This window comes from Chelmon rostratus, chromosome 18, assembly GCF_017976325.1.
Source record: "Chelmon rostratus isolate fCheRos1 chromosome 18, fCheRos1.pri, whole genome shotgun sequence".
Taxonomy (NCBI): domain Eukaryota; kingdom Metazoa; phylum Chordata; class Actinopteri; order Chaetodontiformes; family Chaetodontidae; genus Chelmon; species Chelmon rostratus.
In genome coordinates, this window is record NC_055675.1 from 9,770,153 (window position 1) to 9,881,371 (window position 111,219).

Below are 111,219 nucleotides of genomic sequence, written 5' to 3' on the forward strand. Positions count from 1 at the left end.
ATGACAAAGTTTCCATTCACTCCCAAACCATTGTTGTCAGAAGCAGGGGAATATCATTCTGTAGTAATATGCCATTTCCAAATCTGACTCCTAAAAAACAGCAAAGCGTAGCACATGTATGGTACAGTTTTAAATAACCTGACTGAAAACACATTACTAGACGTGTTTTGACGTGATCTACAACTGTCTGAGATTATTTTGAAAGAAAAAAAAAGGAAGGAAGGAAGGAAATTAAATGGAGCGGTGGTAAAAATAGGTTGTCTATAGTGTCTGCAGTGTGGGGGATGGATGAGTCAGGATTATGTCTGGAGGTGTCTGGTTTGCTGGGTATTTCCCAGAGATGTGCTGTTGGATAATATTACGACAAAATGCTTCAGCTTAATCTAGAGACTTCCATGAGGCTGATCCTTGAAAGAAAATGAGCGAATACGACTGACTTGTTTGCAGCTTGTGAGTATGATGCTGGTGTTTTAGCATCAAATATGAGTAGAAATACACGTGTAAGATAAGACTTTAGTAATCTCACACACTGAAGAAATTTACTAGCATCTGCATCAGTATAGTAAACATCTGTCTTACAAATTAATAAAGGAAGAGGCAGAAAAAAAACATGTTTGGTGGTGCAAAAAGTACTTCTGTTGTTTTTTACCTTCTGACGCCCACACAGCGAGAACTCTGCATGAGTTTGGCGAAGCTGCAAAACCACAAACTGCACTCCCTCTCCATTCATCACTTGGGCAGCTGTTGGAAAGTGCACCCAAGATTATGCTTTAATGCAAAGAGTTCCTGGAAGATTCGAACAGACAAAAATCAAGATCTTGATATGTATGTCGAGATGTGATTCTGACCTTTCAAACACTATCCCATCCTGAATCAGAGCCTGATTGTCTAGAGCAGAAGTGTTTCTAGTCATTTCTGTGTATCCTCTTACGATCACAGCTTCACTTTAAAAGAGGAGCTTTTTGTTAGCTTTTCACTGAACATATTAACATTCTTTGAATACTTACTCTGCATATTCTGGTATATTTTTTCAGAGTGTCATTATCAAGGCTTATTGTTCTTGGCAGGGACAATTCCCTCTTAAAGGCTTAAAGTGCCAAATGGGCCTGCACCATGTGTGTTCGTGCACTGAGTGACATCTCTGGCTGCCTTCCTGCAGGCACAGAGGAATTTAGCTAAAAGTCTATACGTGCCAAGGGGAAACGTCCAAATTGTCTGAACTAAAGATGTCCAGAACCCTCCTGTTTTATGAAATCTTGTCTGCTTGTTGGTTCAGTTCTGCTTTATTAACCCCAAATGCCCCCCTCCTAAAATTTGTCATCAATGTTCAGAGCGACTGTGACGCACAGTCCCCCGCCGACCTCCCCTCAGATGCGAGACATAAATCACAGCAGAACCAAATTAGAATCTAAAAAAAGGAACAGAGTGGGGTATTTTGGTGAGCCTCTAATAACTCAGCTGCTTGTTCTAGGTGGAAGAGTCGAGGTGGCATCGTGTAACACCCAGCTGAGCCTCAGATAATGATGATAATAAGAACCTGAGATGTAATAAAAGGTGCACAGGAGAACAGGCTGTTTTTGATTCAAATGATACCAAAACACACTACTTTATAGCAATTTGAGGATAACTCTATAATAAATAATATTATAATACGGCACAGTTGTGACCTAAAATAATCATTTGTTAAGATTTTGGCATCATTAATTAGGTTATATCAAAACCAAACAATGCATTCTAGTGACGCACAAATTTAAACATTAAATTGAAGAGCGAGAGGAAAACACAATCATTTTTCCAAGGGTTGTTTTAAGGCCTTTCAAACTATAACTACATGTCTCTATAATGTGCTTTAAACAGACACAATGCAGTTCTGTACGAGTGGCCCAGTGGGATGTAGTTACAAGTGTCCACACTAGAGGGAAGCAGCAGGAAGAGGCATTCACACTCTGTTTTTCTGGAACTTTCTGGAACTTCCATCAGAAACACTTAAGACATGACTCTGTGCATGTGTGTTTTAGTTATTACGTCTTATGAATCAAGTCACATCTTTATTAAGGAGAGCTTAAAGCAAATAAAATTGGATTTCGCAGCAGCTAAAGCTACATGTGCGAACACCCTGCAAGATTTACTGCTTTACTCAGGCATCAAACGTCCTCTGCCACCTGAAATAATAAGCTTTTAGCTGCGTGAGTTTGTGAGAGGGAAGCAGCGCTGGGCGTCTCTTTCAGTCTTACGGATGTGTGTGTTACAGCGACACCAGGTATGAATCTGAATGCAGCCTCAAGGGCCAGATGACTTTGGGGTACAGGATGAAAAACATGGGTAAATTAAGGCAATGAAAACTTGTCATGACAAAATAAGGGAATAAGATTTTTCAGCTCTATATTTCCATTTTTGCCTTTGCTAAAATGATCCAAGCAGCAATCTGTACTACCACTCAAAATGTTAATAGCCTGTTAAACAGGAAGTGTTGACGCTTCTTTATTGGAAAATAAGAACATTACATGTGGTCACATAAGCCTTGATACCCTAAATGTTTGATTTGGAACATCTCAGTAGGTGTTAAATTAGTTTATTTCTGTCACTTGTAGGCTGCAAGTTTTATGTCAGTTCTTAAAATAGTCATTTGATGTCAGGAACTGTCGTGGGCTGTTGACAAACTCGATTCCTTGTAAGAGCCTAAATGTCTAATGTTCGGCAGGAGGGGGTTCACAGTCATTTAACATGTTAAACATCTTCTGAAAGTAATCAGGCTCTGAGCCACATCCTTCCCCTTGCTTAAATAATCACAAGCAGTCTATTCTGAGGGATTTAAATGTAATCCAACTCTAATGAAGACAACAAAGACCAGCACGAGCTGCGGGGTAAAGTGTCCCAGTGTGAATCCTCATACCAGAGTTTCCCAACATGGGGGTCGGGACCCCCTGAGAGGTTGTAAGATAAATTTAAAGGGTCAGAAAAAAAAACTATGTTGCACAAACCTATCTGGATTTTTTTCTGCCTTTTCTCTCATTTTGGCTTGCTTCTTGTGAAATGCTGTATACTCTGACCTTTCCGACCTCTAAAAATCACTCTCGGGTCAAACTGCTCACATCTCACATCCACACTAAGGCCTTAACTCGTGAAGAAGGCTCATGGGGAGAGGCTGATTTGTTTAAAGGCTGGGAGCAGTGTCACACTGTAAGTCCTCCGAAGGTATTCAAATTTCTTCCACCTACTGACATTAATGCTTTTATAACTATAGACTTGGCTTTGACCTCTATTGCAATACTGTATTATAGCTTCTAAATAAGCTACCAATTGGATTGATTTATTTTTGCAGTCTATTACTGGCAAGGGCTTAATTCTCTCACCCCCTCCTCTTATCAAATAATAAAACACCTGCAGCTAAGACAGTGTGTGTGTGCGTGCGCGTGTGTGTGTGTGTTTATAGCCGGGACTTTATTTATTGACTCGTTTATGGCTCGGGGCGTGTGTTTTAGCCATGTCTATCTCTCTGTGTGTCCCTCAGCTGAAACTTTCCTCTCCTCCAGCCTGTGTCTGTGTTTTCTGGTTGCTAGGGGTGGAGCAAACAAACCTCCGTGTGTCCGGCCCTCCTCTCGCATTATTTTCATCCACGCTGACGTATGGAGCAGCAGTTCCGCATTCCGGAGCCCTCACGGACCAGATCAGTACTTAAACGGGCTGATGCAACGACTCCTGCTAGTCCTAACACCTACATCCGACTCGTAGCTCCACACCGTCCCCACTCTTACTGCGGATTTTGGACGCACAACAGGTAAGCGTGTGTACGAGCCGTCGAGCTGTGCTGCCATTGTTTTCTCCTCTCTCTGTTTTTGTGCTAGGAGTTAGCTAAATATTAGTACACGCTGGACATGTTTGCGTTTTTTGGACACTTTTCTCACCACGTTGTAGAGACTCAACACTGAATTTTGTGATGGGAGTTGTTGTGCGGGATTTCTTTCCAGTTAACGTCAGCGTACGATGATGTATTTTCACTGCTGTAAAAGTCCGACGTGTTAATCTTTTAAAAGTTTTCCGAGCTCTCGCCGCAGAAGTCAATTTGTTGCTGCCACAACCTTTAGTTAAGTGCGTTGTTGTAACAACTGTTATAGCGACTGTCGCTTCACAGCTACAGACACGTTAGCTAAATTACACACCGGCTCATGTCGGACTGAAGGTACTTTCATCTCGGGAGTCTTAATTTCAGTGTTGCTAAACAGGAGAAGTGTCGGTTAGCCCTGTGAAAACAGTTATGTAACGCCATACACGCCACACGCTGTGGGTTTTCAGAATGACTGCTCGCTAAGCTAGTCTGGTGCACCAAACTGCACGGAGTCTGCAAGGTTTTCTAATTCCACCCCGCTGAAACATGTGAATTAAACTTCAATGCTGCTGTACACTCATGCAATGTGTCCACACTGATGTAACATTAAAATCGGCTATCTCCTCAACTCTTAAACTCTTTTCAAAGCTTCCTCTTGAAAGTCAAACTCTTTGCATGCAACTGCAAGAGAGGTAAGATAAGAATACCAGATTTGTAATATGATTAAGATAACAGTGTTTCTCTGTTAGTAAGGGTGGAGAAATAATATATTAGGGCTGCAGCTTATTTGTATTTTTATTACCAGTTAATGTATCTATCACTTGATTGTGCAGTCTGTAAACTTAAAACTGCCCACCAGTCTTTCAGGGCCCAAGGTGATGTCTTCAAATAGTTTGACAGATCAACCTCAGATATATTCAATTTATAATGACAAACATGAAATATGGAAATCACCACATTTGAGAAACAGGAACCAGATAATGTTCCCTTCAACTCACTTGCACTATTAATCGGTTTTTCAAAATTGTTTTTGGTGAACTTTATGCTGATCAGTTGGTCTACCAATCTTCCAAGCTCTAATAGCAATACCAGTACTTTTACTATGAATAGTGATAAACATCTTATTGCCTTTCTACAGCGTCCAAACACGGTTGCATCATTGACAGAAGAGGACTGTCAAGTTTTCTCTGAGTAAGTATTGTGCATTTAAAAGTAGAGATGCAACAATCAATCAGTTAGTTGTTGGCTAATAAATTAATCGCCAGCTATTTTGATAAATGATTAATCAGTATGAGTAATTTCAAAAAAAGTCTAAATTGTCTGAATCCAGCATCTTAAATGTGAATATTTTCTGGTTTATTTACTGCTCTATGACAGTAAACCGAATATCTTTGGGTTGTGGACAAAACATGACATTTGAAGATGTCATCTTGGGCTTTGGGAAACACAGATTCACCATTTTCTGACGTTTCACAGAGCAAACAACCAATTGATTTATCTAGAAAATAATTGACAGATGAACACAGAGTGACAGTAATTGTTAGTTGCAGCCATATATAAAACTGTTTGAAAATAATCAGGAGATGCTCGAGATTGCTGCAATTTCCCAGCTTGGGATAAATAAAGTATATCTATCTATCTCTCTTGAGTATCAACCTTCTGCTGCACTCAAAAAAAAAAAAAACTTCTTGGCATAGTTGCTTCACCTTGAAATGTAAGTGATGTAAATGAAGTGTGAAGTGTATTTGGCAGCGTGTGAGAACAGCCAGGAATGTGTGCTCAGATTGGCTCATATTTGCAATCTTTGCTTTGGCCCATCGTAGTGCACAGACTCTGTATGTTTAACTGTGTGTGTGTGTGTGTGTGTGTGTGGGCGTAGGCCTCACATGTGAATTGCATACTCCCTGTTAAACACACTTCAGTATTACACTTCCCCTTAATCACCACCACAGCAATTATTTTTTTTTCCCCCTGTGCTGTTGTGATGGGCCAGTAAATATCAACCTCTTGTCCACATCAGGGTCTATGGAAAGATTTACACTTTACTGTGTAACAGTAACTCTATCCAGACCAGAGGTAGCTTTAGTTCTCTGCCCCTGTTGGCCTGAAGGTTAAAGGGCAATGATGGAATGGGCAATATGATGAATAGGTGGATCATGTGCATGTGTGTGTGTGTTATGGCCTGCAGGTTCATAGGTTCAGCGTTTTCCTATACAGTGAGTGTGTGCTCCTCAGCTGGTGCAGTGTTTGCTCCTACAGTACATGCCATGCAGGGGAAACTATCTGTGCGTTCTTTATATATGTGTTTCCTTTGTGTCTTTATCTGTGTTTGCGTGTGTCTAAGTGATAGAGCGTGTGTTGCAGAGGGTTTAAATGCCCCAGTGCCTGCCCGGGCACATCCGTAGGATGGTTTCTGCATAAATGGAACGCTGCAGTGGATTAATGGGGAAGGGCTGGCGAGCCGACAAGCAGCGCAGGGCCGACAGGGCTGAGAGGCTGGACGTGGGCGCACAGGGTTTATTTTAAGTAGAAATGCCTTCCAGTGCGTCTCTGGAGAGCTGGAATTGCCAAGCTGCACCCCAGTACATTGAATAGACAGCAGACGCATTGCAGGCGAGCGAGCCAACTATGCAACAGCCAGGCTCAATGATACTAATGCTAATGCTGGGGGAGCAGCTATTCACTGCCGTACGTATCACATTATCAATATCACATTGTAGTCCACATAAGCCTTCCCACATGGTTTGTAAAAACAGTGTGTCAGGACAGACTAGACGTACTCTGTGGAAGCAAACACCCAAATGTCCAAAGGTGTAACCAAGAGACGAAACATTAAAGCCAGTGCTTTTTTTTTTTTTTTTTTTTCTAGAAAGAGCACAGTAAAAGCTCCTTTTTTAAAAGGCCTTCGCATAGTTATGATTTCCAGATTTCCTGAATTTCTTCTGGACGGGAGGCCAGTTTTCACTGTGTGTGCACTAAAAGCAGCCTTGTCACTAAACGTCTGTCTAACTGTTGACCTTTAGCCCGCAGCCTTCGAGAGCAACAAAAGGATTGAACACATAGTGCAGTGCAGACACTGGGGCTTGTTTAATCAGAGCAAGCGTCTGCTTGACGTAGGGCAGATGAGGAAATATCAGAGGACAAAGTATGAAACGGCATTAAAGTGACAACCACACATTACACAATGGTGGTGATTGCTTCAGCAGGCAGCATTAAATCTGATTTTCTGGACTTGGTTGGCCAATATCTTATTGTCAGGGATTGCACATAACTTGCCTCGGATTTGTCACTGACGTGAACTCCATACATTTGAAATGGATTTTGTGTGCATTTTGTATTTTGATTCATTTAATCCATGTCTGAGCCAAACCAAAACTCAGTGCGATGCGAAGTCTAATCCTGACTTACAATGCAGGGAAAAAAAATAGTAACATTATAATAATTCAACCAGGACCACCCAGCTGCAGAATATAGATGTGCGACTGTTTGAATGGCATGAAGCAGGCCAAGCAGGAATCCAGCCAATGATCACATCGTAATGTTTGAATGAAGGCGGCCACAGTGCTCGTGCCTTGTGCATATCTGCAGGTGCTTTGTGTTTCGATTTGCTTGGAAAATTTTTCATTCTTAGGCTGAATTCTACAATAAAGAGCAACAGTGAAACTTCCTGCTCGCTTGTGTAATTTCACAGTGAACAAAAGATAACCTGTGAATGCACTGTACCAGCTTACTCACTGCTGACACATCAGAACTGTACTTGCGAGGGGAAATTAAGATTGCTCATTACTGCTAAAGCCCAGGGTCTCATCATCATTGACAATGTTGCGAGGTTAAATGTTCATAATTGCGTTGAATCACAATCGTCAAAAGAGGAATTTTAAAAGGTGTCTACTATCTGTGGCAGCTGTTTAGCCCAAACGAAAAATTAAAGCTGAATGAAAAGAGATCTTATTTTCTGTAAAAATGGCTTCCACTCCCACACGCCATCACCCTTGAATTGAATGGCCGGAGGTGACCGCAGCACGATCAGAACAACAGCCATTATCACGGCATCTCTTCCCCCCTCGTGCCTGCGTCTTGTCCCTCCAATGAAAATATAATGAGGGGTTAGAGGAATGTTGATACTGTATATTTGGACTGTCCTGTCCTCGAGGAAAGTCAGTGCCAAATTCCCTGGTTTCCTCAGAGGATTGCGAAAGGCTGTAACTCAACACACAGCCTGACTGAGTGCAGACGGTAATGATGATCGCTGAGACCTTGGCCAGAGAGTGAGAGAGCGTGCCTTGGCCCGAGCCTTTGCGCTCATTGCTCATTTTCAGCGCTCGTGTAGCGAGCACTACAGCGTTAGTGCTGTAGAAGCTGTTTGCAGGAGTTTTGCAAGATGCTGGTGTGTGGGCCTTGCTATGCCTTATTAGTTCAAATTTAGATTGAAATAAAGTAAGCTGACAAAAAGTGGTCAATAGCATTTTGGAGTGTGCATGTCTGTCCTTCAATGCCACGATCCAGTGCTTTTAAAGTTGAGTCGTCTGGCAGCGCAAAAATATAACTGTCTCAGGTGAAGATAAATCAGCAAGTTAATACTTTTGACTCCTGCTTTCAGTAGGCAAAATTATTGCGCTGGTAGAGGTAAGCTGTTAGTGGGCTCCTTTTCAAAAAGTAACAGTGTGTGAAGGTAATGAGTCGCCTTTGAAAAGTCCCTGTAGCCCCCCCTCACCCCTCTCCTTCATCGTCTCTATAGGGGATGAGGATAATAGGGCCTCCAGTCGTGCCGCTGGCGATTGGTAAGGGGCTGAATTCCTCAGCACTGCTAATTGCTCTCAGGAATGACTCAGGAAATGGACACATTGGGTCGAGTTGAAGACAGTATGTGAGCAAAGAAACCAGCGGATTCTAAATATATACAGGGCACGCTGACTGGCTGCACGCTCGTATAGGAACCCTCACTCCGACACAGTCTCCTCACACACACCGCCAGATATCTACGGCTCGCATGCTTTTAGATTAGTTTTGGGCCGAAGCCAAAACCTGCCTTGGGTACGGTCCTATATTTCATAACTAATACATGACATTTCCGCTCCCCGCCCTTGGCTTCAGCTCGTCTCCTCTCAGCGAGCTCAGAGAGGCAGCGGTGCTTGGGCTGTGTAGGTGTCTTTGTTTGAGGCTAGTGTGGGCCTAAAAGCTGTGGCACTGGCTTTTCTGCTCAACTGCAAAAGCACAGCGACAGCGTTGCATCATCAAACACTGACCACTAATCCTCGGCTGCAAGCTGCTGCTGCTGACAGAAAAAAGAGAGAAAAATACCCCCTTTTTTTTGAAAAACATAAAAATCACTTTGACTCATGCTTCTTGGGTGTAATCACGCCCCGTGAGACATGCATCGGCAAACTTTCCCTGTGTTGTACAGATGAGACATCTTCAGGGTTTCATGTCTGGAGGCTTGACGGGCTGGTGAATTTGCAAGGGGGATTTTAACACGCTTGTGTGGCAGGTTGAAAGAGGAGGAACAGATTGAACATAAACTCTCTACTCAACTTAAAAGTCACGTTTGACTCCAAAGCGAGCCACGTCAAGAGTATGCTATGTGTCTGAGTTTACAACAGTACAATAAATTGTCTGGTATGGCGTGTAACTCACTTTTATGACTCATAATTGATAGGCATCTCGCTTCAGACATCAGTTCACCTTTGTTTTGGAGGCCGCTGGCAAAACTACCTCAGTGAGTTTTTGATTTGTGTGCTCTGATGTCATGCAGACAACTGGTGAGGTTTATGTGCATTTATGTACTGAGTGTGTCTTTCTGAGTGTATGTTTGTGTGTGGCGAGGTCTGGCCTCAGCTGCATGCTTCAACAAGCCATAGCAAGGAATGGGGGCTTTCCTCGCAATACGTCTGACTGAGCAGGGTTGTATTACAATGTACCTCATGTGAGCCAGCCTAATAGACATAAAATATGATTATTCCTGAATTGACTTATTTTTTTTAGAGTCAATTTCAGTTGAAAAATCGTGTGTGTCCAGGACGGAGCCTAATCTGAGTCTGTACACCGGTCCTGAGTGTCTGGCCAACTTGGATATCAGACTCCATTTTGGCTCTGAAAGCGATTCGCTCAGTCATTCCTAATGGGCGCTTCAGTTCCTGTGGCTGTTCTCTCAGCCCAGAGGTTAGTTTGGATTGCATCTTTTGAATTCCAGCACAGTTATTGGTCGCCAATGAGCAATGTAAGAAAAAACATGGCATCGTCTTGAGTCACATGTCGGGGGTTTTCTGCTCGTGCTTGTGTGATGCCTGTGTGGATTTAGCAAGAGGTGCAGATGCAGGGAGACATTTCAGATCTGATGTGAAACATGGAGTCTAATAGTCTACACGATTGCATAATCTCAAATGTGCTGTTTGTTTGTAAGCTTGCAGAGGTTACTGCCCTATCAAAGACTTTATAGTAAATGTCGTGGTTCAGTCACTTCAGCCCAACAATTTGTACTGTTGTCTGGCTATTTTTAAAGAGCTCTGCCTCTCATTCACCCCCTGGATTTGCTGCCATATGGTTTGCCTTGTTCTGACACAGCCTGTCTGCAGAAAGAGAAGGCCTTGGCACCTTCCATTCCTCCACCCCTCCAGGGAGTTTGAGAGAGAGGGAATTTTGTCTGAGAGAGATTTTTACCAGGGCTGTCTTGTTCTTTTCCTCTCCAGCAAAAACAACAGGCTGCTGCCAAGTGCAGTGTAAATGGGAGTATACATACAGTGGGGGAGAGGGAGGGAGAAGGGGGAGAAAAGAGGGAGGAAGGGAGGGGGCAGCCGGGATTTAAATAATAAAATGCCTCATTGGACACTGGCTCCACACACTAACTTGTCCTCGGAGCGAATAAATCATGCAGACTGAAGGTGGTGAAGAACAGGTCAGAAGAAGTGTGAAGATTAGCTGACAGTCAACGCACTGTAATTGCTAAAGTTTTAGCTCATTAATACTGGAATTTTACATGCTGCGTAAAGTAATCTCCTATAATGCAGAAGAGACTTAAGTAAAAGTATGTACGTATTATCAGTAAAATGTAAAAGTGTGAAAAGTAAAAGTGCTGTCATTGTTTTACTATTATATCTGATGTTTTTAGATGAATATTACTGCTGCATTCATGTGTTTGTTGCATTTTACTGCTGTAGATGTTAAAGGCTGAGCTCATTTGAATACTTCATGCACTGTTGGGTAGTTTAATCCACAGCAATGCGTCATATTCTATAAGATCCTCATATGTTTTTAGCGTTGCTGTCCAGTGAGAACCACGTAACCCAGAAAAAAAACAAAACAAAACCTGTTCTCAGCTTCATGATGATGAATTTTCCTGCTAATCCTAGAGGGTTTTTCAATGGTTTATTTAACTTAACAAGGAGGAGAATTTTCTTAATCCATAAAGGAACTCTTAATCCTTCAGTTTATCAGACAAATTCAAAATCAACATATTTTTAGATACATGGGTTTTCACTGTACAGGAAAGGTATGAGAAATTGTAATCTGAAAAGTAACTAGTAACTGAAGCTGTCATGCAAATGTAGTGGAGTAAAAAAATACCATAATTCCCCTAGAGATGGAGAGGAGTAGAAGTATATGGTTGCATAAAATGGAAATTCTTAAATAAAGTACAAGTACATCAGATTTGTACTTAAAGGATAACTTTAGTTTTTTACAACCTGGACTTTATTTGTAGCATTAAATACGACCATTTACTCACCCAGACAACTTTGGTGGCATTTGGAGTCGTTTTGAAGAAATTAGCCCCAGAGGAGCGGCGCGTATATCCGTATAATGCGAGTACTCGGGGCATCCATGCGCAGCCCCTATATAACGCATAATCTGCGGCGAAACTTGTTTATATTCCAATATTTTGTTATGATATGCTGGTGCTGTTCCCCTCTGAGCCCGTGGTGGCATGTTATCGACATCCAGCGTCTCTAGGCAACTACCTCTGACGTGGATGATGTCATTACCGAACGCCGGGTGCTGCGAGCAGCCAGCCACAACAGGGCTAACTCTGTGGCAGTCGGCTACGAAGACGCAATAATGAACCATAGCTGTGCCAAACTACAGCTAAACTAGCCGACCGCCGGTTCAGAGGGGAATAGCACCAGCATATCATAACAAAATATTGGAATATGAACGAGTTTTGCCGCAGATTATGCGTTATATAGAGGCCCATGGATGCCCCGAGTACTGCCACCAAAGTTGTCTGGGTGAGTAAATGGTCGTATTTAATGCTACAAATAAGGTCCAGGTTGTAAAAAATGAAAGTTATCCTTTAAGCACAGTACTTGGGTGAATGTAATAGGTTACATTCCACCACTGAGATGAGACGGTATTTGAAGCATTGCGTGACAGATATATCTCAGAGTCTAATTCATTTAACAGAGAAGCAACTCTATTGCACTTCAGAATTGATTTCCTCCTGCTAAAAGTGAGCAGCTTTGGTTTTCCACCACGCTCGACAGTAAACTCCAGTCCAACTGTAAAAACAGTGTGAGACCAGCCCATACGCTGGGTGGAGTACATTAGAATAGAGTTACATAACCGTGTTTTTTTTCATTACCTCCTCTATGGCTTTTGTAATAGAGCGAGTCTTTTAGCCGTGCAAAAAAAAAAAAAAGTAGCAAAGAAAGAAAAACTTGGTTTAACTTACAATACCGTCAGCCTGTCAGCTAGTCACCCACCAGCAAAGTCAGCTGTTTCCGCAGCGCCTCACAATACATGTCTTTGTTGGTTCCACATGAGAGGGGCTTTGTTCGGTTCGTGCCCAACCTGGAGAGGTTCAGCTTCGGCTGGATACTTAGGAGGCAAATGTGAATTAAACTATTAATGTAGAAGTCGCACTGATATCATCAATCTTTTTAAAAGTCTGTGTAGCTTTGGGTTCGGCCGGTAATCCTAGCTGACATTTTGTCAGCATGCCAAAGCTATTGAAGTATCAGTTGTTCAGCTGTATGAGCCATGCAGGGGTTTTTGTCAGAAACTAATCTGATCCGTGCAGTGACTCAGTTTCTATTCAGTGGCAGCTGAATGTTTCCCCTCTATCGCCCATCTTTTACCTACTTAAAGTGCTTCTTTTTCTACATAAATCCTGAACAGTGAGAGGAGGAATATCTTGTCAGACTTTTCTAAAATTCACTGGTCTCACTTTGCCTCTCCTCAGAGGTTGCAGGGATGGGCAGGGTACAGTCGGCTCATGTTACACTGTTCCCATCTGCAACATTTGTTTTTTATTTGGCCATCAGAAGTTTTCCAGCTCTCGGTCTTACAGTAATTAGAGCGACGTCTTAATTCTCCAGCCACTTCCTTTCGGCCTGCACAAGTTCTCCTTTTTCTCCTCTCTGTCCCTCATTCCTCCCTGATTACATTGAAAAGTGCTGTGGTCGACCCCTCTAAACTACCTCAAATTGTTGAAAGAGGGTGGCAGTGGAAGGACCGAGTGTTACCGCTCTGTTTTGACGTCAGTGCTTTTCATATCCTTTTGAATCCTCTTTTCGATAAACCAAATGAACGTTCAAGATGAGAAGCACTTTGTAAATTATGAGAAGCGTAAGTGTAGATGATAGCCCTCAGTCAGTGTGATCAGAGCGAAGGGTTTCATGGCTTCCTTTTGTATGTGAAACTACAGAGATGAGTGTTTAGCTGCTGACAGTGTGAAGTTTGTTTTTTCACCAGCCGCTGACTAAGAAGATAACACAGCTGTCAAAGCTGTCAGCGTTTGAATGCATTCTTGGAAACAGCAACCCGTGTTTAGAGAGATGTTTGATGACAAGCACACACAAGACAGTCAGTTAATCTTATTGTGGAAGAAATGCCAATACTATAAGATCATAATAAAGATAAAACATACTGTCAGATGGCTGCAGTATAATAATGGAAGACGGGTATGAATGTATTGCTCATGTTCCTACCTGAGACTGGAAGAAAGAATAGCAAGTCTATACAAAAATCCCCCCAGAATACAAAAAAAAAAAAAAACAAAGCAAAACAACAAACCTATTTATCAGCACAAAATGAAAATTTATGGTACCAGATTGTTTTGGGCCATAAAATAGTTTTTTTTAAATGTGATTTTGCAGAATAAAGTGACTTAATTTAGGTTGTTATGTAGTAAAAACTACAATTGTGTGTACACTTTGCTTTCCACTGTATGGATAAAAGAGCAGCATTGAGCTTTATTGTCAGGCTCGATTCTCATGTCCTAATCGCTCCCTCTCCTCCTCTTTTCTCTCTCCCTATAGCGGCGGTGGTGGCCGGGTCGGACATGATGCCGGGACAGATACCTGACCCTTCGCTGGCGGCGGGCTCCCTGCCCAGCCTGGGCCCGCTGGCGGGCATCTCGGCCACCACGCTCACTGATCAACTCAAGCTGGCGGACTTCCGTCAGCTGGGCACCATGCTGTCCCCGCTGCATTTCCTGGGGAGGCTGGGGAAGAGGCCGCTGGCCATCAAGACGGAGGTGGGTAGGAAGAAAGAGAAGAGGAAATAGGGGATGAGTAGGGTGTGTGAAAGATATATGTTGAGTCAGAGCGTAGAAAGAAGAAGGAGGCCATGAGATTCAAAGCCCTCTATCAAAGCAGGTTTTATCATTTTCTTAAAAATGACATCAGTCTCCAGCTGATGTTTGTAAGTAAAAAACCAAAAGGTTAATTTTAGTATTACATGCACGCCATTCTGATTTATATTCACAGTTTGAAGTCATGTAAAGAATAAGAGAGAGCCAATCGCTCAGAAATACTGTTTTCACAATGAATTCAATTTAAATGTTCTTACAGTAGGCTTGTTGTACATAAAATATTACTGTATCTCTGTGGATTGACAATTTGTCAAAAAATCTAACTTAAGTCAAACATCCAATCACCACAGGCATGTGATGTACTGTATGCATTTCAAAAAACAAGCAAGCAAACAAAAGACCAAGAAATCATGGTTCCTGCATGCCTCTCTTTCTGTGGTGAAAAACCACAGGCCCAACCAGGTGCATGCTGGTCCCGTACCTGCCTTCCTACCCGCATAACCGCAGGAGCCCGCAGTGTTCACACCAATTCACAAACAAACAAACAAACCAAAATACTAGTAATGCAAAATTAAGTATAAGAAGAATTCAAGAACAATTGTCAAAATGTAATCTAAATAAAGCAAACATGTTGAATAATCATTAAACAATACTAATTATTATTAGTAAAACAACAACTAAATAATAACAAATAAAAAGCTCCTACTCTCTATCAAATATTATTGTCAGTAGTTGCAGATGCATTGGTTTGAGTTGGTTATGAGACCCCGTAAATTTAAATTTTAGGATTTAGTCGATTAAAGTGATTGTGTGTATATGTCCAGAGTATGTAGGCTTGATAGGCTGAGTCAGTTTGAAAGTGGAATTTTTCCCCCTCTAGTGCTTAAAAGAAGAATTACTGTAGAGGTTGCACAACAGTTATTTTCCACCTAGGTGATCACTACTATTGGTTGAAGGTTTATGTAATTTAGAAAGTATTTATCAGATTTTTTCACATAAAATACAGTTATTTAATGCATGTTTCTCACAGTAACAATACATTGTGTTTGCAGATGGACGAAGATGAGGAACGGAGGAAACGGAGACGAGAGAAAAACAAGGTAGCAGCAGCGCGATGCCGAAACAAAAAGAAGGAACGGACTGACTTCCTTCAAAGGGTGAGTTCATGACACAGCACTGCATACTGATGAGCAGAAGCAGAGCAGCTCAGGGTGGTAGCCAAGAATAACCTGACTTCAGTTAACCTGAACAGCTGGTTCACGTTCAAGCCATTCAGGCCAAATCGGAGCTAACGCCATCAGGCTAACACAAGCCTTACTGCAGCTGCACAACTTAAAGTCGTGGGTCTCGCATCATTTTCCAGAAGTCATCAAAACTGACAGGTGGAAGATAAACAACTCTGTAGTGCCCTGAACAATGTATTTGTCCAGTAGCATCTAACAATGCATCATCTCTGTCCAGGAATCGGAGCGTCTGGAGATGGTGAACTCGGAGCTGAAGGCCCAGATCGAGGAGCTCCGCCTGGAGAGGCAGCAGCTAATGGTGATGCTCAATCTCCACCGGCCCACCTGCATCGTGAGGACCGACAGCGTCAAAACACCAGAGAGCGAGGCCAACCCCCTGCTGGAGCAGCTGGCCACTGACGCCAAGTGAAAGCAGGAAAGCAGGGACGCGGGGTCCCTGAAGCCCAGTCTAGCACCACTGTGGCAGCCATTTACATGCAAACGTAACTGGCAAAACATTTTGAAACAAGCACTTGAGCTCCAAGCTGAAGACTTTTGGAGACTCTGCCCAAAGACCTGAGGTTGTACGGCTTCCTTAGTACTGCTACATGAGCTGGCTCTGTCCATTGGAAGACTGGAAATACCCAGTTTCATCTCTGCATTAAGTGTTGTTGTTGACACCCACTGTGCCTAGTTGTTACTTCAACCATCTCTACAGAAAGGGACCAATGGAAACAGTAGAGTACGACTGGAAACGACGCTGAGGAAACACACTAATATCAATATGGTGCTCTGTTACAAAAGCCCTGAGTAGATTGTGTGGCATTGTTTCGATGCAGAGGCCAACGACGGCTTAATGTTCTGCAGTTTTCCTTTGTATTCTAGCCGCAATATACAGGTGTAGAGTTTTTAGTATACAATACTCAAATACAAGTACACCAGACGGAGTAGAGTGGTTTTTTTAATGTTGATTTCTATACCCTGCCTCGACGATGGCAGTTAACCGGTTGATCCGATTTGTGGTGACGCTGGCGTCATGAAAAGCACATATACACAAATGTTTACACCCTTGTTTTTTGGACTTGTTGTCTGTCCATTATTGTACTTGTTTTATACTGCTTTGTATACGTAAACATATATGAAATGCTTGTTAATCACTTGATGTGATTTGTCTATTCAATCTTTCCAGTCTGTGTGTGTCATGTTGCGCTGTCAAACAGCTGTGAAAACAAGCAGAAATCTTTTCAGCTGAGCAGTATTTTAATGTCTGTTCTGGACCTGTATCTGCTATGTATGACTCTGGTACCCTGAATAGATTAAATTTTATTTTCTAACTACAAGAATGAGCACGACTGGTTCTTTTGTCATACTCCATCAGACGTGCAGTATCTCACGTTTTCGTCCTTGTATCTGTTCCTCGCAGTGGAACTGTGAAGTGATGAAAGTTGTGCAATGATGTTTTGGCAACCTGTTTGGCACATGTTCTCACACAAACTCAGAAAAGGTCATTCATGCTTGATTATTGCAGCTCCCTTTGTTCAGGGCTCCCATCTGCTGACAGCATTTTAACAAATTTGACAACATAATGCTTCAGTTCCTGCCGCCCTTCACTATTAATTTATCCTAAGATCTTTTCTTTAAAGAAAGGTCTGTCATATAATAATAGAATTATTATTTGGCTTTCTTTAAACCCCTTGTGTTTCTGAATAGGTACTTTAATGAACACTTTGTAGCATTGTTTTTAGTTCTTGTTTAATAGCAGTTCTTATTGTAATGTAATTACAAAACTAGTCAACTTGTAGCTGGAGGAGGAACAGCAGAACGTCACCTTCACTACACTGATATTTTATTTTGGACAGCAGGTAAAGGTCATTGACACTTGAAGAGGGGAAAAAAGCTGCACTCTTGCCGGATCCCAGTGGCAGTCCTCTAAATAATATGCTCAGTTCATATTGGCATGAACAACACATTGATCTTCAAACGTATGGTTCCTCCTGAAACTTGCTTGCATGAGTTGCTTGCATAAATTAATGAGCCATCACAAGACTTCTGCAATCATGCTCTACGCCTGACAACTACAGAGGGTGGACTAAATAATAACACCTGACGGTATACAGTTGAGCTACAACAACACATAAAAAAAAAAATAAAATGAAAATGCAACATGTCCTGAGTCGATTGTGTTGAACAGTTGGTACAGTGTGCATGCCTACACTCATACTGCGGTCAACAGCTCCATCTAGCGGATCTTTTTGTGAACTGCAGGATTTGCAGTACACCCAATAAATCGATCAACCTAATAAGAATGTGTTGTACCCATGTACTGATCGATGTGTGGTCAAGTACTGTTTAGACAAACAGTAATTAATATTTTTTCCCCCACATATAACGTTTTATTTTCTCTTCTCATCATTATTGCTTTCGGCATCCATCAACCGGAATTTTCTTCCTGCAGTTAAGTTCTTAATACTTTACGTTACACTTCAGAAAGTGGTAAAAGTTGCTCAGGTAGGCCGCTGTTTTCTCTACTCTGAGCAGCAAATGACATTGCAAACTCCACGATAAACAGAAAAAATAGCTTTAAATATTGACCTAAATTTCGGTAGTTTTATTTTGGTCCGGTTTCGGTCTGTTCTAACCGTCGCTTAATGAAAAGAAACAAGCCTATTTGACACTATAATTAGCGTTAAAGCTAGCTAGAAACGGCAGTTGGGTAAGGTTACTAGCTAAAGTACAAACCAAGCATTAACGCTAACGTTTTAATTATCGTTAAATTAAGTAATAAGGTACAAAAGTGTTGGCATCAAATCCTCTTAAAGTACCAAAAGTTAAAGTAAGAATTTAAGAGTCTTGTATATTATATTATTGTAGTATAATTACTGCTGTGTACATCACTGTAATGCTGGTACAGGTTGGGATAATTTTAGCTACTTTATATGCTCCATCTGCTGGGTAGCTTGTGATTTCCTCCAGCGGATCAATACAGTTTTATATTAATATTTATTTACACCACCATATTTGTTGATTGTATTATATTATAGAAGTTATTCATCTTAATCTGCAAGGTACTCAAGGTAATCAAATGATCAAATAAAGGTATTGGATAAAAACACAATATTTGCCTTCAAAATGTAGAGGGGTACAAGTACAAGCACCTCAGAGTTATACTTATACTACAGTACCTGAGTAAATGTACTTAGCTACTTTCCACCACAGGTGTTTCTGTACCATTTCAGCTCATGATTGCTGCTACAGCAGCAAAGCTCACCTGTCTCCTCCTCAAGGGTTTGTGCAGGTGTAGCGCAGGTCCAGGTGCGTTCTCTGGATCGTGTGGTGTGATGGACCAGTGTGAGCAGAACAGGGTCGAGCTCCAGCTCAGCGAGGAACAGCAGCCATCTGATCAGTCCGCCCTGCCCACAGGAAACCCGGATCGGATGACGGGCGAGGAGCAGCCAACTCAAGGCCAAGAGGGTGACGGAGGTGATGATGAGTGGGACACTGATCTGGAAACAGACAGTAGGTTACAGTGACCATAACAGTTCAGAATAAAGAATAAATTCAGTCTTCGCCTCCCTCACCTCTTCCTCCTTTTCTTCTGTCTTGTCCCACTTCATTTCAGATGCCACCAATCAGAGACAGCGTTTGTCCCGTGTGGAGCTGTACCTGCAGGCCTGTCTGCAGACAGGGGCCGTTCCCATTTCCTCCTTCCTCCGCAACTTGAGTGAAGCCAATCTCAACCTGAACCACTGTGGCGTGGGACCACTGGGGGCCAAAGCTCTGGCCATAGCTCTGAAAGTAGGGGTCAGAATTTTTTAGAAATAAAATTCTGGACGGGGTTGAGATCAGGGTCCCTTTTAAGAAAACAATTTCATGATGACATATGAGGTCTTGTTTCTGTGGTGAGTGGGTGATCTAAATGTTCAATGTATGAGAAAAAGATGTAGCGAAACGGGACCTGACATTTAGTTCTCAAATGATCAGGATTTAATGATTCTTTTTTCATTTTTTGGTATTTTAGAATGACAGTGCCGTCACCAACCTCGAGCTGGCGGACAACGCGCTCTGCGCAGTAGGGACACGCTACCTGATGGAGATGATTCAAACAAACAGCAGCATACAGAGTCTGGTACCTATTCTTAAGTGATCCCATTGAATAGATCAGCCCTGAAATATCTGCCAAGTGGTACAGCATGGTCCTCAACTGTTCTTAACTCCAAAAAAACAATGTACAATTTAGAATACACTTTTTAATCTCACAAATGACTGAATGTCTTTACTTCAGAATCTTTCCAACAACCAGCTGAGCCAAGAAGGAGCGAACATCATCTCCAAAATGCTGCAAGACAACTACTGCATCAAATCCATCAACCTCTCAGGTGATCACCGACATCATTCGCTTCTCAAGGTGTTTTTAATGCACCTCTGTGCATCGCTGCAATACACTAAGAGGACAAATGAGGTCTTCTTTGGATGAGTAATTAAATGAATTTCCTGCTCTTCCTGCAGGAAATGATTTTGATGATTCTGCTGCTAAATACATAGCTGATGCTTTAAAGGTGAGTACAAAGTATTTTCATGACCATATCCAAACAAATGAATCAAGACACTGTCACATCTAAATTTGCAACCAAGCGTCAGCTCAACTTGTTCTTTCTTTTCAGAGTGACTATATGCTCAGAGAGCTGGACCTCAGTTCCAACAGGCTGTATGACGCAGGAGGAGAACACCTGGGTCAAATGTTAGGTACAGTAGTTCATTTCTGACTGTATTACCAGGAAATCCTTCGAATGTATAACCAAATAATTTATCTTGTGAATTTAATGCATGAATTTAAAACAAAACTCAAGACGCAATAACCCTACACATTAAATAACAAACAACACGAATACCATCTATGACAGATGACACAGTTTATGTAGAAGTTTGATGTTGTTCAGCATGTTCCAGGCCGAAGAGCCCCTATACAGACCAGCTCTCATCATTTAATTTGATTGAGGACTGGGTACTACCAGCTGACCAGCACTCACTTGTCACGTCCTATATCCATGACGAAAACCGGTGCAGTTTACTGCAGAAGAAGTGACGTGTGTTATTCCCTATGACAGCTCCCATGAATAATTGGTAAATGGACTGTATTTTTTCTAGTTTTGCCAACCACTCACCAGCATTCACCCATTCACACACACATTTATATACTGGTGGCAAGGTGCCACCTGCTCATCACGAGCACTAAACACACACACACACACACACACACACACACACACACACACACACACACACACACACACACACACACACCAGTGGCACAGCATGTGGAGCATGTTGGGGTTCACCATCTTGCTCAAAGATACTTCAAAATGTAGACTGCAAGGGAACCAATTACTCTCTGATAAATGGACGACTGCTCTACCTCCTGAGCCACAGCTGCCCCACTGAATGAATGAATGAATGAATGAATGAATAACAAACGACTTGATTTTAATTTAGCTGCCTGTTAGCCAGGATAGTCTTTCATGCATCTCAAACACGTTAGCATGGAAGAACAGCAGAGAGCTAATCCGGCAGCTCTCTTCCGTACAATTTGAAAATGTATATTTCAGCAGTGTTTGACCAGATGACTGGGCAGTTCTTCAGGTGTGACCTAACAACAACAATCGTAACAGACGATGGAACACACGCAGAACATTTCCTTGAGCTAGCGATCCCCTTTTCCATCTTGCATCTCACCTGGAAAGTGGAAGCTAGCATGCTAGGCTAATTAGATTCCCACTAGATGTTGCTGTTATTTCAACACCTGCTCAGTCTTTGACAGGTGCGGCACACTCAAGGCTGTGTGGGAGCCACATTATACAGAGGGGGTGGGGGTGGGGGTCTAGTGAGCATAAGCTGTCTCCTAGTCATGACGGAGAGGAAGGTACGGATGCAACCCATGCAGTTAACAGTCTAACAGTCAGGTGCAGTTTTATGATGAGTGGGGTTAGCTAGTTGCCCCCAAGCACATTTGATTAGATAAATTTGTATCCACACTAGTTCAAGATGACTGATCAAAATTACTAATTTGTGGGTTAAAGTTTCAAACAAATTGTGACCTTGTAAAGTTTCTCTTTTCTCAAAGCCAGAAATGCAGGCATTGAAGTCCTAAATCTGAGCTGGAATCACCTTTGCAAGCGTAGTGCAGCGGCTTTGAGTGCCGGGCTGGAGGTGACTAACATAACACACTCAAGCACAAGCCTTCAGTGTATATTCAACAGTCTGCTTCCTGCCATAGCTGCCCGTCGCTCACATTTTTCTTCTCCTAAGGTGAACACGACCCTGAGGGAGCTCTGGCTCTCGTGGAACAGTTTTGGCCGCGCTGGGGCAGAGTCGCTGGGTCAAGCGCTGAAACAAAACAGCGTGCTGGAGCTGCTGGACCTCAGCAGTAACCAGTTAGACGACAGGGCCGTGACGCTGCTCTGCCAGGGCCTGGCCACCAACGACACCCTCAGGGTCCTAAAGGTGAGTGGCCAAAAGGGTTAATGTTAGTTATGTTATGCTGTGTTTAAGCCTCGTCATAGCGATTTGACATGTTTCACGCCGTAAGAAACTGAAGATTTCTTATGTCAAATGTAAGATTTGTGTGTGTGTGTATACTTTGTTCAGCTGGGCCAAAACCCCCTGACAAGTATCGGAGCTCTGACGCTGCTCAGAACAGTTAAAAACAACACGAAATCAGCAGTGGAGGAGATCGATATTTCTGTAAGTGCAGCAAAACTATTTTCACCTCAGCGCGTGAGCGTAAGTATGAATGAGAAAGATGTCTTTGTGTGCAAACGTGATGTGCACATCCGCCTGCAGCACCACCTCTATATTACGAACGGGCCTGTGTATGTGCATGTGTGAGCAGACGGTGTTTGTGTGCGAGGCCTTTGTGGAGCTGCTGGAGGAGGCCCGTCAGAGGCGCCCTGCTCTGGATGTTCGCTACAGCGTCATGAGCTGCGTCACCAGGAACGTATCTGCCCTCCAGATCTTTCAGGTACTGGTCGGTCTGCTGAGAGACGCAGCAGGTGTATGACAGGGATAACCAACAAAATATGAAAAGTTACAAAAATTTGAAACGTGATCTGGATTTTGCAACAGAAATTCCTTAAAGAGCGAAACGAGAGCATCATGGGCTTCTTCCAGGCTTTGGATAAAGATGGAACCATGAAGGTCTCCACCTCTGCCTTCAGGAAGGCTGTTAAGGTCGGGCTAACGCTTTCTCACATTGCACTGAAAACGTCGTACATCAATACACGTCACCAACATTGTCCTGCACGCAGGCAGCCAACGTACCTCTGGACCAGCGACAGCTTGAGTGGTTGATCAAGAAGTTTGACACGAACTGCACAGCCACCATAATCTACAGGTTAGCATGTGAGCTGGTCTGTGGAGGATGTACATTCATAAAGTCACACTTTATATTGAAGTACACATGGTCATCATTAACTAGTTGCTTGTTAGCACGGATATTAGTAGCATGCTGGCTCTTTATTAGTCATTAGAAAGCACATATTACAACTACTGCTAATAAGCATGTAAGATGAAGTAATCTTAACTCAAGGTCCACTTACAAGCTGTTTCTAGAGCTTTCAAACACAACCTACAGTGTGCAGATGGTTGTTTCTTCTTCTCTTAAGATGTTGTGAACACACTGGTGCTTTAATCACTTAATTTTAGCCCAAACAGCTGTAAACAGTCTCAGAGAGTTGTGTTCAATGTCAGACCTGAATGTGATATCCAGCTTTCTCTTTGTTGCAGTCAGTTCGCTGAGCTGTCATAGACGGAGATGTGCAGCACGGTGCTACAACCTAACAACAACAGAGGAGACATTTTTAAATAAAAGTTCATCGAGTCTATTTGATTGTTCTTTATATGCTAGCAGTATGCCTTTCACTAGGTCCTCCATTTTTGCCACACAAATCTCACATACACACAATTATGCAAAAAACACTTATAAGGAGGAACTGACATCACAGACCCAGTGGTATTGTGCACCATTATAGCAGACCTCAGTGACCCCCCCCTCCCCCCTCCCCTCTCCTTCCACTGTAGTTCTTCACTCAGCCCAATTCAGTCCAGTGTGAATACTTGAACCTCTGACACCAACCAGCTGCACCCACCTGAGCACTGCCAGCTGTGTCCGCCGCTGGGCCACAGGGTCCTCTGCCTCATTCTCTCCATCCAAAAATAATCTTCTGGTATGACCACAGAACAAGAGGAGGAAGAAAAAGAGAGCTGGCATCCATATCAAAGGACCGAGAGCAGGGAAAGAATAGGGCCAGATGCAAGCTAGTTGTTTCGCCACACTGGTTAGCTTTGAATGAAATGGCCTGTAAAGGAAACAGCACACTCATGAATATGCATGTGCAGTATTACTTATGCAGGCCCTGCAGGGCAGGGTTATTAAGGGTGTGTTGATGTTGTGATATCAAGTTGTGATAACAAACAGTGCAGTCTGTATCTGTCAGGTGGCTCCAGTGGTACCCACTAACATGATGCACCGTCTCACCTGCGCCCCGTCACGTCGTCGAGTCACGTCCTGGGTCAGTGGGAGACGGGACGACCCTTTTAAACCAACCTCCCATTTATCTGTGATCATTTTCACCTCTGCTTCTTTCACCTTCATCATCTCTTCCTGGATCCTCCACACTGACGGTCTTCAACACGGTGGTTGACTTCCACGTCAGCTGCAGCGTCGTCAAAGCCACCGTCAGAGCTGTCGGCATCACTCTGTGAGGAGCTGTAATAGCTGTCACAGTTGCTAATCACGAACTCTTCCATCCCTCCTTCTCTTGATTGTTGCATTCCTCTCTGGACCATCACCAACCAGGCAGCGCGTTGTGGTCAAAGCCATTCCATTTCCTCCTCATCATTAAAATTTGTATTGAAAGGGTGGCAACCGGCTGCCAGAGAAGTCCCAAGATATGTTGCAGCCTGTCTCCTCTTCCTGAAATCTGCAGTGATGAAAAGATGCACCGACTGGTCTCTGTTGCAAAAACTAAATCTGGACTCAAACACTGTATATCATTGATCCCCAACACGTGGGCCATTTGGTACTGGGCCGCACAGAAAAAATAATTTCCATTATTTTGTTTTTTCACATAATTTGAAAAACAGGTGGTGCCTGACAGTGCCAGTCTGCAGCCAGGTCCTCTTGACATGATTAAAAAGTGGATTTACCTTCATAATTATTGTTATTATTATTATCAAAGAGAAAATACCACCGTTTTTAATGCCGATCTTTTCATTTTTTTTTGTTTTTATCTGCTAAACCTTTAGACTGGGCCATGAAAATATTGTCAGACACGAAACTGGGCCATGGTACAGAAAAGGTTGGGGACCACTGCTGTATATGGTCTTTATGTATCAATGTGGACTTCAACAGAACTAGTGAATTTGTTTCAGCTTAAACAATTTGAACATATTAAAAAAGCAAAACAAATGATTTATAATGTAGTTGTTACATTGTGTTATTCCCAGCAGGTTCCCTTTTTGTTTTGAATATGTCTTAACTATCAATAAATTAGACGATAGCAGTGTTTTTTGTCCCTGTCAGTGTTTGTTACCCACATGTCTCTCTGTCACCTGACTCCTGGGCTGGTTCTGAATCAGTTTCTGTCTCTTCCTCCCCCATCCTGAATCATTTGGCATCCTCTTTACTATCTCTGTGTTTGTCTCCATTGTTGCCTCCTCACTCTCCTCTGTCTCCTCATCCCTTCATTCACTGTGAAAATATGAAAAGCCTTCTTTTTTAAAAAGTCTCACAGTGCTTCTCGCAGTACTCAAGCTAAACTGTGTTAATTGCAGTAGTTTTTATCTGTGGATGAACCAGTTCATATGGGAATACAAGTTCAGTTCAGTTCCCCTCATTCTCACTGTAACAAAGTCTATTTACACTACAAATTAAAACACTACACACAGATATTACCTATTTTTTATTCTTATACCTTGTAAATATATTTTAGTTTTCCTTTTGTTCATCCTTTAGTGCTACTTTTATACCATGTGGTCTATTTTACTGCCTATTTTACTGTTTATATTCTTTTCCAATTTAATATTTGACTACATGTTTATACATTATCTGTGTGTGTTCATTTCCTGCCCTGAGTGAGTCACTGCATTGACGGCGTTTCATCGTGCAATCCTAATATATTGGATATAATGCTGTATAATGAGCTGGAGTTGCTGAATTTGAGCTAATTTAGCAGCAACAAAGCTGATCAAATTTAAAACAAGATGAACTTTAGGGCTCATACCCCACTACTTACTTTATGGTCTGTCATTTGACAGGTTATCAACTATGACTGACATCACAAGATACCACATGTAGGTTCACTCAGCTCTGATTCACGCCCTGAAAGGCTAAATTTGATAAGAAAAAGCCAATATCCATTTCAACCATAAGGCTTCAATGGATTTTCACTGGGCCAGTGTTTGTATAACTTCACACAGGTGATAGATCTGACTCTCTGACTCTAATTATTTTACCTTTGAGCCGAATCAGCTCCCTCAGTGAATTGTCAACAGATTTGAACATATAATCACATGTTCCTGAGACGTAAGTCTGATAAATTATTAGAGCATTTGTTCTTTGGCTCTGGGAGAAGTGTGCAAATCATAATGTGATTCAGCTCAGTGTGTCAATACTTAAAGTTATTTTTAGATTACTCAGGAGTTATGTTGTCTCAGTCTATAAACTTTTGCAAGCATTCAGTGAGGTTCAGTCATATTGCATAATTATCATTTACTGGATCCCTCTCATGGTTGAGTAAGCTCTTTACTGGTTGAGCATATTTATGCAGCTGGACTAATGACTAATGAAGCCACTTCATGCTTTTCTGTCAACAAACGATCCAACTGAATCTAGACAGAAATATGACAAAAACCACACCTTACATATGCAGTAAGGCCTTTGAGTCCATTTGTCATTGGAAAGATATCCAGTTTTAGACTTCCTGTCTCCCTGACAGTATTCATGAGGGATGTGCACACATAGAAGAGTACTTTTCATACAGAGGAAACTTTATAGGTTGTTCTACATTAAAAGTGAGGATGAAAATATAAACAGTTTTGGTTGTTAACGTTAGTACCACCTTAAACTCAAACCACACTTTTTCCAAAGTGGATCAGAATTCAGTTCTTTATATCATGACATTGATATCATTAGCTATTTAAAAGACAGAAAAAATAACAGAATAATTTAGGTAAATTATCTCTCTGATGTGGCTTAATGAAAACAAACAGCTAGCTGCCAATTTCTAATGGGCCATCTTTCATCTGAATGAACACAAAGACTTAAAACCCACATCTTATTGAGCAGTCCAATTGGAAATTCACAGATTTGGCCAAATTTTGAAGACGAGACAAAAACCTGCCAACAAACCCTTCAGATATCTATGCACCCCCTGGCACACGCTGCCAATTAGCATGTTCTCGAAAGCGCTAATGGAATCTTGAGCGGTAATAAAAGTAAATAATTAAATTAAAGGAACCCTTGTATCATTGTTTGCTGTATTCAGGCCCATTAGGACCTCCAGTATTCTCATGGTAATCTAATGTTTGGGTTTTTTGTGCTCTCGTAATGAATTCTGTGTTTTTCCTCCAAACAGTGTTGTTCAGACATTTGTGTAGGTGCTGGCAGAGAAACAAAGACGTACATTAGGACCCATTGTCCCCTGTGATTATTAAAGTAAACAGAAATACTGAAGGGGTATCATACACAGCTGCACGCACTCGAGCCTGTGTTTGTGAAGTGGGAGAAAGGGCCGATCAACCCTTAAGACTTTGTCAGAGATGATCCCATTATTTAGAGCTTCTCAAGAGCCGAGCGGTAGGCTGGCTAATGAGGCTTTGAAGATCAGCCTTTGGCACTGAACGCAACTGCAGCGGAGGATTCGCGAGCAAAATAAGATTAAAATAGACAAAATAGATTTGGCACAAGATAAAATGCTGCAGCCAAGGTTGACCGTGAAGACGTTCCCTGCCTCGGCCTCGTGCTTTTATTCTGCCGTCGTCATATTTCTGTTAGAGGATGAAAGTTCAGGTCAGCACTTCCTCTGCTGCAGCATAAACAATAACTGGGCTGAAACTGTTATGCCTGCTCTCAACTAATGTGGAATCTGATGATTGATTGGCATCATCTTCAAATGTCTTGTTTCGTGCGAACAACAATCCACAACCTAAACAGATAAACTTATGATCATACTGTATAAGACCAACTACAGCAGGAAAACTTCACATCTGAGAGGCTGAAAGCGGAAAATTCTTCCACTTTAGCACAGAACGTATTTCAAAAAGACAACTGATTGCCAGGTTTGTTGCAGATTAACGGATTTGTCAATTGACAGAAAATGTATCAAGTAACAGCAACGTCATTGTTGGACCTGTGGTAATGCACCGAGCATGTACTGTTTGTAAAGTAAATGTGCAAGACAAGGTTTAGTACGTAAAACGCTTGAGATGTTTAATGTTTAAAACTGTTTCTTTAAATAGATGCAAGAATTTGATATATAGGATAGTACAAAGACAATCCAACATTGGAGCTCAACTTAAAAACCTGCTGCCAAATTGAGCCTTTTTAACATTACACATCCCAACATACAGCCCACAAAGCAACAACATACTGTTTGTAATATAAGTTTGATCAATGTTTTCTGTGAGAGTGTGATGGTCAAAGAATCTGCAGCACGGCAGGCGTAACACAAAGTCAAAGAAGAAGACAGGAGACGGATGACTGTGCGAAGCAGGAACACAAGCGAACTGAATCACCTCCAAACACGCGCTCGACAGAGAGGTCGCTCTTTCTGTTTTCCAATCTGTTACCAGTAACGACGGCCAGCAGCAAACCGAGGGCTTCTTTCAATCCTGTGTCAACAGTAAAACCATCTTGAACTAATCTGAGCGAGCTACGTTAGGGCCAGCTGTGGAAAAAGTGGCTCAGGAGCACCAACTAATGAGCAGGGGGAGAAAGAAGCCAACTGTAGCCTGGAAAATCCATTTTGCTTCACGATTACACAACTGTGACAAGGACGCTGCGAGCATCTACTGCTTCATACGTCCATCTGAAAGAGCATGGGTAAAAATTACCTTCAGCATTTTAAGCCTGTACAAGCCAGTTTTTAAGAAGAGTAACATAAATGTGACTTTGCTAAAGTCTAATTTTGCAAAATGGTTATTGATAGATGGTGGCAATCTTTTAGCTTTGTTGCTATTTAGCTAAGGCCCATGTTAAGTATACTATAATTGCAGGTACTTAAAGTTACTCTCTACAGGTCACACCACATATTTAAGCTCCATATGGAGTGTTGGAACACAACCTCGATGTCCCACCATAGTCTGACTGAACAGATAAAAAAAAAAAAAAAGACAACAGTGGTTGTGCGGGCGATTTTGTGCGTCTTGTGCGTTTTTGTTTTTGTTTTCTTTTCTTTTTCTGTGACATGGAGTTCATTTTATGCCACTGAGCTTTCTTTAAATTAGAGTAATGTGGTGGTAGAAACGTCACATGTCCAGAAGCAACACTCGCGGATCTTCCACCACCGCTTTGATCTTGCGTAAGAACGTGACAGCTTCTCTGCCGTCGATGAGTCGGTGGTCGTAGGTCAGCGCCACATACATCATGGGCCGGATCTCCACCTGCCAAAGCAGAGAGCAGTTTAATCGTTGGCTCACAATGGAGAGCATCAATGTTGTAAAACAGGTAGATCCTTATTAATGTGTGAGATCACTGTCCGTCCATGTATCTCAGAGGCATGGCTGTGTAATTCTTACACATCTCACGTGGAGTTGAATAATAAGATAATATCACATAACTCTCACCTTGCCATTGATGGCTACAGGTCGGTCAAAGATGCCATGCATGCCCAGGATGGCAGACTGTGGAGGGTTGATGATGGGTGTGCCAAACAAGGAGCCAAAAACTCCACCGTTGCTGATGGTGAAGGTGCCTCCATCCATGTCTTCAACAGCAAGCTCATTTTTACGAGCCTGAGGCGCACAACACAAAGGATTTTCTCTTTTTTGCGATGGAAGTAAACAGATACTGGTTTGATTTAAAATTGCACTGCAGTCTTACATGACGAGGACGGATTGTTTCTCACAAGGAAAGACGCAGAAACAATACAATAATCTTTGGATGTCACAGCTTTTTACCTTTTCTCCCAGTGCATTAATGGCTTTCTCAATGTCAGAGAAGTTCATGGTCTCAACGTTACGGATCACTGGAACAACAAGCCCCTGAACAAATACATGTCAATTAATTTGTTAATTATTATTTAATAAATAATGTTAATTAAAAAAAAATATATATATATATATATATATAGTTTTCTACAGCTAAAAGTCATACCTTTGGAGTTGCCACAGCGACACTGATGTCTACATAATCCCTGTAGACAATCTCTTTGGTTGTATCATCGATAACTGCAGTTAAAACATTTTGGAAATAAAGTTTGTGAAAAAGAAAACACAAGAAGGAGAATATCCAGAGTTCTAACAGTGGAAGTAAGTCTGTGTTACCGTACCGCCATTGACAGCAGGCTGGTCAGTCAGAGCATATGCTGCAGCCTTCACAAACGCAGACATGAAACCCAGTTTGATGTTGTGCTTCTTTAAGAAAGCATCCTTATAGGCTGTCCTCATCTCCTGAATGTTGCTGAAGCAAAGTGACGACACATTAGAGAATCAGTCCCTCGAGTCAACATGAATCACATGATGATCACAGTGTGACATGGGCTTCTCTGGAGCTGCTGGGGCTCACCTCATGTCCACCTCGTTGAAGGTGGTCAACATGGCGCAGGTGTTCTGAGCCTCCTTCAGCCTCTGGGCAATCCTCAACCTCATGCGGTTCATCTTCACCTGCACAGAAGGAGAGCAAACCATCGGTGAACCATGTCCTTTAATATTAATGTAATAAACAAAACACATGAATGAGACGAAACAAGTGTGTCATTAGCACATGTGAGTTACCCTGCTTTCTCCTCTGCCTCCTGCTGTTGGAGGAGCTGGTGCTGGAGCTGCAGCAGTAGGCTTGACAGCAGAAACTTGAGACAGAATGTGACATCAGGAGTCAAAAACAGTGCTGGTGGCCTTTTCAGACACATACTGCTCAATCCCTAATTTCCCAAGCAGGGGATTAATAAAGTTTCATCTTATCTCTCATCTTATCAAATACACACTTCCTTCAGCATGTAGATTTCAATGATTGAGATGGAAACACACCAGGTTTGGCTTGGGCAGCCTGTGTTGGCACTGGGGGGACTGGAGGCATGGCAGTGGGGGCTGAAGCTGGAGGAGGTGGTGGTGGTGGTGGCAGAGGGGCAGCAGCCGTTGCTTCTGCAGCTGGGGAGGGAGCAGCTTTGGCAGCAGCGGCTGAGGGGACAGAAATAAAAAAAAAGGACAAATGTAATTTGGGTCTAATGATATGCAAAATACACATTTTGCCTCAATATGTTTCTGTGGGGTCACAATTCAACACATTTTAAATCTTTTTTTATCCAGTCAGCAGCACAAAACCACAGCAGTCGTTTAAAAATGACAACATCAGACCTTTCCCATTTAAAGCAAATCATTATAAATGTATATTGTGTATTACTGAACTGAAATGCAGGTATCACTGACACCAGCATATAAAAAGAAATTTCTTTATTTGCAGTGATAAAATGACGAGATTTAATTAAGCTCACCTCCTTTCCGGAGTTTGAAGAGGGGCGTCCCTCCTTCTACCTTCCCTCCATCAGGCACCAGCAGTTCCTCAATGACACCAGCTGCTGGGGCAGGGACCTGTACTGAGGTCTGTGCAAAAACAAATAACAAAACACACAAGTTTAGAGTTTCTCCTCGTCTGTTTAAGTAAATCAGACGTTTTAGGTTGATGGTCATTCTTGTTCACACCTTGTCAGTCTCAATTTCACACACCACTTCATCTTCTGTGACTGAGTCGCCCACGGCTGAAAGGTAAACAATGAAAGAACATGCACTTCAACATTGGGAATACAATACAGGACACTACCGCCTTTGAGATTATGGCAATATTTTACTAATGATAGGTTGACGTTTTATACCAACCTTTCTCCCACCTCACATCCCCCTCTGTAACAGATTCTGCGAATGCTGGAGTTTTGACTGTCACTACTTCATCCCCTGCACGAAAACAACACAGCTGCCGTAAGTTGAACACTGAGCAGAGTTGATGTCAGTACATAACGTCGAGAATTGCTGCAATACATACTGTGAGCAGCGGATGTTTTGAAGCATCTGATGTGGAAGACACTCGCTGATGATGGAAATTCACATCTGAATGACAAGAATAAAAAAAAACAAGTGAGACAATGCATGATTGTGCTGAAGAGTTCAGTGGTTACTGAAGTGCCTTCAAAGACATACAAGGAATGGGAGGAAGCACTTACGGCTGGGAATTCCTGTAAGCTAGCCGGCTGCAGACAGAGAGGCCTTAAGATGAAAGGACAGAGGGAAAGAAGAAAATCAACAAAATCTGTAACGACTGCATCTCCAGAGGCTCTGACATGAGACATGAGTGGAGTTGCTGAATGCTGCAGTTAACCACTTGTGGGCTCCTACGGCATCTTAGCAATTTAAAAAAAGCATGACTGATTCTGCTCTGCTCGTTTATCCATGTGCAATAAAATAAAGACTGCAGTCTTACATGTCACATCACTGATGAGGTCCACAAATACAGCAGTAGGGTTGAATCTACTTGGTTTGAAGCACACTTACCTGACACACTTTGTCGGATGAGGACATTATTGACCTGAAAAGATGATTTAAAAAAAAATCAGTTATATCTGGTGTTTGTGAGCGTCCTGTGATCTTGACAGCATCTTATAAAATCACATGAGTGTGATTTTCATTAATTACCTTCAATCAAACCACGGCTTGCTCTTCCTCTAAATCTAACACCGAGGTTAACTGATTTTTAGGTGTATGGGGAGACACCAACACCATGTGCAGGACTGCACAACATAAACAACTCTGAAAAGCTTTACTTTTCAAAAACCCGGATAAACGATTATTTGTTTCTGCTCAATGCAAAATAATATTCGAACAACCCTTCAACTTTCCCTTGGACTACTGGATTTTAAAGAGCCAAAAAACAGGTCGCTGTAAAGCCAACTGTGCTGCATTGCTGTATGTTATGAGTCATTTATGTTGGTATTTTCAGGGCAGGGCCTCTGGTCAAGAAGCCTGTCTAGTTCTGGCTGCTTTTAAACAGATGTTTATCTGGTGGTGTCAGTTATAATCCAAACATAAAACTAATGATGTGGGATACCACTGCAGGGAGGAGTTGCAAGAAATGGACCAAATCATCTGCAGTTGATGAAATCATGTGCACGCATGCAGATACCAAGTCACTTGAGTTTCTTTTTACTCACAATAACAACTATTGTTGATTAAATAACATGAAGGATCGAGCGTACAAAAATAATAATGTTTTACCTTTTTCAGTCTGATCCACATCAAGGATTTCCTTTATCATAACTCTAGATGGATTCTTTGACAAATTTTCAGAAAATCTTTTGTGCCATTACAGATACCCAGTTGGCAGGTTATTAGGTACAGCTAGTGTAAAGTAATGCAGTATAATTTACAACAACACTGCAATAAATCTCACCCATTTTCTCAAGAACTGAATCACTTCATTCAATCAGAAATATTTTTTATATTGGAAATGGAGAACATTCACCAATTCCAGTTTCCAAACCTGAACTAATTGATAATGAAAACATTCATTATTTGCAGCCCAAGTGATACACGCAATTCATTAGGTACACCTTCATGAAGGTCATAATGTCGAGTTTTCAGAGGTATTGATTCACCTGTATGGTCATTTTGGTGGCTGTAGTTTGTAGCTCTGTATGACAGAATTGCGAGAGAATGGAAATACCTGTTGGAATAGCAAAGCTAGGACCGCAACTAACAAATACTTGCATTCTCAATTATTTTCTTCATTAATCGATTAGTTGTTTGGCCGATAAAATGTTAGAAAATTGTGAAAAATATTGATCGGTGTGTCCCCAAAACCCAAGATAACATCCTTACATGACTTGTTTTGTCCACAACCCAAAGCTCTCAACTAATCGTTGCAGCTCAATGCAGTACAATTCAACAGCACCACAAACTGCAGCCACCACAAAGACTGTAGTTGTATCAACATCATTCTAACACTCTTAACAAAAAGTGAACACTGTAACCTTCACTGCAGAGCTGCTATTGCATGACATTTAGCCAAGGGTACCTAATAAACTGGCAACTGAGTATTTGTCGAGACCTTCATACAGGCATAAACACTTTAGCAACACTAGTACCACAGTTTCCATGAAGTTGGGAAGAACAGATCAATGCTGGTAACACCCTCAAGTTATTACCGCCATGTTTCAGCTTAAATACCCGCTCAAAGCACCGACAAGACAGCTGGACCTGTGAGGTCAAAGCCATGTTATCCCTTCAGGACACATGCATGTCGAACATAACTTGGGCTATTTCTGTCAGGTCAGCTTCACACACCTAAGTTACAACCTGTCTTAAAAACCCTCGGCACCATAACACGCCAACATGAGCCTGTAAAGTCAGTTTTGGAGAAACTTTTAGAAAGTAGACACAAATAAAGCTCAAAGAGGACAGAGGTAGTGGTTCCTTAGCTTGTTCGCTAGTCATATTATGAAATGCTAAAGCTAACTTTTAAGTGCGGCGTTTACCTTGAACTAAAACTCCTGTTCAACAGTCAGACAGTAAATGGGATACTGTTATCAGCCTCCTCTCAAACTTGAGCTCACTAACAGTCTCCGAGGCTGTCAGGGTCCGCCTGTCCTTGGTAGGTGAGGCCCTGCGGGACGAGCTAACGTCTGCTGAATGTTAGCTAACAGCTAGCAGGGTCCTGTTTTAATCAGTCCAAACCGTTTCAGAGTTCATACACAGGCTCAATTCACTGATCACCCACCTGGCTCACCGCTGACAGAGAACGGCCAAATGTCCGGTATACACATCTAGAGCGCGATAGCATGGCGCTGGCTTGCGGATATATCGTTTGACAGCAGGCGGAGGAGCGGTGCGGAAGCTCGCTGCTCCTTGGCGCCGGGGCGGTCCGATGGAATGAACCACTACGGGCCGAGAAGGGGGTACGGGAGTACAGGGCACAGGGAGCTGGGACTGGATAAAAATCAGACTGAACATCATGAACTACAGGCTGATACACATTAAGTTTATACTGAAATAAAAGGGAATCTTTCAAATGATACCATAAAAAAAATCATTTAAAAAAAAAAAACAGGATTGTACCATTTTCCGCAGTAGGTAGCAATTGATTTTAATTTCACAGAAACGACCACATCCAAAAAGGATAAGAAAAAAGGTATGATTGGAAGTGGGAACTCTCTCTTAGTTTATTAACGGTGTTTTTCTGGTTCAAATAATGCATTTATTTTATTATGTGCAGGTGGGGATGGAGTAGGTCGGATATTAGACCACACCTCCTCGTTTTGGAGGGGCTCTTCGCTGGACCAGTACAAATAATTGAGCCGCTTCTCCTGCAAGCTCCAGACCTGCAACCTCCTCGGGTCCTCTCCAGGCAAAAGGTGAGTTGTATAATACTCTGTTGTTCTGATAATCTGAGCACCAGATTTTACTTTGTCATTTCAACCTTTAAATTGAGAATTTTTTCATATTTACTAATACAGCTAAAAGATGCAACTGAGAAATTTAGAAGTCAGATGAAGCATCATACGCTAAAAGAAAGTGAAAAAACTGTTTGAAACATTTTGCAAAACGGTGTCTCTGCTAGTTGTGCAAAATTAAGTTGAAATGTATTTCAATTCACTTAAACAAAATAAATAGCTAGAAAAAACAGTTTATTTTATTTTATTACTATATATTTGTGCTCCATATTTGTGCAAAACCCCAAGTTTTCATTGTTACTGTGATACCTCCAACAATTTCATGCAGCAGTTAGATTTTTAATTTCTTATAACACCTTCATTATATAATTAATAATAGTCTTTTTTCACTGATGTCTTTTTCAAGCCAACAAGCATGAATCCTAGTGTTTGGAGCAAGGGTATGTATCCTTCCAGCAACATTTGCCTTGACGGCTGCGCAGCGGAGCACCTCTCCTCTTTTCAACCTGACCCCAATTCAGATCTGTCAGGTGCTTCTGTGACCTCGCACAAAGACAGGGAGAACATAAAAATGCTACCGGAGATTTCTTATTACAGCAGCTGTGACGCTGGTTCAAGTTTGATCTGTCCCAGCCAGGTGGAGCTCAATCCGTCCAGAGACACTGAACATTCGTCCACAAGACGTCATCCATTACCTGCATCTAGTTCTTGTGGTCAACATGGCTGGAACTTGAACAGTGGTCATCGAGCAAAGCGTGCCAGAGTAGAAAATATCATCAAAGGCATGACCAGCTCTCCTGGTATGCACTGCACAGACGTGACGGCAAATCAGCACGACGAGTCAGCTGGCATGCAGGAAAATGAAAGGATTCATGAACTTCCTTTACATCAGAAAAGAAGTGGATCTGGCAGCGCGAGTCACAACCAGACGACAAGAAAGCAGCCTGAGTGTCAGCATCAGCACCTCAGACAGCCCAGAACAAAGTTCATCCGTGTAGATGGAGTAACTGACAATACAGACAGTGGGAACAAAGAGAAATGTCCCACCTGGCACAATCCTCCCGACATATCTCCACGAGACACATGTGCCGATTCATACAGTGAATTTGAGAGCAGCTCAAGTAGAAAACATCAGGGATGGAAGAAGGTGAAGCTGATGAACTACTTCCAATCCAAACCTGAGAGAATAAAGCTAATGGCAGATGTTTTAAAGTACGAACTGTCCAGAGCTGTCAGTAGGAGCGTTGACTCAATTTTCAAGAGCCTGCCGCTTCTTCAGATGTCACCAAATGACGAGAGGAATGTAGAGACTGAAAGGCCTCAGTCATCAGGTTGCAAAGATAATAAATTAAGACTTTCATGTTGTGGGAATGCAGAGATGCAAGTCCCACATGTTCAAACCGAAGCTCTATCTCTGGTTGTTGAAAAGCCTCGACTGGAAAAGGTCGACAAGTTCATCCTCCAGTCCAGATCAAGAGCTCACAATCGTCCCAAGCCTCAAATCCCCTTCAGTTATGACTCTGCTCTGCATGAAGAAGAGCCGTCAGAACAGAATCACCGCGCCGCCTGTCCGCACGCCCTCAGATGCTTGCAAGCCGGATGCTCTGAGGTTGGTCAAGCAAAGTATGAAACATTTGACGCACAGTGGAGTTCTGTGAAAGTGCGATCAAAGGTCAACTCCAGATCTGTCAGAAGCCCACAGACTCGTCCTGTGCCAGTGGATCCGATGCTTTTGCAAAGCCTGTGTCTCCCTCATGTCAAGATTGAGTCCAATCGCCTGGTGAAGAATAACCTGTACATGCTGAACGTATCCTTCACAAGTTTCTGGCTTGATGTGGCCTAATATTTGATATTATGTTCTCTTGTGCCTTTATATATATATATATATATATATATTCCTTTCCTTATTGTGGCTTCTGAGGTGGCTGCTAGATAAAAGTAAGAATTCTTTCCCTTTCTATTTGAGGTCCAAATAACGACTCATTCTGTCACAAACCTCGGAGAGGAAATGCTTCCAGCCTCTTTAAGTCATAGTGTTTCCTATGCGTAGGATGTGTGTTTTATCCTCAACACTGGTGCGTTTAGGAGGGTCTAACCACAAATCATCTGAAGAAAGCAAAGCTTATGTTCTTCTACACTCGCTACCCGAGCTCACTTGTACTGAAGATGTGTTTCCACGATGTGCAGGTGAGAAAACGCTCGCAATATTGTGCAGCAGCAATCGTCTTCCGCACATGTGTGTCATTTTAACGGATTATATTTACAAAACATGACTTAACATGGTAGGAAGCATGCATTCAATGCGCCAACATTTGTTTTCATTCAACACATGCAGCTGTTCACATGAAATTGAGACCAGACATAACTACAAAAACCTACACAGATAAAGAAATCATAACAGTCCAATTCATAAAAAAGTGGAATGATGTTCATTTGTTGTTGTACTTTTGATGTTCTAAAATATATCTATTACATCTCTACGTGAGCTATGCAACAGCAGAAGACAATTTTCCATTATTGCCTGCAGTAGTAAAGTTTTTGAATCTGACACAGGGAAAAGTATTGAACATGCTAACTGAACTAATGTATTTAATATTGCTGGTGAAGCCTTTCTGTGCAATGACAGCTGCAAGATGATTCCTGTATGAAGAAACTAATCTCCCACAGTGGTCAGGGTGGATTTAGACCCATTCTTCCACAGAGTCTTTACATCTTGAAGATTCTGGGGTTGCCCGCTGGTGAATCTTGATCTCCAGTTCCTTCTACAAATGTTCTATTGGGCTTTAGTCTGGTGATTGACACCTTTGTTTCCCTCCTCTGGAACCCGTTGACAGTCTCCTCTGCAGTATGTTTCGGATCATTGTCCTGCTGGGAGGTCCGTCTGCATCTCATCCTTATCGTTCTGGTGGACGGCAACAGATTCTTCTCAAGAATTTCCACGTACATGAGTCCATTCATCTTCCGGCCCCATACTGCGATGTTTCCACCTCTGGACTTACCACTACCTACCACTGTAGGTCTCCGTCTTCTGGACCTCTGTTCAAGTGCTCCTTGGCTCTTGGGCTGCTCTGCTTAATAACTTTCGGACTGCCTGGCTGGAAATCTTGCAAGGAGCTCGTGTGCATAGTCGGATGTTCCTTCCAGTTGTGGATAATTAACAGAAACCTTCTGTAACCAGTGCCATTGCTCTGTTGCATAACAGTTGTGAAGAAAGGAAAGCTCTTTGCCTCCACCAATCATAAGATGCTTCTTGCATGACAGCTTGGTAACAAATGATTTGTTCGCTTGCATTCAGAGGTGGGTAACCCTTTCTCAGAGAGTGGAAAGACTAACCTAACATGCACGAACCCAGCTGACTGGAATTAGCACAGATATCAATGCAATCAGGCACTTTTTTTCCTGCGTCGTTCCACTTCATTTCACATACCTTTTTGTATGGATCAGTTAATACTGATGTCTGGTCTCAATTTCATGTGAATAGGTGCTTTAGAAATATGCTTCATGTGTCGAAACCTTATTTCCCCCACTGTAATTTTAATAGCATTCATCATAGTTTTGGGAAAGTTGTTTTATTTTGCATTCAAGCAGACATATTTCTTGCTGTTTCTGAGTGAAAATCTTCAGCCTAAATCAAAAAGCAGTCGGAAAATGTCTATGGTTTTTAATAAACTGCATCTTTTATGATGAGGTTCATGAAAGTGTTTTCAAACCAGTTTTATGCTTTCTAAAAGCATCTCCGTCACTACAGAATAAAGAATCAGCTCCACACAAGTCAATACTTTTTGTTTTTTATTTGTCAACAGTATTATAATCAAGCAATCTGATCAGGATCACTACTGCATGTCTGAAAAACACAAAATGTGTAAAATGGGCAACACAGAGATGTGATAAAATACTATTAATTCATAGTTTATTTGCTTTATATGTTTAAATGTACACCATAAACACATTTAGCAGCTTCTCTCTCACATAAAGACAAAGTACATTACATCCAACTTCACACACTGATCATCTCACTTACCTGTTTTTCGGTTTTGTCCTCAGTTCACGCGCTGTATCACCTCTCAGCTCATCAAGTGGTTCAGTAACTTCAGGGAGTTTTACTACATCCAGATGGAGAAGTTTGCCCGACACGCTCTCGTTGAAGGAGTGGCCGACGTGAGGGGTCTGACTGTGGGGAGAGAATCAGAACTTTTCAGAACTCTCAACATGCACTACAACAAAGCCAACGACTTCCAGGTAACTGATGCTACACACTGTAATTCTTCTTGCTCTGAATGGACAAAAAAAAAAAAAAATGTAAGTGAAGTAATTTTATGATCTCATTTTGGTCCTGTGCGGACCAACACATGATTTTGTTGGATGTGAGTGTGTTGACCTTTAATGATTTTCTAATCTGTTCGCTTCCCTGCATCTGCAGCTCCTCATTTGTAATTGGTCTTAATTTGAAAAGAAATCAATAATGGAGAGTTACAGGATTTGTGTAAATATAAGTCTTCCTGATGTTTTGTAGGTCATAGAATACACAGGTGATATTAAATTGTGAATTGCTTCAGTAATGTATGCTATTTACGAAGTACTGAGGTAAAAAACAAACTAGAAGAATTTAAAGGCATGCTTCATTATAATCAGGCAACACATGTCTATTGTTAGCTATAGGACATGTTTAAGCACATACAGGTGCTGGGTTCTGATAGGTCAGCAATATTTGAAATCTATCTTCTTTATTTTCTTTTTTACATTTAATTCTTTTCATTAAACTTTCCAACATATGAATTTAATCACATGACAATGAGCTAAGCATTGGGATGTCTCAGGTTTCATCCAGTTTCTTGTTTTTTTCAGTCCACAACCCCTGCTTCTAAAAAAGTTGGGATGCTTTGTAAAAATAAAACAGAATGTAATAAGTTGCTGATCCTTTTTGACATATACTCATATGACAACAGTACAAAGACAATATATTTCATGTCTGACCTCATCAACTTCATTGATTTTTGTAAATATCTGCTTATTCTGAATTTGATGCAGTCACACGTTTCAAACAAGTTGCAACAGGAGCAACAAAAGACTGAAAGTTGTGGAACGCTCCAAAAACACCTGTTTGGATCATTCCACAGGTAAACAGGTTGATTGGTAACAGGTGATAGTATCATGATTGGGAATGAAAGGAGCATCCACAAGCGAGGATCACCACTTTGAACACATGATGGTATAAAGTATTTTACTACATGGGCTCAGGAACACTTCATCAAACTGTCGTCTGTACACAATGAAAGCATTCTGGGGTTTTTGAAAATCTTTTTTGGAATAAGGGTTGACCATAAAACCTCATTAAGCCAAGCATTAGTAAACACAGGCAGAAAATAGTCTGATGTGATCGTATTACTTTCCAAAGGCCATGAGGAGCATCAACAGTGGCGAACACTCAGGTTGTGTCGTGTGTGTGTGTGTGTGTATGTATCTATATGTAGTCAGTCAACATATTAACCAGTTGACATGTGTGCTCTTTCACACAGACTGACACATTGTTAACATATAGTAATAGAGCTTTAATACCAATTCTACTAACCAGTAAATCTAATGTACAATAATACATTAGTTAGAAGTGACAGTGAGACTAATGTGAAGATGAGTTTTAGAAGAATAAATTCTGCTGACATGGCAAAGGGACTGTTCACAGGTCAGGAATATGTTAACGTTGATACCTTTAACCTGGGATGCATGCAGTCAGCCTGGTAGTTAGTTTTGGTATATCTGAACACTGAGAGACTGACATGTATAGAGGAGGAAATCTAACTGTGAGATGACTGTGGAGCCATACGACGCAACACTACCTTAGTCTAAAGCCGCAGCCAATACCACTCAGCAGATAACCAGGTGCTGCAATTCTATAAGCATATAATAAGACTAACTGGACTGAACAGAGATGGACTTCTAATGAGGCGCACAGCTTTCACTCAGTGGCAGACGTGCCCTGAAAAATGGCAGCAATTGCTTGCAAAAGCTTCTGGCATCCCAGCCCCAACAATGAACCCTCTTTCAAAGTCACTTAGATCTTCTCTTTTTGCCACCTTGATAAAAATAGGAGTCATGTTCCGATGCCATTCTCATGACCACAACATCTCAGGAGCGCCTTGAGGGAAGCTCTTCGAACTTGGCACAAACGTCCCCTTGGACTCTGGGTTGAACTGTTTAGAATTTGTGTCAGATAACAAGAAACTGAAGAGCAGAAATGCCAAAGACATGTTTATTTTTCAACAATGCATGAAGAAGAGTATATAACAATATATGCCTTATCAGACATGTACATCTGTCATGGAGTTGTATAAATGAAAGTAATAATATCTTTATCAGATTTCTTTTCTTGGTCGGGTTGTAGTTTTCAGGGAGGATTGGCAATATTAGAGGCAGGGACATTTTCGATATTTGAGATATAATATTTGAGGCCATTTTATTTTTTCTTCTTTGAAAGTGTGCAGGAGAACCAACACCCCTACTCTCATTTGTAAAGTGACCAGTGACTGAAAGACATGGTGTTCATATGAAGAAGGGATAAAAAGCAGAGAAAGATAAAAGCTGTTGTGTGTGCTGTAGGTGATGCAATTTGTTACTGTTCTGAGTGTATCATATTCCCTTTGCTCTATTTTAACTTGTTACTTACCTTGATTGGCCAGGCCAGATTCTGATTATGTTAAATCCCAATCTACCACTCCTCCCCTCCATGTTGGATGTTGGAGGATCAACAGTATGTGTGTTAAAGCTCTGAATGTTAATCTCTTTAATCTCCTGTGGATTCACAGGTGCCTGACAGATTCCTGGAGGTTGCTGAGATTACACTGCGAGAGTTTTACATTGCCATCTCAATGGGAAAGGATTGCGATCCCTCGTGGAAGAAAGCGATCTACAAGGTGATCTGTAAACTGGACAGCGACGTACCAGCTGAATTCAAAACCCATCGCTCTGGATGAGAACCAAGCAGAGGACATCATGTGCCACAGTGGTCACTGTCACAATGTGGACTTACTCGTGCCTTGATTGGCAAACTATTAGGCGTTCGATGAAGAAAGTACCATATTGTAAAATAAGAAGTACATGCCTGCACATCTCCAATCTCTACACATAAGGCAGTTTGACATAATATGTATTTTGCTATATTTTATAGCAATAATACATATTTTGTATGCTTGTAAAAGTTTTATTGGTGAAATGTCTTCAAGTCACAAAGTGCAACACAGAACACATTATCTGTTTTTTGAGAAGCATTTTTCTTTAATAAACACAAATGAAGTCCACACGACATTAGATGAAACATTTAATATTCAGCAGAGCTCATTATTGCCACTTTGTATGTATGTACAGGATATATAAAATGGATATTACATGATTTCCAGAATTACTGAATCAGTACATTATGTCTGTCATCTCACCCACTGCTTAAAAATGTAACTAGTGTTTCTGCCTCTCTTCCATCCTTACCATTAAGATCCATCCATCCTCTTTACAATGATAAACTGTGGCTGGCCGTCCAAATCAGACATGGTCTTCATCAGTGGTTCTTAGTGTCCGGTCATAATTGATGATCCTTGCTTTGTCTTCAGTTGATCATCCAGATGTGAAATTTCTCATGTTTGAAAATTCTGGACCTTTTGCTTCACAAGTACAAAGTTTGTAAATGTAAAATTGATTAAAACAACAAACAAACAAAAAGCAGCATCTGCTTACATTGCCCTATCTTAACCATGGTGATCACACTCAGTGAGACTGAATGGGGTTCACATGAATACTGTTACGCAGTGTGCACATAGACATCCGCACTTAGCTTAACTACACTTGATATTTTCTTTTGAATTCTAAGTAAGCACAAGGGTCAAACAGGCAAAGTGTATTGTGCCACCTTATATTTAAAAATGATCAAAGTACTCCCACCATCATTCTCTACTGTCAGATTGTTGACAGCTGGATTTGCAGCCAGTTCTCAGCTGGTTTCAAAGTGACATGTTGTTATATTAACAACATATATTCTACTATACACGGGATATTATACACGGGAAACCAAAATAAAAGCATTTCATTTGCATTGTTCTTTGTCATTGACATGAATATTATGCTTAAATGTGGCCTGTGATAATGTGCATTAGTGATCACACAGGCAACATTTTTATATTTTGACTTTGAATGTAGAGATATGCAAAAACAACAGCAAGATTGACAAGCCTGTGCGCTACAGGACTGCAGAATCTGGACCGTTTCTGTATTTCCTATAATGATCTAATTGTTCTGTTAAATTCCAGGTTATAGACATAGTGAGGTGAGTGTTTTCAGTCCTCCAATCATGCACTTCCATTACACACCATCTTCTGATGCTCGGAAACCTACTATTATTGTTTATCTATTGTTTAAAATTACTTTAATCAGAAAGAAAGAAAGAAAGACAGAAAGAGACAAATAAGATAAGGAGAAAAACACCATTTAAGTGAAGTTTTACACTGAAATTTGCTCTCCGAGCCAACACAGATGTGAGTGGACAGTTTAGACTAAATTTCATGTTACCATTTACTCTCTTACTTTCATTCTCCTAACTTACAGTGATACAGTGATAAACCTGAAAGCTGTCATCCTAAAAAATGTCAGGGGGCTAAACAAGCTAAGTCAGGCAGATGTAAACAATCACTCTTCAGCCACACTGATTCACTCCTAGCACTGCTTCAACTGTTTAATGAGCGAATACACTCTGGGTTTCCTCAAGAAGCAAGCATCGACTAAAGAAAGACTCCTTAAGTAGGCAACTGTGTGAAACTTTTATTGTCTTTTTTCAAGTATCCAAGAAACAGTGCTACAGGTATACAGTACAGAAAGCATCAAGTATAAAATAGCAGGAAACAGGACTGAATACAGGATACATGATCAGAAGGAGCACATCATTAACAGAGTGCCTGCTTAAAACAGAAGAAGAAAACAAATACCGTATCCTTTTCAATTAAATAACTAAAATTTGATAACTACTGGTGGTGTCACCTCGATGAATCTCATGTAAGCTGCAGTGTTTTCACATTCTGGAAACCTGCAGAAAGAAAAAGAAATCATCGATAATATGTTCAAAGACAGATTTGTTGTAGTGTCGATACAATCAAGTTAAACTTCTACATGTGATAATTACGGAACTTTTTCCCAATAAATAAAAGTTAAGTAAATTCAGGTATATTCAGACATTCTGATATCTATCATGACTATATTTATACAGAATAAAGTACTGTTAGAACTGCATTTCTATCAGTTTAGAAGGCATTATAGATGTTTTTTAATCAATTAAAATATACATCCCGAATCAAACTTAGCAAGGGCAACTTAGCAGGGAATTATTCATAACATTTTATTCAGTTTTATTTACTGCGCTTAAGCTTGGAAATGTCTTTTTGAAGATATGACCTGCTCAACAATGCTGACACAAAACTGGATTAAAAAAAACTCTACATAAAGTTTTTATGTAGTACATTTTCAATGGAGGGCATGTAATTAGAAAAGGCCTCCCACATGTCCTCATCAAGTCCTTAAAAGTGTATTAATATGAAAATATTTTCAACGTTAGAATTTGAATACTAATCATTCAAACACAGATTTGTCTTCTAACCTTTTAACAATAACATCTACAGTCATCCTAACAGCAAGAAGCAAAAGAGGAACATACATACCTTTCAATGAGGGGAAACAAAGGGGTACAAGATTATCTTCTTAGAAATACTTGGTACGGTTGAGAGCTCTTTGTGCCAGCTGGCCGCTCTCATCCGTTATTTTCTCCCAGTCCGTTTGACCAACCACAAAGCCGATAGCGCGCTTTCGATCTGCATCCTTCTGCTCTTCAAGATCAGCCCATCGAACCTTAACACAAAGGAGAGCAACCAGGGGGTTCTGTTATGACCAGGAGAGTGATGAAGGAACAGGATTTGAGTTGAATCAGTCACGTTATCCAACATTTAATACAACCCCCATTCCAAAAAAAAGTTGAGACTCTTACTCTTTTAATTACTAAAATGTAAATAAAAACAGAACGCCATGCAGTAATATCCTTCAAACAATCATGTGCAGTTAGACACCATTAGACAAAACTGCATTTCCAAACTGGAGTACCAGGATTTTGACATTCAGTATTTTCTTGTTGCCTAACGTAAAGTTGACAAATACATTTTAAGATGACCAAAGCAACAGCTCTGTAACACAACGTGTCAATTTACCCTTTTCTTCCCTGGTTCCGACATGCGTGTGGCATAGTCGTCTGGCAGCTGAAGGTAGTGATCCAGGCCTGCCATGTCTTCACGTTTCCTCTTCCCACTGCTCCCTAGACCGTCCAACTTGTCTGTATAAATGGAAGATTAATTTTCAGATCAGCTCTAGCCTCCCATTAAAACTTCAACTAACCTCATCATCCTAACATTTATCCATGAAAAACCAGCCTCAACACACAAGTACACAACTCAACCAAATGCACAACATAGGTCAAGTTGTTTTTAAACATTTTCAACTTGGAAATGTTACATATTATTATAGAAATTTGAAGCATCTATTAATCACAACATCAGCATCTTAGATTGCTGTGCACAGAGACAGAGGATCATGAATCACTGATGGGACTATTTCTCCTCATGGTCATGTCATACATACAATCAAACTGGGGTAGTCAGTCATAAAATAAAGCCCAATGAAAGGGAATACCCACCGAGTTTTGCCTCAGATGTGTCCATCTCCCACTTGCTTTTTGGAATGTAGCCCTATATTATATAAAGAAACACTTCAATGGTTAAACATCTGGGTGATGCAGGGATGGGGGAGAGAGAAAGCAGGGTTGGCTGAAAAGAGAGGAGACTGGTTTATCAGTAGTGAAAGACAAAGACAACTGAAGGATGAGACTGCATGAGGACTCATTTAGTTAAGACACATCATGTAACACTGACATGCAAATATTTTGATCTTGCAGGCTGGGAGAAGGCTAGGCTTTTAGCTACATGCTCATGAAAAATAGTGGACAACAGCTGTGAGAACTCAAATTCAGTGACGTAATTTCCTTAAAAGAAAAATAATGGTCAAGCAAACCTCGATCTGCTCTCAAGGGAGAAGACACAAAATCAAAACAAGCAGTTCAATCTCCAATCATGTTTGTCATTTTACATTACAAAGAACGACGCCCCCTGTGGCAGTCTGCAGTACTGCTGCTCAAACTTTTACAGGAAACACTAGTGTTAACCAAACGTGAAAATGTTCAGTGTGCACTTTTCTGACATAGCATCACGTTTCCCTAACCAATCCTCAGCTGCCAAATGACAGTGATGCTATCTGGCTGGCTAGCTAACTACTGTTTCCTTTTAGACACATTTATTAATTTTCTCTTAAGACCACCTAACTGAAGCTGAATGGAGGAGAGGTAAGATGTCAACTACCCCATATGTTGTTTTGTTGTTTTTTTTTTTTTTTTTTACTGTACTTGTATTCAAATGTAATTAACCATGGCAGAATAGTTTGTTCATCTTGGAGGAAATTATCTTGGTATCTTTTTATTTCAGATGAGATTATATTAATTTAAGTAAACAGGTAAATGATTTTATCTAAAACGCTTCACTATGAGATGAAACCCTGCCAAAACCTTTACCCCTGGTAATACAACAGATAAAGAGCTTTTACTGTCACAGCACTGATCTACTCCTGCCTGAGAAAAGAAACACTGGAACCTCAAAATCGGCAGGTGTGAACAGGAGTGAAACCTGCTTTGAATGATCCAACACTTTGATCAGATTTGAGCTTGAGGTCTTGCTGTTTTTTTTTATTATGTTTTTCAATAAACAATCACACGATTAATGATTAAACACATTTCCTTAAAATTAGTCAAACTAATTTGTTAAGTAAGTTAGGAAATTATATTATGGACTGATTTGTTTCCAAACATCCTTGGACAAAAGAGGTAGCGGACATGTTGGATAACAACTTCTCAACAACAACCGGTGGATCGTGCCCTTTGAACAACACCAAGTTGTTTGAAAGTGTTTTTAATAACAGGGTTGATTTGAAAAGTGTGCTGACTTTATTGTAATGAGTGAGGGACACCGTTTTATGCTCTCTCTCACTGTGGTCTTGGTAGTGTAAGTCACATATCTGATTTGCTGCTAATGTGTTTTGACTCTTGAAGATTTCCACCTTTTTTGATTACAAAACAGGCATCTGTGCAATTTAAATACTATGAAAGTATCAAAACCCTCATTTCAATAAGAAACGGACACAGCCTGTATTCAGAGGCTTTGAACAAGCCGTCCCAACCTTACAATGTCACATCTTTGCAGGCACCGCCCTCAGCCACACTCCCAGCAGGCTGTGGCTATGAAAACACCAGCAGAGTTATTGTGGAAACCTGACGGTGCCCGCTCAGGCCTGTGAGAACTGACCAATTGGAGCAGACTGGGCCTTTTGATCGGGGAGCCTGAAAGAGACAGGCGCTAAAACAGACCATTTCAGACAGAGGGTGAATACAGGTGCTGCAGCACAGACAGTATGAGAACATTATGTGTGTTCTGAACATTACAGCATGTAAACATGAGCATAATGAGCATAACATGGGATCTCTAAGCGGTTGTGGTCTGGGTAGACCAACATGCCATTTTAGGACAACTCAGGAGAACGTGCTGTGTTTTTTAGGTGTCCGTGTGCCAAGTCTGCCTTGTCTTATCCTGGTCATACATTGTGTCTAATCGCTCACCCTCTCTCTCTCTCTCTCTGTGATACAGAATGTACAATTCATGGGATTAATAGCGGACGGGTGACCTGACAACGTGAACGAGAAATGATTACCAGTATCTAAACTCAGTAGTAGTGACCGCCCACGTCTGTTACTCTTGAAGGAGTGAGTGAATCACCTTACACATAGTAGCCTAATGCATGGCAGGCCCTAATTCTTGCTGTAGGTAGGGTGCTACTATATTGTGTATGCCTTGATGACATCTTGATGTAAGATTATATTTGTGAATTTATGACGATGTCTCATGTGAATCCCTTTTGTTGTAAAATGTCCTTTCCTTCATCCACAATAGTTTACTTAAGATGTCAAGAAAGCTTTAGAACAAGAGAAGAAGAACATTTGGAGGCATTATAGTAATTATTACTATTTGTAAGCACCTGGAAATGAGAAGCTGAAATGGCTTCAGAAACAAAACTTGGCAGACTTCAAAGTCACACCCAGTGAGACTCAAGTGGAGCGCCACAATGCAGCAGTTTGAGACCTGCAGTTCAGTTTAACACTGGGGTGGACATGCCTTCAGCCTTTGACTGCCACTTCAATCAAAACATTTGGAACTGCAGGTCTGAACTGGCAAAGCAGCTTTATATTTATAAACCCTAGTATCACTTTGTGCTGGATGTTTCAGGTAAATACTGTAGTTCACAACCATATCAGTCATTATTTTGAATTTTGTGCAAAGCATGTTTCGTCTTTTAATCAGATAAATGAAGGATCCTCAAAGAGGTAAAACTCAATCAATGACTCCATGGTGTTGTGATTGTAACATCAAACAAGATGTCAACAAATAACCAACAATAAACTAATTATTTTTTGCTGCTTATTCCTCTAATACACTGGAATTTTTACATTTTCTACACTGAATATTCATTGAACATACCTACAAGAGTGCACTTACTGCTACCCCGCATGGTTAAAAAACAAATTCACATTGAATTTTTCCAAATTATGTGAACATACACTACAGTCATGTCAAAGTCAGCTAATGAAATTTGATAAGATTTAAACTAAGTTGTCATTGTTTATGAATTATAAGGCACATAAAAGTGCAGACCTTTTCCTGCAGACTGTCTGGAGCATTTTCCAATGGCTATTATGCTGTGGTTGTACCATATGAACAGATTCATGGTGTCATGACACACTGCTAGAACCTTCATGAATCGTTTGTCTTTCATATTTCTCAACACTAATAATAATACTATAACTATAAAAACTATAGTTACTACTAACTATAAAAAGCAAAAGCATGTAAATTTTAAATGGCATTTCTGTATGCAGAGCAGAGGCTATACAAAATAGAGTTTTATGCTGCGCTTGTTAAAGACGTTTGATGTGTTTCGTATCCGTTAATAGAGGTGGGACAGGATCTCACGTTTGTGTTATATTAAAGTAAATAAAATGAATATACATATATATATATGTGCGTGTGTGTGTGCGTGTGTGAGAAGATGTGGGTGATAAAATAATAAAATACTGCAAACAATTTTCATTAATGAAGCTGTTTCAAGATGCGAAAGCACATCAATAAATTTCTATGGAACAACAGAGCGATAAAATTCATTCATTTTTGAAACAATAGTATCTTTGGGGGAAATGTATGAATAATATTTCATATATTTGGTTGTTCATTCTGAACCACACATGAATAAAAAAATGACAGTATAAAAAGGTATTATGAACATAAGTTGAGAACCATTTTTTCTTTAGACAGAATAAATTCAGTTGCATTCTCACCTCTAGTTTATTATAAAGATTTTCTGCAAATGCATGCAGCACTTCAAGTTTGACTGTTTTCAGATGGATCATTGCTCATTGCAATTGAGGGTGGGAAAGGCAAAATGCAATGTAGAGAAACCATTCCTACTGTCTATGCACTTAACTTGCACTTACATTTGAGGAACATTAAACTACTCGGGTATCAAGAGTCATTTAAATGAATAATGCCCACAGTTTCCTTAATGAGACTGCTTCAATAATCTCTGTGCCCTCTGCAGAGAAATGCCAATGAGAAACTAACATTTAAGGATCCATTAAACAAATTTGTCAGGACACAAAAGAAACAAAAATGACGGCATGAGAGTGGTGAGAGTGAACAAAAACAAAGCTGCATGCTCGGCAGCTAAACAACGAGCTGAAACTCACTATAAAGCGTGTTATAGCTGAGGGGAGCTGCAGACTCCAGTGATCATTCTCTATAGGTTCATCAATGCGTGCGCACACTTTCATATTGTCACAGTGGAATTTCACACGTTGCTATATTGAAAATATTGAGTATACTGTGTATACAACTGTGTGCCGCTGATCATGTCCGCTGGGATTTTCTTACTTCTTTCTTTTTTCTAATGAAAATTACCTTTTCCATTTTCGCAAACTCATGACATTTTGCCAAGCAGTCCAGTTTTGTCGCAAGCTTTGTACACTCCATGTGGGGACAATCCCACTGAAGGTGGTTCCATTTAAAAACATTTAAGTTTTGAAACTGTCAAACTCTGACTCAGCTGGACGTGCTACAGCTCCTGCACTTAAAGGATAAGAGGAAGTTCATCACTCTGATTTTAATCAACGACAGTTAATTTAAGTTTTTTAAACTTTTTAACTGTTTGTGCAAAATTTACCAGTTGTTTCAACAGTTGTTCAACATAATTATATTATCTGTTTTGACAATGTATTAAAATCTGAGCAACAAACACAGTGAACTGTCTGATCATAAATATTTCTGTATGTTTCCATTCATATCAAAAGTAATAATTACCTCATCTTTGGCAGAAGAATAAAAGTCTTTCATTCATTCATTTTCAAATTTCAGAATTTTAAATTTGGTGGTGATTTGACGTAATGTTATAAACGTTATGAAAGTTTGAAATGCGAAAGAAAATCTGAACTCAGTAAAGTAGTCCAGACTAACCCACAATGATGCAGACTTAAGTTTGGAAACACTTACCATATGAATTTTAAAACTTTTTTTTTGACAACAAAAAATATTTCAAATTTTAACGATTGAACAATGAAATCTGAGGACATGCCAAAAAAAAAAAGAAAGCATTGAAACAGAAACCACTTCAGCTGCTTCTTTAGTTATTGGACTGAAGCAGCTAATGACTACATGAACAGCCTGGATAAATCTTATGTGGTGGATGGGAATACAACTACGTTTAAATGACTCTAAAAACTATGTGGTTATAAATTAAAAATGTCTTTGTCCTACCAGGTCACCCTCTTCTTCCTCCTCTCCCTTGGGTTCCTTGGGCTCATCATCAGGATTGAAGTCTTCCATTTCAACCTAATAACAGACACACGTTAGTTTAGCTCAGTTGCTGATAAAAGACTATAACAGGATGAGAACTGTCATGTGTTGAAGACCACACCTCCTCGATGGCAGCATCCTGAAGCAGGGACCGGACATCCAAGCGCACCATATGACGTGGCGAAGGCTCCCAGTTGTTGGACATCTGTGCATTGAGAGGTCCATTAACAAGTACAGAAGAAGTTTGCGTGAGCTTCAGTGAACATTACTTTTAATATAAATGAATCTGAGAGAGCTAGCAGGTATTACCTTCATTATATCCTTAAGTGTGCGCCCATGGACATTTCTCTTTGCACAAGTCTGAGTGTCTGCAGTCATTTCAGCCAGGTACACCTTGAAATAAGAAAAACAAAAACCTCTTTAGCCCAGAGACGACTGCAGAAACATTTATTCTGACTCATTCATGAACACAACTCACCTCAAAGCCTTTCGTTTTGGCCGCGCTCCAGAACTGATCAAAATGCTTAACCCTGTCATTAATAGTGTCTAAAATGATGAAGGGAAAAAAGCCGTCATCCAGAGTTTTCTTGAATGTTTTAAGCATGCTGCTCCGGTAGGTGTCCTCCATCTCTGGCTCAAACTCGTACTCAAGAACCTGTGAGATAGATTTATTGTATTACATGGTTTATCATGTTTACAATAATAAGAACACATCTGCTCACTCATGCTGAATTTGATTTCCAACTGTAATCTGTACGAGCACGTTGTTAATGTTGTTTGTCAGACTCACCTTGGATTTGACACGTCTTCCTGTATCTGGGTCTTTTTGAACCTTCTCGACCTCTGTCATGAAATAGTCGTCCAAAACTAGAACTCTTGGAGGTGCACCGCCACAATCGACTTCCTTATCCTTAAAACAAAATTAAAAAGCAATATTTCTATTATTATATATTTCTATTTGCAAAAGTTCAAATATTGTTGTTAAAGTTAGTTACATTACATTATAATTACATTACACTATGATTTGCTGGATGACTCCACTCACCCGTATGAGCTTTGCAACATGGCTTTTGCCGCTTCCCGGAAGCCCTCTCATAATGATGACAATCTGTTCAAATATATCACTTAGATGAGTACTCAGTATTACACAACTAACAATGTGGTATTAGTACATCAAGGAACACTGCAGCAGTAATTCGTACCCTTTCAGGCCGAGATAATCTGCCAGGCGGTTTGAGGATATCGTCGATATTCTTGATTTCCGGCTTCCTCTCGACTCGTGGCGGCGGCTGAGGTGGAGGTGGAAGGGGTGGTGCCGTGGGAGGCCCTCGGTCCTCTGGATAACTTCTTCTGTCTGCTGTATGATATCACGATATCATTTGCAATTCAAGTATTTTTCTATATGGTATTTTTTCGGATAATAGATTTACTTTTCTTGTTGTAGACTGTTTTCAACCATATCATCTATCGTGCATCAAAATTAATTTCAGTAACAGAGAAATAAAGAGTTTCAGTGAAATTTCACCAAACAGCTGAAGTATGTGACCACATGTCTGTTAACATATGTGGGATTAAACATACCGTAAGGTGAGGAGCTATGGCTGTAACGGTCAAGTGCACTGCGGTCAAGTCCAGTGCGCTCGTATGGAGGTCTATCAAATCCAGGCCTTCCGTAATGTTCATCTCGATCACGACTGCCACTTCGCTCCTTCTCTCGAAGATCTCGTTCTCTCTCCCTGTATCCTGTGCGTAAAGGCGGCCTGCACAGAGGGCGAACATGATTAAGTTTCATTTCATCAATAGAATTTCTTGTTGCAAACTGGCACACACTGATGACTTATCACAATGTATGACACAATGTGATATAGTACCTTTCTTCAACCATGGACTGTGTGCTTGAACCAAAAACAGACAAACAGAAAAGAATATTACATATGTTTGGAAGTGGCGCTCTTCCCCACAGTTTAAAGAAAAAGAAAGGGTGGCAGAGCCACTGATGAAACATCTTACCTGTCATCTCTCTCTCTTGGGGGATAGCGCTCCCTCTCAAATCTTTCTCTTTCATATTCCGGTGGAAGCTTCTCTCTGTATAGTTCCCTCTCTCGGCTGTACTCCCTGCGGTCCATGTAAGGGCCTGATCGTCTTTCATAATATGGGTCTCTGCTGTACGGATCTCTGGGACCAAGAGGTTCTAGGAGAATCAAATAGTTAATCAATGAACAATAGTGAGGAAATTGCAAAAGCAAGCTCTAAGCTTTGATGAACTGAAACTCACCTTTTTCATAGCCCCTGTCTGATGGCACTGGGTCAGGCCTCAACACAATTCTCTCTCCATAAGAGATCCGCTCAACGGTGGTTCCAGGCTCTGAAACAGAGAATAGCGATGTCACCAACAAAGTCCCGAAACTTAACTGATCAAATGTGTTCATCTTTACTGCTCATACCATGCCCATGTCCATAATCCACAGTCTTTGGAATCACTGTGGGTGTGGGTACAGCAGACAGAGATGACTGGTAAACTGTGGCAGCAGGCTTGGTATCCAAAGACACAGACTCAGTTGTCTGTGCAGCTGCAGTCATGCCCTAAGGATGACAGATTTGATATGACACAGTTAGATACAAAATGGAAAAGTAATAATAGAATTTAAACTAAATTTATGAAAATGTATGGGAAATACAAAGAGTCGCTTGTGTCTTGTAGTTACCAACATTGTTTGAACCAACTTGCATAACCAATGAGCCTTCCATTCTTCAGGAAGTTGTACTAATGGGGTGAAAAAAGCTAAGCCTAAGAAAATATAAATGACCTTTAGAACATTCCTGACTTCCGGTGGGATCTCCAAACCAAGAAGACCAGCAGGAAGATCAGGCAGGATGTCAGTCGGTGGAGGCTGAGGTTCAGTGCCAGGTGTTTTCCCCTCCTGCAATTCCCTGTACATCCAATGGCATCAAATTCAGACTAAGCATATATTTACAAAAATCAATGAAGCTGATGAGGTAAAACACCAAGTATCATGTCTCCGTACTGTTTTCAAATGATCATATGCCAAAAAGGATTAGCAAGCATCCCAACGTTTTTGTAATCCAGATTGTAATTATAATTGTAAAATAATCATATATCAATCAACGTTGAAAGGTGAGAAATTACCTTATAAGTTTAAGCTCTTGGGCAGCTTTCAAGATGATCTCATGCTGACGCTGGGAGAGAGCAAGAACATTTGCTCCGCTTGTTCCTTGTGGTGTTGGATCAACTGATCTCTCTGGCAAGTTAGTGACAGGTGCAGCAGGAGGTAAAGGTGGAGGTCTGTCCACTTCTTTCCTGTGCTCTTCATAGCGAGCTCTGCGATCCTCATAATTACCAGGATACCCTCTCTCTGATGGTGGAGGCAGTCTTGAAGGCCTATCCCATTCTGAAGGTGGTGGTGGGTATGGTGGCTGATCCTGTCGGTGAGGGGTTTCATCACTGGGACCACCTCTTATTCGAAGTTCTCCTTTTCCCCTGCCATGCTCATCATAAGGATATGGTTGACCTCTTTCTCTTTCCTCTTGCCAATGGCTATGTCTGGGGGGCTGTGGTGGCATGCTGGGGGGATAGTCCCTCTCAGGAAGTGCATCTCTGTCTGATTCAGATTCATAGCATCTGGCCTCATGCCGATAGTCATCAGGAGGATAGTCGTGTGGTGACCGCCAGCGATACCCATCTTTCCCATGACCATAATCTTCTACATAAGCCTCATTACATCCCTCTTCATATTGCGCATGTGTTGGACCTGGCCGCCACATGCCTCTAGCCATTCCTCGACCCAAAGGCCTCCTCCTCATTCCTCCTGAATCCATTATCTCATGTGGCGGCAGAGGACGGCCTCTGCCATGTGGCAATTGCCAGCCCAATTCTCTCTCTATTCCTTCATCGTACAATGGCTCCTCCATGGAATCCATCATTTTGTGAGGAGGTGGTGGCATGCGAAGTCTGCTTTGTCCTAAATCAGGATGCATTGGATGGCTATGAGGGTCATGTCCATGGTACATGGGGGGCCTTGAATCCATTCCGGTATCATCAGTGTCAATTCCATGACCAAACGGCTCATGACCCACTGGCCCATGTGCTGGGTGAGGGGGACGTCCTCGTCCTTGGTGCATGAAACCAGGATGGCCACGTGGGGGATGACCCCGGCCAGGTGGAAACGGGGGTCTCATGCCTCTCATGGGAGGTCTCCTTTCTCCCCAGTAAGGTTCACCTTCCTCTGAGTACTCCGCTGACTCAGGTTCTTCCCAGTGTCTGTCCATTGGCTCTCCTCTTTCCATCGGTGGCCCTCCTCTTCCCATTGGTGGTCCTCCTCTTCCCATGGGGGGTGGTCCTCCTCTACCCATGGGGGGTGGCCCTCCTCTACCCATGGGGGGTGGCCCTCCTCTTCCCATAGGTGGCCCTCCTCTTCCCATAGGTGGCCCTCCTCTACCCATAGGTGGACCACCTCTACCCATAGGTGGACCACCTCTACCCATAGGTGGCCCCCCTCTAACCATAGGTGGACCACCTCTGCCCATTGGTGGGCCCCCTCTGCCCATTGGTGGGCCTCCTCTGCCCATTGGTGGGCCTCCTCTGCCCATTGGTGGGCCTCCTCTGCCCATGGGGGGTCCTCCTCTCATCATTGGGGGCCCTCCTCTCCCCACAGGGGGTCCCCTGAGTGGCTCTTCATAATACTCTTCCTCTGTTGGGAAGTGATCTTCCTCTGGCATCCACATTTCCTCAGGGGGTATCTCTGACTCCCCACCATACTCCTCGTATGAAGAATCTTGCCAGTGATACTCTTCCTGATACTCGTCTTGCTCCTCTGGCATCCCAAAGTCAGCTTCAGGTGTTATGTAGTCATATGACATTTCTCCCATCTTCTCCCCAAGCGGTCCAGTGTTTGGTCCCCCGAACTCTCCATGGCCCCTCTGCCCACGTCCTCGTCCATGCACTGAGACAGGTACTGGGGGCTGTCCCCGTCCCCGTCCCCGTCCCCTACCAGGAGGAGGCCTTGGAGGATCTGGCCGTGGCTGCATTTGGCCAGACGCCTGTTGCTCTAATTGGATTCCAGAGGGCTTTGGAACCACTGGAGTTTTGTTGTCTGTCACGGGTTCATCTGGTTTGAGGGAATTTTGAGCAGCGGTATTGTTTGATACTACAATAGAAGGAGCAGTTACGGCAGGCTTGCTGTTAACAGGTTTGGATTTTTCGCTGTTGTTAGATGCATTTTTGTCATCAGCTTCCTCAGGCTTTGTTTTTTTTTCTAATGTCTGAGGAATGGGATCATTTTGAACAAAAAAACCCTCAGTTCCTTGCATGTCGTCATCTGTCATGTCTTCAGCATTGATCTTCTTATCTGGTTCTGATTCACTTTTTTCTTTTTCAGACTGGGGTTGCCCAGCTGATTTTATAGGAGTCTTAGAATCAATACCGGCAGGTTGTTTTGTAGCTGGTTCTGCCTTAGGTTGGGGATCTTGCTGTTGTATTTGCTGAGGCACAGGTAGGCGTTCAAAATGAGGCAGTGGGCCAGGGTGCCTTGGGGGTTGTTCAAACCTAGGCTGCTGCCCAAACTGAGGTTGGTCAAATCTGGGGGGACCATCAAAGCGTTGCTGAGGTTGGTCAAATCTGGGGGGGCCATCAAAGCGCTGCCTTGGTTGGTCAAATCGAGGGGGGGCATCGAAGCGCTGCTGTGGTTGGTTGAACCTTGTTGGACCATCAAAGCGTTGCTGTGGTTGGTTGAACCTCCGGGGGGCATCAAAGCGCTGCTGTGGCTGGTCAAATCTTGGAGGACCATCAAAACATTGCTGTGCCTGGTCAAATCTGGGGTTGTTTCCACTGAGACCCGAAGGACAACAGAAATGGTAAGAAAATATTATTATTAAGATAAGCTTTCTTTTGGAGACACTCAGTAATAGCCTGACATTTTTAAACAATACACAGTCATTGTATACATGATGTACTGCCATGTGTAATTCCCACCTGAATTCAAACCTATTGAAAAACAAAACATTTCTTAATCTAAAAAATGTCAAACACAGCAGTAAAAAAAACAATCTCTACTGACCGTGGACCTCTAATGCTGTTGAAGCTTGGTGGCTGAATGGTGGGGGGGCCTGGGGGTCTGACTATGCCAGCAGGACCACCTCCTCTCACAGGGGGTCCAGCAGGTTCTGAATTAGGCCCAAAGCCAGTGGGCCGAGGACCTTGAGATCTGGGACCAGCAGCCACAGGAGAATGCTGCATACCTGGTTTAACTGACTGCTGCTGCATTTGCATGTCTTGTCCCGGGTACTGGCCATACTGTCCTATCATCCCACTGTTGTACTGGCTTGAAGCAAATGGTACCATGGCAGTGAGAGTGGCCACCCTTTCTTGAAGGTGGGCATTGGTAGCATTCATCTGCTCCTGCCATTGCTTCCATTGGTGCTCATAGTCCCTCAGTTGGTCTTTGTGGTGATAGGTCTGGAACTGTTCTTGCCACAGGACAAAGGAGTGACCCCAGTCTTGGAATAAAGGGGCGAACTTCTGCTGTTGCATTTCATAGTGCCTCAGCTGCATTTCAGCAGACATTGACTGGAAAAAAGAACAAGAACAACAGAAGATGCTATTTATTTTCGGTATTGGTATTACCATTTAGGTACATGTAAAACACTGAGGTATAGGTTCATGAAGAAATCATTGAAAAATTACATTTAAGTTGATTATAGATTAAATAAATATTAAAGATCCTGCCAGAGGTTATGATAATCAAATTGTTGGAGCTCTACACTCTTACATCCCCTTTTGGTTCCACTAAACATACTTTACTTTCTTTTAACCTGTGATTTTCTGTGAAGGTATTCTTGGGACCAGGGGAAATAACCAGCCAGGTAGTAGCTTTCAAAGAAATCTACCATTTACCTACCTGTAGGTTTGCAGGTTGCTGAATCAGCTGTTGGTATTGTTCCAGGACCTGCTGCAGCTTTTCGTGCTGTTGCATGAGAGTCTGGTATTGTAAGCCTGCTTTTTGCTGCTGCACCTGTTGCCACTGTGCTGCTGCAGCCTGTAACTGTTGGAGGCGAGCAGCCTCCTCTGGATCTTGTGGGACATTGGGCTGCGAACATAAACAAGGAAAGACTAGAGCAAAGCATATCTTTCTCCAACAGGCCTGCGGATCAACCCTAAATACTTTCTGAGTAATGAGTACACATTGTTCCCATAGCACTGAATATCCCTAAGTATAAAGCACAAAAAGCTAGCACAAAATGATTGCATACTCATATGCTGTCATTAATTACTGAGGAAATTAAAATTTTGGCTTACTTTGTAAAAAACATTCTAGGTAAACAGATTTTTTTTAAAATCGGCAAAGAAAGATATTAAAACAATTTAGCACAGATTCCAAAACTTGTGTTGGCACTGGTACTGAAGAAATTAGAAGTGATAGCCAGTGGGGGTTTTCTTTGTTCAAATGTATCTAACTCAAAGGTAGGCCAGCTGTAATAAAGGCGGCTACCTTCATTGAAAATTCCAAATTCAAAACCAAAAGGGATTTTTTTTAACATCAAAACCATTGTGCCTTCTATCAGCAACTGCTTTGATGGACTTGTAGTAAGCACCCACACGTTACATGTCGCATTCAAGCCTGGAGGCAACAGGGGAATGACACATTCACAATTTCTGCAAAACCAGGCAAGCGATGAATTCGTGTTACTCCCGAGGCAAACAAACGTGTGTTTGTAATGAGAGCTAAGCTAGCTTGAGTTACAGAAAATAATAGGACTGGATATCAAACCTCAGCAGCCTACTTTTTGAGCGCTGGTATTTGAAAAAGCATTTTAGAAAGAAATTCACTGTGGTGAAGTTAGTTTCCAGCTGGACATTCGAAAAATGTTCACTCCAGATCCAGCAGCATCTTCTTACAAGCCCAAATTCCAAAAAGTTAGGACGATGTGTAAAATGTAAATAAAACAGAATGCAATAATTGGCAATTCCATTCAACTGATCATAGAATAAAGACAAGATATTAAATGTCCTAACAGATAAACGCTATTGTTTTTTGTAAATGTACACTTATTCTGAATTTGATGCCTCTAACACATTTCACACAAGTTTGTGCAAGCGCAAGCAAAGATTGGGGGAAAAATACTTTGGAATATTACACAAGTAAACAGGTTAATTTGTAACATGTAACAGGCATGTCCAAATTATTCCATAAAGGGCCATGTGGCTGCAGGTTTTTGTTGCAACCAGGTTTTTGGTGCGCACCTCCTTGGCTTCTCCCTGACGTAACGTGTCCTTCAGGAACATCCTTGCTTGTTCCAGCAAGAAAATGCCCCATGTTACTACAGCGTGGTTTCATAGAAAATTAGTGTGGGTACTGCCTCACCTCTGCCTGCAGTCCAGACCTGTCTCCCATTGAAAATATGTGGCACATTATGAAGTGCAAAATTCAACAATAGAGACCTTACGTGTAAATCAAGCAAGAATGGGAAAGAATTTTACTTTCAGAACTGAAGAAGAATTAGTGTCCTCAGTTCCCAAACTCTTTCTGGGTGTTATTAAAAGAAAAGGCGTTGGAATATAGTGGTAAACATACCCATGTGTCCACTTTTTTGGACACACGATGGATCAAATTGAGAATTACTGTATATTTACAATATGTTGTACAGTCTTTGTCTCTAGGGATATCATTCCAGTCCTACAGGCAAGAAAGAGGGTAAAACTATGTATACAAGTACACATACTGAGCATCTGAGGACACATCGGCACCACCCCACATGTAAACAACGTTGTGATTATAAGTGGGAAACGGAACTGCTGCATTGAAAAGAAAACACCCTGTAATATTTTTTCCAACAAACATACAGCTTGAGTTGAGTTTTTATCTTTTAACTTGATTTTAGTCTCAACTTTTTTGTCAACAACATTGCATGCTGATATTAGGGATGCTCCTAACAACTAATTTCCCTGATGATTAAACAGAACTTTAAACTAATCAACTAGTCTAAAGTTATGAACACACTCAGAAAACAGTCAAAATTCATCTATAAAGTTGAAAATTGTCTGAAAAAATATTGCATGGAGACATTTTAAACCATTAACCCCGTTCTTGAAAAAACAAATCACATTTTAAACGCTGCTGAAATACGTGGCACTGCACATCAGGGTTTTGGTGCCAATGGGGAGAAGTTGTGGTGAATATTACCTGTGTTTATGGACCCATTTTCCCACTTTGTACGCAAGTGACTCATGAGAACAACAAGCTCTGAAACTGGTCCTCTATTGAACAACAGCACTGCAGGTTGGACATCAGAGGAGCAGCGAGGGAAAACAGCGTGTAGAGTCAGAATATTTTCACAACTAACTTGGGAATTATTTTCACTGGACATTATGACCAGAGAGATTTAAGTATGTTGGACTAAAAGACTTTCCCTGTAAAAAACAGTGATTACCGGATAATGGAAACTCTGCTGTGCATCGTTACCCTGTAATGTAAATGTCATTTATGAATAATACGTTTAACCGATTAGCATTTCTGGTGTTGGTGGACTAGTGAGGGTAGCAATGTTGAGTCAAATAGTCAACTAATCCCAAGCTGATACAGTTATCTGTACCAGGGACTCCAAAAAGGCCGGATACTCTCAGCTGCTGTTCGGAGCATAAGAACACAGACAGAGCCGCCCCCTCAGCGAGTCATAGTCAAGTCATAGCCAAGTCTCTGGCTGAGCACTGCTCAGCCAGAGACTTGTGAGTATTGCCAGACTTGACCGGTGCTTCTCACCCTGGGCAAATCTGAGAAAGAGGAGAGTCCAGCCCCTTAACCAGAAATTTTGTTCTAGAACCAGTGCTACAGCATAGTCCAACTACAGCTAGTTTGTACTGCTCCACCTCCTAAACCAGCTCCGGTTCCTTCCCAGTCAGAGAGGTGACATGCCACATCACTAGAACCAGTTTGTGATGCAAGGAGTCAGCGCATCAAGGTCCACACCATTGCCCGCCACCCAAGTTATAAGGCACCTGACCCCAGTGCCTATCCCTGCAAGTGTTCCGCCTGCAGGACTGTATTAATTATAGAATACAAATTATAAAATTGCAATAATGTTTTAAAAGCGTTGTGAGTCAATATTATTTTTATCACAACGGTTAAACAGAAAAATGCATCCCTTGCTCACAATAAAAAAAACCCATTAATCACAACATTGTTAACCAGTTGTTGTTGATGGTACGTTGAAACAGTGAACAAGCCCATTCAATTTAAAAATTTAGAGACAATTTCATTTACACAATACACCAATAAAAGCCGAAAGCATAATATTTTGGTCACAAACCTGTAAAACAGCCTTTCAGTACACACCGATCTTGAATTCATGAGCAATACACTGACAGTTGGTGGTTACACTTTTCCATACATTGGTGTATGGCAAACTAAACTGGTTTTACACATACTTTGATGTGTAAAACCAGTTTAAATTTGAGTCTGAAATACTTAGACTTACCTCCTCAGGAGGTGGAGGTGGTACTGGGGGCTCATCTTTTGGAATAGGTGGAGGAGGTATGCCTGTTGGTGGTTCTGATGGAGGAGGAGGGGGAACTGCTCGGCCCGGGGTTGATGGCGGCACAGGACCATCACCCTCTTTCTGATTTTGTTTGGCTCTCTCTTGCTTTAACTTCTGTAGATTCTGAAGATGCTGTTTGTACCAAAGTTGCTGTTGCTCCTGTGTGAAACAATTACAAGGACATCTGTCAGACAAGGCACACAAGGAACCTTTTCTTTTCACTGACTTCACTCGTACACATACTGTAGTTCAGCGACTTGCTGAGGTTTATTAATAAAACACGGCCTTTACAAGCCCTAACACAGGACACATACCTGTTACCTGTTAGATCTCTGTTCTCACTTTTATACTGGAAGTGTTTGTGGAATCTTGCTTTCCCTGTATTACCTGCTCATTCCTTGTTCAAACTCACAGTAACTGTGGTAGGATAAGACTGGCTTTACATTTGTTTTATTTTAAACCCTGTATACTCTGAGTATACCTTAAAATGACTGACTTAAAACAATAATCAATTAAATGGCATTAGATGTAACAGTTCAGTTTCTGGAAACACAAAAAAACAAAGTGAGGCAAAAATTCACTTCATGCACAAATACTGACTCAACTCTTAAATTAAGGTGTTTTTTGGCTGTTCTGGTTGCAGGTAGAGCAAAGAATGCGAGAGATGTTTAGCAACAAAACACGTCCACACACACAGATACATTACCTGCAGAGGTTCTGTCGTGGATGGATGTTTCTTGTTGGCCTCTTCGGGAGCACCGCTGTTCTCCGGTGGCTTCACTGACGGGGGCTCCGGAGGTGGAGGAACCGGTTGGGACTCCTTGGGTTGCGGTGGAGGAGGAGGAGGAGGCTGTGTATGAACCTGCTGAGGAGCAGGGGGACCTCTCGTCGACTGACCGGGAGTCTCGTCTTGTTTAAAGTACGATTGAGCTCCAACAATGTTATCTGAATGTCCTGCTCCTTCTGGGTACCACGAAGTCCCTGGATGCCCACCTGAGTGTCCACCGTACGCATTAGCAGCGTTGCCGTGGTGTAACACAGACTGGAGCTGCTTCTGATGCAGCATCTGCAGCTGCTGCATCTGCTGGAGGTGTTGCTCCTGCAGGCTGGAGAACAACGAGCCGCTGGATGGGGCCTCGAAGCCGCCGAACCCCGCGGCCGGGCCGGCGTGGCCGCCACCGGGCGGCTTGCGGGGCCCAGACCCTCCATGGTTTTGCGACTGGGGTCCACCAAAATTTCCCCAGGAGGGGTACATTGTTAAAAAAGACGAGGCCGTGTAACGTTACACAGCCTTTGTGCTTACATATAGCCTGAGTGGGTTTAAAAGCTGATGGCTAACGCTCACCCCCTGATATTTAAGTGCTAGCTACATTTTAATATCCATTACACAAAGCTTAGAAATACCACGCCTGCAGTAAAAAAAAAAAAAAAACTGTTATCCGACCGCGAAACAAATCTGTAAACTTAGCCTTGAGAAACTATGTCACAAAAAACGTTCAGAGGCAGTGAAATCGTTGAGCGGCTGCTACGCAAGGCGCACATTGATGACGGAAACACATCACGTGTTCTCAATGACTGCTTCCGGTAGACGCTTTCTTTTTCCTGGCCTGGTGACGGAATCATCCAATCACAGCGCTCATAAGAAATGCAAACATGAATGTTGTGATGTAACGTTTTTAGTCACACGATAATACCAATGTTTACGTTTTTTTATTAACGGATTACATGTTTGATAAATTCTCAAAAATGATTTACGACGAGTAGCTTATATATGTAATTGGTTTAGAATTGCATTTTGGAGTACTTATTGTTTTATTTGATTTTTCAAAAATTTCCCCTCTTGTTCTTTTGATGACATGTCTAATTCAGATGTGTCAGGTGCTTCTGTGACCTCACACAAAGACAGTGAGAACATAAAAATGCTACCAGAGATTTCTTATTACAGCAGCTGTGACGCTGGTTCAAGTTTGATCTGTCCCACCCAGCTGGAGCTCAATCCGTCCAGAGACACTTTGTCCAGAAGACGGCATCCATCGCCTGCATCTAGTTCTTGTGGTCACCATGACTGGAACTTGAACAGTGGTCATCGAGCAAGCGTGCCAAAGTAGAAAATATCATCAAAGGCATGACCAGCTCTCCTGGTATGCACTGCACAGACGTGACGGCAAATCAGCACGACGAGTCAGCTGGCATGTAGGAAAATGAAAGGATTCGTGAACTTCCTTTACATCAGAAAAGAAGTGGATCTGGCACTCGAGTCACAGCCAGATGACAAGAAAGCAGCCTGAGTGTCAGCATCAGCACCTCAGACAGCCCAGAACAAAGTTCATCCGTGTGGATGAAGTAACTGACAATACAGACAGTGGTAACAAAGAGAAATGTCGCACCTGGAACAATCCTCCTGAAACATCTCCAAGGGACGCATGTGCCGATTCATACAGTGAGTTTGACAGCAGTTCAAGTCGAAAATATCAGGGATGGAAGAAGGTGAAGCTGATTAATTACTTCCAATCCAATCCAAAGCTAATGGCAGATGGGAGGGATAGGAGTACTCACTCTATTTTCAAGAGCCTGCCCTGAAGCTGGGGTTGGTCAAGCAAAGTTCAAAATGTCTGACTCACATTGGAATTCAAAGTGTGATCGAAGGTCAACTCCAGATCAGTGAGAAGCCTACATAACCTGCACATGTTGAGCATATCCTTTACAAGCTTTCCTTTACACTGGTGCGTTTAGGAGGGTCTAACCACAAATCATCTGAAGAAAGCAGTACATGTCTTCCACACATTTGTGTCATTTTAATAGATTATATTTACAAAACATGACTTCAATTTAATGTAAAAATTACAGATGTATGGCATTCATCATAACCTTGGTTATGGTAAGCTTGCTGTATTTTGCAATTAAGCAGACATATTTCTTGGCCTTTCTGAGAGCAAATCAAATCAAATTAAATTAAATCAAAAAGCAGTCTGAAAATGTCTATGGTTTTTAATATGCTGCATCTTTTATGAACCTGAGGGTAATTAAAACATTTTCAAACTCACTACAGAATAAAGAATCAGCTCCACACAAGTCAACACTTTTTGTTTTTTATTTGTCAACAGTATTATAATCAAGCAATCAGATCAGGATCAACGACTCTAAATCACTACTGCATGTCTGAAAAACACAAAATGTGTAAAACGGGCAACACAGAGATGTGATAAAATACTATTACTTCATAGTTTATTTGCTTTATATGTTTAAATGTACACCATAAAACACATTTAGCAGCTTCTCTCTCACATAAAGACAAAGTACATTATATCCAGTTTCACACACTGATCATCTCACTTACCTGTTTTGTCCTCAGTTCACGCGCTGTATCACCTCTCAGCTCATCAAGTGGTTCAGTAACTTCAGGGAGTTTTACTACATCCAGATGGAGAAGTTTGCCCGACACGCTCTCGTTGAAGGAGTGGCCGACGTGAGGGGTCTGACTGGGGAGAGAATCAGAACTTTTCAGAGCTCTCAACATGCACTACAACAAAGCCAACGACTTCCAGGTAACTGATGCTACACACTGTAATTCTTCTTGCTCTGAATGGACAAAAATACTGGTGAGATCTCACTGACATCAAACAGATTTGTCACCCAGCTATGTTGATGCGTTGGTTTCCTGTCAGTGAAGTAGTTTTATGGTCTTATTTTGATCATGTGCAGACCAACACAATTCAGCTTTGTTGGATGGGTGTTACTGACTGATTTACTTTATTAATCCCAGATTGGGAATTTTTTATGTTACAGCAGCAGGTTGTTCAGGCATTGCATGGGAACAGTAATGCACAATAAATATACACATACAGTACATATAATGTACATGTATAAATCTAAATAAAATGTATAGGACAGCATATTATATACATTAGACAAGCTTGCAAATTTGTTGAAGTTGCTGAAAATGCAATGAGGTAGAGTATGAGTTTAAAGACATATAAAGTATAAAGTTATTGAAGATACAAAACAGAGTTTGGTTGAGGCAGAAACTATAAAGTGGAGAGTTCTGTGAATTCTTCGTCAGACAGAGGTGAGGTGTTGTAGAGACAAAGTGCTTTGGGCAGGAAAGATTTCCTGTACCTGGTGACAGTGAAGCTGAACCAGTCCGTCAGAGAAACTCTCTGTCCAGATGGTAGTGGAGAGGGTGGCCAGGATTATCCATAACAGATAACATTTGTTCATTGTTCTCCTCTCCACCACAACCTCAAAGGTGTCAGGTTTGCGGCCATTTACAGAGTCAGTCTGTGCTGCACTTTATATATCTCAGCAGTCTCAAAGCCCTAATTGATTTACTGTTGGCTTCACTGTATCTGCATCTCCTCACTTGTAATTGGTACAAATTTGAAAAGAAATCCATGAGGGGCAGTTACAAGAGTGATTTAATATAAGTCTTAAGTATTCAGTTGAATAGAGCACAAAGACAAGGTATCTAAAATTTGAATGGATGAACTTTTTTTTTTTTAAACAAAAACTCATTCTGAATTTGATGCCTGCAACACATCCCAACAAAGTTGGGACAAGGTTAATTTTACAATTGTGTTACATCACCTTTTCTTTCACAACACTCTGACACCCATTCTCACTTGATTTAGACTTAAGGGTGGTGTCTGTTGTCCAATCTTGTGCTTCATAATGTACCACATATTTTCAATGGAAGACAGTTTGCACATTTCTCAGTGGTCTGAATGTTTTGATAATTTCACAGCATTTATATATCAAATAGATCTGCTATATGAAGATATGGAAATCTCACTTTGTACAATATGGAACATTTAAATTTGGATATTCTGTTTTATAGCTGTACAAAATTCCAAGTAGCAACAGCATTTCTCAAAAAAGTAAAGAAAATTACATCCTTGCATGACCATGTTATAAAAATGATTTGTTTTGCAATATAGGCTATATTATGACAAACAGTTGGAAATCACTGGCGCCCTTCCAGTGTCTTCCACATTCGGTTTGATATGATACACTGTTCTAACCATTGACGGCTCATACGTTCTGTATGGTGCATGTAACCATCGATAGCGCACACAAATGGCATTGGGTTTTTTGCAATTTGACCGTGTGCTTGACAAAAGAAAAACTGAAATAGTCAGAATTTAAACTGGGAGGAAACTTTATTTTGCCGATTCTCCATACAGAACAGCTGGGAATCACCACTCTGTTGCCTTCACTCAGACAATAATAATGCCACAAGACGTACTGTCTGTGAGCTGTGTGCCTGTGTTGATGTTGCTCTACGTCTGGCTCCTGGTTTTCATCAACGACAAAGGTATCGTTCCATGCAGCATCTAAGACCGACCTCCTGATGCAGCCCTCTGGTCTCTGTATGCAATATTTCTGGGGTAGTACAAATGGACCACTGTGGTTTTCCTTGTTTTAAGTCAAACTTTAATCCTGAGAGCTTCAACATGACCTTCTCCAGGAGCCAAACTTTCTGGTCAGAAGTGGGGGCTGATAATTTAGCCTGCAATTAACAATCAGTGATTCATCACAGACAAATTGTCTAGTTTGCAGTGAGCATTTTATTAACTTCTTGAAAAATACAGGAAAAATGAAAAAATTGCAAACCTTATTTGCAGGCGTTCTGGTCCCCTAGAGTCGGTTAATTCTTTCCCAATCTTCCAGACTACTGTTTTCACTTGTCCCCTCCCTGCCTCAGCCCCGGCACCTTCCTCTACCAAGAGTCCCCTCCCTTTCCCCTCCTCTGCCCACTGGAGAAGCTCCAGGTTCAGAAGAACTGGAACTGGGGTCTGTTATTCCCTCTTTTTCAATGCTGAGGTCCTGCACTGAGATGGTCTGTGAAAGAACAGCAAATAATTGACAGCTAATAGGGTTGGTAAGGTTGAAATGAGTGAATGAAAAAGAAGCCGATACCTATGGCTATGAGTTTGGACCTTAGCATATAATGCAAATGGCTGTGTACAGTTCATGGAGGTACAACATAGGTCACGGTGGACTGTAATACAAGGTTCATTTATTTATCATTTTACAACACAGGGTTGTACAATGAAGTGGTAGTTGTAGTTCCTTTATGCCTCTCACAAAGACAAAATATATAAATAGATGAATAAATAATAAGTCAAAAATAAAAAAAAACACTTTTTTAAGGTGGAGTGCAGAGGATGAACTGAGGAGTCTCAAAGCCTGAGGAAAGCTGATCCATAGCCTTTTGGTATGGCAGTGGATACTTCTGTATTGCTTGCCAGACAGCAGCAGATAAATTGGCTTATAACATAATATTTTATGTTTGCCTTGCTACCAAGCTACAATATACCTTGCTGTTGGTTTATTATTAGAAAATTACAATACCCGGGAATGTTGATAACTTTTCTCAAGATTTCTCTACAAATTACTGTTACTGAGCAACCAAATCTGTTGTAGGTTTACATGTAACCTGGGTGTATGGACGGTACTAAAACAAAGTTTACTTTCGTTCACCATGGTCATATTAGTTATTAATCTTACATGGCCAGAAATAGATACATTATCTCACTGCTATGCATACCGCAAAGTTGAATCTTTCTGTCACTTGCTTTCAAAACAAATGCACATGCGAGCCAGATAAAGATCTTACACCAGGCGGGAAATGCAGTCTTCATTCCAGGATATACTACTTACTTTTTAAAGCGAATATGTGCTATGTAACTGCACAAACTAAATTCTGTTCAATAAATGACATTGGCATTTTGAATTTGCCTCTCATTATTTCAAATGGTTACTAATGATGACTTGGCAGAACTGATTCTGCTACTACAAAGGAACCTTATCACAAATGTATATTCATGTCACAAGGTTGTATAAAGAAAAGTAATATCGTCCAATATTTCATGATCAGATTTTCTTTGAAAATGTTCAAATACCATCGTCAGCATCGGCCTAAAAAAAGTCCAGCGATTTTCATTGAGAACTGACAATTTCATTGGCAGGGATATTTTCAGAATAAAATAAGATAAAGAACATTATTTAACATATTTGAGGCCTTTTTATTTTTCCTCACAAGATTTTCTTCTCTGAAAGTGTGCAGAATAACCAAGACAAAACTCTTATTTGTAAAGTGGAAAGACCAGTGACTGCAGCTGAGCACAACTATTCTAGGAAGGTTGATTCGATGGTACAGTAAGTGGAGTATTACACAATATTACAACCAACCACCCCAATGCAGTGTCTTCTCGTGTACTTGAAGATCTTTGACAGTGGACTGAATTTTGAGTGTGCTTTAAGCCTGGCAACACCTGCTCACCAGCTCCAATATTGTTTGAATTCAACAATATTTTTGAGTCATAGAAACCTACAGGTACAGGTACATAGGTATTCAAGTATATGACAACAGATGTAGTGTGTACTGTTAATGCAATTCATTACTGTTCTAAATTTATCATATTCCCTTTGCTGTTTTGACTTGTTACTTACCTTGATTTGCCAGGCCTGATTCTGATTATGTTAAATGCCAAACTCCATATTGGAGGATCAACAGTATGTGTGTTAAAGCTCTGAATGTTAATCTCTTTAACCTTCTCCTGTGATTCACAGGTGCCTGACAGATTCCTGGAGGTTGCTGATATTACACTGCAAGAGTTTTACATTGCCATCTCAATGGGAAAGGATCGCGATCCCTCGTGGAAGAAAGCGATCTATAAGGTGATCTGTAAACTGGACAGCGACGTACCAGCTGAATTCAAAACCCATCGCTCTGGATAAGAACCAAGCAGAGTACATCATGTGCCACAGTGGTCACTGTCACAATGTGGACTTACTCGTGCCTTGATTGGCAAACTATTAGGTGTTTGATGAAGAAAGTACCATATTGTAAGATAGGAAGTGAAGTACATGCTTGCACATCTCCAATCTCCACACATAAGGCAGTTTGACATAGTATGCATTTTGCCATATTATATAACAGTAATACATATGTATGTTTGAGAAACAGTTTTATCAGTGAAATATCTTCAAGTCACAAAGTGCAACACAGAACACATTATCTGTTTTTTGAGAAGCATTTTTCTTTAATAAACACAAATAAAGTCCACATCTCATTAGACAAACATTTAATATGCAGCAGAGCTCATTATTGCCTTTTTTATGTATGTACATGATATATAAAATGAAAATTACATGATTTTGTACATAACTAGTGTTTCTGCCTCTCTCTTCCATCCTTACCATTAAGATCCATCCATCCTCTTTACAATGATAAATTGTGGCTGGCCGTCCAAATCAGACATGGTCTTCATCAGTGGTTCATGGTGTCCGGTCATAATTGATGATCCTTGCTTTGTCTTCAGTTGTTGATCATTCAGAATTTCTGATGTTTGAAAATTCTGGACCTTTTGCTTCACAAGTGCAAAGTTTGTAAATGTTAAAACTGATCATAACAACAAACAAACAAACAAAAAGCATGCTTCTTTTGCCTTATCTTAACCATGATGATCACATTCAGTGAGACTGAATGGGGTTCATTTGAAACACTCATTGCAATATAACTATACTTGAATGTGATTTTTTTTTTTGGAATTATGAGTGAGGACAATGGTCAAACAGGCAAAATGTATTGTGCCACTATGTATGTAAGTAGTCCTACCATCATTCTTTACTTTTAGACTGTCCACAGATGGATTTGCAGACAGTTCTCAGCTGGTTTCTAACTTTTTAATTAAACAGCTGTAAACCAAAATAAAAGCACTTCATTTGTATTGTTTTTTGTCATTTACATTAATATTATGCTTAATTGTGGCCTGTGATCGCATTAGTGATCACATGTAGTAATGATCAGCTGAACGTGGTACAGGCAACATTTTCATAGTTTGACTTTGAATGTAGAAATATGCTAAAACAACAGCAAGACTGACAAGCCTGTGCGCCACAGGACTGCAGAATCTGGACCTTTTCTGTTTTCAGTCCTTCAATCATGGCTAAAGGCAATTGCAAACCTATTCAAGTTGAGCCAAAGTAAATGCTGCAAAACAAGCACAGACTTCAAACTCTCTTCGGACTTGAAATCAACACCTTTTAAGTCTAATTAACTGCAATTACCTCGTTGTACTATTTTATGTTAAAATTATTTGAATTAAAAAAAAGAAAAAGGAAAAAAAACAAAGAAGGGAAAAAGACGCCATAAAAGGACTGGGAGGAATTAACATATAAAATTTTAAACTGAAATTTGCTCTGCAAGCCATCACAGACATGAGTGGACAGTTTAGACGTATATGAAAACACAAAACTTTGATGTTACCATTTACACTCTTACTTTCATTTTCGTAACTTAACCATATACAGTGATAAACCTGATAGCTGTTATCCTAAAAAATGTCACAGGGACAAAACAAGTGAAGTCTGGTAAACACTTATTCTTCAGCCACACTGATTCATTCTTAGCACATTCTGCTTCTAGTGTCTTGTGGGCAAACACAATGGAAGGGAAATTTTGCCATATTTTATGTGGATGTTCAATCAATATTGATGGTAATTGTAGTCAAGTGAATCAATAAATTGTCCAGTGTCCAACTACATTGACCAAGAAAGAGCTCTCCTGCTGCCAAATCAGCTGTTCTTCCAGCACCAGTGCCATCATTTGATGTGTACTGTGACATAGTTGGTGTTAAGGAAAAGTTACAGGCTATTCCAGCTTGGATTTCTAGTCTCCACCACTGAGTAGCCAGGGGGCACACTGGATGCCACTCAAAAATAAAAAATCCTTGTTGTCTTTGCTTGTATTGTAAACTAGCTATGTTTCCAGCAGCGAAAATGGCACCCAAAAATATAATGCAGAGGATGTTTTGGACAAGTTGGTTGTAATATTGAGGGACAGTCAAGAGAAAGTGTGTGAACGTTAAAGGAACCATGTATAAGAATAGGCCACCTGCTGAGGGTTGCTCCACGCAAACAGGAGGCAGCATATCACCAGAGTCACTGCTAACTGTTGTTCACTATAGTCTTTGTTGTAGCCATCTTTGTCTAGCCATCCTGCAGCTACTAGCTACTGTTAGCTCGTTAGCTCAGTTAGCTATGCAGTTAGACGGTCTACACTTACTGGAGTCTGCACCAACTGAGAGCTCGGAGCACCGCAGGATTGTTGGTGTTTACACCACGGGCAACAGAACTGAGCTCAGAAACCTAGCATGGAACACAGCCGGACTGAACACAGACTCCAAGACCGAAGGATCGACCTGGACTCTGACTCCGGGGACAACAAAGATGCAGCAGGCCGGGACAGGAGAGACGTGAAGCAGGAGAGCAGTGAGTGGAAGGTTGCTGCATTGAAACGCAGCATCTAGAGCTGGAATATTTGCACAACTAACTCAGAGAACCAACCAGGCGGTTGTGATTGTTGTAACAGTGGAAAGATCATTTTTTATTTTGTTTTTGTCAAGTTTGAATGAAATGGGTTTTACTCTGAGCAAACTTGTTTAATAAGGACAATTGGTGTAAGAATATTTCCTTTCTTGAAATTTTGTGAGTTTATTTTGTTTACTTATTAGACTACAAAAGTTAAAAGAGCTTGTGAAATGTAGCAAACTTGCATAGTACCTCTACTTGCTAAAACTACGTGGGGCTATAGTATCAGAATGTCGCCCCTTGAGGCACACAGTGGTATCATGAGACAAGATGGGCTGCAGCTAGCGTGCTAATTTCAGTGGATAGCTTCACAACACAAAACATGGGCGTTTTTGACAGACTTCTTGGTATTCCGTTGCTCATGCTTGTTCATTTTGCATCTGCCTTATCTCAGACATTAATCCTGTAAGCCTCATTTGAAGCCAACAAAATGACCGGAGAGGTAGGCTGGATGCATGCCTGTTTTTTCATGTTGTTTTTTGAGGTTTAACTTTATTCTGCAGCGCTAGTTCAGCTAACTTTGGCTTTGTTGTTATGCGGAGGCCAACTCTGTTCTGTGATCCTCGCCAGCATGTCTGAGTGTGTGTTGCTGTATGTAGATTTACTTGATAGATATGTCATGAAGGCAATGACATAGCTATGTGTGACACAAATTATCAAATGTCATGGCACAGGTAGACACTGCGGGCAGAGCTCCGCAAACCGCATTGAGGAATTTATTATTTCAATTTACTACATTTACCATTAACAATGATTGGACATCCAAACAAAAAGTGGCAAAATTAGCCTTTCAGTCTTCTTGTTGATGAAGTCCAAACGACAACTCAAGAAAGACTCCCCAAGTAAGTAATTGTGTAACACTTTTATTGTCTTTTGTATGCATGAAACAAAGAACAGTGCTACAGATATACAGTACAGAACATATTAAGTATAAAATAGCAAATACATGACTGAATACAGGATACATGACCAGAAGAAGCACAAAGTCAAAAACTTGATTTTTTTTCTGTTGAATAACCAGAGTGCCTGCTTAAAAAGAAGAAGAAAACAAATACTGTATCCTTTTCAATTAAATAACAAAAATTTGATAACTACTGGTGGTGTCACCTCGATGAATCTCATGTAAGCTGCAGTGTTTTCACATTCTGGAAACCTGCAGAAAGAAAAAGAAATCATTGATAATATGTTCAAAGACAGATTTGTTGTGGTGTCGATACAATCAAGTTAAACTTTCATATGTGATAATTACGGAATTTCTTCCCAATAAATAAAAGTTATGTAAAGTCAAGTATATTCAGATACTGCTAGAGCTGTATTTGTATCAGTTTAGAAGGCATTATAGATGTTCTTAATTAATAAAAATATATATCCCCAATCAAACATCGTAAGGTTACTTTTTGAAATATTGCTGAACAATGGTGAGATAAAGCTAAAATGTTTTTATGAAGTATATTTTCAATGGAGGGCATGTAATAAGAAAAGGCCTCCCACATGTCCTCATCAAGTCCTTAAAAGTGTATTAATACGAAAATATTTTCAACGTTAGAATTTGAATACTAATCATTAAAACACAGATTTGTCTTCTAACCTTTTAACAATAACATCTACAGTCATCCTAACAGCAAGAAGCAAAAGAGGAACATACATACCTTTCAATGAGGGGAAACAAAGGGGGACAAGATTATCTTCTTAGAAATACTTGGTACGGTTGAGAGCTCTTTGTGCCAGCTGGCCGCTCTCATCCGTTATTTTCTCCCAGTCCGTTTGACCAACCACAAAGCCGATAGCGCGCTTTCGATCTGCATCCTTCTGCTCTTCAAGATCAGCCCATCGAACCTTAACACAAAGGAGAGCAACCAGGGGGTTCTGTTATGACCAGGAAAATGGTAAAGGAGCATTCTTCACAATAACTCAATTAACGTTTTTAACATTTAATATCAGACAAACTGGAGTACCAGGATTTTTACATTCAGCATTTTCTTGTTGCCTGGCAAATACATTTTAAGATGACCAAAGCAACAGCTCTGTAACACAACGTGTCAATTTACCCTTTTCTTTCCTGGTTCCGACATGCGTGTGGCATAGTCGTCTGGCAGCTGAAGGTAGTGATCCAGGCCTGCCATGTCTTCACGTTTCCTCTTCCCACTGCTCCCCAGACCGTCCAACTTGTCTGTATAAATGGAATATTACTGTTCAGGTCAGCTCTACCCTCCCACAAAAACCTCAACTTTCCTAACATTAATTTATCCATAACAAGCCAGCCTCAACACTTCCCATTTCTTGACCTCAGATGCAGAACCTGACTTGATGTGCCAAATGGTTTGTTACACAGAACCATCATCACTTTCAACAAATACATGGCAGGTGATTGGATGAACCATCTGATGACCACCTGATCTTTTCATTTTCTCAGTACAGTCACCCTACATATGAAGACATGTTTTTCCTTGGATAAACACAAAAGCAGGCTTTATTAAGACTGTTGAAGCATCGATCATGTTCTGCCACAAAATGGATTGTGCAATACCATCAGTACTGTGATAAATGCTTTTGCATGTGAAAAATTATTTGCTTGACTGCGGGTGTTGTGGAGGGCAGGTAGAGGGCTATGCACATACTCATAGAACGGGAGTTACATCCACTAACCACTACTTTCCACACTAGAACGCTGACTCCACTAACATGAAGATGTGGAAGGTAACTTCAAATTGCATCCAATTTCTCTGTTGTTGGCTGCAAGAACCAACACAAAAATATTCATGTACTGCCCCAATCCAACAGCTTTCAGGGCCATACAGCAGGATCTGAATAAAAGTTTTAGCTCAAGAATGGATCAGTGCTGATCCAACGTGTATGTTTTGCCAATTTTATGCTGCTTTTCTCTTTATTTTTCTGGTTATCCTGTTGAATTTGGCATTAGCACGTTCTGGGGCTAATGTGGCTAGTAGCATCTAGCATGCCAGAGCAATAATAGCTCATTTATGTTGAGGGACAGTCAAGAGAAACTGTGGATGTTAAGCCTAATTAGAAGCCAGCTAAATAACCAGTAGTGGGTTAGACGTGGGGAACTGTTTTTTCACATTGCATTTTGCGTAGTCTCCTACAAGTAGTAATCTAATGTTATCTTGCATGCATTCATGGACAATACATTTTTTTTAATCTGACACAGGGAAAAAGCATTGAATACGCTAACTGAAATGTCGGGGTGAAGCCTTTTTATGCAATGACAGCTGCAAGACCTTTTCCTGTATGAAGAAACTAAACTCTCACAGTGGTCAGGGTGGATTTAGACCCATTCTTCCATATAGTCTTTAAATCTTCACCAGCAGGGGTTGCCAGTTCTTTCCACAAATATTCTATTCGGTTTAAGTCTGGTGATTGACACTTTTGTTTCCTTCCTCTGGAACCGAATGACAGTCTCCCTTGCAGTATGTTTTGGATCATTCTCCTGTTGTAGGTCCGTCTGCATCTAATCTTCATCGTTCTGGTGGACAGCAGCAGTTTCTTCTCAAGAATTTCCAGGTACATGACTCCATTCATCTTCCCATCAATAATCTGGGTTTTGACTGTACAGTGAGAAGACAAATGACCCCAAATTGGATGTTTCCACTTCTGAACTTCACTGTAAGCATAGTAATTTTTGGGTCAAATGCAGAGCCATTTCTCCTCCAAACATGATGCGTTGTTGCTGAAAAGTTTGATTTTTGTCTCGTCTGGCCAGACTACATTCTCTCAATAATCTATAGGGTCTCCAAACGCTGTGTAACAAAGTTCAAACAAGCTTCAACATGCCTTTTCCTTCCGGGGTGATGGTGCATGAAGACCATGGCGGTGGGGTGCATTGCCTGTTTTGTGACGAGTTTGCTTGTGAGAGTGACAACTCTTTTTGGAGGTCTTTTTGAGTGGTCCTTGGCTCTTGGGCTAGTCTTCTGAATAACTTTGACTGCGTAATTGGAAATCTTGGGAGGAGCTCCTGTGCATGGTTGGTTGTTGACAGAGTGATGTTGTTTCAAAATGCAGATAATGGCAACAATGGTGTTTATAGGAACATATAGGTGTTCAGATATCGGCCTGTAACCAGTGCCATTGCTGTGTTGCTTAACAATGTTGGTGTGAAGGTCTTGGGAAAGTGATGTTTTGTGCATGACCTCTTGGCAACAAACTATTTATTTACTTGCATTCGAAGGTGGGTAACCCTTTCTCAAAGAGTGGAAGGACGAACTGACACCAGCACTTACAGGCATCAGTACAGGTAGAAGGAACTAATTAGTGGAATCAGCTGGTTCAGGGCTTTTTCTTACGGTGTTCAATACTTTTCCCGATGCTATTTCACTTTATTACATGTATCTTTTCTTATTGATCAGAATGTTAAGATTTCTTTACCAGTTCAGTTTTACTGAGTAAATACCAATGTGTGGTCTACATTTCTTGTGAATTTCATGTGAATAGCTCCATTGGAAATATATTTAATGAGAAAGATGTTGAGGTGTTGAATAAAAAAATGTATTTCCTTCAATAAAATTAGATACAAACATACACAGCTATGAGACATCATAAACATCATAAAATCAAACTCGGGTAGTCAGTCATAAAATAAAGCCCAATAAAAGGGAATACCCACCGAGTTTTGCCTCAGATGTGTCCATCTCCCACTTGCTTTTTGGAATGTAGCCCTATATTATATAAAGAAACACTTCAATGGTTAAACATTTGGGTGATGCAGGGATAAAAAAGGGAGAGAGAAAGCAGGGTTGGCTGAAAAGAGAGGAGACTGGTTTATCAGTAGTGAAAGACAAAGACAACTGAAGGATGAGACTGCATGAGGACTCATCTAGTTAAGACACATGTAACACTGGCATGCAAATATTTTGATCTTGCAGGCTGGGAGAAGGCTAAGCCTTTAGCTACATACTAATGAAAAATAGTGAACAACAACTGTGGGATCAGTCGGAGATAATGGTCAAGCAAATCTTGATCTGCTCTCAAGTGAGAAGACACAAAATCAAAACAAGCAGTTCAATCTCCAATCATGTTTTCTGCCTGTGTGAGAAAACTATCAACACATCTCACATTACAAAGAATATCGCCCCCTGTGGCAGTCTGCAGTACTGCTGCTCACACTTTTACAGGAAACACTAGTGTTAACTAAACGTGAAAATGTTCAATGTGCACTTCTCTGACATAGCATCATGTTTCCCTAACCAATCCTCAGCTTCCAAATGAAACTGATGCTATCTGGCTGGCTAGCTAACTACTGTTTCCTTTTAGACACATTTATTAATTTACTCTTAAGACCACCTAATTGAACTAAACCTCAATTACCCCATGTTTTCTTTTTCAGGAACTTACAATGTATTCAAAATAAATGCAATAAATGCAACCCTTGCAGAATAGTTTTACAGAATAATTTGTTCATCTTGCAGGACGTTATCTTGACATCTTCAACATGAGATGATATTCATTTAAGGTAAACAGGTAAATCATTTTATCTAAAACAAGCTTCACTATGAGATGAAACCCTGCCAAAACCTTTACGCCTGGTAGTACAACAGATAAGAGCTTTGACAAGTGATGAAATAAAATTACAGCTGCAATCTCTGTCTAAATGTTCTGATTTAACAACATGTTTGCTGATTTCATGGGTCCACTAACTACATATTTAGGTTAATTAATCTCTTTCAGTTCAAATTTCTTTGAATTGAGTCAAACACAAAAAGATGCGACTGATTTCTCAATGGCCCACATGTTCTATTCTGGACAGCTGTTTTACTACAACAGCACTGATCTATTCCTGCCTCTCTGAGTCTAAAAATCTCTTCACAGGCAGTTGTGAACAGGAGTAAAACCTGCTTTGAATGATCCAACACTTCGGTCAGATTTGAGCTTGAGGTCTTGTTGTTTTGACAGCGGCTCTGGTTAAAGTTTTAACCAGCTTTTACCTCTAAAGAACACAAAAATCCAGTCTTCTGCCAGAGGGTCACCAATCAAACCACACTACCTGAGCGAAGACTGAGGCAGGGATGGGACCACAGAGCAAGAGGTAAGTGGTGGCCAATGAGTAAAATAAAATATGACTGTCATTTATTTCCACTTAAGATACGTTTTCTGAAATATAGTTACATTTTTGCATGCATTTATTTCTTATTTCTGACATTCATTTATTGCTGGGCTGTGTTTATTTTATTATTTGGTTTTATTTTTTAATATATACCTTTTTGCCCCATCTAAATTTTGTGCAAATCTTTAATAAAACACACACACAGGTGTTTTCTTTTATTCTTCCTGATATTAATAATCATAATAAATGGATTACATTTATATAGTGCTTTATCGTGATACCCCAAGAACTTCAGTAAAGGGGGGGGGGGGACCCTCAACCACCAATGTGTAGGAAGTGCCTGCATGATGCAGGGCAGCTTTTTGCACCAGAATGCTCTTGAGCCAATTACACGAGAGGATGATTAGAAGCCAGATGGAGAGAGCCAAGTTGGGAGTTTTGCCAAGAAATCAGGACTGTTGGCGTACTCTTTGCGTAGGTGCCATGATTAGACCTCTGCTCAGGTTTAAGATGGGCGAAGCTTTACTGGGACATTCATGATGTCAATCAATTGCAGTCTTTGCATGCCCACTCAGTCCTGACAAGAAGTCTAATCAGGCATAGTACAACCCCTGATTGTAAAAAAAATTCTGTGGCTGTGTAAAAAATAAATAAAACAATGTGATAAGTTGCTAATTCTTTTTGACATACACTCAATTGAAAACAGTACAAAGACAATATATTTCATGTTTGACTTCATCATATTAATTGATTTTAGTTAATATCTGCTAATTTGATTTGATGCAGCAACATGTTTCAAACAAGTTGGGACAGGAACAACAAAAGACTGGGAAAGTTGTGGAACACTCCAAAAACACGCCTTTGGAGGTAAACAGATTGATTGGTAACAGGTGAGAGTATCATGATTGGGTATGAAAGGAGCATCCTGGGAAGGCTAAGTCATTCACAAGCAAGGGTGAAGTGAGGTTCACCACCTAGTGAACACATGATTGTATAAGAAGATTAATACATGGGCTCAGGAACACTTTGGGAAACACAGTTTGTTTGAAAATGATTGTATTGTCTTTTTATTTATAATTTACACAGCATCACAGCTTTTTTTGGAATCAGGGTTGTCAGTGAAATCATATGCGTGGATGGATATTGGGTGTGTAGAAGCTTTAAAAATGTCAGTATTTTTAGTCAGCATATTTTCGGTGCATACTGTAATATTGACCAGCCTTGCTCAGTGTGTTGTGAGTATATACACATGGGACGAAAAACAGAACATGAATGATAAAGATACACTGCTGGAAATTCAACTTCCAGAAACATCTGCTCAGGTTTAACTTGATAGTTTAAAGTACAAACCAAAGCTTAATGATTAAAGCTGATTTAAGGAGGCAACCTGTTGCTTTACAAGACAACAGACTTGAGAGTCTGCACATAGACAATATCAGACAATATCTGACCATATCCAACTGAGATGTGGGGTGTATTATGAACATTTAAGTAGAGAAGCATGTTTTCTTTGTCTGCCCAGAGACAGACACAAATTCGGTTGCATTCTTACTTCTAGTTTATTATACAGATTTTTTTGTAAATGCATGCAGCACTTCAAGTTTGACTGTTTTTAGATGAGTCATTGTAATTGAGGGCTGGACAGGCAAGTATTGTATAATGCAATATAGATGCAATTCCGACTATTTATGCATTCAATGTGCACATAGATTTGAAGGACACTAAACTGCAGGTGTATCAAGAGTCACTTATACCAATGATGCCTAAAGTTTAGTCAATAAGACTGCTTCAATAATGTCTGTTCCCTGTGCAGAGAAATGCCAGGGGGCATATAAATTTTAAGGAACTGGTTGTCTGTTTAAAACATTTGTTGGGACACACAAGAAGCAAAAATGACAGCATGAGAGCAGTAAAGCAATAAAGTTGTGGACCGAAAAGCTAAGCAATGAGCTTAATCTCACTATAAAGCTTCTTAAAACTGAGGGGGGTTGCAGGTCCAGATGATAATTTTCTGTAGGTTCATCACGACGAGCAACCCCTTTCACATTGACTATGTTTAAATGCATGCTCAAATTCCACTATTATTCTGAATACGATAATTTGTTATTGGTCATTTAACAGCATATTCTGGTTGGATTTTCTGAATTTGGCCTTATTCCAGCACAAATATCTGGGTTTTAGGAGCCTTCTCTGGATATAATATACTGTTCACAGCACTTTCGGAATATGAATTGGGTTTTTACTGCACTTTGCAACACATGGCTTCTTGCCTGCTCTGAGCATTGCCAAGCCAACAGTTTGCAGGCTCCACACACAGCCCCACACACACATTTCTGGTTAGAAGGGAAACACACCTACTTTTAAACATTTTGAATGACTTGGAAATCAACAGGTTTTTTAATATGCGCAAATATAGCAGCGCCAGCCGACGGTGGTTGAACAAAAGAAAGACGGAGGCCATGTTTGTTAATTGGAGTATGCACAGCAGCATGTAAATGGGAATATTAATGGAATACTCATGAAGATGGCTCAGTAGGAATGTTGTCCTTTTTCAGAATAAGGGCATGAACAAGAATATTTTGCACATGTCAAAGTACTGTCACGCTGTTTTCACACCGTCATTTGATACATTGTTGTAAAAATACTGACTACAGTTGCTTAAACTGAAGCACATTTGTTTTTAGGTGTTTGATTATTAGGCAACAGTGTACCTGCTGTTTTTTGTTCCTTTTGTTCCTCCTTTCTTCTTATGAAAATGACATTTTCATGATGACATCCCCCTTTAAGGTGGTACCACAGGAAACATTTACATTTTGAAACTTTAAAATCTGTTACTAAGTGCTACAGCCTTAAAGGTTTCATCAACATTTTGGAAGAACTGAGGAGAATCTCTCTCTCTCTCTATTAAGAAGTCCATCACTCTCATTTTATCAACAATGTACATGTAATTTAATATTCTAACTTTTCTATAACTTATTCAAACAGAATAGCTGTACAACATAAGCAATTGTATTATCTGCTTTTAAAAAACTAAATCTGCACCCCAAAAACCTTTATGACTGATTCTAAATACTTCTGTAAGCATGTTGCCTCATACCAAAGGCAATATTTACCTCCTCTTTGTAAAATTCATTTGGCAGATGACAGACTGTCATTCATTCATTTCTTTTGACTTTCTTTTGAATCTTGAACTTTGTGGTAATTTCTTTGTCAAACTTAGTGAGCCATTTATTATGCATTAGAATGTTTTTCACAAAACAAAATTTTAAAACAGATAAAAGAGATATGTTTTCAATTCGACCAGAGTTTTCTTGATTTCTTGATTAAACATTTTGTTTTGTTGTAATTTCAGTGTTGTTGATACAAAATATGCCTTACTGTGAAAGAAAATATGAGCTCAGCAAAATGATTCAGTCTAATCCAAATGATGCAGACTTAAGTCTGGAAACACTTTTATTGATGGTAGTATGTCACTAGCCAGTTTAGTTCTAAAAGTTGATGTGAAGATGAAAGTTATTTTAGATTTAACTATCAGACAATGAAAACTGAGCAAATACTCAAAAAACAAGAAAACGTGTAAACAGGAAGCTTTGCGGCTGCTCCTTTAGTTACTGGAATGTTGCAGCTATAACTTCATTTTAAGACTGATGCGCTGATGCAGTATTCTGATTGTCTTTGTGTTGCTCCCTTATATTTTCTCTGTTCTGCTTTGGCCTTCCTTACAAACCTCATAATGACTACATAAACGCTGATCTACATTAAAAAGATGAGCCTATGACTTCCTATTAATTTCGCTTATTCTTTTATTTTATCTGTCTAAAACTCGCCTGGTCAATAAAACAAAACAAAAAGAATAAAAGACTAATGGCACATAACAGCCTGGATAAATCTTATGTGGTGGATGGGAATACAACTACGTTTAAATGACTCTAAAAACTATGTGGTTATAAATTAAAAATGTCTTTGTCCTACCAGGTCACCCTCTTCTTCCTCCTCTCCCTTGGGTTCCTTGGGCTCATCATCAGGATTGAAGTCTTCCATTTCAACCTAATAACAGACACACGTTAGTTTAGCTCAGCTGCTGATAAAAGACTATAACAGGATGAGAAATGTCATGTGTTGAAGACCACACCTCCTCGATGGCAGCATCCTGAAGCAGGGACCGGACATCCAAGCGCACCATATGACGTGGCGAAGGCTCCCAGTTGTTGGACATCTGTGCATTGAGAGGTCCATTAACAAGTACAGAAGAAGTTTGCGTGAGCTTCAGTGAACATTACTTTTAATATAAATGAATCTGAGAGAGCTAGCAGGTATTACCTTCATTATATCCTTCAGTGTGCGCCCATGGACATTTCTCTTTGCACAAGTCTGAGTGTCTGCAGTCATTTCAGCCAGGTACACCTTGAAATAAGAAAAAAAAAAAAACCTCTTTAGCCCAGAGACGACTGCAGAAACATTTATTCTGACTCATTCATGAACACAACTCACCTCAAAGCCTTTCGTTTTGGCCGCGCTCCAGAACTGATCAAAATGCTTAACCCTGTCATTAATAGTGTCTAAAATGATGAAGGGAAAAAAGCCGTCATCCAGAGTTTTCTTGAATGTTTTAAGCATGCTGCTCCGGTAGGTGTCCTCCATCTCTGGCTCAAACTCGTACTCAAGAACCTGTGAGATAGATTTATTGTATTACATGGTTTATCATGTTTACAATAATAAGTGAACACATCTGCTCATTGATGCTGAATTTGATTTCCAACTGTAATCTGTACGAGCACGTTGTTAATGTTGCTTGTCAGACTCACCTTGGTTTTGACCCCTTTCCCTGTATCTGGGTCTTTTTGAACTTTCTCAACCTCTGTCATGAAATAGTCGTCCAAAACTAGAACTCTTGGAGGTGCACCGCCACAATCGACTTCCTTATCCTTAAAACAAAATTGAAAAGCAAAGTTTCCATATTTCTATTTGCAAAAGTTCAAATATTGTTGTTAAAGTTAGTTACATTACATTATAATTACATTACACTATGATTTGCTGGATGACTCCACTCACCCGTATGAGCTTTGCAACATGGCTTTTGCCGCTTCCCGGAAGCCCTCTCATAATGATGACAATCTGTTCAAATATATCACTTAGATGAGTACTCAGTATTACACAACTAACAATGTGGTATTAGTACATCAAGGAACACTGCAGCAGTAATTCGTACCCTTTCAGGCCGAGATAATCTGCCAGGCGGTTTGAGGATATCGTCGATATTCTTGATTTCCGGCTTCCTCTCGACTCGTGGCGGCGGCTGAGGTGGAGGTGGAAGGGGTGGTGCCGTGGGAGGCCCTCGGTCCTCTGGATAACTTCTTCTGTCCACTGGATGATATCATTTGCAATTCAAGTATTTTTCTAAATGGCATTATCTTTTCCTATCATAGATTAACTTTACTGGCTGGACTGTTTTCAACCATATCATCTATCATGCAACACATTTCAGTTTAGTAACTGAGAAATAAACTTGTGATTTGAGTGTTTAGAGTTTCAGGGAAATTCTAAAAACAGCTGAAGTATAGTTGTGCTCATAAATTTACACACCCCTGGCAAATGTAAGAAATATTTGCCATTTTTTGGGAAATATGTCTGATCATGCAGAATTTTTTTCTTTTATTTGGGGATGGTCATCAGATGTAGCCATTAATTATCACACAATTTTCTGTGCCCTTTTTCAATCACAATGATAACTGAAATCACCCAAATGGCCCTGATTAAAAGTTTACATACTCTTGAATGTTTGGCCTGATAATATACACACAACTTGACACACACAGGTTTAATGGCAAAAATGGCGTCTGAATATTCAAAAACCAGCAAAAATAAAATAATGTCTGATACCGTGTTCTAGCTTGACCTAAATTTCATTTTCAATCAATGAAGGGACATTGTCTGCAGAGTTTCCAGTTGGTGCCAGTCCACGTGTCCTGTTAGATCTCAAAATCCCGAAAATGGGATGAACGAAAGCGCAGCAGCTGGCAAGCACAAAACAGGCTGCAATGTAATCCCTCCAAGCATTTGCATGTCGTCAATGTACGCCCAAAAAGTGTTTGTTTTTGCCACTGACAGGCTCAAATTGTTATTCTAAGTGTCTGACAATATTATGGAAAAGATCCCTACAGAGATACATTTTTCTTAAAGAGTAAAATCTGATTAATTTAACCACAAACAGCTGTTATATCGCTCTCGCCAAAGACCATAGACAGAAAAAGCTGTTTCCACGCCAACGCCACACAACTGCCTGCTGACGACACATTAAACAGCACCTAGACAAGCCTAAAAATTTCTGGAACAGTCATTTGGAATGATGAGACCAAAATCAATCTTTATGGTCCCAACCATGAACACTATGTTTGGAGAGAAGTCAACAAGGCCTAAGATGAAAAGTACACCACCCCTTCTTTGAAGCATGGAGGTGGATCTCTGATGTTTTGGAGTGTGTGAGCATGATATTTTGGAGGACAAATTGCATACATTAGCTGGGCATAGGACACACAAGGACTTTCCAACATGACAATGATGCAAAGCATAAGGCTAAGTCGACCTTTCAGTGGCTACAGCAGAAAAAAGTGAAGGTTACATAGTGGCAATCATAGTCTCCTGACCTCAGTATAATTGAGCCATGTTGGGGAGATTTCAAATGACTTTACGGGACCTGGAGGCTTTTTGCGAAGAAGAATGGGCAGCTTCACCACCTGAGGAAATAAAGGAGCTCATACACAACTATCACAAAAGACTGCAAGCCATTATTGCTGCCAAAAACAAAGTATTAAGAACTAAGGGTATGCACCATCCCAGTATTTCCCTTATTGTCATGTTTCGATTGGACTATTCTGTGTTCTTATGGTTTAATTTGACTCCCATTAAAAATATAAAAAGAACTGGTACAAATCGGACAAATTCTCCCAGGGGTATGTAAATTTATGAGGACAACTATATTGAACACATGTCTGTTAACATATGTGGGATTAAACATACCGTAAGGTGAGGAGCTATGGCTGTAACGGTCAAGTGCACTGCGGTCAAGTCCAGTGCGCTCGTATGGAGGTCTATCAAATCCAGGCCTTCCGTAATGTTCATCTCGATCACGACTGCCACTTCGCTCCTTCTCTCGAAGATCTCGTTCTCTCTCCCTGTATCCTGTGCGTAAAGGCGGCCTGCACAGAGGGCGAACATGATTAAGTTTCATTTCATCAATAGAATTTCTTGTTGCAAACTGGCACACACTGATGACTTATCACAATGTATGACACAATGTGATATAGTACCTTTCTTCAACCATGGACTGTGTGCTTGAACCAAAAACAGACAAACAGAAAAGAATATTACATATGTTTGGAAGTGGCGCTCTTCCCCACAGTTTAAAGAAAAAGAAAGGGTGGCAGAGCCACTGATGAAACATCTTACCTGTCATCTCTCTCTCTTGGGGGATAGCGTTCCCTCTCAAATCTTTCTCTTTCATATTCCGGTGGAAGCTTCTCTCTGTATAGTTCCCTCTCTCGGCTGTACTCCCTGCGGTCCATGTAAGGGCCTGATCGTCTTTCATAATATGGGTCTCTGCTGTACGGATCTCTGGGACCAAGAGGTTCTAGGAGAATCAAATAGTTAATCAATGAACAATAGTGAGGAAATTGCAAAAGCAAGCTCTAAGCTTTGATGAACTGAAACTCACCTTTTTCATAGCCCCTGTCTGATGGCACTGGGTCAGGCCTCAACACAATTCTCTCTCCATAAGAGATCCGCTCAACGGTGGTTCCAGGCTCTGAAACAGAGAATATGGATGTCACCTACAAAGTCCTGAAACTTAACTGATCAAATGTGTTCATCTTTACTGCTCATACCATGCCCATGTCCATAATCCACAGTCTTTGGAATCACTGTGGGTGTGGGTACAGCAGACAGAGATGACTGGTAAACTGTGGCAGCAGGCTTGGTATCCAAAGACACAGACTCAGTTGTCTGTGCAGCTGCAGTCATGCCCTAAGGATGACAGATTTGATATGACACAGTTAGACACAAAAAGGAAAAGTAATAATAGAATTTAAACTAAATTTATGAAAATGTATGGGAAATACAAAGAGTCGCTTGTGTCTTGTAGTTACCAACATTGTTTGAACCAACTTGCATAGCCAATGAGCCTTCCATTCTTCAGGAAGTTGTACTAATGGGGTGAAAAAAGCTAAGCCTAAGAAAATATAAATGACCTTTAGAACATTCCTGACTTCCGGTGGGATCTCCAAACCAAGAAGACCAGCAGGAAGCTCAGGCAGGATGTCAGTCGGTGGAGGCTGAGGTTCACTGCCAGGTGTTTTCCCCTCCTGCAATTCCCTGTACATCCAATGGCATTAAATTCAGATTAAGCATATATTTACAAAAATCAATGAAGCTGATGAGGTAAAACATCAAATATAATAACTTTGTACTTTTTTCAAATTATCATATGTCAAAAAACAAGTTATCACATTCTGTTCTATTTATGTTGTACACAGCATCCCAATGTTTTTGGAATCCAGATTGTAATTTTAATTGTAAAATAATCAATCAATGTCAAAAGTCTGGAAATCACCTCATAAGTTTAAGCTCTTGAGCAGCTTTCAAGATGATCTCATGCTGACGCTGGGAGAGAGCAAGAACATTTGCTCCGCTTGTTCCTTGTGGTGTTGGATCAACTGATCTCTCTGGCAAGTTTGTAACAGGTGCAGCAGGAGGTAAAGGTGGAGGTCTATCCAAAGGAACTTCTTCCCTTTGGTCTTCATAGCGAGCTCTGCGATCCTCATAATTACCAGGATACCCTCTCTCTGATGGTGGAGGCAGTCTTGAAGGCCTATCCCATTCTGAAGGTGGTGGTGGTGGTGGTGGGTATGCTGGCTCATCCTGCCGGTATGGGGTTTCATCTCTGTGATCACGGATTCTAAGCTCTCCTCTTCCCCTGTCATGCTCATCATAAGGATATGGTTGACCTCTTTCTCTTTCCTCTAGCCAGTGGCTTTCTCTGTATGGCTCTGGTGGTGGCATGGGGGGATAGTCCCTCTCGGGAGGTGCATGCTCTCTGTTCCATTCGGATTCATAGTACTTGGCCTCATGCCGATAGTCATCAGGAGGATAGTCCTGCGGTGGCCGCCAGCGATACCCATCTTTCCCATGACCATAATCTTCTACATAAGCCTCATTATATCCCTCGTTGTATTCTTCATGTGTTGGACCTGGCCGCCACATGCCTCTCGCCATTCCTCGACCCACAGGCCTCCTTCTCATTCCTCCTGAATCCATTATTTCATGTGGCGGCAGAGGAGGGCCTCTGCCATGAGGCGGTTGCCACCCCGATTCTCTCTCCATTCCTTCATCGTACAACGGCTCATCCATAGGATCCATCATTTCATGAGGTGGTGGTGGTATGCGACGCCTGCCTCGTCCGACATCAGGATGAATTGGATGGCTATGAGGGTCATGTCCAAGGTACATGGGATGCCTTGAATCCATTTCGTTATCATTAGTGTCCGTTCCATGGCCTAATGGCTCGTGACCCACTGGCCCATGTGCTGGGTGAGGGGGGCGTCCTCGTCCTTGATGCATGAAACCAGGGTGGCCACGTGGGGGACGACCCCGGCCAGGTGGAAACGGGGGTCTCATGCCTCTCATTGGAGGTCTCCTTTGCCCCCAGTAAGGATCCCCTTCCTCTGAGTATTCCGCTGACTCAGGTTCTTCCCAGTGTCTGTCCATTGGCTCTCCTCCCATAGGTGGCCCTCCTCTTCCCATAGCTGGCCCTCCTCTTCCCATAGGTGGTCCTCCTCTTCCCATAGGTGGTCCTCCTCTTCCCATGGGGGGTGGTCCTCCTCTTCCCATGGGGGGTGGTCCTCCTCTTCCCATAGGTGGACCTCCTCTACCCATAGGTGGACCTCCTCTACCCATAGGTGGACCCCCTCTACCCATAGGTAGACCTCCTCTACCCAAAGGGAGTCCCCCTCTAACCATAGGTATACTTCCTCTGCCCATAGGAGGACCACCTCTGCCCATTGGTGGGCCTCCTCTTCCCATGGGGGGTCTCCCTCTCATCATTGGGGGCCCTCCTCTCCCCACAGGGGGTCCTCCAAGTGGCTCTTCATAAAACTCTTCCTCTGTTGGGAAGTGATCTTCCTCTGGCATCCACATTTCCTCAGGGGGTATCTCTGATTCCCCACCATACTCCTCGTATGAAGAGTCTTGCCAGTGATACTCTTCCTGATACTCGTCTTGCTCCTCTGGCATCCCAAAGTCAGCTTCAGGTGGTATGTAGTCATAAGACATTTCTCCCATCTTCTCCCCAAGCGGTCCAGTGTTTGGTCCCCCGAACTCTTCTTGGCCCCTCTGCCCACGTCCTCGTCCATGCACTGAGACAGGTACTGGGGGCTGTCCCCGTCCCCTACCAGGAGGAGGCCTTGGAGGATCTGGTCGTGGCTGCATTTGGCCAGACGCCTGTTGCTCTGGTTGGATTCCAGAGGGCTTTGGAACCACTGGAGTTTTGTTGTTTGCCAATGGTTCATCTGGTTTGAGGGGATTTTGAACAGCAGTATTTTTTGATACTACAATAGAAGGAGAAGTTACGGCAGGCTTGCTGTTAACAGGTTTGGGTTTTTCACTGTTGTTAGATGCATTTTTGTCATCAGGTTCTTCAGGCTTTGTGTTTGTTTGTAATGTCTGAGGAATGGGATCATTTTGAACAAAAAAACCCTCAGTCCCTAGCAAGTTATCATCTGTCATGTCTTCAGCATTGATCTTCTTATCTGGTTCTGATTCAGTTTTTTCTTTTTCAGACTGGGGTTGCCCAGTTGATTTTATGGGAGTCTTAGAATCAATACCGGCAGGTTGTTTAGTAGCTGGTTCTGCCTTAGGTTGGGGATCTTGCTGTTGTATTTGCTGGGGCACCGGTTGGTGTTCAAAATGAGGTGGCGGGCCAGGGTGCCTTGGGGGTTGTTCGAACCTAGGCTGCTGCCCAAACCGAGGTTGGTCAAATCTGGGGGGACCATCAAAGCGTTGCCGAGGTTGGTCAAATCTGGGGGGACCATCAAAGCGTTGTTGCCGAGGTTGGTCAAATCGAGGGGGGGCATCGAAGCGCTGCTGTGGTTGGTCGAACCTCAGGAGACCATCAAAGTTCTGCTGTGGTTGGTCGAACCTTGGGGGACCATCAAAGCGCTGCTGTGGTTGGTTGAACCTCGGGGGGCCATCAAAGCGCTGCTGTGGCTGGTCAAATCTTGGAGGACCATCAAAACTTTGCTGTGCCTGGTCAAATCCGGGGTTGTTTACACTGAGACCCGAAGGACAACAGAAATAGTAAGAAAACATTAACAGAAACTTTCTTTTAGAGACACTCAGTGATAGCCAATACTTGTTCATTGTAATCGTCAGGTACCGTAATTTGTAATTTCAATGGCCCACCTGAATTAAAATACTCCAAACTGAGTTTATGAAACATTTTTCTTTTAAAAAACAATTCTTTTCCATGACATTCTAAATGGCAATCGCAGTAAAAGAAAACAATCTCTACTGACCGTGGACCTCTAATGCTGTTGAAGCTTGGTGGCTGAATGGTGGAGGCGCCTGGGGGTCTGACTATGCCAGCAGGACCACCTCCTCTCACAGGGGGTCCAGCAGGTTCTGAATTTGGCCCAAAGCCAGTGGGCTGAGGACCTTGAGATCTGGGACCAGCAGCCACAGGAGAATGCTGCATACCTGGTTTTACTGACTGCTGCTGCATTTGCATGTCTTGTCCCGGGTACTGGCCATACTGTCCTGTCATCCCACTGTTGTACTGGCTTGAAGCAAATGGTACCATGGCAGTGAGAGTGGCCACCCTTTCTTGAAGGTGGGCATTGGTGGCATTCATCTGCTCCTGCCATTGCTTCCATTGGTGCTCATAGTCCTGCAGTTGGTCTTTGTGGGGATAGGTCTGGAACTGTTCTTGCCACAGGATAAAGGAGTGACCCCAGTCTTGGAATAAAGGGGTGAACTTCTGCTGTTGCATTTCATAGTGCCTCAGCTGCATTTCAGCAGACATTGACTGAAAAAAATAACAACAGAAGAAAACATGCTATTTATTTTTGGAATTAGTATTACCATTTAGGTACATGTAGAACATTGAGGTATAGGAGCATGAAAAAATCCTTGAGAAATTACATTAAAGCTGATTGAAGATTAAAGAAGTATTAAAGATGCTGCCAGGGGTTGCAGATCCGAGTTGTTGGTGCTCTACCAATATCACCTGTGATTTTCTGTGAAGGAAATCTACCATTATCTACCTGTAGGTTTGCAGGTTGCTGAATCAGCTGTTGGTATTGTTCCAGGATCTGCTGAAGCTTTTCATGCTGTTGCATTAGAGCCTGGTATTGTAAGCCTGCTCTCTGTTGCTGCACCTGTTGCCACTGTGCTGCTGCAGCCTGTAACTGTTGGAGGCGAGCAGCCTCCTCTGGGTCTTGTGGGACCTTGGGCTGTGAACATAAACACGGCAAGAGCAGAACAAAGCAGCTTTGTGACTCAAAAAGATTATTTTTGACTTAACAGATAAGATAAGATTTTCAGATAAGGTAAGACGTTATTAATCTCACAGTGGAGAAATTTACTAACAGAGGGTAGTTTGTAATGGAAGGGACTATTTTTGAGAGGGAGGCAACGCATTACTGAGAAAATATTGTGCAAACATTCAATGTGTAACTTAATATGTATACAAGTGCATTACTTGGACTTCTGTAACTTAGACTGGACATCTGGGATAATTCAAATCAATGGGGAGAATCATTATTTCACTAATTATCACCATTACATGGCTATGGATGAATGAATGTGCTTCAGGCCAATGAATTTCAAACATCCTTGACATGGCAATTATCACAAGAATTGGGAGTTAAATATCTATGGACATGGCAATGATGGGAGAGTGGGTGGTGGGACTTACTGTATCTGTAAGTGTTGATGATTTTCCTACATTTCCACTCTGTAAATTCATGCAAACAATATAAACAATGTTTAGATTTAGTAATAATCTAATATCTCTGGTAAACTCATCTTAAAACTGGATTTGGTGTGTTCTTAGAGGCTGCTGAATATATAGATACAGCACTTTCGAAAGCACTTGCAAACATCAAAAAAGCCACAGGTTCAGGTCAGGTTCATGGAAAAGAGACGGCAAACTCATTTGTAATTTTATTTTTAATTCGTAAGTATTTAGAATTCACTTCTCACTCGTGCTGATTAATGGGGCTTAGCAGGCGGACATGCTGCTCCACCAGTAAATCAGTACATCTCTAAATGCACAGCAGAAGCAGATTCTAGAAAACATTTTATGAAATCTTACTTTTGATAAAAAGTTAGTTAAAATTGTTTTACGTTAAATATAATATCAGTGTTGGAAAAAACATTCACACATCATTTATCATCCCTTCAATTGTCAATGTGATCATATTACCGTTTGGCACAAGCAATACATATTATGGCATTGCTATCATTTTGTAAGTGTTTTATCACAACAGATTAACAGAAAAAAGCACCCCCTACCCACAACAAAATAGTCCAATTAATTGCATGACATTGTTAACCAGATGTTGTTAAATTAGAATTTAATTTTTAATCTAAAAATTAGGACAACATTTTAATGGCCTACTCCAGCCATCAAAGCCCACTGCAGAATAACTTTGTCACAGACCTGCCATACAGCCTTTGAGCTGACACCAATTTTGAATTCGCAAGCAGTATACTGACAGCTACATAGTTTTACATGCTTGTACAAAACACTAAAACATTTATTTGATTTTAATTTTATGAAATGTAAAGCTCAAAAGAAAAGAAGTAGGTCATGTGCCTACATTTTGGACAATCTGAAATGAAATATTATTTTTCCTCGGATACAAAAATGGGCACAGATTTACTGCTTTACTCCATTTGTATTACTAAACAGGTTAGATGCTTTTATACCCTCTGTATTATTGGTTGTTTAAAACTGTTTTAAAGATAACAATTGATGCAGCAGAACAAAACATATCGTCTTTTTATTACAAGCATTCTTCTCCCAGTCAAAACCTGGCACCTTTTTCATCCAAGATGCAACTTGACCAAAAGTTCGGTTGGAGATTCAGGTGCGTTATGCTTGTTTCGGCTAATGTAGCCTTGAGCTGACAACCTCAAGCAGAGATGAAGAGCAGGTTATAGGTCTTTTAAACTCACTTTTTTTAACTTCACCAACCCCAGTTTTTTTCATACTCAAACTCGTAGTCTGCCACATACTGAATGCTGATTTAAATGACATCACTTGAGGCAAAGGAACAGATTTTGTGGAGCTTCCTCTGGAGCCACAGAACGCTTTATACAATGTCTTTCACATAAGCAATAGCACTCGCCACGACCTGTGCAAAAAAATTTTTTTTGCGTGTAAAATCAGTTCAAATTTGAGTTTAAATTCTTAGATACACACCTCTGTAACACTTTAGGAATACTTACCTTCCCCTCCTCAGGAGGTGGAGGTGGTACTGGCGGCTCATCTTTTGGAGGAGGTGGAGGAGGTATGCCTGTTGGTGGTTCTGATGGAGGAGGAGGAGGAACTGCTCTGCCCGGGGTTGATGGCGGCACAGGACCATCACCCTCTTTCTGATTTTGTTTGGCTCTCTCTTGCTTTAACTTCTGTAGATTCTGAAGATGCTGTTTGTACCAAAGTTGCTGTTGCTCCTGTGTGAAACGATTACAAGGACATCTGTCAGACAAGGCACACAAGGAACCTTTTCTTTTCACTGACTTCACTCGTACACATACTGTAGTTCAGCGACTTGCTGAGGTTTATTAATAAAACACAAACATATTAAAACATGGCCTTTACAAGCCCTAACACAGGACACATGCCTGTTACCTGTTAGATCTCTGTTCTCACTTTTATACTGGAAGTGTTTGTGGAATCTTGCTTTCCCTGTATTACCTGCTCATTCCTTGTTCAAACTCACACAGGAACTGTGGTAGGATAAGACTGGCTTCACATTTGTTTTTAATTTAAACCCAGTATTCTCTGTGTTCACCTTAAAATGCCTAATTAAATGATAAATAATTAAATACAATTGCTTATATTTCACTTTTCTGAAAATATAAAAAACACCTGAGGTAAAATTCACTTCATGCACAAATACTGATGTAACGATAACATGACTTAACAGTCCCTTTTTTTGTTTTGTTAACATGGCAACATTGCACATCATAAAGATTTACACTAATTCAATTTTGATTACATTAGACAAGTTCAGTACTAGCTGCAATGGATTACATAGTAGTAAAAAAGACTTAAGCTCTCTATTTCATTGTCAGCAATTAAACCTCAGGTTGCACATATGTATGACGTCCCAGATTGTCTGGTTTCTTGCATGACTCTCAAAATGTGTTGTGGAGGCCAAGATCCACATGATTTCATCCAAAAAAAATAATACATTCAAGTACTTTCATTTATTCTTATAAGCTCTTTCATTATGAAATTATCTGACAGTACTCAAAACAAAACTTGGGCATGCCCCTCTTTCACACTGAATCTACTGCCACCAAGTCCAATCAATATCTGTATTTTGATATAGGTAACAGCTGGTGTACTAAGACTGCACATAAACTAGCTGATACCAATCAACTCAAGAAATAACTTAGTCTTGATCTACCTGACTGTCGATACGTGAGCTTTACCTAGTTCTCACCACCAATGATTGTGTGTTTTTAGTCTCAGTGTATGAGTTATGGTACTTCAAAATACAAAATAATATCTTTGTTGTACTGGTTCAGACTGTGTGTGATACTTCATAATATTCAATATTTATATAGTGCAGAATGGTGTATGTGCAGAGTTTGACAGTAGAAAAACACTTATATATCTACTGAAGAGGGAAAGTTTCTCTATGCTCACTGAAAGTCCAATTTTCAGGAGGCAGGCCTATGATCATGATTTGTGACATCACAACCAGTTAAGAAGCCAATCCTGGTCCTATATTCAACTTCAACAAGTGTGATGTGGAAACATGAACGCACCAATGCACAAACACAGAGAAGTAGTGAAGTACCCTGTGAAGTACTTAAACTTATGAAATGACACATATTTGCATAATCATAGATTCAAAATTTTTTTAATGGGGGGAGGGAGCAGATGCAATGCAGAAACACATCATTACTCAAAGTACAGTGTTTATATACATCCTAAAGCATGTCTAGAGGCGATCTATGCATTAGTTTTTACAAGAGTGACATATCTGGCCACAAAAACAGGACAGAAACAAGCAATTACACAATGGTTAATACCTGATAAATAAAAAAGCTAATGCCTGCACGTTTACGATGCCAAAAAACATTAACAATGACCATGTTTTGATCCCAGTTGGATGTTCCTCAAATCAGAATGTTTAAAAAATGTTTATATACATCAAGCACACCAATAGACTGACAAGCTGCATAACAATGGTGTGGTTTAACCAGGGTGAGTAACCTAAAAAAAACCATTAGGCAGTTCAATAAAGTACATAGAAATGGGGCAGTCGTTGCCTTTTTTCATATACGTTGTTTTCTGATCTGCCTTGCACCTGCGTGATGAGCATATAACTCCTTTCCTCTGACTAGTTCTGGATAAATCACATCAATTAACACCACCACTTACAGACTGACAGACAACCTACACAGGCGGGTCATTTCTGGTAACATCAATAACAGTGGTGGCTGAGTGGTTCTTTGGCTGGAAGTTCTAGCTGCAGGTAGAGCAAAGAGATGAAAGTGATGTGATTTAGCACACACACACACACACACACACACACACAAACAGATATATTACCTGCAGAGGTAAGGATTTGTCGTCTTCTGTCGTGGATGGATGTTTCTTGTTGGCCTCTTTAGGAGCACCGCTGTTCTCCGGTGGCTTCACTGACGGGGGGTCTGGAGGGGGAGGAATCGGTTGGGGCTCTTTGGTTTGCGGTGGAGGAGGAGGAGGAGGCTGTGTGTGAACCTGCTGAGGAGCAGGGGGACCTCTCGTCGACTGACCGGGAGTCTCGTCTTGTTTAAAGTACGACTGAGCTCCAACACTGTTATCTGAATGTCCTGCTCCTTCTGGGTACCACGAAGTCCCTGGATGCCCACCTGAGTGTCCACCGTACGCATTAGCAGCATTGCCGTGGTGTAACACAGACTGGAGCTGCTTCTGATGCAGCATCTGCAGCTGCTGCATCTGCTGGAGGTGTTGCTCCTGCAAGCTGGAGAACAACGAGCCGCTGGATGGGGCCTCGAAGCCGCCGAACCCCGCGGCCGGGCCGGCGTGGCCGCCACCGGGCGGCTTGCGAGGACCTGACCCTCCATAGTTTTGCGACTGGGGTCCACCAAAATTTCCCCAGGAGGGATACATTGTTAAAAAAGACGAGGCCGTGCAACGTTAAACAGCCTTTGTGCTTACATACAGCCGAAGTGGCTTCAAAAGCTAACAAGCTACATTTTAATTTCCGTTGCACAAAGATTTTAAATACCGCATCTGTGGTAAAACAAAAAAAGCGGTTATCCGACAGAGAAAGAAACGTGCACCTTTATCCTTGTGAAAAATGTTTACAAAAACGTTTCCAAACAGTAACACCGCTGAGAGGGGATGCTCCACTACCTGTCGCACACTGATGACGGAAACACGTCACACGTTAACAGTGATCGCTTCCGGTCTCGCTCATTCCAAATGTTTTGATTTATGTTGAGAAATACAAAAATAAATGTTTTTATTCACAAATAGCGATTTTCTAAAAGGGTATCAGTGGTTACTGTTTCTTTCTTCAAGGCTTTATATATACACAAAAAAGCTGCATTTTTGCAAACACTGAAAACATTTGTTCATTTTGTCTATAGTTTTTTATTTATTCCTTGTTTGCTTCATACATAGAACAATGTCACTTAGATTTAATATTTTTTTGTAAGACTTCATTGCATTTGCATTGTTAACGCATGGTGTAATGATGAAATAGAAAATGGGAATTTATTTGGATTAATAAAATGGGGAGAAACTGGGGTGCGCACACAAAGATCAGATGTTGTACCAAAGAACATATGACGCCAATACTATTGATTTGCACCAAAAAAAACTAGACAGAAAAAAAAACTTAAGATGAAAGGTAGTATGAAAATGCGACACAGAAAATGGGGAGTTGAAATAATAAAAAAATAAATGAGGAAATGTTAGTCAAAATTTGTTCGGAGGTGATTTCTGTCTATTCTGGATCTCTTGGGTTTCACGCGTGTCCTCAGCAAATCCGCGACACCGAGCAGCAGAACCTTGATTCGTATTTTTGCCACAAGAGGGAGACATTTACAAAGACATTTCTACTTACCATGGACCAAGTGGCGGTTGGGTCTCCTCTCCTTTTCATTATTAATAATAATAAAAAGTCAAGTTTTTCCATTCCAAGTACTTTTCAGTTTAAACACATTTCATGGAAGTAATAAAAGATTTTTTAAATTAGCAACAGTAATGGATGTAACTGCTCTGATTACAGTATCTTACATATGACACAATAAGCCTGAAAATCTTTTAGGATGGGACAGCACGTCCATGTCCACACAGTCTACAGTAGTTTGTTGTCGGGGACTCAGGGACCAACTGTGTGAGTTCAGACTGTGTTTAGCAACAGAGAGGGCAAGGTGGGAGGGAGAGCAGTGGGAGGTACAAGACCAGTGACTTTAGGTTGCCCTTGAGGTCTGATACACATAAGAGTGTTTTTTTCTTAAGATCACCAGTAAATCTGTATTAATTTTGACCAGAACCACTTAAAAAGAATCGTTAAAGCGGATTAATCAAGCCCGTCCTGTTTAATGTCTCCCGTTAATTAGTTTGTCAGCAGTGTTTTAATATCGCCTAATGACTTCATATTTCACTGATGACATTAAAGGGGTGTTAAAAGAGGGGAAATGGCCCATTCAGGATTCAGTTCTTTCACTTAAGACGCCCTCGATGAATAAGACAAGGTCACGGAGGCCTAGCCTTTAGGGAGAGATACATTATCAGGGGATGGGGCTTGGAGAAATCCCATAGAGGAAGCTCTCTCCCCTCTAAAACAGCATGACGGGCACAATGTGATACAGTTCTGTCTTAGAACAATACACTGCGCTGGGAATTCATGATACAGCTTAGGGCAGCCACACTGTATAGGATGGCAGGATAGCCCCACAGTGTACAATAATACTGATATGAGGACTAATGCCTGATGCTTTTTGGATGAAAGGGGACTGACTGGTGTACTGTTCAGTTGTGTAGTATATTATTAACACATATCATTTGGTGTGTTTCTTTACCATTTTGATGAGCACATGAGAGAAAACAACAGCCTAATATTTACAGTTAGCACCTTTCAATCTCCATCAGCACTTTCTCAAGCTTTCTAAGCAAGAACAAAGAAATCAGAAATCGTAAAGTTGTGGCTCACAGTATTGAGGACACTGCATTTTCTCTGTGATGAAAATCCTATGTTAAACAAAATGCTCAATGGAGGCTAATGGATCCCGAACAAGTCCATGCACTGCTTCCAAAATGCTTTGTTTGACAAATCAATTTTCCCATAACCCGGTGAGGAGAAAAGTGATGCGGATTGATCGCCCCCCCTGACTTTGTTTCCAGAATATTGTTTGATGGCTGGATAGATTAATTGGTATGACATTTGAAAGCCTTCTCTTGACTGTCAGCATCCAAGCCTCGATGCGCCAATCGAACCTCGGTCTAATTGTCTCCTCTATAATACCTCACTTCACAAATTAGAGACGGTGCCTCTATAAACTATTCCCAATGTAAGACCCAAACAGCATCACGCTGCTCAATCAGACACTGGTTTGAATAGGGGTGATGCTGGGCTGATAAGATAGAGCGCATTAAAGGGCATCACCCAAAGTGCTGCGCCAGCACATCTTCCTCTCTGCACAGTGCATCTGAAATACACCAAAAAAAATCCCAGCAGCTGCTCCAAGCAAATACACTCCAAGTCATTAAGCTACAGCAGTTCATACTACTTGAATCTTAGTTAGGAGCCTAATTTGGTTAAGGACACCTACAGTTAGGGACTGTAAGGAAAGATCATTTGAATTAATGACCTTGAAAACACTTAGAGTGGAGTAGTAGTTAGTAGTAAAACTCGTATTTGGTATTTAAATGTGTTTTTTGTTTTTCTATGCATGTAAGATATGACAAAATCAACAGTCCTCTTTATAAAAGACCTTTTTCACAGAAGACATCTTAACATGTCACAGTAATAAAGCACAGGTGTGAGTAATGAAATGAATGAAGGCTGAATTCAGTTTACAGTAGCTGATCAGTTTCAGGGTCCTGGTATTGTTCGTGCGCCTCCCTGTCACTCTGTCACGCCTTACTGGGACATAGAGTATATGACTTTTTGCAGCTGAGATTTTTCCATACTGTTTATGCGGTGGTACCTATCGTTTCCTCTGGCTGCATGTCTGCTGAAACAACTGAAAAACTGGATTTTGCTGCATCAGTGTGAGGAAGTACCTTTATTTATTTGTCAGGTGTTGAATTTACTAGATTGTTGCTATTTTATTGTTATTTTAAATTGATTCACCAAACAAAATTACGTTACAAAGATATTTATGTTGTCCCAGATTAAATACTGTGATAGAAAATATTATTCATATTGCCCACTTCTAATTAAAAGTCATAAACCTTCTGTGTCATGAATAAAAAATGAAAACACATGGACTTGCACTGGCTTTTGTCTTTGTTTTTTTAATGAGATTCTTACTTTGGCAGCAACTTCTCTGCCACCTCCACCTAAAACATTATACAGAATATGTATTAGTAGCAGTAATCTCCACCTGTATTAAAGAGGAAAGAAAAATTTGAATACGTATACTGTTTACACCTCACTTCTTACAGATTACTGTATATTGCACAGCTGTTGATGAGCAGCTCATCAAGAAAATGAAAAACTTTATCTAGTGAAGTTTTATCTGTTGTAATCTGTGCACAAAATGGATTTAGACGCTTCTGCACTAAATCACATCTAAAAACAAAAGTAGTTTGATCCTGATCCTGAATGCAGAGCTGTTTTTGGGTAGAAGAAGATCGACACAGCCTGGTCTAAAACACTGAAGCAGCCTAATAATCGATGGTCTATGTTTCTATATAAAAAGGACTACATTTGACTGAATCAAATGAGACTGTAGTTAGTGGAGTATCTACCCTCCACAATTCATCACCATTTATTTATCATTCACAATGACTAATTGCCTGACTTGACTTCAATTTTGTGGGCTGGGTTCCTCACAGAGCAAGCTGCTCGGCCGCCCACCTCCCTTCACTCGCCGCACCTCCCTATCACCCCAACACACCCACTTGCCTTTGAAAAACTGTAATTGAATGAGTTTATGTCGTCAAATTGATTAATCATATTAATTTGTACTTATTAGTGGGATGGTTGAAAGCGATGACAATTAGATTAATGAAATTAGTTAATTCTTCCTACCCACGCCACGCTCCCAACTATAGCGAACCACAAAAAAAAAAAAAAAAAGCATAGAAAGGGAGACTGTTATGACAAAATTGGCAATCAAGATTTGGCTGCTAATTGAATGTCTGCTTTTATTAATGATGAGGTTTATAAAAAGACCTTGAGAAAGGAATATTAATTGATTAATCAAAGTGCTTCAAATTAAAGGGGGCTCTGAACATTACCCTCACATTTGATTGTGAAGAATGCTCCAGTGTCTTTCACCTACTTAATAAACAAAAAAACTGTTTACTGACATCTGACTACAAAGCTGTTGTTTATATTTCCCTGTGGACTGAATGTTTGTCATATGTTTTGAAGGCTTTTGCTGTGAATATGGCAATAAAAGAGAATTTTCATCTGCAAGCCTTGTCAACAGTTATTTATGCATGATGATAATTTCCAAAGACGTTGGTACAAAAATGTCTTCCTTACATTACTCTGACGAAAAAGTCTTCATTTGTGAGGACGACATGTTGAGATGATGAAGAGGCTCCGCGGTAATATAGCGTTGCACAGACTGAGGCTGTCCAGACTTTTACAGCAAAGCTGGAAGTTGCCTGACCACAGATCAGTTCTGCAGGGAGCCACATGTCCCAGTGGGACCACAGCCATACATTCATCATGCCTGTTTGGCTGTTGTGGAAAAACAAAACCCACATAAATATATGTAAATATAAGTAAACAGAGTGTGAGATCCCTCGAGCCGATAGGCTGCTTTGAATTTCATTACGCAACAAGCTGTCCTGAGGTTATAAACGACGCTCATGAAAAAGAAGTGATTGTTTGGTATGATAAAGATGAAATGTAATAGTCTATGCCACCATGAATCTGATCGTAACGTCCACACTATTAGAAAGGCTGATAAGAGCATTTATGACTATTTGCTTTGTGTCATAAAGGGAAGTGGGCTGTTTGATTAATATGAGCAGCCGGCTGGCTGCAGGTTCAACAGATTGTGTTGATGCATATAACTTACACAGGCGGTAATGGGCTGGTTTATATACTAAAACGTGAGCTGTCACACAGGTGAGATAAGCAGAATTATGACCAACACGTTCTGCATTTACAAAGTATAATGTCAGATATGCATGCTGTGTAAATGTAGGCGAGTAACGCTTTTGTTTTCACTGAAGAAACATTAACTTAGATGGAAAGATGCTATCTACTCGCGTCGCTATAAGCAAGTGTAAAATAGGCTGGTTTCCACATTCAAAAAACATATAAATCTTGCTCATAGTTATGCTGCAGGAATGCATTTCACCATAACTTCACCCATTCAATCAATGTGGGTCAGCATCTATTACCCACTTACATAGCTCATATCATATTTAGCCTATTTCTTCTTGCCAGAGAAACAAAAGGGAACTCTGTTGAGTTCACACATCAAAGTCTCTTTATGGGTCTCAGGGATGTAAAAATAAGTTGTATAAAGTATTTTGTGGCTGTAGCTGCGCACAATTTGTTGAACTGCCTCAAGTGATGCCGCTTAAGTCAACGCTGATTAGGGCTGAAGTGAAAAAAATCTGTCTCAACAGATTTTAGCAGCTCCTCACATCTGCTTGAGGCGAAAGGTTTGAGGTTACGTTAGCCGCTACGAGCATAACACACCCAAATATCCTGAAAGTACTTAACGAATCGTAGGCGCCATATTTTGACAGGGAAGAAAAAAACGTGATATAAAAAAATGATATTCCCAGTTGTGTTGCATTAATTTCTCCTTTTTAGAATTGTCTACTGCGAGGTCAACGCTTTCGAAGCTCAGTACCTAATCAGTGGAGAACTCTTTTCAGTTAATCAACTGGGGCGTGTTGGACGCTTTAAAGGCTGAACTACAGAAGCAAACATGAGAAGGCTTTAGAATTATGTTTACATTACAAGAGTAATGTAATGTAAAGCTCTAAATATCACATTTGGTCTTAATAATAAGTTGTTTTTAATAGGAGTCTTTGCTGTAATTTGGCAGTCAGAAAAGGTGACAGTTGTTAACCAAAAAGCCGGTTGTGAAACTCCAAAATGTTCCCCTTTGAAAGTCCAGTTTTGGCCCTCTGACTGACAGTTAACGAATGCACCTGGAGGTTAGAGGCAGTTTGCCAAGGGCTGGGTCCAATAAATGTCACGACATCTGACTGAGAAGCTGTAAACTATATAAATAATCATACACATGGTCCATTAAAACTGCTGCAAAGAGGAATATTGCGCAGAAAAGCTGATGCCTAAGATATGGTAATGCAAGTCTTCAAAGATGCAGAAAAATGTTTTATTTATAATGAATCACTTTTGAAAATGCATGCCATCTGGGTTTTATTTGGGGAATTCCAACCTGATGCATGATATTATTGTGGGAAGCAGAAACAGCTAATTTCGTCCCCATGAAGAAATGTGTGCACACATTACATCATGCTTGTCCATGAAAAGCATTTGTAATCAAAACATAATGCAGAGGAGGTCCTCACCAATAACAAGATGCTGGTTTATACACCCATTAAAGCCCAGAATCTGCACCTTAACTGGGCACTTTGCTATTCTATGTGTAAAACCACAGGTCACAGCATGCTGTTACACATGCTGACCAACAGTCCAAAACTGAAAGATGTTCAATTCAACATTATAAAAAAAAGAGAAAAACTGCAAATCCTCACAATTGAGAAGCTGGAAATGAGGAAGATTTTACTTGATAAACGACTTCAACAATTAATCGATATCAGAAAAGCTGTAGGGCGATTGATTAATCCATTAATGAACTAAATTTATGCAACTGATTAATGTTAGCTTTTCTTAATATTAAGAAGTATATTAAGAGGATGAATGTGTTCTTCGGCCACTCTGATCTGAACAAGGTGAATCAGCACACTGGACACCCATGGGATGCTGTTATTGGCTGTCCATTTGCCAATACCTGTCGGCAAGTCCAGATCCCTAATGGCCCCAGTTCATCCTCGATTGTAACACTCAAACAGAAAATTATCCAAAAATTGACCACTCATCTTTGGACCCAGGCCCGATATGCTTAAAGATCCCGACGTCCCACTGACAGCGTCCAAACCTCTCTGCGCCAAATGTATTGACAGCCATCAATGTTAGACTTGATCAAATGCTACAGCACCAGTCAGAGGCCATCAGTGGTCAAGGCATCCTCATCGGCAGGATCTATCGTCTCTATTTAAACAGTCCATCCTCTTTAAACTGTGCTATTGATCTTGGCCTAGGTCATAGAGGTTTGGCATCAAGGTAGGGGAGAGGTGGAGGGGTGGTGGGACAGAGGGGGAGAGAATAAGGACACAGAGGAAGGGGTTTCCCTTGGGTGTCTCTAGTGCCAGTTTCTTCTTATTTAGCATTTGACCCTGGTCTTGGCTTTACTGCTCAATGCGGCTGCCTTATTTTCAGCATATAGTCAATGGCTGCCAATATTTTGAATGAAGACTTGTCACTGCTCTGAAGCTTAAAGATACACTACACAAACAGCCTTGATGCATTTGAGGTCAAAGGTTTCACGTTTCTTTCCATCGTTCTTTTCCTCCAAATTCCTTTTCTTGATTGTTGCCAGGTCAACGTTGCAGTGACGGACGGATGTAAAACAGCAGCCCGGTTTGCAAATCACTTGCCCTTGACAGGTGCTCTGTGCCGCCACACTCGCCGCTCAAATATGGGCATTTCTCGTGGTCGCCTGTTGCTGTCGTTATTTTACAGCTCCGCGCTTCAGTCCATTAGCAACACCGCTGCCAAAGCAGAGCCGATAAACCATCTGGCCGGGCTCCTGAAACAGATAGCGGCCTCTTAATGGAGTGAAAAAGTAAAAGCAATTAATGTCACATTAGCACATCACTAATAAGGCCTGCCCTCCAGCATGCCGCAGCGAGAATAATCGGGTGGTTCAGATTGAGATGCATCCCGACAAACCTTCACCGTCAGCGCTGACGCTGAGTCGTGAACAAGGTCGTGTTGGGGGAATCAGTTTCCACAAACAAATGCACACTTTCAGGTCATGCGATGTCAGCATCAAGCTCTTTCTACAATATTATTCAAACCTGGAATGACTGATTTTCTGGCTTCTGGTGGTAGCGCCTGGTCACCTGATAAGGCTGATAAGGCTAATGTGTTAACATTGACATTCATTTGCAGCCACTCTGCAACTGTAAATCCAATATTCACTCTGTTTCTATTGTTTGTTTGTTTTTTTTGCTCTGTTTTTGGTCTCCACCAACTGCTGAGGAAAATATGTGGTTCTTTAGCTTCTAAATGCTTCACGCTAACAATGTCTTTCTACTGTTTGCTGCTGGGCGGGTTCAGTGGGTTTACCGCCTTAAATATTTTCCACATCAGTTTTATGTTTGCTAATTAGCACAAAGTGCAGAAGTAGTGGAAACACTGATATTTTGACCTGAGGGCGCTAAATGAAAAGTCAGAGGATCATCAAACTTAATGCAGTTCATCCTGAGGAAGACACGAATATCTACTTATTTTTTTTTTTTTTGCAATCCATGCAATAGCTGTTGGAACATTTCAGTCAAAAATAAAAATGTGAGAGATCACCAAAGTCATGAATGTCTGTATAAAATTTCTTGACAATCCATCCAGCAGTTAAAGATATTTATCAAAGCTGCTTTAAAGTGAATGAAGGGAAGCACAAATGAAATCGGGGATCACAGCAGCACATTGCTGAAAAAAACAAGATATTAGTTGTGATAACAGAATATTTTTCTCCTCATCAACAACATACCAACTTATCTTCTTATAAGAGGTTTTCTTTAAACAAGAATAGATGTGGTTTTTATGTTCGTGTTTCATCATGGTGGCAGCGCTACATCGCTGTATGGAGCTCTAATCTGCGCTGAAAACAGTTAAGTAAAATCACACGATCCAAGGCCTCGGGTTTCCTCCTGAGCACCAAAGGCAGAAATCTTTTGGTGAAGTAGATGTCACTCAGCTCTCGGTAACCAACCATGGAGTCCTCCTCGAGGCCTCCCTGCATCCCTCGCTCTGCTGCCGTGACCTCCGTCACTTTCAGCTCTCGTCTTTGAACCGTAATTCAAACTTCACACAACAGCGGCAGCGTCTCAGGAGCTTTCCCCGAAACAAAACACGTCCTCTCCGGCTTGAATGAGACTGGGGTTTTAAGATCTGGCTTAATTGTTGTCTTTTCCCCGTGTATAATTATAAAAACACCAAAGCACCGTCATTGCTGCTGTCTAATTCCACCATGTTCCGCTAATTATGTTGTGTTAATGGAGGTTTTTCTGTTCTGGCGTCACACTCATTAACTCGGCGGTGACACTGCCCTTAATTGGATAAGAGGCCATTAAGTCACTTTTCTTTGATTAAAATTATTGCTTCTTTATAAACATCAGCCCTGACACTAACTGGTTCAAAGCACATGAAAGAACATAAGACTTCCGCCACGGTGTGGCTGCAAAGTGCTGCATGTTGCCTTTTGTGGTCTTTCTGGAAGACGCACATACCAACACAAAGAAAAATCTGCACACGGCGACTTCCTCCATGTGCCACTTGCTGCTGCATGCTCTCGTTGCAGCTACACCTGAGCTCTGCAGGTTTAATAAGGACCGGTCTGGAAAGAGAAGCTCCACAAACCTCCAAAATGTCAGACACTGCAGTATCATCACTCAAGGTAAATGGGCTTCTTTTTCCAGCGTCCCCCTTTGTCTTTTACGTTGTGATCCTCCCGGGTCCGGAGCGCAGCGGCGATGCCGTCAAGAGATAAGCAATTATTTAAAGCAGCTTGTAAAAGGCTTTCAGGTCAACTAATGGAGCAACAAACTGATGTATCTCTCTAAAGTCGGTGATTGACTTGAATTTATGGAGAATTCAGGTTCAATCTTATTTAAAACTAATGGAAAACCCACTGCAGTTGACCGTGTTGTCAAATCAATAGCGCTGCCTGCCACCATGTTTAAACATCTCAGAGTTAATATCAGGCAGACCTCCATTTAACATGAGGCCCAGCAGAGACAGAAAACAGACTGACACCACCACTGCTTGCCAATCCCCAGTACCCCTGTTCCCATACCCACACATGCCCTCAATTACCCTATGAGCACCACATGTGCAACATCATTAATAAGATCCACTAATAATGGTGGCGAGCTCCATTGGCCGTGAGTGAGATTTGACTAATTACTGTAATTGTATTGGAGTCATGCTCATTAAATATGAAAATTGTGTTCTGTGAAATGAATGGGGTTTCATGATCACTCTTGTACAGGACAGGCAAGAAATAAATTAGAGAGCAGTTTCTCGTTGCGCAATTAACTACAGCACACACAGCTACCTGCCACACCCCGCGGTCTGGTAATATGATGTGTGTGTGTGTGTGTATATTTGTGGGTGTTTGCCAGTTTGCCATTACTTGTTGCTTATGATTCTCTTTACACACACTGTACGCATGACCTGCTCGCCCAGGAAATGTGGAAATGTTAATAATGCACAGAGCATATAATTGCAATTGTAATTATTTTTCTTTATTTTTTATGGAGAAGTTTTTCAGCTACATTTAATTCATTTTTTCATTTGATTTGATATTACTTGTATCTTATACCAAGTGTTTCCCTTTTTCTGGTACGCTTGCGCTGTATGAATAAACATGACAAGACGCACACAGACATATTTACATAGACTAAAATCCCTTTAATGCATATTTTTAAATTATTTTCAAAGCACTTCTGGAAACCTGGAAACGCAAACCTGTTTGCAAGCACGAACTGCTAATTCACATATATAATCCGTGTTATCGCAGGCATTCGTGGCATTTTCGGCCACAAGCGATTAGTGGTGAACAACTTCCAATCCAAACGCACCAGCCTCCTCCCTTCACACAACAGGATGTGTCTGTGACTCCTTCCCGTAACTTTTGTTCATACTTCTTTCTGCCATCTCCGGGGATTCACGCAGCTGTCAGGACTCCTGAGCCTAGACAACAGCGTCTGGGAGCGGCTACGTCCCCGAGGAGCAAGAGCATCTCTCCCCCTCCCTTGTTTCTGCACGCTCAAGTTGTTTGAGAAATCTTGCAATGCAAATGTGGTACTTACCTTTACCGCCCAGTAACAAAACTGTGTCACACTCGGAGCCTCCTGCGAAAGCCCTGATTTTGTCTGAGGAGATATAGAGGTGAGGAGAGGCAGGTAAACAAAGCATAATGTGGAGGTCAAATGCTAATGAGCGCTCCATTTGTTACGTCTGGCTCCCTCCAAAGGCAAAGTAACAACGTCAGAGGCACCCAGACGTAATAAATCATCCAAATAAATAATAAACTTTAAGATTCAGAGAGGTATTCATGGCATTCATTGTGCCACGTCGAATGAATTTACAGACAAGTCCTGATTTCTCTCATGTGGCCTTATTTGAATTGTCCCACTTTACGCTGCATGCTTGAGACAGCAAGATGCTTGCAAGTCCATTTTAAGGCCTCACACCCTCCCATATAATTTCCATCTGCTCACTGGTTAATAGGGTAAGACCAGAGAGAACCCCACTATGAACTGTAATGCAACTTGCTTTAGTCGAGATACAGGCCATAATGCTGCAAGACTGGAACAGATGCAACGCCATGCGGGGTTTGCAGCTGTTGCGAGGCCTTAGAAAACCCACAGCTGTCCCCTCTCCGTCTGAGTCCCCAAGTAAAAGGAGACTGAAAGACGGACGTGACTGATGAGGTGCTGAAACACGCAAACAGGCAAGTGGGTGAGGAGTGTCACAGGTAGCGGAGTGCACCACTTCCCCGCAGATCTGATTGTTTGTTTCCTCCCCGCACCCTCTGCACACCAAGAGGCGCCGTCTCTCAGTCACGGTGGCGACCTATAGATGGCGCTCAGTTCATTTTGAAAAAAAAAAAAAAAACCCACAGGCCTTTCTCAGGGCTGTCCATCACTAAGTGCCACAGACTGCATGGTGTTGGGGATGAGCTGCGGAGAAAGGCACCCTTACCTGTCCTTGAGCCAGGCGACAGAGGGGGGGAAAAAGAGTAGATTCAGCATGTATGTACGCTGTAGCCGGGAGCCATAAATCATGACCTTCTTCAATTTACAGAGGGAGCATATTGATGGTTTCCTATCTCCTTCACTCACACTCACCTAGTTACATTGTCTAAGACAACCCCACTCTGGGTAACCATGACTGACACTTTACAGCCTATTCTCAGTGGACTCTCACCTCGGCCGCTGAATAATCCTCACATGAGTCAAAGGCAGGAGCGTGAGCGCGTACGGCGGCGGGGCTAAAGCCGGCGGTGACAGCAGAAGGTTGCACTAAGAGTGTGATCATAGATTTCCTGAAAGAGGTAGGAAACAAGGTTGGCTGATTAACAGAGCGCAGTGTGACAGTGTCAATGCCCCTCCTTAAGCACAGACAGGCCTGACGACTGCCGACGATTTAAGGAGAATAAAACGTGGTTTACAAGATGGAAAGTCACTCTGAGGACAGTGGGCCATGCCCTAATTCCCTTCTACAAGACTGCAAACAGAGAAAAAACACCCGCTGCAATCCTGTGAGGGAAGAGCTGCACTGATGAGAAGTTCATGTTTGCGTCTGTTTTTGAGCTTCTTGCACTTTTCCTCGCAGTTTTTTTTCTTCGTGGTTATCCTTAAATGTCACTGAATAACATCTATGCATCCGCTGCTGGTAACGCTGCCATACTGTGCAGAACAATCCACAAGTTAATACACAGCTGTTATTTCCAGCAATAATATGGAGTGGCGGGCGTAGCCGTGCCAAGAGAATAAATAAAAAATGAAAAAGTGACAAGCCCATTTATATGTTTAATTCAATCTACTGTTGAGAGATCTTTTCGCTGGACATCATAGTTGATTTTGTTTAGGGGAATGCTTTGTGGCAGGCTGATTAAACACAGACTTGCTCCCCCCGCAACCCCCATATTGGCTGAAGCTGAAAGCCCAGTAAATGAAATGACTTCCACAGGATTGCACCACAAAGGAAGGGAGTGTGTCAGATGTGCATTCAGCCGGCGTTGTAGCCAACACAAGGTCAAACGGGACATTGTGTAGACGGCTAACCAGCTGACAGTCGGGGCAGGAGGATGCCGTTACACCCCAAGGCAGCGACAACGTACGAGTGCACACGCAGACGCGCGCACGTGCATGATTGGTCATGCTAGGCAGCGCTGGACTGCACATTTCTTTTCCTGAGATCAGGATGAGGCTGCACCACTGGATGCAGATGCCCTCACGGTGAGAGCATGAATTTACTATTATATCAATTTATTTTATCAACTAATTAAAAGAATATGCACAAAAATATTCAGATGTTATAAAATAGCTAAGCATCAGCAAATAATTTAAAAGCTACTTAATATGAAATACATTTTAAAAAGTTATAGCGATTTATATTAAACCTTTATGCTAATTTTGTCTTACATCTTCTGTAGTTAATTTCAAGGCTGTGCATTTTTTTTTAAATATTATGGGAGAATGCAAATAAAACATACAGTAAATTGATTGTATGGTGTCTGCATCATCATTGTAAGGTGGATTCATTGTTTCTTGCTTTGTCTACTTGTCAAAAGCTAAAACCAGCTGTCTGATTTTATATCTCCAGATTTTTAAGAGTTCATAAAGTGGTGCTCAACACACAGTATCATTAAAGGTAACGATGGAGGGTACATGCATGCAAAGATCTCCTGCTTGTTCCCAGTTCTTCATTTATTCTGTGCTGAGAGGACAACATGCAGAACACAAATGGTCTTCCTCTGGTCTGAGGGTTGGGGTTAAGCTCTGATGAAGACCACTGGGGTTGAAACATTGTCACGTTCATGCAGAATAAACCAGGTAGCAGAAAAAAAAACGCTGAGTGACTCTTGCCAGCAAATATGTCACAAACTCTTTTTGTAGGCTGATTTCTTCCCGTGTTCTTAGACACTCAAAGAAAACCTCTGCAGTGATTACATAAACCATGTGATTTTATTGTCACTGTACATTCAGTGCACTGTTAGATCTGACTCACTCCAAAAAAAAAAAAAAAAAAAGAAAAAAAGCATATATTTACACATGGGTACATTATGCATGAACACAACAAACAAAACACAAGAAAATGCCACACAATAACTGTCCAGTGAAACCCAGCTGTGGTTCGGCTTTTTGCTTCTCAGTTCAAACATTTTCACATTTTTTGCCCCTTTGTCTCACCAGGACTGTGAACGTGTGCGTGCATAGTCAACCTGTCCTTTTTCCGAGCACAGGGTAAGTTCAGCATTAAAACCAACCAAAGCTCCCTTTTAGCTTGATTCACATATCACAATTGCTAACATATTGCTGTTGAGGGGAGCGAACCTCATGGGTAATCACACGTCTGCGGTACATACACCTAGCACGGTCTTTTATACACCGCAGACCAGAACGGCCAGGGAGGTTCCTCCGTGTTTTATGTAAATCTCGTCATCTCAGAGTGCATGGAGATAAGTCCGCAAATGGAACAGCGAATAAGCAGCTTTCTCCTCCGAGGAATGTGCTCCCCAATTGCAGTAGATTCATCTACATTTTTTTTAATACCCAGTCAGTGATGTCACTTTATTTCTGTGCCACTGATTCCCAGGAGGAAGCCATGGCCCGTTTCCAAACCCAGTGTAATTTTCAAAATATGAATTGAGGTATAGGGTCTACACTACTTCACTCGCTATACGTCCTGCTGTGCTGGTAACCAAAATCGATGAGCACTGAGAGACACAAAGACACAGAAAAGAAAAAGACAGAAGAAAATATCCCACCGCAGACCCATTATGAGGACTTATTCTCACTTGACTCAGTACAGTGATTCATATTATACAGCTATTCAGGTGGGTTGCTAACATCATGAGAAATTCATTAAATTAAACAAATGATCATAGTTATATCAATGCACAGCAGCTACAGTATAGTCCAGTGAAATATGCACAATACATCTGCAGTGTACAGCACTGTACAGTATGTCTACGTTGTAAACAAAGCACAACTAAATGTCAGTCTGACGCTCCACAACACAAGGAACATAGGTGGCCATATTTGCCTTGCATAGCCCAGTGATCGCTCTGTTATGAAACTATTACAGACACCCATGAAATCGCCTTTGTAAAGATTTAGACAAAGCCTCCCCACCGTCATCCGAAATAAAACGCCTCTCGTCCCCAAGGTAGAGCCAAAGCAGAAATTTAATTGCTCCATTTCTATTGAGAATTTCAGCTTAGGAGACAATTAGAATTAATTGGATGCAGTAGAACCGTTTTAGAACTCTGAAAATAAATTAAGCATTTTTCTTTTATTTTCTTAAATTAATTTGAGAAGAGGGGAAAAGTTGGGAAACAATTATCTGCGATCGGTCTTGTAAGTGCGCCGAGGAGGCATGTGAAGGAACTCTGGTCGGAGGAGAGAAGGTCAGTTTGCCTCTTTCCGTCCAGCACATCACGAGCCGATGGAGCTTATTGGGGCGCTCCCCTTTGGCCGTCATGATCTCAAAAACATCGCTGTTTTTA

The 111,219-nt window shown here is 41.2% G+C and overlaps 6 protein-coding genes and 1 pseudogene across 11 annotated transcripts; 4 read left to right on the forward strand and 3 right to left on the reverse strand.

The window, feature by feature from the left end:
- The first annotated feature begins 3,655 nt into the window (after positions 1–3,655).
- On the forward strand, positions 3,656–16,908 carry jdp2b (Jun dimerization protein 2b). Of its 2 annotated transcripts, XM_041959269.1 has the most exons (5): positions 3,660–3,778; positions 4,965–5,017; positions 14,077–14,294; positions 15,404–15,508; positions 15,813–16,908. In XM_041959269.1, the coding sequence occupies exons 3-5, from the start codon at positions 14,100–14,102 to the stop codon at positions 16,002–16,004; spliced, it is 492 nt and encodes a 163-aa protein (XP_041815203.1). In that variant the 5' UTR covers positions 3,660–3,778; positions 4,965–5,017; positions 14,077–14,099; the 3' UTR covers positions 16,005–16,908. The 2 variants fall into 2 exon arrangements, with proteins under 2 accessions (XP_041815204.1, XP_041815203.1); XM_041959270.1 differs by lacking the exon at positions 4,965–5,017 and having other exon boundaries at positions 3,656–3,778.
- Positions 16,909–18,912: 2,004 nt separating this feature from the next.
- Positions 18,913–23,375, forward strand: LOC121622409 (leucine-rich repeat-containing protein 74A-like). The gene is made up of 13 exons (XM_041959370.1): positions 18,913–19,090; positions 19,194–19,369; positions 19,593–19,700; positions 19,857–19,950; positions 20,081–20,130; positions 20,236–20,317; positions 21,693–21,778; positions 21,878–22,072; positions 22,217–22,312; positions 22,461–22,589; positions 22,694–22,798; positions 22,876–22,961; positions 23,354–23,375. Exons 1-13 carry the CDS (start codon positions 18,913–18,915, stop codon positions 23,373–23,375), a joined length of 1,407 nt encoding a protein of 468 aa, XP_041815304.1.
- A 3,206-nt stretch (positions 23,376–26,581) lies between these two features.
- Positions 26,582–34,680, reverse strand: LOC121621879 (dihydrolipoyllysine-residue succinyltransferase component of 2-oxoglutarate dehydrogenase complex, mitochondrial-like). Its single transcript, XM_041958574.1, has 15 exons — positions 34,551–34,680; positions 32,330–32,363; positions 32,002–32,044; positions 31,824–31,888; positions 31,661–31,735; positions 31,487–31,542; positions 31,279–31,387; positions 30,815–30,964; positions 30,563–30,636; positions 30,354–30,451; positions 30,118–30,248; positions 29,943–30,016; positions 29,747–29,830; positions 29,414–29,581; positions 26,582–29,230 (listed from the first exon to the last, which is right to left on the reverse strand). The coding sequence occupies exons 1-15, from the start codon at positions 34,611–34,613 to the stop codon at positions 29,096–29,098; spliced, it is 1,359 nt and encodes a 452-aa protein (XP_041814508.1). The 5' UTR covers positions 34,614–34,680; the 3' UTR covers positions 26,582–29,095.
- Positions 34,681–35,638: 958 nt separating this feature from the next.
- LOC121621708 (prospero homeobox protein 1-like) lies at positions 35,639–42,191 on the forward strand. Its single transcript, XM_041958286.1, has 4 exons — positions 35,639–37,030; positions 37,309–37,410; positions 39,268–39,462; positions 42,024–42,191. Exons 1-4 carry the CDS (start codon positions 35,639–35,641, stop codon positions 42,189–42,191), a joined length of 1,857 nt encoding a protein of 618 aa, XP_041814220.1.
- Positions 42,192–42,334: 143 nt separating this feature from the next.
- LOC121621707 (YLP motif-containing protein 1-like) lies at positions 42,335–63,115 on the reverse strand. Of its 3 annotated transcripts, none has more exons than XM_041958284.1 (22): positions 62,494–63,115; positions 61,728–61,946; positions 58,154–58,342; positions 57,314–57,822; positions 54,388–57,084; positions 54,047–54,170; positions 53,684–53,822; positions 53,515–53,604; positions 53,250–53,430; positions 53,111–53,134; positions 52,821–52,999; positions 52,442–52,593; positions 52,285–52,347; positions 52,030–52,149; positions 51,718–51,894; positions 51,549–51,632; positions 51,361–51,444; positions 51,201–51,275; positions 45,935–45,986; positions 45,453–45,574; positions 44,913–45,099; positions 42,335–44,284 (listed from the first exon to the last, which is right to left on the reverse strand). In XM_041958284.1, the coding sequence occupies exons 1-21, from the start codon at positions 63,040–63,042 to the stop codon at positions 44,953–44,955; spliced, it is 5,976 nt and encodes a 1,991-aa protein (XP_041814218.1). In that variant the 5' UTR covers positions 63,043–63,115; the 3' UTR covers positions 42,335–44,284; positions 44,913–44,952. The 3 variants fall into 3 exon arrangements, with proteins under 3 accessions (XP_041814218.1, XP_041814217.1, XP_041814219.1); XM_041958283.1 differs by having other exon boundaries at positions 52,442–52,596; positions 62,494–63,114; XM_041958285.1 differs by lacking the exon at positions 53,111–53,134 and having other exon boundaries at positions 52,442–52,596; positions 62,494–63,112.
- Positions 63,116–63,643: 528 nt separating this feature from the next.
- Positions 63,644–69,527, forward strand: LOC121622410 (annotated as a pseudogene).
- A 294-nt stretch (positions 69,528–69,821) lies between these two features.
- LOC121621675 (YLP motif-containing protein 1-like) lies at positions 69,822–95,868 on the reverse strand. 3 transcript variants are annotated; one of them, XM_041958225.1, is made up of 21 exons: positions 95,063–95,868; positions 92,722–92,946; positions 90,531–90,719; positions 89,784–90,292; positions 86,825–89,539; positions 86,463–86,586; positions 86,100–86,238; positions 85,931–86,020; positions 85,666–85,846; positions 85,237–85,415; positions 83,429–83,580; positions 83,272–83,334; positions 83,025–83,144; positions 82,711–82,887; positions 82,540–82,623; positions 82,352–82,435; positions 82,192–82,266; positions 76,783–76,834; positions 74,210–74,331; positions 73,811–73,997; positions 69,822–73,314 (listed from the first exon to the last, which is right to left on the reverse strand). In XM_041958225.1, the coding sequence occupies exons 1-20, from the start codon at positions 95,624–95,626 to the stop codon at positions 73,851–73,853; spliced, it is 5,991 nt and encodes a 1,996-aa protein (XP_041814159.1). In that variant the 5' UTR covers positions 95,627–95,868; the 3' UTR covers positions 69,822–73,314; positions 73,811–73,850. The 3 variants fall into 3 exon arrangements, with proteins under 3 accessions (XP_041814159.1, XP_041814158.1, XP_041814160.1); XM_041958224.1 differs by having other exon boundaries at positions 83,429–83,583; XM_041958226.1 differs by lacking the exons at positions 69,822–73,314; positions 73,811–73,997; positions 74,210–74,331; ... (5 more) ...; positions 83,025–83,144; positions 83,272–83,334 and adding an exon at positions 84,864–84,953 and having other exon boundaries at positions 83,461–83,583.
- Positions 95,869–111,219: the final 15,351 nt, after the last annotated feature.

Bases quoted from the DNA above. Each gene is read 5' to 3' on its own strand.
- jdp2b (XM_041959270.1), top strand. From the start codon at position 14,100: ATGATGCCGGGACAGATACCTGACCCTTCGCTGGCGGCGGGCTCCCTG. The intron at 14,295-15,403 runs GTGGGTAGGAAG...TTGTGTTTGCAG, and splicing joins CGCTGGCCATCAAGACGGAG to ATGGACGAAGATGAGGAACG. The intron at 15,509-15,812 runs GTGAGTTCATGA...ATCTCTGTCCAG, and splicing joins GGACTGACTTCCTTCAAAGG to GAATCGGAGCGTCTGGAGAT.
- LOC121622409 (XM_041959370.1), top strand. From the start codon at position 18,913: ATGGACCAGTGTGAGCAGAACAGGGTCGAGCTCCAGCTCAGCGAGGAA. The intron at 19,370-19,592 runs GTAGGGGTCAGA...TTGGTATTTTAG, and splicing joins CTCTGGCCATAGCTCTGAAA to AATGACAGTGCCGTCACCAA. The intron at 20,318-21,692 runs GTACAGTAGTTC...CTTTTCTCAAAG, and splicing joins ACACCTGGGTCAAATGTTAG to CCAGAAATGCAGGCATTGAA.
- LOC121621879 (XM_041958574.1), bottom strand. From the start codon at position 34,613: ATGCTATCGCGCTCTAGATGTGTATACCGGACATTTGGCCGTTCTCTG. The intron at 31,543-31,660 runs GTTGGTATAAAA...TTTACCTTTCAG, and splicing joins GGATGTGAGGTGGGAGAAAG to CCGTGGGCGACTCAGTCACA. The intron at 29,582-29,746 runs GTAAAAAGCTGT...TGTGCGCCTCAG, and splicing joins TTAATGCACTGGGAGAAAAG to GCTCGTAAAAATGAGCTTGC.
- LOC121621708 (XM_041958286.1), top strand. From the start codon at position 35,639: ATGAATCCTAGTGTTTGGAGCAAGGGTATGTATCCTTCCAGCAACATT. The intron at 37,031-37,308 runs GTATCCTTCACA...TGGTGCGTTTAG, and splicing joins ATAACCTGTACATGCTGAAC to GAGGGTCTAACCACAAATCA. The intron at 39,463-42,023 runs GTAACTGATGCT...GTGGATTCACAG, and splicing joins ACAAAGCCAACGACTTCCAG to GTGCCTGACAGATTCCTGGA.
- LOC121621707 (XM_041958283.1), bottom strand. From the start codon at position 63,042: ATGTACCCCTCCTGGGGAAATTTTGGTGGACCCCAGTCGCAAAACCAT. The intron at 51,633-51,717 runs GTGAGTTGTGTT...TCTTATTTCAAG, and splicing joins CCAAAACGAAAGGCTTTGAG to GTGTACCTGGCTGAAATGAC. The intron at 51,276-51,360 runs GTGTGGTCTTCA...GTCTGTTATTAG, and splicing joins AGGATGCTGCCATCGAGGAG to GTTGAAATGGAAGACTTCAA.
- LOC121621675 (XM_041958224.1), bottom strand. From the start codon at position 95,626: ATGTATCCCTCCTGGGGAAATTTTGGTGGACCCCAGTCGCAAAACTAT. The intron at 82,267-82,351 runs GTGTGGTCTTCA...GTCTGTTATTAG, and splicing joins AGGATGCTGCCATCGAGGAG to GTTGAAATGGAAGACTTCAA. The intron at 74,332-76,782 runs GTGGGTATTCCC...CCATTTATACAG, and splicing joins CACATCTGAGGCAAAACTCG to ACAAGTTGGACGGTCTGGGG.